This window comes from Coregonus lavaretus, assembly GCF_964263955.1.
Source record: "Coregonus lavaretus genome assembly, chromosome: 13".
Taxonomy (NCBI): domain Eukaryota; kingdom Metazoa; phylum Chordata; class Actinopteri; order Salmoniformes; family Salmonidae; genus Coregonus; species Coregonus lavaretus.
In genome coordinates, this window is record NC_140000.1 from 52,436,491 (window position 1) to 52,579,593 (window position 143,103).

The 143,103-nt window shown below is 44.2% G+C and overlaps 8 protein-coding genes and 1 pseudogene across 11 annotated transcripts; 4 read left to right on the forward strand and 5 right to left on the reverse strand.

Annotated features, from left to right (window-relative positions):
- Positions 1-268: 268 nt before the first annotated feature.
- LOC311140838 (kelch domain-containing protein 10-like) lies at positions 269-17,563 on the forward strand. 2 transcript variants are annotated; one of them, XM_084176099.1, is made up of 9 exons: positions 269-489; positions 10,109-10,330; positions 11,487-11,641; positions 14,067-14,215; positions 14,459-14,543; positions 15,057-15,123; positions 15,218-15,265; positions 15,534-15,673; positions 16,206-17,563. In XM_084176099.1, the coding sequence occupies exons 1-9, from the start codon at positions 405-407 to the stop codon at positions 16,413-16,415; spliced, it is 1,161 nt and encodes a 386-aa protein (XP_084032225.1). In that variant the 5' UTR covers positions 269-404; the 3' UTR covers positions 16,416-17,563. The 2 variants fall into 2 exon arrangements, with proteins under 2 accessions (XP_084032225.1, XP_084032226.1); XM_084176100.1 differs by having other exon boundaries at positions 15,964-16,292.
- Positions 17,564-19,084: 1,521 nt separating this feature from the next.
- On the reverse strand, positions 19,085-33,223 carry LOC311139459 (uncharacterized protein). The gene is made up of 20 exons (XM_084174339.1): positions 33,008-33,223; positions 31,262-31,408; positions 30,885-31,000; positions 30,623-30,728; positions 30,129-30,245; positions 29,938-29,999; positions 29,101-29,253; positions 28,563-28,748; positions 28,254-28,353; positions 27,583-27,724; positions 26,473-26,656; positions 24,539-24,638; positions 24,291-24,409; positions 23,896-23,933; positions 23,627-23,793; positions 23,361-23,500; positions 22,885-22,979; positions 19,985-20,063; positions 19,714-19,822; positions 19,085-19,609 (listed from the first exon to the last, which is right to left on the reverse strand). The coding sequence occupies exons 1-20, from the start codon at positions 33,075-33,077 to the stop codon at positions 19,536-19,538; spliced, it is 2,304 nt and encodes a 767-aa protein (XP_084030465.1). The 5' UTR covers positions 33,078-33,223; the 3' UTR covers positions 19,085-19,535.
- A 4,307-nt stretch (positions 33,224-37,530) lies between these two features.
- On the reverse strand, positions 37,531-47,940 carry LOC311139937 (protein smoothened-like; the record flags this gene model as incomplete). The annotated part of the gene is made up of 12 exons (XM_084174935.1): positions 37,531-38,147; positions 38,483-38,620; positions 39,990-40,138; positions 40,686-40,871; positions 41,637-41,745; positions 42,010-42,102; positions 42,210-42,333; positions 42,686-42,905; positions 43,517-43,689; positions 44,176-44,385; positions 45,449-45,657; positions 47,679-47,940. The coding sequence occupies 12 exons, from the start codon at positions 47,938-47,940 to the stop codon at positions 37,531-37,533; spliced, it is 2,490 nt and encodes an 829-aa protein (XP_084031061.1).
- A 5,439-nt stretch (positions 47,941-53,379) lies between these two features.
- On the reverse strand, positions 53,380-88,160 carry LOC311140594 (tetraspanin-33-like). 2 transcript variants are annotated; one of them, XM_084175718.1, is made up of 8 exons: positions 88,127-88,160; positions 63,438-63,495; positions 59,663-59,790; positions 58,633-58,707; positions 57,517-57,612; positions 56,850-56,978; positions 54,746-54,907; positions 53,380-54,247 (listed from the first exon to the last, which is right to left on the reverse strand). In XM_084175718.1, the coding sequence occupies exons 2-8, from the start codon at positions 63,493-63,495 to the stop codon at positions 54,146-54,148; spliced, it is 750 nt and encodes a 249-aa protein (XP_084031844.1). In that variant the 5' UTR covers positions 88,127-88,160; the 3' UTR covers positions 53,380-54,145. The 2 variants fall into 2 exon arrangements, with proteins under 2 accessions (XP_084031844.1, XP_084031843.1); XM_084175717.1 differs by lacking the exon at positions 88,127-88,160 and adding an exon at positions 71,642-72,021.
- On the forward strand, positions 64,566-66,439 carry LOC311140592 (E3 ubiquitin-protein ligase TRIM39-like; annotated as a pseudogene). The gene is made up of 2 exons: positions 64,566-64,615; positions 64,818-66,439. The product of its transcript is annotated as an E3 ubiquitin-protein ligase TRIM39-like (transcript).
- On the forward strand, positions 76,951-92,895 carry LOC311140591 (prestin-like). The gene is made up of 18 exons (XM_084175715.1): positions 76,951-77,100; positions 78,428-78,722; positions 79,277-79,416; positions 81,888-81,998; positions 84,432-84,619; positions 85,032-85,196; positions 85,509-85,744; positions 86,084-86,231; positions 86,415-86,528; positions 88,147-88,224; positions 88,498-88,593; positions 88,977-89,083; positions 89,312-89,381; positions 89,628-89,720; positions 89,975-90,103; positions 90,476-90,691; positions 90,949-91,003; positions 91,151-92,895. The coding sequence occupies exons 2-18, from the start codon at positions 78,565-78,567 to the stop codon at positions 91,288-91,290; spliced, it is 2,244 nt and encodes a 747-aa protein (XP_084031841.1). The 5' UTR covers positions 76,951-77,100; positions 78,428-78,564; the 3' UTR covers positions 91,291-92,895.
- LOC311140593 (26S proteasome regulatory subunit 7) lies at positions 92,888-97,629 on the reverse strand. Its single transcript, XM_084175716.1, has 12 exons — positions 97,457-97,629; positions 96,949-96,986; positions 96,607-96,688; positions 96,211-96,310; positions 95,937-96,068; positions 95,751-95,823; positions 95,136-95,231; positions 94,721-94,885; positions 94,398-94,485; positions 93,959-94,161; positions 93,498-93,594; positions 92,888-93,198 (listed from the first exon to the last, which is right to left on the reverse strand). Exons 1-12 carry the CDS (start codon positions 97,527-97,529, stop codon positions 93,041-93,043), a joined length of 1,305 nt encoding a protein of 434 aa, XP_084031842.1. The 5' UTR covers positions 97,530-97,629; the 3' UTR covers positions 92,888-93,040.
- Positions 97,630-97,885: 256 nt separating this feature from the next.
- LOC311140668 (dnaJ homolog subfamily C member 2-like) lies at positions 97,886-104,580 on the forward strand. The gene is made up of 16 exons (XM_084175836.1): positions 97,886-98,068; positions 98,793-98,983; positions 99,498-99,573; positions 99,718-99,816; positions 100,320-100,542; positions 100,783-100,848; positions 101,175-101,266; positions 101,391-101,512; positions 101,633-101,782; positions 101,926-102,014; positions 102,107-102,176; positions 102,279-102,460; positions 102,856-102,956; positions 103,045-103,155; positions 103,332-103,486; positions 103,814-104,580. The coding sequence occupies exons 1-16, from the start codon at positions 98,011-98,013 to the stop codon at positions 103,880-103,882; spliced, it is 1,854 nt and encodes a 617-aa protein (XP_084031962.1). The 5' UTR covers positions 97,886-98,010; the 3' UTR covers positions 103,883-104,580.
- On the reverse strand, positions 102,591-108,355 carry LOC311140669 (mitochondrial-processing peptidase subunit beta-like). The gene is made up of 14 exons (XM_084175837.1): positions 108,222-108,355; positions 107,678-107,815; positions 107,498-107,584; positions 107,264-107,393; positions 106,910-107,108; positions 106,432-106,511; positions 106,051-106,163; positions 105,511-105,654; positions 105,262-105,422; positions 104,948-105,033; positions 104,662-104,750; positions 104,453-104,528; positions 104,035-104,131; positions 102,591-103,533 (listed from the first exon to the last, which is right to left on the reverse strand). Exons 1-13 carry the CDS (start codon positions 108,321-108,323, stop codon positions 104,067-104,069), a joined length of 1,470 nt encoding a protein of 489 aa, XP_084031963.1. The 5' UTR covers positions 108,324-108,355; the 3' UTR covers positions 102,591-103,533; positions 104,035-104,066.
- Positions 108,356-143,103: the final 34,748 nt, after the last annotated feature.

Here is a 143,103-nt window from a genome sequence, read left to right on the forward strand (position 1 = left end):
ATTAGGTCGTCACTAGTTATCACAGCCACAAAGTCATAAACCCCGCCTATTACTTAAATGAATCTTCTCAAAATGTGATTTTAAACCTAACTCTAACCTTAACCACACTGCTAACCTTATGTCTAACCTTAGACTTAAATTAAGACCAAAAAACAAATGTTTGTTTTCATGAATATTTACGATGGCTGTGGTAACTAGTGGAAACTTAATAACTTTCCTGCGTGATGCACATCAATAACAGGCTCTCTGATTGGTCAGGGATACATGACCGGGTGTGCATTTGTGAATGGCTTTCCTTGGGAATAATGTAATGTTTTATGATTTGTAATGTATTATCAGCACCTTAAATCATTTTGTCTCAATTTTGAGTGACATTTTGTTGATCGTCTTGGATCTGGGTAACGATGTCGGCCGCAGAAGGCGATCGCAGTTCGGAACAACTGAATAAATTCGAGAAACTGACAGTGAGGCCTCCACTCAGAGTAGCAGGTCAGTCAAAAACAACTTACTGTAGCATATCCAGCTAGCTAGCTAACGTTAGCGTAGCCATATTATAAGAGACCTGTCCGCTGGTAACGTTACTGTAATGAAACCAATTCAATTAATAAGATTGACATAGTTTGCTAATCTTGATTGTAGAGAGAAACTGGGTTTTTGTGGTAATGACATTGAAAGGCAAGATGCTTAACCAAATGTAAAAATAGCGGCTACCTAGGTAGCTAACTAGTTAGCCTCTGTCTGAACCACTAACTAGCTACCTACCTAGCTAGGTAGGTAGTTAGCTATCTATGCTGTTTATTTTGGTTTGCTCAGAGAGCAAGAAACCATGGAAACATCGTTTAAGAATAAATTATGCAAGTAAATAATCTCATATTAGCCTAATCTACTAACGTTATTAGCTAGATCGCAAATGTCTTGGCTAACTACTGTAACTAACTAATTCTAGCTAATGTTATTTCACAGATGTCAGTTATTTGCGTTTCATGTTGTTGGTTGAACCAGAATCTGGCTTTACAGGAGACGTACATTAATAAGGCCAGATTCTTGTTCAGTTGTTGGTTATACAAATGTGTGATGCATAACGTTAGCTAGATTGACATCATTATGATTATGGAAAGATGGTTGGTGGTCGACTCATTTGCAGAAATGCTCAACTCCAGGTGATCCTTCATCCTTGCAAAAAAAAAGTGTTTTGTAGAACCTGATTCATACATTTAACTTAAGCTATTGATCACGGTATTGATTGATTTACAGTATGTGAATGACCTTGACACTGACTCCAAACCACCAAGATGAGAAATAATTATGGATGAGAAATTGATCATATATTTCATCATACACATCATCACATTATTTTGGTCCTCAGGGATTAAGCCTTCTATTGTTGGCAATACACAGGAATATAATCTAATGCTGTTTAATAATCACATATCTGCTGATGCCTGATGGGTTTGTGTTTGTTACATCAAGGAATGCAACCGAAGCCCCAGGTACTGTGGTCCATAATCCAACAGTTCTTAGCCAGCTGGCGGCTACCAATGTTCATAAACTCAGCAAAAAAAGAAACGTCCTCTCACTGTCAACTGTGTTTATTTTCAGGAAACTTAACATGTGTAAATATTTGTATGAACATAACAAGATTCAACAACTGAGACATAAACTGAACAAGTTCCACAGACATGTGACTAACAGAAATTGAATAATGTGTCCCTGAACAAAGGGGGGTCAAAATCAAAAGTAACAGTCAGTATCTGGTGTGGCCACCAGCTGCATTACGTACTGCAGTGCATCTCCTCCTCATGGACTGCACCAGATTTGCCAGTTCTTGCTGTGAGATGTTACCCCACTCTTCCACCAAGGCACCTGCAAGTTCCTGGACATTTCTGGGGGGAATGGCCCTAGCCCTCATCCTCGGATCCAACAGGTCCCAGACGTGCTCAATGGGATTGAGATCTGGGCTCTTCGCTGGCCATGGCAGAACACTTACATTCCTGTCTTGCAGAAAATCACGCACAGAACGAGCAGTATGGCTGGTGGCATTGTCATGCTGGAGGGTGATGTCAGGATAAGCCTGCAGGAAGGGTACCACATGAGGGAGGAGGATGTCTTCCCTGTAACACACAGCGTTGAGATTGCCTGCAATGACAACAAGCTCAGTCCGATGATGCTGTGACACACCGCCCCAGAACATGACGGACCCTCCACCTCCAAATCGATCCCGCTCCAGAGTACAGGCCTCCGTGTAACACTCATTCCTTCTACGATAAACGCGAATCTGACCATCACCCCTGGTGAGTCAAAACCGCAACTCGTCAGTGAAGAGCACTTTTTGCCAGTCCTGTCTGGTACAGCGACGGTGGATTTGTGCCCATAGGCGGCGTTGTTGCCGGTGATGTCTGGTGAGGACCTGCCTTACAACAGGCCTACAAGCCCTCAGTCCAGCCTCTCTCAGCCTGTTGCGGACAGTCTGAGCACTGATGGAGGGATTTTGCGTTCCTGGTGTAACTTGGGCAGTTGTTGTTGCTATCCTGTACCTGTCCCGCAGGTGTGATGTTCAGATGTACCGATCCTGTGCAGGTGTTGTTACACGTGGTCTGCCACTGCGAGGACGATCAGCTGTCCGTCCCTGTCTCCCTGTAGCGCTGTCTAAGGCGTCTTACAGTACGGACATTGCAATTTCTTGCCCTGGCCACATCTGCAGTCCTCATGCCTCCTTGCAGCATGCCTAAGGCACGTTCACGCAGATGAGCAGGGACACTGTGCATCTTTCTTTTGGTGTTTTTCAGAGTCAGTAGAAAGGCCTCTTTAGTGTCCTAAATGTTCATAACTGTGACCTTAATTGCCTACCGTCTGTAAGCTGTTAGTGTCTTAACGACCGTTCCACAGGTGCATGTTCATTAATTGTTTATGGTTCATTGAACAAGCATGGGAAACAGTGTTTAAACCCTTTACAATGAAGATCTGTGAAGTTATTTGGATTTTTACTAATGATCTTTGAAAGACAGGGTCCTGAAAAAGGGACGTTTCTTTTTTTGCTGAGTTTAGACCTCGCCAGCTTGTAGTCCTAAACAACGGAAATTAGTTTCCTCAGGTTCATTCAGCCATTCCTATGAGGGGAAAGAATGGGGTTTTGGAATAAACACTGAAAATAAGGTCTGAGGTTAACACAGGCTTAGGAGATCTTATACGTTTTTTTTCTATGAGATAATATCAGTCAGTTAACAGGACCACTATGAAGACTTTATGTGCTTGTTTTGATTAAATAAATGCTTATAAATGCACAAAAAAGTGACGTTAGCTGATGAAGATTATCTCAGAACGAAACGTATAAGATCTCCTAAGCCTGTGTTTACCACAGACCTTATTTTCAGTGTTTATCAACAAAAAACAACATACATTTCCCCATAGGCTTTGGCCAATGAGCCATGGCAGAGTTAGTGCCTACAAAAAGATGCCATTACTATTGCTCTCTAGGTCTAGTTGTGCGTGGCCTACTATTTAGCTGCTGTGCAATATCTAGGCAATGCCTTGCTTCTTATCAAATGATGTTGAGTTGAGTGTGTGCGAGTGAGTGAGTGAGTGAGCGAAGGGCATGTGCTAAAGAGAATGCATACTGTAGAAAGAGGATAGGCTACATGCATGCCTTTGTACATACAATATTCTCTGTAACCCATGATCACTGGACAGAAGTAATCCTAGGCTGGTTTTCAGCGGCTGGTGGAATGTGCTACTGTACTGTACAGACACAGAGACACTTATAGATATTATCTCCAGATAAGCTTATGTATGATTCTCTCTGAGTGGACATTGGGTGACACTGAAAAAAGCCACCTAGCATCAGAGAGGACATGAGTGCCTGGGCAATATAAAGCCAGGCTGTCAGACCAGCTCAAAAAGTTTAAGGAGAACAGAATCCATTGGGATGTTTAGGGCCTGGGAGAACAACAGTGTGACAGGAACTGGGCCAATGGACAGTGACAGTGGGATTTGGTAGCAGAACTTGGGTGCGAGCCGGCCTCTTGAGCTTGGCACTGTCTGTTGGTGGACAAAACACAGGCCTGGTCCATTATACTGCAATATACAAGGACATCACCACTTGGTTCATGCTATGTGAAAGTGGCATTGAAGGGTGGAATTTTCTCAAGCCTAGAATAGATGGGTTGGGTTACATGTGGAAGACACATTTGGGTTGAATGCATTCAGTTGTGCGACTGACTAGGTATCCCCCTTTCCCTTAACCAAAGGTAGCCTAGGTCCTATACTTCACCCCAAGTGTAGCATTTTTGGTTTCTAGTAGAGTGGGTATGGTTAGCGCTGCCCTACATTGAGACTGAAGATGAAGAATGGCCTGTGCTCAACCCATGTCTTATCTCGTCTTTTAGCTTGTTAGTTGAGTGTCGTTTTGGCGTGGTAAAGCTTTATCTTGGTCTCAAGCCTGGCGCTGAGAGTATCAGTGGTTCACATATGGTGTGAATGGACAGTTAACTGCCTAAATAAACGAAACATTTGAGTAAATGAGGGATATAGAGTATATTGAAAGTAGGTGATTCCACACAGGTGTGGTTCCTGAGTTAATTAAGGAATTAACATCCCATCATGCTTAGGGTCATGTAGAAAAATGCCCATTATTTTGGCTAACATGCATTGCTAGAAGAAGAGATCTCAGTAACTTTGAAAGAGGGATCTCAAAGGAGCATAGGGGGTTTATTATTATTATTATTATTATTATTATTATTATTTAAAGGGTGGTGTGTGTGTGTGTGTGTGTGTGTGTCAGATCTCAACCCAATTGAACACTTCCTGGAGCAGCGCTTGAGATGGCATTTTCCACCACCATCAACAAAACACACAATTATGGAATTTCTTGTGGAAGAATGGTGTCACATCCCTCCAATAGAGTTCCAGACACTTGTAGAATCTATGCCAAGGTACATTGAGGCTGTTCTGGCGGCTTGTGGTGGCCCAACGGCCTATTATACACCTCCTGGAGTAGCTATTAGCAACGGTAGCAACTAGATACAATATCCTCTTAGCCAGCTACATTTGTTCGCAGCACTGCCGTTTTTCAAACAAAGTCAACACAGCAGCCATTGCTAGCTAGCCAACACGACCAGCTAGCTGTACTGTAGCAGCTAAATACAATATATTTGTGCTAGCTAGCCAACGTTTAATTATTGCTGTGTTACGAAAGGAACTAGACACGGACACGAATTATCTGTTTAGTGTGTTAACACACTATTGGTAGTTTGTTGTAACCAAGTATTGGTGCTAAACTGTGTGTTATTGGATGCTAGCATGCTAGTTAGCTATGGCGTCATAGTTAGCTAGCTGAATAAAGTAAGTTGAGTCTATTCCTTGAAACATTGAACCGCTGTAGCTCACAACAATTCTAATTTCTAAAGTGGAAGTTGGGAGAGTTTTTATTCTGGTGGTTCAGTGATACAATTATAGTTTCTGAGGTGGAAGTTGGGTGAGTTATATTTGGGAGTTTTGGTGAGGGAGGCCCTACTCTCTCCTTTCCCAGATTTTTAGTTCATTTCATTCCGATCTCCTCTGCATTATTGTAGCCATTTGCTACAGCCTGTCAACTATGCCTCTGCCTATCCCTGTTTTCTCCTCTCCGCACAGGCTACACAAACGCCTCACACCGCGTGGCTGCTGCCTCTCTAACCTGGTGGTCCCTGCACGCACCCCACACCTGGAGTTCCAGGTCTCAGGCAGCCTCTGGAACTGCCGTTCTGCTGCCAACAAGGCTGACTTCATCCCAGCCTATGCTAACCTCCAGTCCCTCGACTTCCTGGCGCTGACGGAAACATGGATTACCACTGAAAACACTGCTACTCCTACTGCTCTCTCCTCGTCTGACCATGTGTTCTCGCATACCCCGAGAGCATCTGGTCAGAGGGGTGGTGGCACAGGAATCCTCATCTCTCCCAAGTGGACATTCTCAATTTTTCCCCTAACCCATCTGTCTATCTCCTCATTTGAATTCCATGCTGTCACAGTCACTAGCCCATTTAAGCTTAATATCCTTGTCATCTATCGCCCTCCAGGTTCCCTTGGAGAGTTCATCAATGAGCTTGACGCCTTGATAAGTTCCTTTCCTGAGGATGGCTCACCCCTCACAGTTTTGGGGAATTTCAACCTCCCTACGTCTACATTTGACTCATTTCTCTCTGCCTCCTTCTTTCCACTCCTCTCCTCTTTTGACCTCACCCTCTCACCGTCCCCCCCTACTCACAAGGCAGGCAATACGCTTGACCTCATCTTTACTAGATGCTGCTCTTCTACTAATCTCACTGCAACTCCCCTCCATGTCTCCGACCACTACTTTGTATCCTTTTCTCTCTCGCTCTCCTTCAACACTACTCACTCTGCCCCTACACAGATGGTAATGCGCCGCCGCAACCTTCGCTCTCTCTCTCCCACTACTCTCTCCTCTTCCATCCTATCATCTCTTCCCTCTGCTCAATCCTTCTCCCTCCAATCTCCTGATTCTGCCTCCTCAACCCTCCTCTCCTCCCTTTCTGCATCCTTTGACTCTCTGTGTCCCCTATCCTCCCGGCCGGCTCGGTTCCCCCCTCCAGCTCCGTGGCTTGATGACTCATTGCGAGCTCACAGAACAGAGCTCCGGGCAGCTGAGCGGAAATGGAAGAAAACTAAACTCCCTGCCGACCTGGCATCTTTTCACTCCCTCCTCTCTACATTTTCTTCATCTGTTTCTGCTGCTAAGGCCACTTTCTACCACTCTAAATTCCAAGCATCTGCCTCTAACCCTAGGAAGCTCTTTGCCACATTCTCCTCCCTGCTGAATCCCCCCCCCCCCCCCCCCCCTCCTCTCTCTCTGTGGATGACTTCGTCAACCACTTTGAAAAGAAGGTTGACGACATCCGATCCTCGTTTGTTAAGTCTAATGACACTGCTGGTCCTGCTCACACTGCCCTACCCTATGCTTTGACTTCTTTCTCCCCTCTCTCTCCAGATAAAATCCTGCGACTTGTGACTGCAGGCCGCCCAACAACCTGCCCGCTTGACCCCATCCCTTCCTCTCTTCTCCAGACCATCTCCGGTGACCTTCTCCCCTACCTCACCTCGCTTATCAACTCATACTTGACCGCTGGCTATGTCCCTTCCATCTTCAAGAGAGCGAGAGTTGCACCCCTTCTCAAAAAACCAACACTCGATCCCACTGATGTCAACAACTACAGACCAGTATCCCTTCTTTCTTTTCTTTCCAAAACTATTGAGCGTGCCGTCTTTAGCCAACTCTCTTGCTATCTCTCTCAGAATGACCTTCTTGATCCAAATCAGTCAGGTTTCAGGACTGGTCATTCAACTGAGACTGCTCTTCTCTGTGTCACGGAGGCTCTCCGCACTGCTAAAGCTAACTCTCTCTCCTCTGCTCTTGTCCTTCTAGACCTGTCTGCTGCCTTTGATACTGTGAACCATCAGATCCTCCTCTCCACCCTCTCCGAGCTGGGCATCTCCGGCGCGGCTCACTCCTGGATTGCGTCCTACCTGACCGGTCGCTCCTACCAAGTGGCGTGGCGAGAAGCTGTCTCCGCACCACGTGCTCTCACCACTGGTGTCCCCCAGGGCTCAGTTCTAGGCCCTCTCCTATTCTCCCTATACACCAAGTCACTTGGCTCTGTCATATCCTCACATGGCCTCTCCTATCATTGCTACGCTGACGATACACAACTAATCTTCTCCTTTCCCCCTTCTGATAACCAGGTGGCGAATCGCATCTCTGCATGTCTGGCAGACATATCAGTATGGATGACGGATCACCACCTCAAGCTGAACCTTGGCAAGACGGAGCTGCTCTTCCTCCCGGGGAAGGACTGCCCGTTCCATGATCTCGCCATCACGGTTGACAACTCCGTTGTGTCCTCCTCCCAGAGTGCGAAGAGCCTTGGCGTGACCCTGGACAACACCCTGTCGTTCTCCGCTAACATCAAGGCGGTGACCCGATCCTGCAGGTTCATGCTCTACAACATTCGGAGAGTACGACCCTGCCTTACACAGGAAGCGGCACAGGTCCTAATCCAGGCACTTGTCATCTCCCATCTGGATTACTGCAACTCGCTGTTGGCTGGGCTCCCTGCCTGTGCCATTAAACCCCTACAACCCGTCTGGTGTTCAACCTTCCCAAGTTCTCTCACGTCACCCCGCTCCTCCGCACACTCCACTGGCTTCCAGTTGAAGCTCGCATCTGTTACAAGACCATGGTGCTTGCCTATGGAGCTGTGAGGGGAACGGCACCTCCGTACCTTCAGGCTCTGATCAGTCCCTACACCCAACCGAGGGCATTGCGTTCATCCACCTCTGGCCTGCTGGCTCCCCTTCCTCTGCGGAAGCATAGTTCCCGCTCAGCCCAGTCAAAACTGTTCGCTGCTCTGGCACCCCAATGGTGGAACAAGCTCCCTCACGACGCCAGGACAGCGGAGTCACTCACCACCTTCCGGAGACATTTGAAACCCCACCTCTTTAAGGAATACCTGGGATAGGATAAAGTAATCCTTCTACCCCCCCCCCCCCCTAAAAAAAAAAAAAAAAAAAACATATTGTAAAGTGGTTATCCCACTGGCTATAGGGTGAATGCACCAATTTGTAAGTCGCTCTGGATAAGAGCGTCTGCTAAATGACGTAAATGTAAATGTATGTTTTGTTTCTCTTGTACACAGTATGCTGCGAAACAGGTTATTCTGCTTTGCACGGACTCTCGCTATGCTGTTGGACATAGGCTAAATGTTTTGGATGGCTTGCGCCTTGTAGTTTTCACTGCAACCCCGCTGTCTCTGAAAAATGACTACCTTGTAAACAATGTCCTTGGGTTCTGTTAGCCTAACCTAGGATCTGCATCTAATCACAAGATCATCATCATGGTGCTATGTTAGAAGAGGCCATTTTGAACCCCTTCTTGAGTCATTGGGGACCCCTTGCTCTGTTTAAGAAAGAAGTGGTTGGCATGTGTGTGTTACTGACCGACTGACGGCTCTGATTGTGGTGACCGGCCCTAAGAAAATGAGTGGGGCTTCTAGGTTGGGTGTGTGTATGTGTGAGTGTGTCATTGGGTGAGTTCGTTTTGCATGGCTGAGTGCCCTGGATGGGCGGACCATTCCACTGATCCTTCCATGTTAGACCATTCAATTGGTCATTAAGTGAAATCTCCACCCATCCGGGTAACCGGGCCATGCAAAACAAACTGGCCCAATGACACACTTATGTTAGTGTGTTTTTTTCACCTTCCAGCACCCACCCATCTAGTTGATTCTCTCTGACTGTCAGTATCAGTGTGTTCCCTAAGCGCCAGTCAAATAGCTGACTACTAGACTTAACCCTTATGTGGCTGGCTACTTAATTGATGCAACCAAATGAGATTTTTTCTGTAGGGCTAGAATTCGATTTTCGGGAACACACTGGTATCAGCTGCAATGTTGCAGGTTGTGGACCTAATGCCCAGCCTAGGAATCAGGCTATTGGCGGTGAGCTCTGTGTTTTCACAGCTCTGCAGATGGACTGTGGAGAGGAAAGTCATGCAGCTGAAAGGTGGAGGTGGGAGGGCTCTTGTGATCTCTCTTGGTGGACAGTCACTGTGGAAAAGAGCGCCCCGTCGGTGTGACCTTTTGAAAGTTGTGTTCCTAAGTCTGAGTCGTTTGTTTTCAGTAGAAACCTCCAGAATCCCAGATTGCAACTTGGAAGGACCTTGCTCAGACAGCATAGGCTAGTCCTCAACTAGTACGGTTGCAAAATTCCATAAATCCTGGTTTGAGAACTCCAGATTTCCTGCTTATTCCATTCTGATTCCGGTAGTCTTCCAAGTAATATTTTTTGGTAAGTTTACCGGAATCTTGCAACTCTATCAACTAGTCAAACTGTCCTGTTTACATCATTTAGTTAGGACTGTTTTTTTAATTAACTTTTATTATCATGGCAGCATGATGTTGACCCATGAAGATGTCCACACAGGACTGATGAAGGATGGCCAACTAGGCTGTGTGGGATTCCTGTAGTTGTAGCTCTCTGTAGCTTACCATCTCTCGCCAGTTTGTCCCTTACTGTCATCCTCCTCCTAATACCTCTGCCACTCTGTACCACCCCACAGGTCTCCATATGCCCCCAGCTCGGAGCGGGCATCGCTGCGTGGCAGACAACACCAACCTGTACGTGTTCGGGGGGTACAACCCGGACTACGATGAGTCGGGTGGCCAGGAGAACGAAGACTACCCACTGTTCAGGGAGCTGTGGAGGTACCACTTTGCCACGGGCACCTGGCAGCAGATCCGCACAGAGGGCTACATGCCCACCGAACTGGCCTCCATGTCAGGTAAGGGAACCAGTAGGATTGTTTTTTTCAGGTATGGAATTTAAAGGGACACTACAGTGAAAATGATCTACTAGCCTATGGGTGTCCCTTGATGTATTATCTTCAGGTACCGAAGGGTATTATCTTCAGGTACCGAAGGCTATTATCTTCAGGTACCGAAGGGTACTATCTTCAGGGGTACCGAAGGGTATTATCTTCAGGAGTCCCGTGTGGCTCAGTTCGTAGAGCATGGTGCTTGCAACTCCAGGGTTGTGGGTTTGATTCCCACAGGGGACCAGTACGAAATATGTATGTACTCACTACTGTAAGTCGCTCTGGATAAGAGCGTCTTCTAAATTACAAAAATGTAAATGGGAATTATCTTCGGTATAAATTTAAGCTCATTGAGCATACTAAGGGCAGATTTAACTGTTTGACAGTCATTCAGTACAACTGAAATACCAGGGCAATCTATGGTAGGAATTTACCCTGGACATTTATGAATGGAAAACTCATGTTGCTTTAGTTAGTTACTTTTTCATTTCCAATTTATGTAATCCAACAATAACAACTTGTCTTAATTAATGCAGTATGGTCACTTCTTATCAAGAGGGGGAAATGTGTGATTGTATGAAAGAGCGCTGCCAATGAGATGCTGGTGGGTGTCAAACTGAGTTAGAACCCAGTCACTAGTGACGAGTTTTAGTTAGTAAAATATGATTTCTCTAACTCATTGATGTATTAAATCACGAAAGAGCATTTCTACACCTCATAAACATCAAATTGACTGTTTGATAAATAATTGGGCTGTGGATGATTTCTCGGTTTTACCTCGTCATCCCCTGATATTATGACCTCAGCAGAGAATGGATTATCAGGTTTAGTGATTTGGTGAAAAGCCTCCACATGGACAGTCCCACCTGCTTTCAGACAGCTGGGCATAGTGTCTGGTAGGCATGACAATGGGAGGTACTAGCTGTACTTCAAATCAAATTTTATTGGCCGCATACACATATTTAGCAGATGTTATTGCGGGTGTAGCGTAACGCTTGTAAAATAAGTACAATAATTTGTCCAATAAGAAACACTTGTTTTTGTTTTCCGTTGCAAAATGTTTTGCTACTGTGTGCCCTAATGAACACGACCCAGCTTAAACCCTCAGGGTTGTGTCCCTCAGCTGTTTTACATGGAAACAATCTGCTGGTGTTCGGTGGCACCGGCATTCCCTTTGGGGAAAACAATGGGAATGACGTCCACGTCTGCAATGTCAAGTACAAGCGGTGGTCGCTGCTCAACTGCCGAGGGAAGAAGCCCAACCGAATCTACGGACAGGTAGACCAATCAAATCCTGCATCACTGGCTCATCTCTGGTCATCTTCTCTACTGGTTCTGTCTGCCACTGCCTCCTTGGCTTGCTCTGGACTCTTCTGGGGTTTAGGCCTACACGCTGTTTCCTGTTAAAGGGCACTCCGCCACTTTTCAACCTCATATTCATCATCTCCAGTATCATACCAGTGGCTACATACAGTGCCTTCGGAAAGTATTCAGACCCCTTGACTTTTTCCACATTTTGTAATTTTACAGCATTCTAAAATTGATTCAATGTTTTTTCCCCCCTCATCAATCTACACACAATACCCCATAATGATAAAGAAAATTTGGTTTTTATAAATTTGTGCTAATTTATTAAAAATAAAGAATGGAAATATCAAAAGTATTCAGACCCTTTACTCAATACTTTGTTGAAGCACCTTTGGTAGTGATTCTAGCCTTGAGTCTTCTTGGGTATGAATCTACAAGCTTGGCACACCTGTATTTGGGGAGTTTATCCCATTCTTCTCTGCAGATCCTCTCAAGCTCTGTCAGGTTGGATGGGGAGCGTCGCTGCACAGCTATTTTCAGGTCTCTCCAGAGATGTTAGATCGGGTTCAAGTCCGGGCTCTGGCTGGGCCACTCAAGGACATTCAGAGACTTGTCCCGAAGCCACTCCTGTGTTGTCTTGGCTGTGTGCTTAGGGTCGTTGTCCTGTTGGAAAGTGAACCTTCGCCCCAGTCTGAGTTCCTGGAGCAGGTTTTCATCAAGGATCTCTATGTACTTTGCTCCATTCATCTTTCCCTTGATCCTGACTAGTCTCCCAGTCCCTGCCGCTGAAAAACATTCCCACAGCATGATACTGCCACCACCATGCTTCACCCTAGGGATGGTGCCAGGTTTCCTCCAGACGTGACATTTGGCATTCAGGCCAAAGAGTTCAATCTTGGTTTCATCAGACCAGAGAATCTTGTTAATAATGGTCTGAGAGTCTTTAGGTGCCTTTTGGCAAACTCAAAGTGGACTGTCATGTGCCTTTTACTAAGGAGTGGCTTCTGTCTGGCCACTCTACCATAAAGGCCTAATTGGTGGATGCTGCAGAGATGGTTGTCCTTCTCGCAGGTTCTCCCATCTCTACAGAGGAACTCTAGAGCTCTGTCAGTGTGACCATCGGGTTCTTGGTTATCTCCCTGACCAAGGCCCTTCTCCCCCGATTGCTCAGTTTGGCCTGGCGGCCAGCTCTAGGAAGAGTCTTGGTGGTTCCAAACTTCTTCCATTTAAGAATGATGGGGGCCACCGTGTTCTTGGGGACCTTCAATGCTGCAGAAATGTTTTGGTACCCTTCCCCAGATCTGTGCCTCGACACAATCCTGTCTCAGAGCTCTACGGACAATTCCTTCGACCTCATGGCTTGGTTTTTGCTCGGACATACTGTCAACTGTGGGACCTTATATAGACAGGTGTGTGCCTTTCCAAATCATGTCCAATCAATTGAATTTACCACAGGTGGACTCCAATCAAGTTGTAGAAACATCTCAAGGGTGATCAATGGAAACAGGATGCACCTGAGCTCAATTACGAGTCTCATAGCAAAGGGTCTGAATACTTATGTAAATAAGGAATTTCTGTTTTTTGTTTTTAATACATTTGCAAACATTTCTAAAAACCTGTTTTCGCTTTGTCATTATGGGGTATTGTGTGTAGATTAATGAGGAAATTGTTTTATTTAATCCATTTTAGAATAAGGCTGTAACGAAACAAAATGTGGAAAAAGTCAAGGGGTTGTGAAGGAAATTTTATTGTGTGAAGAAAGAGCCTTGAAAATGTTAATCTTGCCTTTGGTGTCGTTAAACAATCCTTGGTTCCTGCCTGTGTTTGTTAAAGATATGAGGGGGGCCGTCATGACCCCCTCTTTAGGACCATCTGGCAGAACGCCCAGAATATGTTCTTTAAGTTAAGCTAGGAGACGGAGCCAGTCACATGTAGGAACCAATCCAATCAGTCATGTTTATGTAGGTTTTTATGTAGCCGTTTCTTGCTCCCCACGTCACCGCAAATCTCATAGTGTTTGAAAATCACTGTTTTTAAAATGTTTTACCTTTTGATGATGTCATAGGATTTAACTTTTTAACATAAATCTTTTTTTCTACAAAATGTAGAATTGCGCCGTTTTTGCATGTAGACACTGGTATTGAGTTGGAGGTATGAAAATTAGGTTAAGCGCTTTGTGACAAACAAATGCATTTGTGAAATTTGAATGAAATCTGATTGACGTAGCTAGAATTCATGGTAGCCAAATGTCCACAAGGATAGGTAGAGGCATTAAAGGTTCCCAGGGGAGCATATTATACAGGAGATAGGGAATCCTTGTAAATAAATATATTTATTGTTGTTGATTTCCATTTGTAGTTTGATATGGTTGCCATTTTGTTTCTCTGTCCCCAAGGCGATGGCCATCATTAACAGCTTCCTATATGTGTTTGGGGGAACGACGGGCTACATATACAGCACAGACCTGCACAGACTGGACCTGACCACCAGAGAGTGGATCCACCTCAAACCCAACAACCCACCAGACCACCTGCCTGAGGAACGGTGAGCGTCACGCCTTAATCGGACCCACCGGATCATGTCATTGTCATACCACATTAGGGAAGATCTATGGACCAGTTCAGGTAGTCCCTCCCTGTTTCGGTCCAATTTCTTCTGTTTTGTGTATAGTGAATACACCCCAGGAATGTCACTGGGTAGCATGAGTGATGACCTGACTTATTCCTTTCAGCTCCTAGAGGAGCAGAGGGCCTCATAAGTGATGAGTCATGTCTGTTTGTGTCACAGGTACAGGCATGAAATAGCACATGACCGTCAGAGGATATACATCCTGGGAGGAGGAACCTCCTGGACCTCCTACCCGCTGGACAAGGTAGCACACCAACCTGTCATCAACATAAACCTGTGGTAGTTAGTGGCCCTGTTCCAATACTGTCAAAATGCGTCCTTCCTTCCTTCCTTCCTTCCTTCCTTCCTTCCTTCCTTCCTTCCTTCCTTCCTTCCTTCCTTCCTTGTTTCATTGAGGTGAGCACAGATTTATAAGTCATTGGATAGGTTACCACCATGTCACTTTCACCAATCCATCCAATTCAGATCTGTGATAACTTCAAGGAAGGTCGGAAGACTGATCGTAAACCTGTGATGGTAGTGAGTCTGACTAGGCAAACAGACAGTTCATCTGGGTAATTTGGTCACTTGATGGTTTTCAGGCTGTCTTTAGTACAGTAAAGCCATATGGATGGAGGAAGCAGCAACTTCTGTCACTGAGTGTGGGTGGGTTATGTGGGTGGGTTATGTGGGTGGGTTATGTGGGTGGGTTATGGGTTCTTTTTGTTTGTGTGTGTTTGAGGTGAACTCATTTATTATTATTACATGATTTGACCAGATACATGCGTACAACCTGGAGACAAATTCCTGGGAGGAGATCTCAACCAAGCCTCACGATAAAATAGGTTTGTGTTTGATGTTTTAATTGAAAACTAATGTGCTGTCTATGGGTATTATTTCCCATATTTCTACTCATCCAATTGCTTTGGGTTTTGACAGGGTACCCTGCTCCCAGGAGATGTCACAGCTGTGTGCAGATACGGAATGGTGAGATAAATCTCTTTTTAAAATGTTTTATTCAATAGCAGTAGTATCAAAAATCATAATTTGTCCAGGAGGTGTAGTGGTATTGCTGCCCTGACCACATATCCCCATTGTGGCGGTGGTTTGATCAAAGCCATTGCCACTTTCATATGTCTGCTTCTGTCTGTCTCCGCCTCACATTCAACAGTTTCTTTCAATAAAGAGGTGATTTCAGTCGTCCCATCAATACATTCTAACTGGTCTCGGTCTAACCCATAATGTTTTCTCTCAGATGTGTTTCTATGTGGAGGTTACAACGGGGAAGTCATAGTGGCTGATCTGTGGAAGATCAACCTGCAGACGTTCCAGTGGACCAAGCTGCCAGCAGTGATGCCTGAGCCAGCCTATTTCCACTGTGCTGCTGTGACCCCGGTCAGTAGGGCACTACGCTAGAGGAAACCTCAGCTGTTTATAGTGTCCCATTCACAGTTTATATGCATTTCACTGGTTTCAAGATCTAGCATAGTAGACTTAAAGGGATACTCCACTGAAAAACTATCTTTTGGTATAATTTTTTTTTATTAGTCCACTGTTGATACGGTCCCAAAATGTTTTCCATGTCAGCAGTGAAGATATTAGACTTTCAAGAAGCAAAGTGTCATTTGCCACATCATCATGATGATTTTCCTCTAATAAGGTGCTGTCTCCTTCCCTCTCTCTAGTACCTCATTTCATAACTCATTTGTAAGTCCCTTCATCTTCATCATAAACCCATTTCTGTTTCCAATCCAGTTAGCTTCATTGGAACGATAAGTCAGTATATTCTTACACTGCCAAAACAAGAACACAGGTTCATCCTAAATCAATAACAACAATTCAATATCCCGCTCATATTTCACTCACTCTCTCTGTGTGACCATTTGTTGCATGGCGATAAAGCTTTCTAATTCTTCTCTCCGGTCAGGCTGGCTGCATGTACGTCCACGGCGGCGTGGTGAACATCCACGAGAACAAGCGGACTGGTTCCCTGTTTAAGATCTGGCTGGTGGTGCCCAGCCTGCTGGAGCTGTGCTGGGAGCGGCTGCTCAAGGCCCACCCCCAGCTGGCTCAGTTGCCCACCATGCAGCTCCTCCACCTGGGCCTCACACAGGAACTCATCGAGCGCTTGAAATAAAGGAGGGAGGATGGATGGAATGATAGATGGATGGACAGATGGATGGGAGGAGATGTCGGACGGAGAGCACAGGATTTATTTTGAAGGGGGTCGCCTTTAAGGAGTTGATGGTCCCTCTGCCTACGTAGCCCCGCCTTAAAACCAAAAACAATGGGATTCTTTTTTTCGTTGCGTTTGGACTTCTGATGATTTTAAAGGGAATCCAAGTGGAATGTTTCATGCCCCTGCACCGCCCACTTTCCCCCGCCCCGCCCCCATTCCCCCATCTTGCTTTTGTGTTAAGCAAGGTCGCCGCCCCAGCACACACACACGCCTCCAGCCTCTCAATCTGCCTGCCTGCCTGCAGACCCAGAAATAATTTACAGATTCACGACGACCCCCTCACTACTTTCTCATTTTATATTGGCCTTCATGACTTTAATAAGAATGTCATTTCAAAGGAAAGGGTGCATGATTATTTATTTGAAGGACGTATATTTGTATGTATTTTCACGAGACAACATCCTGTTCTGGATTTCTCTCACATACATTATTTTCTCTCTACGTGCAATTAGGAAAGTTAGACAGACTTGGAGTCAGGTGAAAAGTTACACCAGACAGTTGGCATGTTTTGTGTTACAAGGGGAAGGTTGGTATTGGTACCACCCTCATGCCAGACTTAGACGCAGGTTGTAGTCAGCACTTTTCCCTATTCAAGGCTTATTATTAAGGGATGATGTCTGATTTTAATTGTTGATTATTTGTGATACTGATGCTACTGTAGTTGGGTCTCTAATAGAGCACTTCCCTTTCACCTCATCTCACAGCACACTCCTTATAATACCCATTTAACACTGATAGTTATCAGATATACATACAGTTATCTCTGATATACAGGTATATCTGCTATAGTTATGTGTCAGTGTCCCAAATGGCACCCAGTTCCCTATATAGTGCACTACCCTTCTTATCTCCACCATAGTAGAACACATAAGCATAAGAGTCAAAACACCTGGTCTCCATTCATTCTGAACCGTATCAGTCACTTTAGTTCTTCAGTATACTTGCGGTAGTCCATTTGTAAACTAAATCATCCCACCACTGTGAATATGGTGCTACTTAAATTACTTTAAAATGTTTTTATTTAAATAAAATATTAAATTTCTGTTCCAACTTTTACTCTCTCTTTGCTGATAGAAATTTTTTTGGGGGGTCCATTTTAAGTATAATACTAACATTGATCTGATTTATTCAGTGCCTTTCCCAAAGTTGAAATGATATTGAAGTACCACAAGCTAGAAAGAAGGAAATGTGATGAGTAATGGTTTAGTTTGATCCAAACATACTGACTGTTTAGGAATGACTCACGTTTCTGATTGTTCTTCCTTCTATCATTCCCCTTTTAACTCTGCCCTTTCCAAACACATTCAACTGCTCAATTGTCAAGCGATCACTGGACAAATAGTTAAAGAAAGCAGCAATAATGTGAGCAGAGTAATATTGAATTATGCTGCTGTATTTATGAATGAATTACAGTTCATGTATGTTGTTGTACTTGGGGGCCGAATCCGAAAAGTAGTAAGTATTCTGCTGTTAAATAAATGTATGCAGAGTGCCAGGGTAAAATAATCAACACAGTTCAGATGATATGCTGAGATGGGGACGTGTTTTAACGCCAAATATTATTGCACCTTGAATTCAATGCCATTAAAATCTTCCTTGTGGGACAAAATAGTATTTATTGATCGTTGCCATGGGGATAGTTTAAAATGTCAATGACTACCCATGATTCCCTGCGCCCCATCAAGGAAATGCCTAAATCTGTGCCTGTCCTCGTACTATTCCCCCTCTTCTTCTCCTCTGCGTGACGACAACATAGGCTCCCAGTATGCATGATGTCATGACAGTCACCTTTTATGTTGGAAAACAAGTTGTCTGCCCTGGACTTTAATCCTTGCTGTGCGGCAAATGGTTTTAAGGCGACCGCTGAATTGATAATTGTATTTGTGAATTTTTTGTTTTGATTGTTTGACTAGTCAATAAACATGTACTGTAAATAGTTTTGTATCGCCTTTGTTTGCTTAGCCTGGTCCCAGATCTGTTTGTGCGGTGTTGCCAACGTCGATTGTCATGAGTTGAATCAAGACCGAACAAACAGATCTGGGATCAGGCTATGGTTTGCCTGCTTCAACATAGTGTTATGTAACTGGCATGGAATGAACCCTTTAGATTAGATCAGTCAACCTTGCATGAACCCTTGTAGTGCACACATTACCAAGTAATAGTCCAGATTTAGTTACCTTGATTTAACCACCATAACGCCCTCTGTATGTGCAACAAGCACATTGAAATTAGCATGCCGTTGCTTCCAAAGAGGGCTGTGTGGAATGATTATGTTTACCTGCCTGCTCAGGTGCAACACATTGTATTGTGTTGAACTAGCCCTGGCTGCAGCATATCCAATGCAACACCTTGCAACAAAGCAAATCACAAGAATGGGAAAGTACTGAACAGAAATGTCCAGAATGTGACTGTGACAATTTGTCCTTTTTCCATACAGAGCCTAGCATTACACCTTGTGTAGGTTTCTTGGTCCATATGAACCGAGCTTAATACCCAAACCCCAATGAATGCAAAGCACAAATGTGACCACTTTATACATTGATATTAACATACTCTACAAACCCTGCTTTAACAACATCTGCATTTTAATCTGCCAAAATCCTACTGGAAAAAAAACATTGGGACAATAAATTCTTTGAAGATATATTTTGTAACAGTCTTCTACATTGTTTACATACACCTCAGGATGTGCAATGTTTAAATAAAATAGAAGGTAAGTTCATTTCGAAATCATAATTCCAAAGGTAAAGGGCCCTTGATGCCCAGAACTGGGTCATGTTCATTAGCCACAAATGGAAGAAAACAGATTGAAATGGAGGGACAACATGGACTTTCCGCTGCAAAGCATTTCAAAACGTTTTCCGCTGCGAGCCCTTATGAATACTACTGAAAGACAGACAAAGAGACAATATAAATCGACATGTCAATTAAATAATAGTTTGAACACAAACAAAGCAGCTCCTGGAAATAGTGACTCAAAGGACTCTGGGAGTTGAAGTTTCTTCTTTGCGGAACAGCTCAACAGGCGGGGGGAGATGGGGCGAAAAAGTACAACGCCAGTAGAATGAGGTAAACCACCACCAAAGCAGTACCTGCAGAGGAAACAGAGGGGTTTGGAATTCAGTCTAATCCGTGATATCTGGATCTTTACTACAACCAAGCGCCATAGCAATGTGAACCAAGCACAACAACTTACCCTGAAAGTAGTCCGACTTGCCATCCATGAAAATGTAGTTGACCACAATCACACTAAAGATGCTGGCCCAAAGATGCAAGTCACTGAACAGGAGCACGAACCCCACATCCTGGAAAAGAGATGGAGTCATGTTTGGTGGGATCTTTTCACCTCTGACCGCTACAGTCTACTATCAAAACCTGAGGCTTTATGTACAAGAACAAGTTTGATACTGAAAATTATTACATCTGATGCAATTAATCACAATGTAGATTGACTTAAAACGACTTACATAGAAAGTGTTGAACAAGATGAGCAAGGGAATCTGAATCATGCAGACTTGCACTGCTATACAGTTTCCCACCTCCAAGCTGCACAGACAAACAAATCAATGTCAGGTTACACAGTCTCGAAAATCCCAGATCTAGGGGGCAACAGCACTTGTTCTGGAAATCATGTCAGATTTTCTTGGCCAATTCGATAAGGGTGCTCTTCAGACAGACAACTCTCCCAACAAATTAAGAGTTTTGGTAGGTGGGGCTTAAAACAATCCCCTGGGAAACATGACAGAGGCAGACACACAAGAAACATGACAGAGGTGGACACACAATGCGGACACAGATAGCTAGGCTAATTTTAGCCACAGCCAGTCAGTGGTTGTTGTAAGCTTGTAATGCTTACGTCATGGCTCATGCAAACTACTCACTTGAGAAATACACTCATTGAAAATATCCTCTGCGAGCTCCATCTAGCTCAGGGGTGTCAAACTCATTTTAGCTCAGGGGCCACATGGAGGAAAATCTATTCCCAAGTGGGCCGGACCGGAAAAATCATGGTATGTATAACTTAAAAACAACAACTTCAGATTGTTTTCTTTGTTTTAATACGATCAACATACAACATAAAGCTGGAGCCTGAGGACAGTGTGTCCAAAATAGTACAAGCACAACATCACTATTAATCATAAAACACGTCAAGTTTATTTGAAAATTCTAAAGAAAAAGAACACACAAACACACAATGCCTCAGTGATTAACAGAACTGTTTCACAGAACTATATCAGGGTGTCATTTCTCAGGCAGAAATGTAGATAAAAATAATGAAATCCTGTTCCCCAAACAAGTGCAAGAACCACAGAGTCAAGAATAGGTTAAATATACAAATAAAATAAAATCAATTAAAAACAATAGCACATCAACATAAAAACATATAAACATAAATCTGAAAGCGTTGCTCAAACTCCCGTAACAGTCCAGTTATTTTATCTTTGAACCGCTTCATGTCTGCCACATGTTGGGTCGCGCACACATTTTTCAGACAGGGGGAAGTGAGCTGCATCACCACCGGCAAGTTGCGTCTCCCACAATGACAGCTTCAACTTGAAAGAACGTATGCTGTCATAATACTGCGTGACAACTTTGTTGCACCCTTGCAGCTGTTTGTTCAAGTTATTCAGGTGCTCTGTAACATCCACCATAAATGCAAGGTCCGGCATCCATTCTGCGGAATGAAATTCTAACACTGGTTTGCCCTTTTCTTCCATGAACTGTTCAATTTCTTCTCGTAAATCAAAGAAACACCTCAGCACAGCACCTCGGCTTAACCATCTTACCTCAGTGTGGTATGGCAGGCCATAGATGTGGTCTTTCTCTCTGAGAAGGCTGTCAAACTGACAGTGATTCAGGCTTCTGGATCGGATGAAATTAACAGTTTGGATGACCACCTTCATGACGTTATCCATCTTTAATGACTTGCAACACAAAGCCTCCTGGTGCAAAATACAGTGAAAAGTCAAAAAATCACGTCCTCCATTTGCAGATTGCACTTTCTCTCTGAACTTTGTCACAACGCCTGCTTTTTTCCCGATCATTGAGGGCGCACCATCTGTAGCCAGGCTGACAGCGCGGGACCAGTCCACTCCGACCCTGTCCAGCGCGCCGACGAGTGCGGTAAAAATATCAGCTGCTGTCGTTGTATCTGTCATCGGCACCAACTCCACGAACTCCTCGGTGACGGTCAATGTGTCATCAACTCCGCGGATGAAAAAATGGCCAGTTGTGCAACATCTGTTATGTCCGTGCTTTCATCAATTGCAACCGAAAACGCAATAAATGACTTTACTTTTTGCTTCAACTGGCTGTCCAAATCCACTGAAAGATCGGAAATCCTGTCTGCAACTGTGTTTCTTGTCAGGCTGATATTTGCAAAAGCCTGCCGCTTTTCAGGGCACACAATCTCCGCTGCCTTCATCATGCATGTTTTTACAAATTCACCCTCACTAAATGGTTTTGAAGCCACTGCGATTTCATTAGCAATGAGGTAGCTAGCTTTCACTGCAGCGTCACAGATGTCTCGGCTGTGAGTAAACACAGACTGCTGTTTCTTCAGACCCGCCAACAGTTCATTCACCTTCTCTCATCTCCGCTGTCCTTGAAAGTTGTCATATTTGTCGGCATGAAGACTCACATAGTGGCGACGAAGGTTATATTCTTTCAGCACTGCAACATGCTCTGAACACACCAAACATACAGCTTTCCCATTCAATTCCGTGATTAAATAGGATGACCATTTTTCTTGGAACACTCTGCACTCTGCGTCCACTTTTCTCTTTTTTGACAGAGACATATTGGGGCAATGAGGGTGCCAAAGCACATAATGTTAAAAGTAGAAGCCGTAATAAATATCGCGGGCAAAACAAAGTAGCTCATTGGCTGCACGTGCTTGACCTACTTGCTCTGCCCCGGTATAAACAGTTTGCTTGCTTAACACAATTGCTATTGCGCCATCCAGTGGACGCAATTGGAACAGCAGTTTATTTTATTGAAAAATTGCAGGCATTTTTATACTTAAAAAAAAAAAAGATTTTTTTTTTTTTTTTAGAAAATCATCTCGCGGGCCGGATTAAACCCGTTTGCGGGCCTGATCCGGCCCGCGGGCCGTACGTTGGACACCCCTGATCTAGCTAGCTACCAGAAATGTTTACAGCAGAGTTCTGGACATTTTCCCCGGCTCTCAACTCCGCCCTTTCCTCTCTGCCAAACTGACGTTGGCTTACGTACAGTGTATGTATGTTTGAACATTGGTACATTGTGGGAGGCAACCGGTCTGTCTAGAGAGACTAGGTTATGCATGACGAGACAAGATCCATCAGGAGAGTGAAAACGCAGTATCAAGAGCGTGATAGTGGCTTACCTGAGACTGATGTTATTCTGCAGGGCAAACTGTATTCCGTTGAAGATCTCGGGAATTTCCGGCACCATCGCCAACACGGTCACGCCTATAAAATACTACAGAACCGAATGACAGACAGTGAGACATTGCACTATCCTTTTACACAGTCAGGACACAACACATTTAAGTTGTTTGGCAGGTCGCAGCAGGTCGCATCATGAGTGTAAAATTCAGTTGTTATAAAGTTACAGGGGCTTTCAATAATGAGCTTTCCAGAGTGATTTTCTACCCAATTACACTAATCACATTATATCCCCCTGGTTATGGCCTCTGTGTGTTGTTCAATGGGAATGAAAAGGAAGGACGCAGTTTAAAATGGAGTGAAACGGGGAGGTACTATCTGAACCTATCCAATAAGAAACGCAAATGTTTATTTTCCATTGCACAACATTTTGCTACGCTGACGCCTAATGAACATGGCTCAGGTGTGGGCGTACCTGGGAGATGGCGGAGTGGTCGAGGATGGGTTTGATGTGCTCCGTGGTGAGGTCGGCACAGGCGGCCATTAGCAGTGTGGCCATGATCAGTACAGACAGAGCCCTCAACCTGGACCAGTGGACGACCGTGCCGTGACCGCCTACACACACACAATAGAAACCAACACGATGAAGTATCTCACACATTCCAGCTCCTCTCTACAATATGACTACAACACCACGAAAGTTTACAACTTATGGGAAAAGCTTGCGGGGGAGGGGCTCACCGCTGGCGCCGGCCGTGTTGGCACCCCCCGGTGGGCACTGAACCTGGTGGTGGTCGTGCCCGTCACTGACTTGGATGTCGTAGATGTGGGAGTGGGTCTTCAGGGTGAAGATGAGGCCGATCAGGTAGGCGGCAGGCAGCAACACAGAGATGGTGTACACCAGAGGCCTGGGAAACAAGCCATACAGCAAGTAACTACACTGTAGCAGGCCTACTGGCTGGTAACATCAACAAACCATGGGACAGAATGGGTATTTTATTGGTACTCACTCAATGTGTCTGAGATACAAGGGCTCGTTACTTCCACTCTGTTGAGAAAGAGAGTATGGTTTTAGTTTAATACCTGCTGAAGCATTTGGGGCTACCCACAACCACCCCTCACGACATCATCATAACACACTTCCACATGAGTCACTACACTACAGACGTGGGTTGAAATCATACTTGTTTTCAATCAAATACTTGAATGAAGCCTGTCTGGAGTGCCAGATGGATGGGTTAGGGTTAACCCTTTTGGCCACTAGGTCTTTGGTTCCATTGGTCCAGGTAAGCTCAATCAAGTGCAGTTTAAGTATTATTTGACCCAGAGACGCTTCCCAGCAGCACAGTCAATGTAATGCTTTAGATGATGATGCAGCAGGCGAGTAGGAGATGTAGGTACCAACCATGTCATAGTGGCAGTCGTTACAGGTAAAGGGCCCGCTGATGTTGGCTGGAGAGCTGGTACAGCCTGCACACACCAGGCTACCGTAGGCCTTGGAGAACAGGGTTGGGGCAAATACGCCTGCGGGACAGGACAGTGTGTGAACGTGTTTGTAGATGAGTGTGTGTGTGTTCAGATGTGTGTGTGTGCTTACGTATGTGTGTGTGCATCTGTGTTTATATTTCTGTGTGTGTGTGTGCACTCTCTTACCTCCTACTGATATGAAGAGCAGAGCTGAGCTGACCCCTGCAGAGCGGCTGTTGAACCTCTGCTCCCTGTGTTTAAAGCCCCCGATGATCATACTGATACCCTGGGTAGACAGGAGACAATGACTGTCAACATAGTTTGGCAATTATATATGCCCATTGGCTGTGTGTCAGTGTTAGTTTTGGCACTCTTCTTTTAGATTTAGTCTAGTCATTTTGACTAAAATATAATTAAGTCTTAGTCACATTGTCATTTGAAATCACTGACTTCCATGTGCACAAAGATGCATAACCTTGTCCTACCAACAGATTGTTCTGCATAACATCCTATTCTCTTCCCAACAGCAGAAATATGACAAACATATATAAGAATGTATAACAATTATCTGGCCATGTAAATTCCTAATTCAGCCTACATAGATATTACACATTACATACAAAACAGACAGACAGAGACACAGAGCGAGAGAGGCACAGAGAGAGAGAGAGACACAGAAGCAAAATCACCAGATGGTGCCACAAAGTATTGGCAAAGTAGTATGGGTTGCACCTCCATCCCTCGGTCGTGTCATTGCCATTGTTCTCAACGTTCCAGACGCTGCAGCCATATTGATGTCCAGAAGTAGTACAGGAGCTAATGACTGTTTCACCCAGTGATGTAGTCGAGTCACTAAACCTCCAGTCCCAATCGAGTCCCAAGTCCCCTGTGCTCGAGGCTGAGTGAAAGTCAGAATCACCTATGGTTGAAATCCGAGTCCCCGTGCTCGAGTCCTGGTCCAAGTGCTGGGTCCACATTAAGTCAAAATAAAGTTATTTACCCAGTCAGATATAGTGTAGTGACAAGAGGGATTTAGTCAATAAATTGTTTGCTATCCATTTTCCTTTTTGTGCCACCAAATGTTTGCATATAGGCTACTGGTAATTTTACCATGGCCACGTTCAGTTGAAAAACATTGCAGATAAAAATACCATGAATAGAGCCGACGTTATTCCTTATTCAACATGTCAGAGAGGCATGTTTGTTCTACATAGCATATTTCTATCTGAACGTTGCAAAACGTTGCATCCTGCTGAACGCGCCCCAGATAGTTGGCTTTAGCTAGCTAATGCGGTAACATGACTGAACAAGGTGTAGCCTAAACAAATGGTTAACAGTCCGGTCTGCAAGTAGCCTAGTTTTAGAACGGCCTGCTTTATAAATGTAAAAATGTGTCTTGCCAATGCACCATAGAAAGAAAAGAACGGAGTGTCGGTATTATGGGTCATATCTTTTCAAAAGGTAAGGGCTAGACTCAAGCCGTTTTCTCTCAGGAAAAGAGGGAGAAGTGGCTAATATGTTGGCTACAGAACCAGGCTGTGAAATGCAGTGGGGAAAGTGCGAGGGTTGAGCGAGTCTACAAATTCAAAAACGTTTCTATACTCAAGGGAGAGAGGAAAAACATAGCTAGACTGTTGTTCTACTATTCAACTTAAAGCTGCTATTTTTATTTATTTCGTGAAGCATCTTGTGTTTCTTAACCAGGCAAGGGGTATCTAACTAGAAGGCTGGTGGTAACTGGTTAGCTACGGGGAAGCAAGAGAGTCTCCTTAGCGATGTGTATAATCGGAGGCGGAGGCGGAGCCGGAGCGAAGGCTGTCTGGCCACACACATCACTTGCTCCCCCGCAGCTCACCAGCTGATGTAGGCTAGGCTGTATATGCCGGGTGTGGCACTTCCTTTCCACTGCAGAACAGAACATTTTCTTTTAGTTCTAGTTTTCTGGGTCTATTTAGTCAGTTATAGTCTTGTCAACTGCCACTGAAAAGTAGATGTTTGACTAATATTTTAGTCACTATTTTTGTTGAGGAAATTAACACTGGTGTTTGTGTGTCAGTCTTGGAGAGTAATGTTTCTGTGTATGTCAGTGAGATGTGTGTGTGTGTCTAGGTGCCACTCACTGGGATAAAGAGAATACAGCCCAGCAGGGTTCCAGTCAGAGCGGCCTTGACGACCTCCTCATAGCACTTGGAGCCGGCCTGGTGACCCCTCAGCAGGGCAGTGATGTAGAAGGTCATCTCTGTGATGGAGCCAAACGTAGCGTTCACCACCGCTCCCACCGCAAAGTTACTCTGAGCTGAGATACTGCAGAGACAGACAGCATGTTACTCTGAGCTGAGATACTGCAGAGACAGAAAGCATGTTACTCTGAGCTGAGATACTGCAGAGACAGACAGCATGTTACTCTGAGCTGAGATACTGCAGAGACAGACAGCATGTTACTCTGAGCTGAGATACTGCAGAGACAGACAGCATGTTACTCTGAGCTGAGATACTGCAGAGACAGACAGCATGTTACTCTGAGCTGAGATACTGCAGAGACAGACAGCATGTTACTCTGAGCTGAGATACTGCAGAGACAGACAGCATGTTACTCTGAGCTGAGATACTGCAGAGACAGACAGCATGTTACTCTGAGCTGAGATACTGCAGAGACAGACAGCATGTTACTCTGAGCTGAGATACTGCAGAGACAGACAGCATGTTACTCTGAGCTGAGATACTGCAGAGACAGACAGCATGTTACTCTGAGCTGAGATACTGCAGAGACAGACAGCATGTTACTCTGAGCTGAGATACTGCAGAGACAGACAGCATGTTACTCTGAGCTGAGATACTGCAGAGACAGACAGCATGTTACTCTAGGCTGAGATACTGCAGAGAGATGCACCATTTGAACTACTAATACTGAAGTTTACCACCACCGAATTCAGTTCGACAGAACTATAAACCAGCCTCCGGAGTGATTCTATTCAGAGGGCCTTGTCGGAGCACAAGCACATCATTATATCCCCCACAAACATTCAGACTCATCAACCACTGTCACTTTTGGTTAACTACCATAACACAACAGGACAAAAATGTAAATCATATAAACTCTACGTGTGGCTTAACCGCCATATGTGGACTTAACATCTGTTCAACACAATGAGAATAATTTGTCTCCAAGCTAGCCTCTTATTGTGGTTCTGGTATTGTTTCCATGTTGGCAGAGCAGCCTGTGGGATTACCTGGCGATGCCCATGCCAATGTAATAGGACAGTGGGATGATGGAGCTGACGGCAGTGGTGAATTTGGCCTCCGAGCTGACAAACTGGTTCTCTGTGTCCACATAGCCGACCACCAGGGTCGTGATGACCAGGGGCAGCAGGTCTGGGTAGGCACACTGCTTTAAGGATCACCAGTGGTTCAATTGGTGTGGAAAGTCTACAACGCTGTGTTGGATATCGACTACATTGCAGAAGCATGGATCTATAAATAGCTACTCATTGTGTGAATAAAATTAACAACTGTGCACCACGCCTTGCTTAAACTGATCCCTTCAAACCTACTGATTGTTTGCTTTTCTCAAGCAGTTTGACTTGTGTGATTCTCCTACAGAACCTACAAACTGGTGAAGCACTGTAAAGAACCACTGAGCAGAAATGCTGACTCCTGCTGGACAGGGTAAAACGTGCAACTGGCAGGACATTCCGTTAGCTCCTTGGAGGCGTTCCAGGTCATCTTTTTTTAAGTCAGGCTGCCAAGCTCAGAATATCTCTGTAGCAAATTAATGTGGTTCCTAGGACGTCAAACACTTCTCCAGATCTGATCATCTAAGCCGTGTGACTGCAAAAAACTAAGCGACCTGGAACGCCACCACCAGTCAGGTGATGTGCCATAATGGTCTGTTAAAGGATACTGACAGCAAAGACATTGATTCCGTCCATGGTGTATTTGTAGTAATACCAGTTGAAGGCGTGGTAGCAACAGAGAAGCACTTGGCTCTCACACCCTTGGGGCTGCAAAAGAGACAGAAAAACATAGCAAAGCAATCATCAAATTATACATTTTCAAATCTAGGAAAAGGATTCCTCTAATAAAAACCTTCTGGCATGATTTGAAATCCACAGGGCCAAGTTAATGGATTGGATTAAAGTGGTAACTAGTTCAGTGGCTGTGATAATGTCAACACTACATGGAAAGGGAAGACCTTGATGAGCGCTTCCACCTTTTTCAGCCGGCAGATGTGGACGTCCTCGGGAGGCATGAGGAGGATGACGGTCAGGATGCGGGCATTCATCTTGGCCACGGGGATGGTGAAGACCAGGATCCAGGAGAGGAAGCAGGCCAGGCCGTGGATCAGCCCCAGGAGAGGGTAGCCTAGCAACAGCCACACGTAGGTACTGACACGACACTGCACCCAGCAGGGTACAGCATAGGAGACCAGGCAGGCAAGCAAGCAGGCACAGACGCACATGCAAACACACACACACACGCACAGCGGGGAGAGAGACGTGACAAGTACTGGTTATGAAAAGGTCTTGGCAAAATCTTGAAAACAGAGCAGCCAATCGGGCTCTCAGATTGAGTTTAGAGATCAGACTAACCAGTCATCAAACCAAACCAAACACATTCCATCGCAATCCACATAAGGAAAACATACGCTTATAAGGACATAACTTTTGACATAAATATTACTTGAGAAAATATTAGCCCACACGGGTCAGTCACACTGGTCAGGCGATAGGCGAGGGGACAAGCCTCACCCAGTAACGCGTCCGTTGTGGGGGGACCTCGATGGGGACAGAAGGGGGCATGAGCAGGGGCGTGGACTCCTTCACCTCCTTTGAGTCAGCTTCCTCTGGGATGGCCTCGCAGTGAGGGAACTTCACACAGCATCGCCGGACCAGGCTGCTGGGCTAAACATCCAGGTGTAAGAAGGAGAAAGCGGGATGGAGGGAGTGAAGGAGAGAGCAGGATAGAGGGAAGGAGTGAAGGAGAGAGCGGGATGGAGGGAAGGAGTGAAGGAGAGAGCGGGATAGAGGGAAGGAGTGAAGGAGAGAGCGGGATGGAGGGAAGGAGTGAAGGAGAGAGCGGGATGGAGGGAGGGAGTGAAGGAGAGAGCGGGATGGAGGGAGTGAAGGAGAGAGCAGGAGGGAGGGAGGGAGAGAATGTGTGAGAGACCAAGGGAGACAGATGGAAGTAAAAACAACACCTGTATTGTCTGCTTAGACCTAACATAAATAAGAGCCTTAATAATGCATTATTAAACCTTATTAATACAGTCCAGCACTAAGCAATAGTATCAGGAGCATCAGTTTGACTACAGCACTGTTAAAATGGGGCCCAGAGAGTGTGAGTATTGGAGGTGACAATTGCACACACTTATAACAAAACCATGAATATACCTGGGTGTTCAAGTCTTTAGTTATTTATTGTTGAGTTTTTTGACCTAGTTGTTGTAATGGTGTATGAGGAGCAAGGAGAATGATGAACACAGCAATCAGGCTGGTTCCACCATCTAAACGTCACCCTGAATAGGCAATAATCAATGGAGATTGAGCCAAGACAATAGCATAATCAATCACTGCCATAACTCTTACCTTTAGTATGGACTTCCCAAATGGCCACAGAAAGTAGCATGATAACTTCCAACACAGCTTCCCTAAAAAAGATTCAAGACCTTCAAATGTTAGAGTCGAAATTCGGACTCACGTCATCCCGATGTAAAGTCATCCAGATTTTATTGAAAATTAAATTAAAATAAGGTGGTATTACATGAAAGGATTCATACCATAAGGAACTCCAATGATGGTCAGAAACATTAGAGGACAAACCAAGAGGTAGGCTAAAGAGATCCACCATCCAAATAAAATCAAGTACGCTATGTTTCCACAAGTGATCAAAGAACCTGAAATCAAAAGGGAGATGTAAAAAAAAAAAAAGAATGACATAAATAGTGTCTTCTATTCAACATAGTGTCCACTCTATAGCTATAGAACGCTACAATCTTGAGTATTTTTTCCCCAAACATTTCCAAAATGATTCACATCAAGCCATGGTCATGTTCATTAGGGCATATAGTAGCTAAATGTTTTTTAAAAGGTTGCCACGGAAAACAAAAACCAACGTCTCTTATTGGACGTTCAGATAGCTGCCCCCGAAACGGGGAGATACTTTCTTCCATTTGGTGACTACTGAACACGACCCAGACCTTTTTCTAATGACCGTCATATTAGTGGTTCCGCAGGGGGCAAGTGAATTAGGAGCAGGATGACAGACACTAACCTTGGGGTCTGACAAAGTTCAGCTCTGAGTAGAGCTCCCTCACAACGTCCGACCTGTCCTCGATGGGCCTCTCAGTCACGTGACTCTTCCACTTTCTGAAGCCAAACTGAACATGTGCACACATACAACCAGATACCATCACACACACACGTCATCAATTCCAAGTGGAAGGTATCTTTTGTAAATTATTCAAATTAAAACTGTTTTACATGGAAGACAAAACAGGCTTTTTTTTCTCTGTAGTGTCCAACACTTCACCCACCCTGTAGTTGTTGGCCAGTTTGTTTGCCTCTACTTCGTTTTCCGCTCGGATGGTGGTCTTCAAGCTCGAGTCATCCTGCCAGACCTCTTCCCCGTAGTGAAAAGGAGTGGTGCTTCCTGAGGTTATAGACACCAAGGTGCCAAACAAATGGATGAAATGGTACGGCCAAGATTAGGAAAAAATGAAGTATCACAAACAAACTGACATTTCAAAATGATTTTCATGAATCTTGTTTCTCCTAAGAGTGTAGAGCTCAGCCAACCCAGAAAACTCAATTACACCAATGCTATCGGTTGTACAGAGCATCATGGGTACTTTTGCAAACAGTCAGTGTTGGTTGTGACAGTATGTGCTGCCAGGACAGGCTGTAGCCTCACCTTTGTTTGCAGAGTGCAATTTGGGGGTGTATTGGTGGGAGACGTCTGGCGAGGTGGTCTCGGCCACATGGCTGCCAATGTCCACACACAGTCTGTCACACTGGGATGTACGGCGGTAGACCCGGGGGTCATGGTCCCATTGGGTATCTGAGGAGAAACAAACACTGATATGAAACATAACCTACCCTTCAATGTCTCCATTATTATACTATTGAAGTGTTTCTTCATTTATCCATCAACATACAACTTGTGTAGGGTAACAAAAAATGGGGGACAAATTACATCTAAGAAGATGCAGGTAAACTTGCATAAAGCGTTCAGAAAGAAATTATACATTTATTAGTAGAGGTAGGTATCCCCCAGAGAACTAAACTCAACATTGCTAGACAAACCGAATCCATATGGCATAACTAGGGCCAGGAGTTTCTCCTCATCAGGAACAACTCTGGGTCCCAGTTGGTCAGGTCATGTGAAACCTGTGTGGACCAATGCGCTAAATCCGTCGAGTCAGTGTGTGACTAACGGAATGCTCCTGACAGTCACATGCAGCGACACCCAAATCTTAGATTGGTGTGACTGATGACATTCTCTATGGATATCAAGTCAGTGGACCTACCAAACACTATGCTGATGCACGAAAATGTTGCCTCTTTAATGCCTCTGTGGTGCCAGCCAATGAGGTTTACCACTTTGAGAGGTGAGCAAGATAATCTTACAACTTCATCTCTTTTAAAAAGGACAAGCAGTATTTTCTAAGTTCAATTCAGAGAATTTGAAATGGTCACACATGGAAAATCATGAGAGCAACAATTACTTGTAAATCAAGCATGCACTCTCCTGACCTGACGTTCCCTAAGCTTACACATCTCCACAGGATTTAAGATGAGCATCACTGTCCCAAGAAGTCCCAAGACTCCTAACCGAACAAAGGGAAGGGATTCTTTATCGACATGTGACATCGTCTTCATGCAACTTCAATTATGAGAGGGGCCAGTCAATCAATGGACTCACAGTTCTCATAATCTGAGGGAAAGCAGATTGATCATCTTTTCAATTAAATCCAAATTTAGCGAAAGCGTTCCTCCTCATGTTGACGTGTTGTCTTAAAATGGAGCTTTCCTCCTCATGTTGTCATAATCTTACCACTACTGTAGCTTTCATGGTTTCCCAAACTCTGTCCATGCACCCAGGGGGGCCCCAGGACAGAGTTTGGGAAACCCTGGTTTAAGTTATAGTCCAGTGTAGCCTACAATGTCTCTGGTAATAAGAGTCCATAAACTATTTTCAGAATCTGGTTCCAATATCTGTGAACTGAAATAAATATTGGGTCTGAGCAAATTAACAAGCAGTTTTCAGATGGACATCACAGGAAATTCATTTTTCATACATAATAGTAAACAGGTTTGTGGGGCCTGGTTATCCTACATTAAGTGTTTAAAGTTATTTAGGGGCTCCTCCGCTCAAATTCAATTATGTGGGAATCTAAGGAAAGCAGCCTACCCATACACAACACAGGTGATTATAATCAAAGGTAACTACTGAACACTAACTGACAAGCCACAAATATAGGCTTTTCAAAATGTCGTTGAACCTTCTAGGAAAATTACAAAACAAATGCCGAAGTGTATCTTAAGGGCTGTGTCTATGTACGATACTACATTTGTTACAATGTTGCAAACGCACGAATGCTGCGTGGTAAACAACCCGCGGCGATTGATAGAAGGAAAGTTTACGATTTGTTCTTACCTGAACTTTCAGCCGTGGACCTCCGCCTACGCCTCTCCGTATCAGCGATAGGAGCTTTAATGTGGGACATTATTGTTGATAATAATACTTTCCATAGAGCTAATACCACGCCAGTTTTATCAACTCAGTCCCCTTCCTCACAGTTTCTCTGTGCGCTTCCTAAACATTGCGGGAATTGTAGATCATCCTCATATATTTTCCCTGTCCATCGACTGCATTCTGGGATGTGTAGTGACTCTGTGTCATGTGCTGTGGCCACATTCTAAATATAAAACAACTTTGTTTGAAAATCCAATTCATAGCTTACGCTGTTTATGATCAAATATTTTCTCTTGAATAATATGTTTATTCTGTCATGCTGTGTAGACCTATTTCAGGGATGGGCAACTTTGATGGGGCTGGGGGCAGTTGTTTACAGTTTTTAATATGATATCTGAGTGAGACAAACTAACAAATTCAATGTGGGACCAAGCTTGTAATGCAACCATCATCCCAAATTGGGTCAGCTGGCCTCTAAACTAATTTAGCAATCTAAAAAATGTTAGCTGACATGGTGGGCTAATTGAATGACTATCAGTGACTGTAATAACAAGAGAAAAATTGCTGATGCACAACCACATTTCGAAATATCATATTTTGTATTCTACAATTCTAACTTGCAGCAGTAAGTTGAGACCCCGACTGAGTTCCTAAAACAATGATGTTTTTTGTTGTTGTATTTTTTGGGGGAAATTGAACCAAGGGCTTTCAAAAGGGGACCGGCCGTGTGCTGTCAGTTGCTCATCCCTGGCCTATTTACTTTACCTAGGAAAATTACATTTCATACTGAGTAGAGACCTTCAAAACTATATGTGGAAAAAAAACTTTATTCCAACAAATGTTGGACTACAGAACTAAGGACCATCACAACTTAAAGCAATGTTTGGTGACCAATAACCTGCCTAAATAGGATGTAATCTATGTTTTATTCACAAATCTCAATCAATAAATCAAAAAACAACAGCACCAGAACTCTAGCTTTTCTTTCATTTACATAATTATAGAAAAATACAGCTTCACGATCAAAGTGATACAATTCTATGTTCAAGATATGAGTGAAGAGAGAAACAGCAATAAGCTACATAGACAATAGGGAAATGGATTTAGCCAATATAAAGAACCCACAAAGAGATGGACTGAATTTAACTATCTTTGACAGCAAAACTAAACTCTGAGAATGTTCACAATGCCTCAAAAACTATAGCAGGGTCAATTTCCCCTTGAATAGACTGGCTGGTCAGTATAACATGATAAATATTACAGTTCATGTCATATACACTTGATAGATCCCTTATTTCTTTTCACAAAACATACTTTTGAAGGGAAATTACATTTATTTGCACTGATGGTGCAAAAAATGTCCAAATGTATGAAACAAATGTTACAGTGTTATTTTCATTGCAGTGCTTTACAGCTTGCTTAATTTATCTTCCAGACATGGACATTTTATAAATAAACTTCTCTGATACACATAGCACATTAGCTAATAGGACTATCATAATACTGATGTAGGATCTTAATTTGAGCCAGTTTGCTACAGCAGGAACATAATCCTGCAGCAACAGGAAATGTGAATTATTATGTGGATTATAATTAAGGGACATTTTTGTAGGGGTTGATACATTTTTCATAAGCGAAAATTAAGTCTGAAATTTCTAAGTGGAAATTACAAACTTCAAAAGCCTTTTAAAATCTCAAATGCACTACAAGTTTAAAATTTCCTGCATTGCAGGGAAGTTCTCCTGCAACAGGGTGATCAAATTAAGATCCTACATCTGTAGTTCGGCACCATCTTTATTCTGTTGTGAGTGTGACGCAAAGACACTAATACTAAATTACTTTGGTTATAGCATAGGTACAACTACATCACGAGCTTCAGTGACTGTTCCCTTTTGCTGAGCAAATCTGTAATGTACCTCAGCACGGAAAATCAACCAAACATACAGTATAACAACATAGAATTGTAGAGGTATGCTGCGTCTTAGCACAGGAGGTTGGTGACACCTTATTTGGGGAGGACGGGCTCGTGGTAATGGCTGGAGCGGAATTAGTGGAAAGGTATCAAATACATCAAACACATCAATACACCTCAATACATAAAATCCTCTGTAGCTCAATTGGTAGATCATGGCGCTTGTAACGCCAGGGTAGTGGGTTCGATCCCCGGGAAAACCCATACGTAAAAATGTATGCGCACATGACTGTAAGTCGCTTTGGATAAAAGCGTCTGCTAAATGGCATATTATTATTATTATTATTATAAACACATCCATGTATTTGATGCCATTCCATTTGCTCCGTTCCAGCCATTATTATGAGCCGTCCTCCCCTCAACAACCTCCACTACTTCCTAGGTCACAATAAATGAATAGGTGCACTGCACATAGAGAGAGAAGCACAAGATGCGTGCATTTAGAAATTGTAGCAGATAATTACAAGTAAAGAAAATAAACGTGTTTTGCTCCCCTCTAGGACAACGTGATGCAATATATAGCACTATCCTTTACAGTAAAAACATAAACTCAACAAAGTATAGCCAAGGTTGTCTATACGTATGCTTAACTTGGGCAGGAGCTCACCGGAGCTGAGTACCGGCACCTCACATTTTATACCGCTTGAGCTCCTGTTCCTCTTATAGAATATTAGCTCAAAAGTATTGTGGAGCTCCTGCACCTAAATATAAACAGTACCAGCAAGCAAAATGAGTACCGGCACCTATTTCAGTCCAAGTCAAGCACTGCTGTACAATAGAGTAAAACATTATGTGGAAATACTACATTTTACAGTAAAAAAATAACCCTTTTTAATACAATTGTACAGAAAAAAAACGTAGCTAACTGATGTAGCTAACATGTGCAAGAACACTTTCAAGAAATTAAATGATTGATTCCCACTCAGTTGTGTATTTAATTTCCACTGATATAAAATCCATTCTCTTTCTCCTCAGGTGAAAAAAGCTAACTTTTGTGTGATTGCACCAGGCAATATAAAAGCAGTTATATATTTTTGCTACAAAAGTACAGACTACTAGTTGACGATGGTATACAAAGTCATGGAACTTCCAGAGAGCCTGATAGTTTGAGGCTACAGCTGCATCTCAGTCGTCTAAAGTGGCTTCCTCTCCATCTTTACAGATCTAGTAATAGTTTGTTTATTAACACAGGCTAGTTGAAAGCAATATGGAGAATGCCTACATATAATTCGTTTTCACCTGTCCAGTTTTCTAAAGTCAGCGATGAGGTGGAAGAGACACAGGTATAGGGAGCCACTTTACACTACTTATATAAACCCTAAGATGCATGAAATGACTCAGGGAAGGACAAGATCTCTGGAAGAGCCTTCGAAGTCATATGATGAATGAATGAATGGCTATGAGTCTGAAATCAACAAGAGTGATGTCTGATCCAAGAGAAAGTGACCCGGGATCATGTCAGTGATCGTGATCCTAATCCAAGTCGGTCAGAGTTGAGCTGCCTCCTCTGTGCCGACATTCAATGAAATGTTTCTGACAACAGAAGTTAGCTGTTGCAACGTGGGTGGTCATGTCTGTTTTCTGACCAATGCCACAAGTGGAATTATTTTAGGTAACTCTGAAAAATCACACACACACATTGACTAGCCTGGGCGGCGTTTCCCAAAAGCTTTGTAGCTAACGAGGTACTTCATTTCTCTTCACAACCTATAGACCCAGACCACTTGTTGAACAGCAAAGTGCTTTATTCAATGAATTTCGCTCATTTAGACAGGCAGACCAATTCTGATATTTTTGTCACTAATTGGTCTTTTGACCAATCAGATCAGCTCTGAAAAAGATGTGATGTGAAAAGATTTGATGTGATTGGTCAAAAGACCAATTAGTGGTAAAAAGATCAGAATTGGGCTGCCTGTCTAAACGCAGCCATAGATTTTAAAACATTTTTATTGAGAACATACTACAGACATTATCATTGTTACTCTGTCACTGCTGTGGGTTGCTAAGAGAAATTCAGAGACACCCCACTGGGAACAGAAGTCAGTTCAACGTCTAGTTTTGAATTACATTTGGTTGAGTTGTCAACAAACGTGTATTCAATGTGAAATCAACAAAAAATGTCACCATGTCATTGGATTTAGGTTAAAAGTTGGGTGAAAAAAATACTAAATGCCCTTATGTTGATGACTTTTTTCAAATCCAATCAGTTTTCCACGTTGATTTAACGTCATCACATAGATTTAGGGGGTTGAAATGATGTGGAAACAACGTTGATTCAACCAGTTTGTGCCCAGTGGGACATAAGTCAAGAAGCTTTTGTGAAACTCACCCTTGGCCTGATCAGTTCTCCTTTAGCCCTTCCTTTTTAATGAGACTGACCAATTAACTTGACTTGAGTCCTGTTTCATCTTGACTGTTGGGCAAGGGAGCACCATAAGTGTAAGTATCCAGCACTTCTAGCTTACAGTCTGTAAAAAAAAACACTAAACCCCACAACCCTCCATGGTCGCTCTCAGAAGTCAGAGTCAGCGTCCATAAGCTCCGCCTCCATCAGGTTGGTTCTAGAGTGGATCTGCCCCCACTCCGCCCTCCTTTGACCCCCCTGCGACCTCCCCATGTGGGCCGTCCTCCCAGACCCCCCTGCCATAGGCGCCACCTCCCCGGAATAGCGGAACGCTCCATTGTGCTGCCAGGAGGAGGGGGGTGGTTGTTGGGGGCGGCAGCGGGGCCCCAGGCCAAGGTCCTCAGGCAGGTCGCTGAGGGAGAGGGGGTTGAGGTCAGGGTACCTGCTCCTCTGGCTAGAGGAGGGCCCCAGGGCTCCTCCGTACCTCTCCTGGTAGGGCAGGGGCTGAGAGGGCCTAAACTCAGGGTAAGAGCCTGGTAGGACGTCCTCAGCCTCCTCCTGGTGCTGCCTCAGATTGGCCACCAGGCTCCTGTGGCCGGGCAGCTTGGGTAGCCGTGGCACCGAGCTGGTGCCAAACTCTCGCTGACGGTAGCCCTGGTGTTCGGCCAGCTCCTCCATAGGACGCGCCTCCTTCTTCCTCTTCTTCCTCTTCTTTTTCCTCTTCATCATCTCAGGGGAGATCTCCGCCTCCACCATCCACAGCTTCCTCTCCTCTGGCGGTGGAACTGGGTGAAAGAGCAGGGTGAGATTCAGACTCATAGTGGTAACATAGTAGCAGGATTAAATCAGACTGGAGGCTGAACTGACAATTCTGTAGCCTGGTTATATCAGACTGAATACTGCCATTGTGAGTGCAGCATTCAGTCTGGCTTAACCAGGCTAGTAACATAGGCCCTGTTTGAATCTATACATGATTGGATAAGTGAAAGCAAAGACCCTCTCCCATTGCTTTAACCAATCCAACTGTCTACGATCTGTTATCATTTCAAGGAAGAACGCAATGAACGCAAGGAAAAGTGCAGATGTCAGACAATGTCAATAAGCAGGTGGCAGTTCTCACCAGGTGTCCCTGTAGGGGTGACAGAGATGTCCTGCGGCAGAATGGCACCTCTCCTGGCCACCATCTTGGTCACATGCTGGGCCCAGGCTGAAGACATCTCATTGGATGGCTCCCCGTTCAGGTCAAAGTTGATGCCAGCTACCAATGAGAAAGAAGAAAAGACAGATCAACCATTACTATCCATTATATAGTAGAAGAGCTCAACCATTACTATCCATTATATAGTAGAAGAGCTCAACAATTACTATCCATTATATAGTAGAAGAGCTCAACAATTACTATCCATTATATAGTAGAAGAGCTCAACCATTACTATCCATTATATAGTAGAAGAGCTCAACCATTACTATCCATTATATAGTAGAAGAGCTCAACCATTACTATCCATTATATAGTAGAAGAGCTCAACAATTACTATCCATTATATAGTAGAAGAGCTCAACCATTACTATCCATTATATAGTAGAAAAGCTCAACCATTACTATCCATTATATAGTAGAAGAGCTCAACCATTACTATCCATTCATTAAAAGCCCCAAAGGTTATTTATATAGTAGAATGCTCCCTGGAGTCCCCTGCAGTGTTCCAATAACTAACAGTTCATACAGTCCCTCCAACATAAGCAAGCATGCTGGCCACAGCCGCCTCAGTGCTTACATTATCTGATGACTCTGTCATTCAGACAGAGTTCTCAATGACATTCACTTCTAGTGTCAGACAGAGTTCTCAATGACATTCACTTTTAGTTGTAACATTGAAACATAGTGGAAACTCCATTAATATCAGCCAGGAGTTCCTCAATTATTAAAAAGTATGGCATATCATCCTCATAAAAAAATAATATTTTGAATGTTAGAGTTTTCAGTTCAGCCCCAAAATGTGCCATTTCATTGAGAGGCAGCCAATTCAGCCTCTTGCTGACTGATGCCAAGCAGCCTCTTGCTGACTGATGCCAAGCAGCCTCTTGCTGACTGATGACAAGCAGCCTCTTGCTGACTGATGACAAGCAGCCTCTTGCTGACTGATGCCAAGCAGCCTCTTGCTGACTGATGACAAGCAGCCTCTTGCTGACTGATGCCAAGCAGCCTCTTGCTGACTGATGCCAAGCAGCCTCTTGCTGACTGATGACAAGCAGCCTCTTGCTGACTGATGCCAAGCAGCCTCTTGCTGACTGATGACAAGCAGCCTCTTGCTGACTGATGCCAAGTAGCCTCTTGCTGACTGATGCCAAGCAGCCTCTTGCTGACTGATGACAAGCAGCCTCTTGCTGACTGATGCCAAGCAGCCTCTTGCTGACTGATGACAAGCAGCCTCTTGCTGACTGATGACAAGCAGCCTCTTGCTGACTGACGCCAAGCAGCCTCTTGCTGACTGATGCCAAGCAGCCTCTTGCTGACTGAGGCCAAGCAGCCTCTTGCTGACTGAGGCCAAGCAGCCTCTTGCTGACTGATGCCAAGGTTTGTAGTACTTCTCCTAAACCCCCAGGGGGTCGCTTTGGGGACTTACCTACTGGCCCGTCATGGGAGACAGTGTGCATGCTGAAGGACAGCTCCTTCTCCGGGTCTTTGTGGAGCTCCTTGCGCTTGGAGAAGGCCTTGGCTATCATCTTGCTCTTCTTTATCCTCTTGGGCTCATCGTCGCTACGGCCGATAACCCTATGACAGGAACAACAGGTAGGTAAATGACAATGTGACAGACAATGTTCACTTATCCCTTGACGTGGCAATCACGGTAAAATTGTGCAGACATTAAAGCTGAAATCCGTACTTGGTGAAACTACCACGTCCGTTTGAGATATTACAACAACAAAGAAGTTGCATCAAACAATGAACACTGTATTTTTTCGCTTGGATATCATTGCACGTGCGATAGAACAGCATAGTATGAACTGAAGAAAACAAAATGTACTCCTCTCCTCAGTTTCATCAAAAAAACAATAACAAATGTGCTGGGGCGAACAGTGGCACTGTTTCACCTTATGCGGATTTCAGCTTTAATACACAGACAATGCCGTGTGAATGCCTCAGAGGGATAATAAAATGTGTAACTCCATACTTGGGTATTGTTGTTAAAGTTCATATACTATTTTCTTTTAGCCTATTTTCATACCTTTTTTCTACATGACAACTTTCTGCTAAAGCACAAAGGGACTGCCGCCCTGTCTAATTTTCTGTGTGTGTTCTAAAGGAAATGGCTGCTTACTTGCACCAGGTGCGTTTCCAGATGAGGATAGTGGCCTTGGTCCACACCCAGGTGCTCATGGCGATGCCCGTGCCGAACATGGAGAACAGATTAATCTTTTCTACAAGTAGACTGGGACGGTTCTTGATGGTACATTCTGGGATCGGCTTGTTGGTCTGATGAGCGATCGTCACGTTGGCCTCGCACCTGTTCAAAACCATCACAGACATCATCAATCAATCGTCAAAGCTCTTTTTGCACAGGCAGTTGCATTTGCTGTGGTAAAATACTCTACACACCCACTGTAAAGCCATATAAATGGGGCATATTCACATACAGAGCGGTTGACATTAACCAGTTGTTTACTTGTTGAGGCAGGAAAGAGACATTTACATTTCTGAGGTGAAATTAATACCAGTCCACCCAAAGTCAACAGAGTGGAGAAATAAGGCTGCATTCACAGCACCACAACCCAGTAGGGCTATGGTTACCACCTGTCTCATCTGCTGGGAATCTCCCACTACACCATACAACTGGGGCCATGTTCCAATACTCTCCTACTAAACCATCCCACTGGGGCCATGTTCCAATACTCTTAAATCTCCTACTACACCATACAACTGGGGCCATGTTCCAATACTCTCCTACTAAACCATCCCACTGGGGCCATGTTCCAATACTCTTAAATCTCCTACTACACCATACAACTGGGGCCATGTTCCAATACTCTTAAATGCATATTTCCTTCCTCCCTTCATTGAAGTAATCACTCATTTGACATATTGGATTAGTGTAAGGAAACTTTCCATTGCAAAGCTTTTACCAATTATGTCATGTCATATATTGGTGATTACTTCCAGGTGTTGAGAAAAGAAGCATACATTTTTTGAGTATTCCAAAAGGGTCCAGAAGTCCTTAGGTTGAATATAGTTCTGGGTTACTGTAGGCTACATGAGGAGAAAAGGAACTTACAACACATATTCTCTGAAGCTCTTCTCCCACTCAGCCTGGTTGAAGAAGTCGTAGAAGTGGCAGCCAAACGTGATTAAGACAAAGCCAAACGCCAGGAATCCAAATATACCTGATAAAGAGGAATTCCACAAATGATTAGGGATATTTGAAATTCCAGAAACCTCAGGAGTCAAGACACAATATACTTTATATGATGATAAAACCAAAGGGTTATATAACATATATCCTGTAACAGAATCTACAGTAAATCCAGGAAAGCTAGCTCCCTTGTGGAAGCGGTTATCTGTCTTTTCAACACTAACCAGGTTTGTTACACTGTTATGCCAGTGGTTTGGCTCTGGATATTTGGTGATTTACAGCTAAGGGGTCATACCAAGTCTTAGCATTGTTTCGTTGATTTTGCTCGCAGCCTTCTCACTCAGAAGACCCGGGTGGTTACTCTTGATGGAGAACAACGTCATGACTCCTGCAGAAACAAACAGAGGAAATCAGTTAGGGAACGTCTGTTTATTTGGTAGCGTTTAAATTCTGAAATATGAAAATGTCTAGTTTTTTGGGTTTGAGAGAACTCACCTCGTATGAGGAAATAGCCACCAATGACAAGCACAACTCCAATGGGAGCCAACACAAAGCCAGCGCGGTAGTGGTAGTTCTTATAGCCAACGAAACAGATCCCACTGACAGAGTCTCCATCCACCTGTGGCAACCAACAGAGACCAGAAATGCATACATGTGTTTGAATGGCATAACGGCATAAAATATAAATAATTTGGAAAACAAGAAATTCTGAGTCAGTCTTTCTATCATGAAAAGGGAATAAATAAACGTGTCTCTAAACTGTAGACACTGTTTGGGATTACAGCATTGCAAAATAACCCAGTAACACCTAACTTAAAGCCTGCTGGTACAATGCATTAAGATTAAGTTACAACGCATTGTGAGACTTGTCATAAGCATGTATAATGTGTTATCATCATAAGTATTATAAATCGCAAATCACAGAAGTTACTTTTTTTCAATGGCTAAAACAAATGGTAGGTGTTCCATACCTCAGCGGTGGCTAGAATAGCCACAGTGAGGATGAATGGGACGGACCATGTGACCATGTGGAAGTATGAGGTCTTCCCCGACAGGGGCTGGTGGGTGGTGCCCAGGGCCTTGAAGGATGTGTGCCAGGCGTAGGTCAGCATGACGAACCAGATCACCCCAGACATCAGGGAGTAATAGACCAGGCTGAAGATGATGACACATGACAGAGTCTCGGTAGACCTGGATGGAGAGAGAGAGAGAGAGAGAGAGAGAGAGAGAGAGAGAGAGAGAGAGAGAGAGAGAGAGAGAGAGAGAGAGAGGAGAAAGTGAATGACTCTATGATTTTGAAAGTGTACACTGCCATTGCATTGGCTGTATGTGTGTTATTAATTGTCTGATAAATTCAATCAATCAATCAGCCAACCAATCAATCAACCAATCAAGTTTGAGAAACAAAGCAAACTTGTGAAAACTAACCTCCTGACTCCTGTACCAGCTAAATACAAGACCTACGAACCTCACCAGAGGATTCAAGAAATACTCATTTAAATGGCATTTTCCCATCTTATCTCATAATACTCCATATACTACAATACTGTGGTCCTCTGTAGCTCAGCTGGTAGAGCACGGCGCTTGTAACGCCAAGGTAGTGGGTTCGATCCCCGGGACCACCCATACACAAAAAATGTATGCACGCATGACTGTAAGTCGCTTATGGCATATTTATATTTATATACTCCCACTTTCTTCCAACCCCTTCGGTGTATGTGTGTGTCTCAGGGGGTTGGGTCGTAAGCAAAAACTACAAATGATGGACATTAAAATATATAGTATTCTTCTTCTTCACTTACGAGGGCTCCCCTAAACGCATGGTGTTGTCACTCTTGCATACGATCTCTTTGCGAGCTCCATCCATGAACTGAGCCAGCCAGCCGATACTGCCCATGAAGAAACAGGTATTGATGTAGAAGAGGATGACGGCGGGGTAACGGTTTGAATTCTTCCAGTCCGCCAGAAAGGTGGCCTGTGAAAGGAGAGAGGGAATGAGAGAGAGGGAGGGGGGGAATGAGAGAGAGGGAGGGGGGGGATAGAGAGAGAGAGAGGAGACGTGAGACAGGAACATTTGAGAATAAATCTAGAAAATCCCTGGTGATTTCTCAGTACAGTCTCAGTCCACAGGTCATGGGTCAAATCATAAAGATTCATAATATTAATGGAAAACACTTTTTGCTGTCCTTAGAAAGGTCAACTCACTGAAACACATAGTTCTCCACGAATTACTAACAAAATCAGCTAATAAAAAGCATTGTTTTGACAACTTCTGTGAAAAGCAGTAAGAACACATTATCTACAAATAATGGTATGTGTGTTACAATACCTGTATCTTAATTCCATTAGTAACTTCAAATTTAAAAGTTAAAAGTCAAGTCAAAAAATAGTTGCTAACAGCTGCAAGTTACACTTGGAATTATGGGTAATGTAGTCCACAACACTGCCGTGTGAGGCTCACCAGAGTGAAGAAGGTGCAGAGCAGGGTGACGGTGCCGAACACAGCGATGTAGGCGTGCATGTCCGAGTGCTCCTCGTCGGTGAACAGGGGGTTGTTGCACTGGATGCCGCAGCCCTCCACATCTTTGTACCAGCTGGCCTGAACGTCTGTCTTTACCAGGGGGGCTTCGCAGTATCCCGACGTGTTGAACTTCAGCTTCTGCACCTCGTTCTGTCTCACCATGGACGGAAGGCACAGTGAGCTCATAATGTCACTGTTTGGTCTATTTTTCATATGAGGCATACGCCTCAATATTATATAATATTTTATAAATTGGGTGGTTCGAGCCCTGAATGCTGATTGGCTGACAGCTGTGGTATATCAGACCGTATACCACGGATACGACAAAACATTTATTTTTACTGCTCTAAATACGTTGGTGACCAGTTTATAATAACAATAAGGTACCTCAGGGGTAACAAAATGTGGAAAAAGTCAAGGGGTCTGAATACTTTACAAATGCACTGTATATAATATATTATAGTCTCTTGACTAGATGGGTGACTCCATGGAGGGGCCTCCCACTGGGCACAGACTTCAATTCAACGTCTACTCCACGTTGGTTCAATGTAATTTCATTGAAATGACGTGGAAACCACGTTGATTCAACCAGTGTGTGCCCAGTGGGTTGACAGTGCTGAAGCCCCCTCAAAAATTGGCCTAGCACCCCATCAGCACCCTCAAGAAATAATGTATTAATACACACAAACATGTACACCATGGACTGCAAGCACCCCTTCTCACCCTTCTCAATGACCAAGCATCCCTTCTCACCCTTCTCAATGACCAAGCACCCCTTCTCACCCTTCTCAATGACCAAGCACCTCCTTAGCTACCCCAGTGAAGAACTTCTGGTGCCGCCACTAAATACATGACCAATGAACCTCAGTCTGTGGCCCTGTCCAGAAACAACCCCTAGCCCTTACCCCCTAGCCCAGGGTTCTTCAATTCCGGTCCTGGAGGGCCAAAACACTTCTGTTTTTTATTTCTACCTGGTAGTTAATTGCACTCACCTGGTGTCCCAGGTCTGAATTAGCCCCTGATTAGAAGGAGAGGATGAAAAACAGAGGTGTTTCGGCCCTCCAGGACCGGAATTGAAGAACCCTGCCCTAGGCACTTGTTCAGATCCGAAAGGATTGTATAGGTTTTTCCGATCTACAAAAAAATGGCTAGTAGTTAGGGGCTTGGGGTTGTTTCTGGACACATGCATGCATAGTGAGAGCATCTACCATACCGTGCAGCCCATGGGGTACTTGTCCGTCTCCTCACACTTGAGGAAGTTGGGCCAGCCCCTCTCCTGGTCCACGATGCTGCAGGGGCGACGCGTAGCCTGGCACAGGTGCTGGCTGGGAAGCTCCACCTGCCCGTTGTCACACTTGGGCATGTAGACTGCACACAGCAGGGGCTGGATGACCGCCCAGCACCGAGGGGCGTTCCTCAGACCTGCATGGGCGAGGCGGGAGGTGAGGGACAATAATGTACCGTGGGTTGACTTCAGTAGACACCAAATGGATGAGAACGCTCCTAAACTGAGAGAAATGGGAAGGTAGGTACCATAAGAAACGCTAATTATCGTTTTCTGTTGTGAAACATTTTGCTACAGTGTTCCCTGGCGAACACGACATTTTAGTCATTTAGCAAACGCTCTTATCCAGAGCGACTTACAGTTAGTGCATACATTATTTTTTTATTTTTCATACTGGCCCCCCGTGGGAATCAAACCCACAACCCTGGCGTTGCAAACGCCATGCTCTACCAACTGAGCTACATCCCTGCCGGCCATTCCCTCCCCTACCCTGGACGACGCTGGGCCAATTGGTCGCGGCCGGCTACGACAGAGCCTGGATTCGAACCAGGATCTCTAGTGGCACAGCTGGACCACTGCGCCACTCTGCGCCACACGACCCTGGTGCTCCAGCCTGTTTGTGCCTTAGCAAACTCCTCTCTGGGTTTGTTCGTTCATTGTCATGCCAAACATCTATGTATGGTATGGTATGACAACGATAGTAGTGTTGGCTACAGCATATACAGTATGAGACCAGTCTGGATATAAATCATGCACATTCATCACTTCAGTGTGGTGAGGATGATGATCACTAGGGTCAGGAGATAAGTAGGATCTGGATGTTGATGATGATGATGATGATCACTAGGGTCAGGAGATAAGTAGGATCTGGATGTTGAAGATGATCACTAGGGTCAGGAGATAAGTAGGATCTGGATGTTGATGATGAAGATGATCACTAGGGTCAGGAGATAAGTAGGATCTGGATGTTGATGATGATGATGATCACTAGGGTCAGGAGATAAGTAGGATCTGGATGTTGATGATGAAGATGATCACTAGGGTCAGGAGATAAGTAGGATCTGGATGTTGATGATGAAGATGATCACTAGGGTCAGGAGATAAGTAGGATCTGGATGTTGATGATGATGATGATCACTAGGGTCAGGAGATAAGTAGGATCTGGATGTTGATGATGATGATGATCACTAGGGTCAGGAGATAAGTAGGATCTGGATGTTGATGATGAAGATGATCACTAGGGTCAGGAGATAAGTAGGATCTGGATGTTGATGATGATGATGATCACTAGGGTCAGGAGATAAGTAGTGCCTGGACGTTGACCCTGACTGGGATTGGTACCTGGGTCCAGTGCCTATTAACTCAACACCTTAGCTGTTACGCCAAGAGCTCCAAACCTCTTGATGAGGCTGCTACCGTTACAATATCATGCATTTGGAAGGTCACTAGTTGTGTGGTCTCCTCTTTTTTTCCCATGGTGGGGGTGGGGAGTGGGGAAGGGAACCACTCTACAGATGAGCTGAGGATTAGTGTAAAGTGGAAGGAAACGCAGGTTGATGGCTCACTAATGAGTGTGTATGCATGTGCAGGAAATCTCACTGAATATCTAACACCTCAGAGAGAATCTTTTCTTTTCTGTTCTTTATTTGCTCTTAACCCTCATTTCCTGTAAAAGTCCTATTCCCGTGTATTTGGCAATTACAAAAACGATCCATTTGGAGGGGCCCTCAACATTTCATTGCCTAGTTAACACGCTATATTATACCAATTAACCTACTGACCTTGTATGTGACTGTAACCAATATCTACCTTAATTTTTAATAGCACAATGTAATACATCTTATTACATAATTATTATATAGTGCTACTGTAAAAAAAACCAACGTATAATAGAACATTATGTTTATGTCAAATGGCAAGGTTAAGACTAAATAATCACTAGTGAAAGTTCAACGTATAAAATAAACAATGTTTTACGTTTCCTTTTGCAAATGACATAATATGAACATCTATATTGCATCTGATGCTAATGGGGGGTCTGCACATAATAACGCAACACAAATGTTTCATACATTTTTCAATTTCTTTCATATCAATTACAGTAAATGAACATGACGACCCCTTTTTACCTTTGCTTATTACCCAAATAAAGGCTTACCAGACCACATGGCCAACTTCTCAAACGCTTCGTCTTGGGTACTTGAGTCTTCAGCCAAGACAAGAGACGTGTGCGTGTACGGTAGCGGTGACCCAAGACATGTATTATATTTAAGCACTTCACATGTTGTAGTTTTCTTGCAGAAGTCATTGAAAATTGTTTCGTTTCTCTGGACCGTTACCGCATGAGTAAAGGAGGAGGCAGCCCAAACGCAAAGCATCCCGAACCCACCAACAATGGAACACCAGCCATGGGAAGACATCTTGGAGATTCAACGGTGCAACTTTGTATCCAGGAAAAAAAATTATACTTTGTATTCCAGTAATCTAAAATGTAACCGTTAATAAAAATCGCACGAAGTGCTCTTGTTCATTTGATGACGAATGTAACATTATGATACAATGAAACGAAACGTTTTCCCAGTTTTCACGCACTCCCGAACTTTTTCATTTTGCATTTGTCGTACAATCCTTGATTTATCACTGGAATTCCCTTCACACAATCCGATCGCCACCAAAAAATATGCATGCATGATATTCAATTAAAATCAAGTGGAACTATTCCTTACGCTGTTTTTGTTGGATAGGCCTATTAAAAAGAAATCAAATCGACAAAGTAACAGATTCACCCTCCCCCACTTCCCCAAAACTTGCCATGAAAAGTCTGAAACTGTAATATGATCTCTAGTCTACGCGCTCCATCCCCGTTGCGCTCCCCCTTTCCCGTCTTTTGCTGCAAAAAACTATTTTCATTTCATCTATGTAGGCCTATCCCAAAAAAAGGGCAGTTTTTTGGCGATTCCTATAGAATTCTGCGATGTGTCTGGTGGAGTTTGGTCTTTGTTTTTCTCGCTTGCATGTCGTTTCTGCTATTTTTTTCTGCATCTCTGGTATGCATATGGTGGGGGAGAGCCAAAGTAACAAAAACCTATCACCCCATCCCCCTCTCCAAGGGTAAGACTATGCCTTATAGGTATACCAAAACAATCTCTCTCCTGTCAGGATAGACTCCAGTAGAAAAGCCATCTGTGTACCTTTACTTCGTATGTTTATGTTTTTTTAATTTTTATCGTCTGTTAATTTAGAACCTCTATTTCTGACATACCACATTCTTCAAATCAATCACAATCAAATCAAAATGTTATGTCACATGCTTCGTAAACAACAGGTGTAGACTAACAGTGAAACGCTTACTCATGGGCCCTTCCCAACAATGCAGAATACAATAAATAAATAAAACAAATAATAATAATAATATTTAAAAAATAGTAACACAAGGAATAATTACCCAATAAGCAATGATAGCTTGGCTATATAGCTGGGGTACCAGTATGACACTCATGTTACTAATTTCCAAAAACAAGTATTTTAAAGATCTCCAAAGACCCATATTTTCCCCCACTACTGACCGTACCTCCTACATTTGCACTTCTTGCTATTAAGAATGAATTGACATAGATTTGCAATCAAAGACTGATCAGTTACCCAGCTAACAAGGAACGTAACTGAGACATTTGTAACAGTCCCTTGAAGTCTCCCAGAGGTACTGAATGTCATAGCCCGTTTGGGACATTATAGGCACATTCATAACGTTTCTAATAAGTATTATAGATGTTATAAATATCAGGTCACTATACAGACATCATGGGAACATTAAAAACGTTCCTTGGTAGTCCATGAAAGGTTCTGAATATCATGTTATTTTGGAGACATCCTAGGAACATTTCATAACGTCACATTTAGAGCTATGGTTTGTCTTCATATAACGTTAAAATCGGAATGATAGAAATACATTTTGGAACATTGTAAGTTTCACAATAACGTTATCATGACTTATGTGGGGACTAAAATAACTTTGTGGTCACGTCCTGGAACGTAATTTTGTTAGCTGGGTATGTTGGTGTGAACAACCATCTTCAGTACTCTATTGCATAGTCCTACAGTGCAATGTCCTTCAAATCTGTGAATAAACTAGAGCCTCACTTTGCCATACAATCTAGATCTTAGTGATTATGCAAGCACAGTAGGCTATATTTCTTTGTCAGCCCACTCCAAAGACTGTTCATTCACCACCACAAAAATGGTAACTGCGAGTTTATCTGCCAGTGGCATGCCAGTAGCCACTCAGGGCAAGTTTGTTGTCTTGGACATAAACAAGTAAATTATCCACTCCTTAGGCTACTTTGATTCTAAAAGACCAGACATGATTATAATTTTCTTAAATTGTACAGTTTGTAAATGAGTATGCAGCCTACTGTATGGGTGTTGGCTGGGGAATTGGACGACCTGGTGGAATTAGAAACAATTAATAACTTCATGGCATTATGGTTCTGGAAAAACAGTTTGTCTTGTTTATTTCCCTCCAGTCTATATTAAATCAGTTTCCTTGGAGACCCTCATAATGGAAATGTGCATTCTCTCTCCCAGTTAAGGTAGCCCTGTTCTTCACCCGAATGAAACCTCAAACTGACCAAGAAAAGTTTCAGAGGTTGATTATAAGTTAACTGTAAATTAAGCCCTAAGTGACTGACATTGGTCAGATTGAAGATTCTGTCTTTATCCACCAATGGGACAGTAGGTTGAATGAATGTTTCATCATTCACATAGACAGAACACCATACAGTCTCAAACAATCCTCTTCATGCTTGTGATTGTGATGTTATCAAAGCCTCTCTAACCTGACCATTATAGGGCAGTGCATTAGATGTGATGCTCCAACAGCCTATCTCCTGCTGGTTGAAATGACAATGGATGTTTTGTTTTTGGCCTGTGCTGTATGAATGAGGGGAGCTCCATGTTCCCCCATCTCTCTCTCTGAGGGAAGCACTGGGCCTCCTTAAAACTCACAGCAACATGGCTGTCTGAGAATGAGGCAGACCAGGACCACACACAGAGCACGTGGGCCCCTCACTGGAGCGCCCGGCCAAATCTCTCTCACACACACACACACTCTCTCTCTCTCTCTCTCTCTGCAGAAGAGAGAGACAGACTCATCTACAGGTCAGTTATTACACCAGAGAGAAAAGTGCCAATGTGACTTCTCATTTCACAATCGTCTGTATAACAGAATGTCCCCTAGAATACATATTAGTTGTAAATGTAGGGACTGTGCCTAAGTCCTGTGTGTTAATGAACCAGAGACTTCGTACAGAACACACTGTCGCTGATGTCTCTCAATACCTGCCTCTGAATAACTTTCCCCATAACAATGACATTATGCACAGCTGGCATGTAGACCTATAATGTTATAGTTCATACAATTAGTTAAAAGAACTGCAGGGCCATGTGCACAAAGCAGGAAGGTGTATGGAGAAGAAGTGCTTCACATTCAGAACTGTGTCTGTTCTCAAGCCCAGGCACAGCAGATTTCAGGCCAGGAATGCATCTAAGCTCAGGTTTTCATTCGCCAAACTGGGGTGGAGAGGAAACACTTAGTTGTTTTACGTCTGACTGTTCACAGCTATATTAGACTTCAGTCCCAACTAGCCTGGAATGAACTTGAGTGTTTGCAACCAAATCATGAACATTTTAAAATTAAAAACACACTCAACTCACTCATAATTTCCCCTGCATTTATATTTAAACATGTCGTACTGTGGGCAGTAGCTAGACCATATTACACTTTAGCTAGGTACTGTAACACTGGCTGATAAAATCAGTGAAACTGCTGATGAGACAATAAAACAAAATACATTTGTTAAACTGATTGACTATAGATCACACATTTAGTCTTTGTGGATAGCATATACAGCCATGCTTTCAATTGATACTTGCTGCAGTGATAAAACATGGAGCTGTGCCACCTGTTGTCACAATGATCCTATTGGAGCTTATAGACACATTTGGAGAGGTTGGAGTTCGGTAGCCATTTATGCCTATATCCATTTGGAGAGGTTGGAGTTCGGTAGCCATTTATGCCTTTATCCATTTGGAGAGGTTGGAGTTCGGTAGCCATTTATGCCTATATCCATTTGGAGAGGTTGGAGTTCGGTAGCCATTTATGCCTATATCCATTTGGAGAGGTTGGAGTTCGGTAGCCATTTATGCCTATATCCATTTGGAGAGGTTGGAGTTCGGTAGCCATTGTGTTGTTTTCTCTCACGCAACCCCAACCCCTATGTCCTCGTCACCCACCCACTGACAGGTCACAACATGCCATCTGGGAGTACAGTACTGGGAAAGAATGTCATGAGACACTGTTCAATATACAGTAGTACTTCATTTTAGAACACCATTTCCACTGGTATTTACCTGGTGTTTATTAGGACATTAATAAATGGTGTCAATTGGTAGTTTCTGGTACTTAATTACATGAATTCAACACAATTGGTAACCAGTAACTTGCTGTGATTATTCCCAAATAAACAAATAAGGAATTCATAAGCTATTGTGTTTACATAAGAGTCATTACCATTTTACCACATACATTCAAAGTAAATACACTCTGTACCTAAGGAGAATTGGGAATATAATTTTGACGTATATTTTTTATATTTTTAATGTTAATTCATAAGATTTTACATGGGTCAGTTCCTACAATGAATTCCACCCCCGTCTGTACCATAAAATAAAGTGCTAACCAGTAGTCTAATACTTGACCAGTCACAGTATATTGACCCAAATGATGAGGGGAAAAAACAACTGGTATTCCCAGTGGACCTAACTGGGTCATGTTCATTAGAGACAAAACTGACTAAAACAGGACTTGTCCAATAAGAAGCGCTTAATTTAATTTTCTGTGCGTGATCAAATGAACACAACCCCGGTGAGGGGAAATGCCAACAGGGCTAGGCGACGGCCCAACATGGTTATGTTATGGAGGAGAGCATTAGTGTGAACTCCAGTGTTGCAGCGCTTGCCAATCTAAACACCAGTGCTTGTGTAAAAGGCGTTACGGAAAATAAGACTGTTTATTATAAAATCAGGCCGTTCTGTTGTGCTTTCAGTTGGGGAAATCCCCTAGTAGCTTAGTGAGTAAGAAACTACAATTACATTATTGGTCTGTATGGATACCCACAATGCATCATATTCAAAAGATATGGTTTATTGAAAGGAATGTATTTAGAGTCCATTTAGCTTGAAATATACATTTAGTGGCCTGTTTATTAGGTACACCACCCCGTTCACAAAAATGGATCGCTCCTACAGTCAGTGAGTCACTTGCCAATGGCTTGCTATATAAAGCAGGCTGACAGGCATCAAGGCATTCAGTTACTGTTCGATTGAAAGTTAGAATGGGCAAAACGAATGACCTAAGTGACTTTGAGCGTGGTATGTTAGTCAGTGCCAGGTGCGCCGGTTCCAGTATCTCAGAAACTGACAGTCTCCTGGGCTTGTCTAAGGTTTACCGAGAATGATGCGACAAACAAAAAACATTCAGTCAGTGGCAGTCCTGTGGGCGAAAACAGCTCATTGATGAGAGAGGTCGAAGTACAATGGCAAGAATCGTGCAAGCTAACAGGCGTGCCACAAACAAGCAAATAACTGCACAGTACAACAGTGGTGTGCAGAACGGCATCTCGGAACGCACAACTCGGCGGTCCTATTGCAGCAGACGATCACACCAGGTTTCACTCCTATAAGCTAAAAACAAGAAGAAGTGGCTCTAGTGGGCACGCGATTACCAACACTGGACAACTGATGAGTCTAACTTGTTATAGCATGCATGTCACACTACAGTTGGGAGCTTTAACATACATACCATTAGCTAATGAGCTTTATTACATTACTTGGGTTTTCTCTTCCATATCTGAGAAGGGCCAACATAGTTGTCTTGTTCTCAACCCTATGAGAGTAGTAGGGGATAACTGGATGGATATCAATAACAGATCAATGTTGCAAATCGGATAGACAAAATCCTAAAGTACCTGGACAGAGTCTACATTATTTTGCAGTGTTTGGACTAAAAAGTCAGCTGCTTTTCCCTTTTCAATAAATTACAGATCGTGTCATATTTCAGATGAGTCAAATGATGAATAGGTGTGAATAGAGGAGTTCTCCATTTGTTGTCTGGCTGGAGTACTTCCTGATTAGATGCGTTCCTTTTAGCTCCCCCTGTGGCACGGGGTGGGCAGAGTTTGAACATTGATCATTCCATTGATCACAAAGTGAAACTCTTCCCATCCGGGGTACTGGGTGAGCTAAAACAAAACCAGCACACATTGACACAGGAATGAAGAACGCAGAAAGAGAGCAGATAACCTCGCCATTTCGACTCTTGTCAAATGGTGGTGGATCATCCAACCAGAATCTTTGGCCTCAAAGCCAGTCCTTGCACCATCGAAAGTATCAAGCAGCCTTGAAAATGAAAACCATCTCCATGAAAAAGGACCTTTGGACACATGTAAGCTCGAGCCCCATCCAGCAGAAGGGGGTAGAATTCCAGACTCCCACACCCCCTGGGTGACCCCGGGGTTGGTGACCTAGTCCTGGTCCAGTCTGATCGGGGAGGACCTGATCATGACCAGGTCACTGCCAAGGGTCCGTACGGTGCTGCAGGTTGTAGTTCTGAAGCTCAATCTGGTCCTTTATCTGGTTGATCAGAATCTGAGACAAGAGGATTCCCACCAGCTAACGAGAGAGAGAGAGAGAGAGAGAGAGAGAGAGAGAGAGAGAGAGAGAGAGAGAGAGAGAGAGAGAGAGAGAGAGAGAGAGAGAGAGAGAGAGAGAGAGAGAGAGAGAGAGAGAGAGAGAGAGAGAGAGAGAGAACACAGGAAAACAATAGAGGCTGGGTGAGCAGAGAAGTGACTTTAGAGAAGTAACTTAACGTGGTTCCTGACCCTCTCTAAACTTATAGATGATTTGCCCATAAAATTACAATGTGAATCTAAATAGACCAGGGCTGGGATCGATTCAAATTGAAGTCAGTCAATTCAAGAAGTAAACTGAAATTCCAATTCAACAATTGAAAGAACGGCATCTACTTTCAATGATTTCTCAATGAACTGAAAAGGAGAAGCTATTTATTTCAAATGTTTTGAGTTGAAGGAATAGAGTGACATCAATTCGGATTGACCCCAACCCTGAAATGGACTATTCAAGTGTGTGTGTGTGTGTGGTGATGTCTACCTGTGGGATGGCCAGACCCAGGGCGATGCCCCCTAGCATTAACAAGTTGCTGTGGATCCAGTTAACCAGCTTGTCGATGCAGCCATTGGTGTGGATGAAGGCACCAGCCTGCAGGAAAGGCAGCTCCTGCATCCCCTGACCACACATTGTGTTAATGACCAACTGAAGAGAGAGGGGGAGTGAGAGAGGCAGAGAGGCAGAGAGAGAGATACATTTGAATTACAATGCACGTGCACGAGAATGCATAAGCATGTACATGAGCATGTACAGTGAGGGAAAAAAGTATTTAATCCCCTGCTGATTTTGTACGTTTGCCCACTGACAAAGACATGATCAGTCGATAATTTTAATGGTAGGTTTATTTGAACAGTGAGAGACAGAATAACAACAAAAATGTTATAAATTGATTTGCATTTTAATGAGGGAAATAAGTATTTGACCCCCTCTCAATCAGAAAGATTTCTGGCTCCCAGGTGTCTTTTATACAAGTAACGAGCTGAGATTAGGAGCACACTCTTACAGGGAGTGCTCCTAATCTCAGTTTGTTACCTGTATAAAAGACACCTGTCCACAGAAGTAATCAATCAATCAGATTCCAAACTCTCCACCATGGCCAAGACCAAAGAGCTCTCCAAGGATGTCAGGGACAAGATTGTAGACCTACACAAGGCTGGAATGGGCTACAAGACCATCGCCAAGCAGCTTGGTGAGAAGGTGACAACAGTTGGTGCGATTATTCGCAAATGGAAGAAACACAAAAGTCCTGTCAATCTCCCTCGGCCTGGGGCTCCATGCAAGATCTCACCTCGTGGTGTTGCAATGATCATGAGAATGGTGAGGAATCAGCCCAGAACTACACGGGAGGATCTTGTCAATGATCTCAAGGCAGCTGGGACCATAGTCACCAAGAAAACAATTGGTAACACACTACGCCGTGAAGGACTGAAATCCTGCAGCGCCCGCAAGGTCCCCCTGCTCAAGAAAGTACATATACACGCCCATCTGAAGTTTGCCAATGAACATCTGAACGATTCAGAGGAGAACTGGGTGAAAGTGTTGTGGTCAGATGAGACCAAAATGGAGCTCTTTGGCATCAACTCAACTCACCGTGTTTGGAGGAGGAGGAATGCTGCCTATGACCCCAAGAACACCATCCCCACCATCAAACATGGAGGTGGAAACATTATGCTTTGGGGGTGTTTTTCTGCTAAGGGGACAGGACAACTTCACCGCATCAAAGGGACGATGGACAGGGCCATGTACCGTCAAATCTTGGGTGAGAACCTCCTTCCCTCAGCCAGGGCATTGAAAATGGGTCGTGGATGGGTATTCCAGCATGACAATAACCCAAAACACACGGCCAAGGCAAGAAAGGAGTGGCTCAAGAAGAAGCACATTAAGGTCCTGGAGTTGCCTAGCCAGACCTTAATCCCATAGAAAATCTGTGGAGGGAGCTGAAGGTTCGAGTTGCCAAACGTCAGCCTCGAAACCTTAATGACTTGGAGAAGATCTGCAAAGAGGAGTGGGACAAAATCCCTCCTGAGATGTGTGCAAACCTGGTGGCCAACTACAAGAAACGTCTGACCTCTGTGATTGCCAACAAGTGTTTTGCCACCAAGTACTAAATCATGTTTTGCAGAGGGGTCAAATACTTATTTCCCTCATTAAAATGCAAATCAATTGATAACATTTTTGACATGTGTTTTTCTGGATATTTTTGTTGTTATTCTGTCTCTCACTGTTCAAATAAACCTACCATTAAAATGATAGACTGATCATTTCTTTGTCAGTGGGCAAACGTACAAAATCAGCAGGGGATCAAATACTTTTTTCCCTCACTGTACATGTGCACGCACACACACTTTTGCGTGCACACGCATAACGGTGCAAAATGTACTTTCCTTTATAACAGTTTGCAACTATATAGTATTTTAATAGGGCTAGTTTAAGTGCCTTGTGCTCTGTTGAAACTAAACCACATTTGACAATAAAGTGGAACATAAAAATAGCACACTTAACTGTAGTCTGTCATAATTTAACCACTGTAACAAGTTGTTGGCAAGACGATTGTAATACCCCAAGGCCCCGATCTCTAACCCCTGACCTCATCTTTAGACAGCAGGCAGCAGGAGAAGGGAACAGAGCAGCGCTCTCGGCTGGGGTTGTCTGTGGTGCAGTTGAAGTACATGTTCTGAGACCAGTCAGTGTAGGTGACACCTCCACAACAGCTGAACTGAGGAGACGAGGACAAACACGTCCTTGGTAATGGGCAGACTGTATAGCTTGGTAATGGGCAGACTGTATAGCTTGGTAATGGGCAGACTGTATAGCTTGGTAATGGGCAGACTGTATAGCTTGGTAATTAATGGGCAGACTGTATAGCTTGGTAATGGGCAGACTGTATAGCTTGGTAATGGGCAGATTGTATAGCCTGTGTTGTCAACGGCTGTCAGTCTGTATCTGTGTGCAACTTGTTGTTAGGTCAGTGTGGTGTGTAGATGTTGTCTTTTACCTCAAGCGCTTGTGAGACACATTCGTGAGTAAGGCCAATACAGTGAACTAAACTGTTGTTCTCAGGAAGTTGAAGGCTGATAGAGGGTCATCTCAAAACCTAGACCAAATCTTACAGAGACCCTTTAATACTGAATAAACAGTAGTGAAACTACCATCTCTGTACAAAACGTATTGAGTTCAACGTGTATTATTTTGGGAACAACAAGTATTACAGTGAGAATGTGTTGTTCTCCAGTTATATGGGGTCCACTCCTCACCTCTTTCTGACCAAAATCGATGAGGTTCTGTAGGTCAATGTCATCCCTATAATGAACGATGGCATTGTTGATGATCTCACTCACTTTATTCCGTGCCTTTAGAAGAGACAGAAAAAAAGAGGACAGCCATTCGCTTTAAATAATTTGTTTAGTCAATCAACTAATACACTCAATTGTACCCTGAGCAAGACAAGATTGTAAAGTCACAAGCAGGGGCCAATGAATTACACACATTTATTTATCCTGAGTAAATCCTGGTAATATAATATAATACCCCATAGTTAGAAAACAGTGCTGCCTTTCTTTGAGCTGCGTTCTATCTTTTGAGCCATCTCTTCACACACATGCGCAAACACACACACGCAAGCAAGCACGCACGCACAGTCGCACGCTCACACTCAAAGTATACACGTAGTACATTCCTCTGAAAACCAACAGCCCGCTGCTGGATGAATTAAATCGACCGGTGAAGTTAAATTGAATGCAACTAGCAGCAGAGGGCGCTCTCTGGCCACAAGTCACTGACACACAACAAAACCTCCCTCTTCTAAATTTACATTTGCATTTTTATCGTTATCATCATGTTTTTGACCCTTATCTTACGGTAATGACTTGAATTAACTGATATGAGCACTAATTGAGCCAATAGAACATTAGAAAGCCTACCATATTCAACAGTCACAATTGATGAAAATCAAAAGCATGGCTTTCGTTGGCTGCTCTTGTAAATATTGTATCTTCACGGCAAATCTTTCTCTTTTAATGATTCCTATCTTCCTCTTGTTGTTGTATATATGCTGTGTGTAAGTTTCAATTACACAGATTTTATGCTGCAGAAGAACTGCCCTTTGGGGACAGTAATAATCTATTGAATTGATCTCAAAGAGAGATGTTGCACTTCTTTAACATGAACTGGTGAATGACAGTAAATTGGGACCTGGTCAAGGTATAATTGCCTAGCTAGAGGCAGGGGTGGAGGGGACGGGACGCATCTTAGGGGGAGCCGACATTTACAGTTTATTTTAGGGGATAAAATGCTGCATGATACAACCAATAGCAGGATTTCCCATAGTGATACCCCCATAATACTATCCTTTCCTAGTGGAGATACAGTACCTTATCTGAGAAGACGAAGCCCAGGATGCCTGCAGCCAACTGCAGCAGAAAGATCATAGTCAGAAAGATGCAGAACTGGAGGAAGGAAGGAAGGAAGGAAGGAAAGAAAGAAAGAAAGAAAGAAAGAAAGAAAGAAAGAAAGAAAGAAAGAAAGAAAGAAAGAAAGAAAGAAAGAAAGAAAGAAAGAAAGAAAGAAAGAAAGAAAGAAAGAAAGAAAGAAAGAAAGAAAGAAAGAAAGAAAGAAAGAAAGAAAGAAAGAAAGAAAGAAAGAAAGAAAGAAAGAAAGAAAGAAAGAAAGAAAGAAAGAAAGAAAGAAAGAAAGAAAGAAAGAAAGAAAGAAAGAAAGAAAGAAAGAAAGAAAGAAAGAAAGAAAGAAAGAAAGAAAGAAAGAAAGAAAGAAAGAAAGAAAGAAAGAAAGAAAGAAAGAAAGAAAGAAAGAGAGAGAGAGAGAGAGAGAGAGAGAGAGAGAGAGAGAGAGAGAGAGAGAGAGAGAGAGAGAGAGAGAGAGAGAGAGAGAAAGGAAGAGTTAATCATTTGTTCAGTCTGAGGGCATGTCACTCAAGTCTTATGGATAAGAATGCATTAGCCTTGTAATCTTTCAAGGGTCAAAACCGCCATCAGCAGATAACCTGAGGAGGACTAAAGTATCTCATACTAAGCTATTAATTGATAGAGCACAGCACAGCTCATAATTGGCAGTGGTCCAGTTCCAATATTTTTTGAATGCATCCTTCCTTCCTGCCTTCCTTGAGGTAAAGATCACTGATTTGTACATTTGGCTATTTGAAAGCACCATTTCTATTTTATTGCTTTCACCCACCAAACCTTAACAGATCACTGATTACTTCAAAGTAGGTAGGCTTTTATTTATCAAATATTTTAAAAGTCTGCATTGTTGGGAATAGGCTCGTAAGTAAGCATTTCACAGTAAAGTCTACACCTGTTGTATTTGGTGCATGTGACAATTCTATTTTATTTTGATTTGAGGATGCTCTTTTAAAAAGAGTTAGAAGTGGACAAGACCACTGACCGTTTGTAGGAGGCAGATGTTCTCTCGGAGTGAGCCCACACAGCCACAGAAGGTGATGAAGAACATGAGCACCCCCACGATCAGCAGCAGGATGGCAGGGTCCACCGCTAGACAGGCCATGGCTGCCTCTGGGAGGGAGAAAGAGAGGGAGAGAAGGGACAGAGAGAGTGAGAGAGTGGAGAGGACAGAGAGAGCGAGAGAGAAATAAATTATCTCAACAGAGAAAAATGACCTCCTGTGTGCTACCTATATCCCACCACTAGAATCCCTATACTTTAATGAAGACAGCTTCTCCATCCTGGAGGGGGAAATCAATCATTTCCAGACCCAGGGACATGTACTAGTCTGTGGTGACCTAAATGCCAGAACTAGACAAGAACCTGACACCCTCTGCACACAGGGGGACAAACACCTACCTGGAGGTGACAGCATTCCCTCCCCCATATGCCCCCCTAGGCACAACTACGACAACATAACCAACAAAAACGGGTCACAACTCCTGCAGCTCTGTCGCACACTGGGTATGTACATAGTCAATGGTAGGCTTCGAGGGGACTCCTATGGTAGGTACACCTATAGCTCATCTCTTGGCAGTAATACCGTAGACTACTTTATCACTGACCTCAACCCAGAGTCTCTCAGAGCATTCACAGTCAGCCCACTGACACCCCTATCAGACCACAGCAAAATCACAGTCTACTTGAACAGAGCAATACTCAATCATGAGGCATCAAAGGCTAAGGAACTGAATAATATTAATACATGCTATAGATTGAAGGAAAGTAGTGTGGAAACCTACCAAATAACAATTAGGCAACAACAAATTCAATCCCGTTTAGACAACTTCCTGGACAAAACGTTCCACTGTAATAGAGAAGATGTAAACTTGGCAGTAGAAAACCTAAACAGTATATTTGACCTCTCAGCTTCCCTATCAAATCTAAAAATCTCTAACAAAAAAACGAAGAAAAGTAACAACAGTGACAAATGGTTTGATGAAGAATGCAAAAACCTAAGAAAGAAATTGAGAAACTTATCCAACCAAAAACATTGAGACCCATAAAACCTGAGCCTATGCCTTCACTATGGTGAATCACTAAAACAATACAGAAATACACTACGGAAAAAGAAGGAACAGCATGTCAGAAATCAGCTCAATGTAATTGAAGAATCCATAGACTCTAACCACTTCTGGGAAAATGTGAAAACACTAAACAAACAACAACACGAAGAGCTATCTATCCAAAATGGAGATGTATGGGTAAACCACTTCTCCAATCTTTTTGGCCCTATAACAAAGAACAAACAACAAAAATATATACATGATCAAATGCAAATCTTAGAATCAACTATTAAAGACTACCAGAACCCACTGGATTCTCCAATTACATTGAATGAACTACAGGACAAAATACAAACCCTCCAACCCAAAATGGCCTGTGGTGTTGATGGTATCCTAAATGAAATTATAAAATATACAGACCACAAATTCCAATTGGCTATACTTAAACTCTTTAACATCATCCTTAGCTCTGGCATCTTCCCCAATATTTGGAATCAAGGACTGATCACCCCAATCCACAAAAGTGGAGACAAATCCTACCCCAATAACTACCGTGGGATATGCGTCAACAGCAACCTTGGGAAAATCCTCTGCATTTTCATTAACAGCAGACTAGTTCATTTCCTCAGTGAAACAATGTACTGAGCAAATGTAAAATTGGCTTTTTACCAAATTACTGTACGACAGACCACGTATTCACCCTGCACACCCTAATTGACAAACAAACAAACCAAATCAAAGGCAAAGTCTTCTCATGCTTTGTTGATTTCAAAAAAGCTTTTGACTCAATTTGGCATGAGGGTCTGCTATACAAATTGATGGAAAGTGGGGTTGGGGGAAAAGCATACGACATTATAAAATCCATGTACACAAACAACAAGTGTGCAGTTAAAATTGGCAAAAAAACACAAATTTCTTTCCACAGGGCCGTGGGGTGAGACAGGGATGCAGTTTAAGCCCCACACTCTTCAACATATATATCAACGAATTGGCGAGGGCACTAGAACAGTTTGCAGCACCCGGCCTCACCCTACTAGAATCTGAAGTCAAATGTCTACTGTTTGCTGATGATCTGGTGCTTCTGTCCCCAACCAAGGAGGGCCTACAGCAGCACCTACATCTTCTACACAGATTCTGTCAGACCTGGGCCCTGACAGTAAATCTCAGTAAGACAAAAATAATGGTGTTCTGCATGCAGAATTCTGTAAAAATATCCTACGTGTACAATGAAAAACACAAAATAATGCATGCAGAGCAGAATTAGGCCGATACCCACTAATTATCAAAATCCAGAAAAGAGCCGTTAAATTCTATAACCACTTAAAAGGAAGCGATTCCCAAACCTTCCATAACAAAGCCATCACCTACAGAGAGATTAACTTGGAGAAGAGTCCCCTAAGTAAGCTGGTCCTGGGGCTCTGTTCACAAACACAAACAGACCCCACAGAGCCCCAGGACAACAACAACAACATAATTAGACCCAACCAAATCATGAGAAAACTAAAAGAGAATTACTTGACACATTGGAAAGAATTAACAAAATAACAGAGCAAACTAGAATGCTATTTGGCTCTAAACAGAGAGTACACAGTGGCAGAATACCTGACCACTGTGACTGACCCAAACTTAAGGAAAGCTTTGACTATGTACAGACTCAGTGAGCATAGCCTTGCTATTGAGAAAGGCCTCCGTAGGCAGACCTGTCTCTCAAGAGAAGACAGGCTATGTGCACACTGCCCACAAAATGAGGTGGAAACTGAGCTGCACTTCCTAACCTCCTGCCAAATGTATGACCATATTAGAGACACATATTTCCCTCAGATTACAGAGATCCACAAAGAATTAGAAAACAAACCCAATTTTGATCAACTCCCTTATCTACTGGGTGAAAAACCACAGTGTGCCATCACAGCAGCAATATTTGTGACCTGTTGCCACAAGAAAAGGGCAACCAGTGAAGAACAAACACCATTGTAAATACAACCCATATTTATGTTTATTTATTTTCCCATTTGTACTTTAACTATTTGCACATTGTTACAACACTGTATATAGACATAATATGACATCTGAAATGTCTTTATTCTTTTGGAACTTCTGAGTGTAATGTTTACTGTTAATATTTATTGTTTATTTCACTTTTGTTTACTATCTACTTCACTTGCTTTGGCAATGTTAACATACGTTTCCCATGCCAATAAAGCCCTTAAATTGAAAATTGAAATTGAGAGAAAGAGAGAGTGGAGAGAGGACAGAGAGAGAGAGTATGCGTGGGGCCAAAGAGTGAGTGAGTGAGTGAGTGAGTGAGTGAGTGAGTGAGTGAGTGAGTGAGTGCGAGAGAGAGTGTGTGTGTGTGTGTGTGTGTGTGTGTGTGTGTGTGTGTGTGTGTGTGTGTGTGTGTGAGTGAGAGAGAGATAGAGATAGAGAAACAGCACATAAAACCTGTTGAATGTCTCATTCTCAAAGCACATTCAAATAAATGTTCAAGGACCAGTCAGTAACCTTGATTTGTTTTCCTATTTACAGTGACTGAAGTTGGTTCTTATCTTAGAAGGAATTACAAACATAATGGGTAGATTCATCAGACCTTTTTGTTTGCATTGCATTGGCCTATTGAACTCAGTATGAAAGCACCACTACAATGCCATACAAACTTCTCTGGAAATTCACACTGAATGTATGCATCGATTGAGCCAATGGAGGATCACTTACCGGCATGTTTCATCATCCTTGCGTAAACGCCAATAGACATCATAACCAATGAGATCATCTGACAAAACGAAAAGAAAAAAAAAGAGGTCACAATGTTATTTTGCTTGTTATAAATAGGCATATGGAGTAGAACGATATGAGATGTTATTTTGCTTGTTATAAATAGGCATATGGAGTAGAACGATATGAGAGTAGACTATACATGAACCTGGACATAGTGTGTCCTTATGAAGGTATGACAGTCTCAAAGGAGGAGAACAGGAGGGATTTACAAAAGGTCCAACGCAGACGTTTTGATCTCAATATCAAATCATTTCGGGGTAACAATTAAGTAACTTACTATGATTGTATATTTTTGACCATTTTAATTGAAAACAAAAATACCTTCTTAGCTATGATCAATTTCTCAAGCAAGAATTTTGCTAGGATTGTCTGGGAGTGGTTTGAGTGTGGAGGGGAAAACTCAAAACTAGCTGTTATTGGCAGAGAGGTTTGGAAGTCTATTACCAAATTTACCGCCTTGTGATGTCACCAGACAGCTCTTACACTAAAAGGGCATTATCATTTTCCACAATTTCACAGTTTTATTCCAACCTCAATGTGGAAATCTATGTAAATGTGATATTTCAGTTTCATTTTTATAAATTTGCAAACATTCCTATAAACCAGTTTTTGCTTTGTCATTATGGGGTATTGTGTGTAGATTGATGAGGGGAAAAATCAATGTAATCCATTTTAGAATAAGGCTGTAAGGTAACAAAATGTGGAGAAAGTCAAGGGGTTTGAATATTTTCCAAATGCACTGTAAAACACAGTAAGGAGGTATGTGAGAAACAGCTCACTCTGGAAATGGAACTCAGCTCCTTTAAGAGCAGACCATAGTTTTAAATAAATAAATAAATACAAAAATAAAAATAAATAAAAAAAACTCTATGGAGCAGACACACACAGCCAGGCAGGGAGGGAGGAGCTAGGTTATGTCACTCTGCTGAAGTGAAACTTAACATGCCACTACAGAAACTTTAAGCTGCTTTTCAGAACCAGAATCACCTCCCACCCTGGAGACCTCTGAATTGTATAAAACATTTTATTTTTGTTTTCTGTCTGATTCTGAGGAGAGAGAGAGAATACACATCCACACAGCAGAGTGGAGAGAGAGCGAGAGGTTACTGTAACAGGTGAGGATAAATCATCTTCCTGTTACACACGTCCTGCTATTAATCCTTTCTGGTTAAAGTCTGATAAGTAACTCTACGGTGAAATTCAGTAAAATGATGATGCTTTAGAATGAAGAGCTGACTTATTCAAATTAAGATAAGCACTTATCTTACATGACTTGTCCAGGAAGTCAGTTCATGGCTATATTTTATTGTGTTCCAGAAATGGCATCCCCCAGTAGTCTGCTGTCTGAAGAGCAGTTCCTGTGTTCCATCTGTCTGGATGTGTTCACTGACCCTGTCACCATTTCATGTGGACACAACTTCTGCATGGCCTGTATCAGCGGATACTGGAATACCACTGACCTGTGCCAGTGTCCAATGTGTAAGCAGAAGTTCTACACCAGAACAGAGCTTCGTGTCAATACTTTCATCGCTGAGATGGCTGCTCAGTTTAGAAAGTTGGTTCAAGTGAAAGCTCCCAGCAGCCCGGTTGAGCAGCCTGCCGAGCCTGAAAAACTGTCCTGTGACGTCTGCACTGGGAAGAAGCTCAAGGCACTGAAGTCCTGCCTCCAGTGTCTGACCTCCTACTGTGAAACTCACCTGCAGCTTCATGAGATAGCCCCAGCACTGAAGAGACACAAACTGATCGACCCTGTGGATAACCTGGAAGATAGGATGTGCAAGAAGCACGACAGACTCCTGGAGCTGTTCTGTAAGACTGACCAGACATGTGTGTGTCAGTTCTGCACAGAGACTGACCTCAAGACTCACCACACCGTCCCTCTAGAGGAAGAGTTTGGGGAGAGGAAGGCTCAGCTGGGGAAGACGGAGTCACAAGTGCAGCAAATGATCCTGGAGCGACTGCAGAAGGTAAAGGATATCAAACGCTCAGTGGAGGTCAGCAAGAAAGACGCAAAGCGAGAAATAACAGATGGTGTGCAGGTCTTCACTGCTCTGGTGCAGTCCATTGAAAGAAGCCAGGATGAGCTCATTGAGATGAAGAAGAAAGCAGCAGAGAGGCGGGCTGAAGGGCTCATTAAAGAGTTGGAACAGGAAATCACTGAGCTAAAGAGGAGATGCACTGAACTGGAGCAGCTCTCACACACCGAGGACCACCTCCACCTAGTCCAGAGCTTTCCATCCCTGTGCTCCCCCATGAACACCAGGAACTGGTCTAAGATCAGTGTTTACAGTGATCTGTGTGTGGGGAACTTAAGGAGAGCTGTGTCTCAGCTGGAGGAGACAGTTACAAAAGAGATGTTGAAGTTGTGTGATGCTGAGCTGAAGAGGGTGCAGCAATGGTCAGTGGATGTGACTCTGGACGCTGATACAAGACATCACTATCTTGTTCTGTCTGAGGACGGGAAAAACTGAGAGATGGATACAGGCAACATACTCTCCAACATGACCCAGAAAGGCATTGGAATGTTCCCAGTGTCATGGGAAAGGAGGGCTTCTCCTCAGGAAGATTCTACTACGAGGTGCAGGTTGAGGGAAAAACGACTTGGTTTTTGGGACTAATTAGAGTCCTCAAACAGAACCTTGCTATTACGGTCCCCTGATAATGGATTCTGGATTGCACGATTCATAGATGATCAGTTTTATCCTATTGGTGGCACTCGTGTCTGCCTTCAGAAGAAGCTCAGGAGAGTGGGGGTGTTTGTGGATTATGAGGAGGGTCAGGTCTCCTTTTATGATGTGGAGAACAAGTCTCATATCTTCTCTTTCATTGGCGACACTTTCACTGAGAAACTCTATCCATACTTCAACCCTGGTCATTATGATGATGGTGGTGACAACTCAGCCCCATTGGTCATCACTCCTGTCAATCACACAGATTGATGATGAAATGGGAAAGCATTCATTTTCAGTAAGCACCCTGCAGAGGTGTAGTAGGCCTACTCGAGTCCTGGACTTTTCATGACTCTTAATTCAACCAGTGAGGGGACTTGAACTCAGACTCAACCACTAGTAACTTAAGCCTTGCTCACACTGCAGGCCTTCATGCTCAAATCAGTTTGGTTTTTCAAATCAGTTTTGGAATACTGACTGACCAAAACAGCAAGTTACAAGTGACCAAATCAGATGTATGTGTTCAGAAAGCTACGCTAGTTGTCATAATAACGACAGGTGTGTGAGCAGTGGTGTAGGCTGATTGGTGGTGGTGCTCGTGCTTCCTATCATGCAGAAGTTATGTAGCAAGCTAAGGTGACAACAATGCCTGCCATCTACGTTTTCCAGTTGCTTTGAATGTTCAAAATCAAAGTGTAAGAACACTTTTAAAGCCTCAAAGGCTAAGATGATCCAACTTTAAAAACAAGTCCTTTTTGGCTAGCCACAATAGTCAACAAGCTAGCTAGGTAGCTTTTTAGCACTCATTTGTTTATAAACAATTATCAACCTAATTAGCTACCACATGTTCTTGTCAAACTGTCAGAGTAGCTAGCAAGCAACAAGAGATGCCAAATAACTGTCTAAAAACCACTTGAGGGCAAATAAATCAGATTTGACCTTTCAGAGACAAGTCGCATGGCCAGGAATCAGATTTGTATCTGACTTCAAACCACCTATGAAGGTGGTTTGAAATGTGGCTTGAAATATCCTATTCCATTTGCGGTTCAGACTGCAGGAAAAAGAACAGAATTGAATGGGATATGCAAAAAAATTTAACTCAGTAAAATCCTTGAAATTGTTGCATTTATATTGGTCCTCTGTAGCTCAGCTGGTAGAGCATGGCGCTTGTAACGCCAGGGTAGTGGGTTCGATCCCCGGGGCCACCCATACACAAAAAAAAATATGCACGCATGACTGTAAGTCGCTTTGGATAAAAGCGTCTGCTGAATGGCATATTATTATTATATTGTTGTTCAGTATACTAAGCTAACTATCTTTCATTACGCTGTGAACTGTAGCTTGAAAGATTGTCGGACCACAAGCTTTAGCATAAGCAAGGGACAAGTGACTCAACTCGAACGCTAGGGACTTGGGACTCTAGTGGGACTTGAGGTTTAGTCACTTGACTACAACACTAGCACTGTGTACGTAACTTAAAGCTTAATCTATTTTTTTCTGTGCAGCTTTTTTTTAAAATGGGTCTGTATCTGATCATTAGTTTTGAACATGTACAATCAGACTTATATTGCATTAAAACACATGTGAAATTTGATTGATTCAGTGTACATACCTTTCCTGGGAGTGGCCATTTCTGCCACAAACACTCGTGCAAGATATGTCAGAACAGAACAGAACCATTGTAAAGTGTGCTGTGGTATTTACACTAGTTTTAGTCAGAGTGAGTAAAAGTGGCATACAATGCAAAACTAAATTGATTCTCAAAAACACAGTTTAGAAAACCGAGAATCATATAACGGAACCGACGAACAACGTTCAACTAGTGACTTTATCCATAATGGGCTGATGAAGGGTCACAGTTCAGAAGTAGCGAGTTGGAAATGTTCGCGTTCGACTAAATAAACACAATTTGGCAGCGACTTTTTACTCCACCCTGCAGCTTCACCAACATAACAGGGAGCCCACATCAACCCCTCTCCCACTCTAGTATCCAGTTACCACACCTTGCACTTTGGAGGGAAATGCCTAGTCTGTCCTCTGTGTAAGGACTAGTCTTCCTCTGCACAAAGGAGGCTAAATGGATAGTTTACAAAATCAAACACTGTTGTTATGTATGCAAAGATAGAGTGAGAGTAAAATCTTGAGCCATCTATCGAGTCATTAGTTTGAGTTGAGCGATTCATTGGTTGTTGTGTAAATTCTGCCCTCCAACTTATTTGGGAAAAATGGAAACAGAAAATAAGCAGCCTTTCCACAGCTCTGTACCTCAAATGGAATTATCATGTCCTCACTAGAGATAGAAATCTTCCTTGGTGGTTTGTTCAGATAACCTCTCACACCATAGTTCACATATGTAGCAATATTGATGACTCCCTTGCTGTTTTTTGCAACAATGCTTTTAACAGTCTACGGATGACGTTACACGTGTCCTTCCAGACACATTCTCCAGCTAGCCAGAGGGGGTGAAAAACAACGTCAACAATGCATTCCTCACAGCCGGAGATGCGAGTTTTGACAAGATCTTATCCTGTTTGCACAAGGCCGAAGAGTAGCTCTTCGACTCGTGCTCATATCTTGTGGTACATTGTGATGGACTGGACTGTCACAATCAGGAGTTTGCTTTTGTAATGTCCCTGTTCAAACTTGTAAATCAATGTAGAAGTGGCCAGGGGTGAAGATGGGAGGAAACCTAGTTCCATCCGCGTTCCGGGAGTGAAATCCTTTTGACATGTAAAGAATAGTTTAAGGTGAATTAAATTATTTTACATTAGTGTGTTCCTGAGTTACTCTTTTTCCATGTCCACTCCTGCAGTTGACCCATGTAGTAAATTTAGCAGATGTAATGATACTATTATTGTACATAATGAAGAATCAAACATCCGGATGTGGGCACACTGACACTGTAGCCTACATGTTGTTTTGCTCATTGCTAACCTCAAGCCCTGTCATTTCCTGTCTATGAATCTGCCTTTATCTGCTATGCATAGGAAGGACTAGCTCTGGTCCCATCACACAACCAAAGAGTTGCCTCTGCTAGTTAATTAACTCCTCTCCGTTAGAAGAGGAATGCTTACTCACACCTTGGACGAGAGCGAAGTTGTTAGTGGAGGAATGCGTACTAACATCCTGGACCAGAGCTATGGTGTTAGTAGAGGGATGCCTAGTAACACCCTGGACCAGAGCTAAGGCGTTAGTAGAGGGACGCCTAGTAACACCCTGGACCAGAGATAAGGTGTTAGTAGAGGAACGTCTACTAACACCCTGGACCAGAGCGAAGGTGTTAGTAGAGGAATGCGTACTAACACCCTGGACCAGAGCGAAGGTGGGCCAACGTTTATGCTAGGTTTCTGCTACAAGTTATGGAATGTAAATACAGCAAAACTGGACATAAATCCATGTCAAAGCATATTACCACTGCAAATCAGTACGGACTAAAACCCAACACTGGAAATCCCCGTCTGCAATAACAAGGCTGCTTGTTCTTGGGGTCTTAGTCAGAAATCCCCTTACAGTGTTGAACAGTGAGTGGAAGTTACAGTTCCCCCAAGCACCTGACAGTAGGCTGACACTTCTGCATTATAACTTCGCATAGTTTCCAAACTAGTAGCAAAAGTAGCAAAATCAGTCGGCGTGCTGACAATCACCCATTATCCTACGATCAAGATAAACAAAGCAGATGTCATAAGATCAGGACAATTCAGAGTGGCACATTTTTTTAAACTTACAAATATATATATTTTAAGGTTTTTCTATTGAACAGATAGTGAGAGAGGATGGCAGTGGGGAAAGAGAGAGAGAGGTTGTGTCAAAGGGCACTAGGACAGATTCTAATCTATGCCGTCACTATAGACATGTGTGCCAAAGACTGCGGCACAAACACTAGACCAGCCAGGCCACACAAAATCACTTTTGATTTGGTCAAACTATTGCATTGGTCTGACAGTGGAGCCAAGGCATGCGATGATTCCCTATGCTGTGTGATGTTAAAGCAGGGCCCATATTATCAAAGGTATGAACTCAATAATAATGGATATTTCAAAGAGCTCCTATCTCCTTATGTGTCATAGGTCCCTCAGAACAGCGCCGACACAAGTGTCATCACCATCAAAGGCACATCAGTGCTTGGTGACACAGTGCTTGGGGAAAAAAAGGAGGATGGGGTCCTCCTCATATATTTTGATACAAATTGTGAAGAAAAGCTCATTCAAAAGGAAAAATTAGTTTCTGATAGTCAAACATGAAAAATACAACTGTAACAAGCATTCAATCAGGTTTGCAACAAAAAAATGTAAAGAGCAAATAGCCCTCTCACAGAACTGCTTCATTAGCTTTCTAGGATTTGATTGAAGGCATAATTGATACACTCATTTAACTGCTAAACAGATTTGGAGAGGAAAATGCATGGGCCCCCTTCTCACAGAACCCCATGTTGCACCATCAGCATATGAACAAATGAAACTTTGTGCTGCTTGGCAACAGCGTGGTTAAAAAAAAGAGCTGTGACAGTGGACTGGCATATAAAGAGCAGTGTATAATGGAGTTGTGTTTACTGCTCCTAATGGTTTTCACATTGTTATTGAAATGAGAGTCTGGATCCACTCTATTTAAACGTTATTAATTTACATCTAAACATATTCTAGCAGCAAACATCTTATCAACACTAGGTCCATTATTAAAGGAGTAAAATTGGTTATTTAAACACAAATGACAGTTTCAAAACAAGGTGACACTTAGACCAATGAGAGAGCTGCAAGGTATGTGCAGGCATTCCTTAGCACACCTGTAGCCCCATTCCTCACCATTATCACTGCTGTGATGTTGTCACTGCTGTTTAAACATGTTCCTCAGAAAATAAGCACTCCTTTAGTATGACACTAGCAGGAGTCACTGGTGTCAAACATGAAGCAGAATACAACCTCTACTTCTCTATCATATACTCCTTTGAATAGGCAATATTGGTTATTTTCCATGGTTAAGGATTGATTTGGATTGTTTTCTTCTAGCATAGAAGCAAAGGCATAAAAAGAAATAGCAAAATGTTTAATCATATTGAATATGTTGCCGAAGGTCAATGGTTTGAAAAACCTGCCCAGTGAAAGGTCACTGAACTATTTTTTTGGAGGCAGGCTTTTGATATCATACATGATTGTATCACATAACTATTTTTCTTATGTTGTGGAACATTTGTAGGCTATGTGAGGCTTAGAAAGAATGTGTCTTGTTTGTGAGGCATGTTTTCTCATGCATTCACACAATAATAAACTAACAGCCTAAATCAAAGATTAACCAGTCCTCACAGCTAAGTAGCCTAAATTACTGGAAGTTGCTCACGTCCAATGAAGGCTGTAGTCTAACAGCAAATTGATATTTATAATTTGTACAATGAAAATGAGTGCGTAAACTTGAGTTAGGCAGAGTGAGGTGCACAGATTACGCAAAATCACCAGAAATCTAAACATATTAAATACTTACCCAAAATATTAAGTTAAAAATAAAAAGTAGATATTTCACAAATGGGCTGACAAAGCTGAACTCTTCATCATAAGAAGACAGCGCGGCTCTTTTCCCCATGGTTAAAAATCAGAATGCCCAATCCGTGCGTAAATGTAGGCTATCAAATTCCGTGGTCTTTCCGCAATACGTCCAGATACATAAACGCATTCATACGTGAGTTTATAGGTACTTTTTATTTACGGAGTGAAGTACAGTAGTCTACGTTGTAGGGCGAGTCACTTCTCACACTCGGCGGTGCTGGATTCCTATTACATTTCCTTATTCAGTCAAGTCTAGAGAAAATAGGCTACATACACAACAGAGATACGAGCAAAAGCCTGCAGCCGCAGGCGCAGCGCAACCTTGGGTTTGTAAAGAAGAGGGCGTCTTTCTCTATATTGTGCGACGTGGGTCACCTGTTTCAAAGTTGCTAGTGCTGCTGTGATTAATGATTGACGGATGTAGCCGAATGTCAAATCAAATCAAATTGTACAGTGAAATGCTTACTTACAAGCCCTTAACCAACAATGCAGTTTTAAGAAAAATAAGTGTTAAGTAAAAAATAGATAACAAAAAAATTAAAATTAAAAATAATTAAAGAGCAGCAGTAAAATAACAGTAGCGAGGCTATATACAGGGGCTACCAGTACAGAGTCAATGTGCGGGGGCACAGGTTAGTCGAGGTAATTGGGGTAATATGTACATTAAAGTTAAAGTGATACTAAACAGAGAGTAGCAGCAGCGTCAGGGGGGGAGGGGAATGCAAATAGTCCCCCTAGCCATTTGATTAGCTGTTCAGGAGTCTTATGGCTTGGGGGTAGAAGCTGTTAAGAAGCCTTTTGGACCTAGACTTGGCGCTCTGGTACAGCTTGCCGTGCGGTAGCAGAGAAAACAGTCTATGACTAGGGTGGTTGGAGTCTTTGACAATTTTTAGGGCCTTCCTCTGACAACGCCTGGTATAGAGGTCCTGGATGGCAGGAAGCTTGGCCCCAGTGATGCACTGGGCCGTACTCACTACCCTCTGTAGCGCGTTGCGGTCGGAGGCCAAGCAGTTGCCATACCAGGCAGTGATGCTCTCATGCATGCTTCAGTGTTGCTTGCCTCGAAGCGAACATAGAAGTAATTTAGCTCGTCTGGTAGGCTCGTGTCACTGGGCAGCTTGCGGCTGTGCTTCCCTTTGTAGTCTTTAATAGTTTGCAAGCCCTGCCACATCCGACGAGCGTCTGAGCCGGTGTAGTAAGATTCAATCTTAGTCCTGTATTTACGCTTTGCCTGTTTGATGGTCCATTGGGAGCATAGCGGGATTTCTTATAAGCGTCCGGGTTAGAGTCCCGCTCCTTGAAAGCGGCAGCACTACCCTTTAGCTCAGTGAGGATGTTGCCTGTAATCCATGGCTTCTGGTTGGGGTATGTACGTACGGTCACTGTGGGGACGACGTCATCGATGCACTAATGTGTAATTTTGAATTTGTTTGGTATCGAGATAACTTCTGCAATGTAACCAATTACAAAGCAATACAAAATAACAAATATTAATTTGGTTTAATGAATTAAAACATTTTACATTTGCATTTTAGTCATTTAGCAGACGCTCTTATCCAGAGCGACTTACAGTTAGTGAGTGCATACATTATAATTTTTTAGAATTGTTTTTTTATTTGTATTTTTTTATACTGGCCCCCCGTGGGAATCGAACTCACAACCCTGGCGTTGCAAACGCCATGCTCTACCAACTGAGCTACCTCCCTGCCAGCCATTCCCTCCCCTACCCTGGACGACGCTGAGCCAATTGTGCGCCGCCCCATGGGTCTCCCGGTCGCGGCCGGCTACGACAGAGCCTGGATTCAAACCAGGATCTCTAGTGGCACAGCTAGCACTGCGATGCAGTGCCTTAGACCACTGCGCCACTCGGGAGACGCAGTGGCGCAGTGGTCTAAGGTTAACAAACATATGAACTGCTTGAGGTTTGAGCCTATAGATGCCTATGATCACAGAAGATCAAACTGGTACACAAATTACACAATAAAGACACACTTGCAAAATTTTACATGACACAGTGTCCAATCTCTTTCATGTAAAGTTTTTGACAGTGTGTTATTAAAGGCAATGAGCCATTTTTATATCAATATCAAATCATTTCTGGGTAACAATTAGCTAAGTAGCTTACTGTAATAGATTTCCATAACAATTGACAAAAATAGCTTTTTAACAAAAAACTATTTCTCAAGCAATAATTTTGCTAGGACTTTCTGGGAGTGGTCTGAGGGGGAGGGGAAAATTGAAAACTAGCTGTTATTGGCAGAGAGGTTTGGAACCATAGAATTAGGAATTAGAATACTAGAATAGACATGAAACTTCTTATGATGGTCTAAAGGTCAGTCAATTTGGTCTGGGAATTGGTCAACCATGGTTTGCCAGTGCTGTGATCAGATATTGTGTAAAATAATTAATTTTAAGAATTTAAAATATAGCACTCACAGCTTTCCAAGAAAACAAAAATTGAGACATTTATGTATTTTTGAGGCTATTTATACAGAAAATGTTTATAAAACCTGAAAAAAACGGTTTTTATAATTATCTGACAATATTTTTGGTTGACAATCATTTTAATACACAATTTCTGATATATCACATGCCTTACGTTTATTTTTCTGTATAAGTAAAATCTGGATTATGCCTTGACTGCCATTAATTCCAATTAGACTGGTTTGGATTTCTCCCTGACCAAAGTGGCTGCCATTTTCACCCCATTCTGGAACTTGGAGGGTTTATAACATAGTAATTTAATAGGAACTCTATGTTTGGAATTCCCTTTGTTTTTGGTCTATTAACCAATTTCCTGCCTGGTGACATCACCTGCCAAGCCGAAACTCCCGCTCATGAAAACCTGCTGATTAGAAGGTCCTGTGTAGATTGGATTTTCAAGCAGCAACTATCAGAATTAAAAAAAACACTTTTACAGTGTTAGTTAATCAGCTGTTGTACAATTGATACAAAACACAGGAAACACTTTGACTGCAATGGGCCTTTAAATCATCTGACAAAGTGTGAGTGACTCAACATGACAGTATTGCTTAGGTCATGGCTTTGTCCGGACATGCAGAATTGAGACAGGCAGTTCCTTTGAGATTGATGTTCTCATAAGATTACAAAGTAAAATAGATGCACAAAGAGAGAACAGTGAATAGTATTTATGCCTTGAATTGTGAGGAAATTCAGATTACCATTTGCCTTCATCTGAGATCACCATTCTTTTTTTTTTAAGTGATAAAAAATAAAATAAAAAGGACCAAATAATTTCCCCTCATGGCCTGTAATGAATGGTGTGATGTGTAAAGGGAGAATGCTGTTATGCCAGGGTATTACACTACACAGGCCCTGTCCAGGAGGCTTTTGAGGCCTGGGACTCTCTTAGTCACTGGCAGCCATCCAGGTAGCCCTCCTCTGGGGTCGCCCTTTAGTGCCAGCTGGCTGCCTGCTAGCACCAGACAAGTTGGGTCTGGTGGTCGTATTTCTGGAAAGAGGCTATGGATAGGGTTCTCTGTTCAGAGCTCCATTCTCTGAGGCCTATAGAGTAGAGTGGACCCATGCATTGGTGTGGAAAATACATGAATGTAGCCAACCTAAGTTGTTATTTTTTGCCTGATAAGTAGTAGTAGTAGTAGAAGTAGTGAAATTAGTGGTGGACATAGTAGTGGTGGTGAGATTGGTACACCCAATTGGCCATTTAAGCATTACTTTGAAAGGTTGACATTGTCAAGTTTACACACAGCCTACATTTAGATCCATGACCATTTCCTAACCATATTTTTAAATTTTTAAATTTTTACAGACGCTCTTATCCAGAGCATACATTTTTCATATTGGCCCCCGTGGGAATCGAACCCACAACCCTGGCCTATGTTTGAATGCAGGACCACCTGCCCCTTTATAAAGTACAGTACTTAGGCAGTATAGTAGACCTAAGACTTTGACCAAGTATCTATAATTTAATGCCAGCAATATAATACCAAAAAGCAGAACTGAGACGTCTAGTGATTAGTGACGTAACCTGCTAATAAAACAAGCAGAACCGAGACACGAGCTTCTAAAAAGCATACAATGACGCCATCTGTCGGAATATTATTTGAGCACATTAATAACGTTTCATGAACACATTTATTTCACATCAGAAGGCCACTAGAGAGCGCCTTTGTATCTGTATAGGGTCCGTAGCCCATTGAAGTTTACATTTAAAATGGTAAAGGTAAGGGTTTTGGTTAAAGTTCAACACACTGTCACAGTTTATTGCTAAATAGACACAAATTACTTATTCGAAATTCGTGACAGGCACACGAAAAAGTCCACATTTTCGTGTGTATCACAGGATTTTCATCACAACGCATTTCGTGTGTATTACACTATTTTCTTTCTTGTTAACGCATTCCTGTACATTACAAGAATTCCAATTTGTTGTGGCTAACGTTAGCTAGACTAAGGGTTAGGGTTAGGGGTTAAGGTTATGGGAAGCGTTAAATATGCTAGCTAAGTAGTTAAAGGGTTAGGTTTAGGAGTTGGGTTAAATGGTTAAGGTTAGGGGAAGGGTTAGCTAAGTAGTTGTAAAGTAGCTCAAAAGTAGCAAGTAGTTGCAAAGTAGCGAAAATGCTAAAGTTATCCATGATGAGATTGGAACACACAACAGTTGGGATGCTAGACGTTTGCGTTATACGCCCCTCCTATCGTTTCTGTGTTAAGATTAAGTAACCTACTGTCTTTATCTGTGATTGAAATGCACTGTATACAAAATGGTGTACTGCACACGAAAACATATAGTTTTTCGTGTGTCTGTCACAAATTTCCAATAAGCAATTTGTGTCTATTTCGCAATAATCTGTGAGACTGGGTTGTAAGGTTAGGGTAGGGGTTAATTGTGGTTTAGGGTAAGGACGTCCGAAGGATACCGGATAGCACTGACCATCTATAGGGCCGGCCGGATTACCATTCCGTGGGAGTGATCTTTTGTCTTTTTCGAAAAAAAGATTTTATCTGAAATGCAATTGTCAGTGTAGACAACATTCACGGAATGATGTAGTATGATACATCGGTTTTGTTTCAGTTTTCTTTCTCATGTAGGTGAGTATTTTGGATTGGAAAAACACCAACCAAATAACTATAATACGAATATAGAGAGCACCAATAATGATGATTAGAAAAGGGGAATACATTTGTATCATCATCCAACTACTGTAGGAAATAGAATACAAGTCCCATGATCACTGGTTTAGTGACGTCAGAGTTTACGTACGCCCCACTACATCAAGTGATCTTCCCCGGGTCTATTATGCGGCTGTCGACGGTTGTTAAAGTGCATTACTGGCGTTAAACTGTAACCAGAGCCTAGATGCGCGGTCAGTTTGTATAATTGAATCAGAGTGTGACATCCTAGGCTGAGGTCGGAAGGTAAGAAAATGTCCTTTATTCGCATCTGTCACGTGCGCTTTGCATTCTGAATTGTAGATAGCCATCACTTTTCTACAACACATTCCTCTGTAACCTGCAATTCAGGTTAAAATATTTAGCTAACGTTAGCTATGTAACAGTACATTTTATGTTGAGGGTGTGGTTGTGTTTTGTCAGTGATGACACAAGTCGCTACTTGTTTGCTAACAAAATAAAGAGTAACAGCCAGTTACAATACACGTGGTGTGATAACTTCACGTCTTGGCTGTCAGGATACCAGAAATTCAGGTTAATATCTTTCATCTCATGTTTAATTCAAAATATTTTTTTCTGTCGGTGACTTGTCTTTCTGCAAGGAAAAGTGTGGATTGTATTGTTCATCATTGATTGAACCCCCCCAATGCCACATCCACTAAATGTAGACTGAGTGTTCAGACTGGCTTTATACTTCTGGGTTTGAATGACAATAAGGGTGTATTGGCTAATTAGATAGCTAATTAGTTCGTTTTCAGATAGACTAACACTTTTTACAGTAAGTAGTCAGCCATAGCCTATACCTTTACGCCAATGCCTATACTGGAGGGTAGCTCTCCATGAACAGGATTGGGGAGTCCTGCTTTAGTCACTGCTCTGATGAAGAGTAATATGATCATGTTTACCTTTGCTGCAGAAGTCTATAAAGTATATGATAAGAATTTGAATATCTATTCTTAGTAAGGCTGCTGGAGACCTTTTCCTCTAAGTGGCTTCAAACCTTAAAGGTCAATATCCTCTGGTTTGCCAAGTTGTGTTGGCCAGGCTACCACAGTCAGCCTGAAGTGTAGTATGGACCGTTCTTTAGCCCAAAGAAGAGGCTCCTATCTCTGCATTGATTGGAGTGTAAACGTTCTCTGTATGTAGAACGCACATGGGGTGTATTCATTAGTGCCAACTGTAGTAAAACGATTTGCAACAGACCGTTTTGCCACAAACAAGAGTTTCTTGTTGGACAAGTTCAGGTAGGTCACTTCCTGTTTCTTCCCATTTGGTTCCTAGTGAATAAACCCCTGTTTTTCTTTCTCCACGTGGAGCAGAAAGTTAATATTTGGTCACAGTTTTGTGACATCAGTTCAGAAATATTTGCATGAAAAGATAGCTTGGATGTCTGAAAACACTACAGCAACAAAAAATCTGGGACGCAATGTAATCTCCATAAATAGGGCTACTCTATTAATGAAAACTACCAGCCGCATGGTGCTCAACCCTGCTGGAGTTGGGTCAAAACAACGCTTTGCTTCAAAAACATTTGGTCAACACAGTTACTGACTGTTTTGTCTTCCTCTCTCAGCAGAGCAGCGGGAGGAAGCAGGACCTGTGAAAAAGGGACAGAGAACCAAACAGAGAGTGAGAGAGAAAGCGAGTAAGAACCTACTTAAGCTAGGATCCGCCCCCTTTATCTGACATGCCCAGCTTCTGGTCTGTGTTATGGAACAACATGTAACGCCCTCCGAGGATGCGCCCCCACCGCTGATGTACCGTGTGGAACGGCCTGTGTACGATGAGGCCTACCTCCACACCCAGCTCCTGCACCCGAGAGAGAGGAGCCCCAAGACAATCCGGCAGAGACTGGCACAGCAGCTCCAGTAAGTATCTACATTGAGTTAGTGCCCACAGACCTGGGTCGTGTTCAATAGCACACACTGTAGCAAAACGTTTTGGAAAATGAAGAAGAAATATGTGGTTCTTATTGGACAGGTCCAGGTACTCCCTCCCTGTTTCAATCTGTTTTCTTCCATTTGGTGCCAAATGAACACGACCCTGTTACAGATCTAAACAGACTGTAGAGTAGTGTTCTGTTCTTCAAACCTGGTCATTGGGACCCACAGTGTGTTCAAGTGTTGTTCCAGCCCAGTAGACACACCTATCAAGGTTGTGATGACCGGGATTGAAGAACATTGTGGAATGTGTGACTGGGATGTGGAATTATGCAATACCTTGTTTCAAGAAATGTGTTTACTACTGTAAAAGCTTCTGTGAAGTTACACGTTTTTTTTTATCTGACGATGTTTGTCTAAGATTACACTAGTAGAACTACACACCCATTTACACGCTGCTAGGAAGCTTCCCGAATAGATAAGCAGATTAAGCACACACTCATTTACTCACACCTACTCACTCACTCTCTCGCTCTCTCTAGCTGCTCATCAGAGAGGGCCAAAGCCATTGCTCTGAGCTTCCTGCCCATTCTAACATGGCTGCCGTCCTACCCTGTCAAGGAGTACCTGTTTGGGGACCTGGTCTCAGGCCTCAGCACGGGGGTCATGCAGCTACCTCAAGGTCAGTGGGGTCGGGTGTAGTGCTGCACTCCTCAGAATGGGTTTAGAGTCAGGGGAGGCACTTCTCAGAATGGGTTTAGAGTCAGGGGAGGCACTCCTCAGAATGGGTTTAGAGTCAGGGGAGGCACTTCTCAGAATGGGTTTAGAGTCAGGGGAGGCACTTCTCAGAATGGGTTTAGAGTCAGGGGAGGCACTCCTCAGAATGGGTTTAGAGTCAGGGGAGGCAATTCTCAGATTGGTGCTCGTTTTAATAAAGTTAAATTGAAGCTGAATCATTGTTGATTGTGCTGAATGTTTGCGATTTCTTTTCCCATAAAGCGACAAAAACTCAACAGCACGTGCCAATAAATAGCCTACCGGTTTGTGCTTTGATTGAAATAAAATACAGGTATGGCTTGTTGTTAACATGTGCTCAAAAATTCACTCACAAAACATCCATGGCTGCGCCCTTGCCCAGTCATATGAAATCCATAGATTAGGGCCTAATACATTTATTTCAGTTGATTGATTTCCTTATACAGTGCTATGAAAAAGTATTTGCCCCCTTTCTAATTTTCTGTACTTTTGCATATTTGTGATACTGAATGTTATCAGATCTTCAACCAAAACCTAATATTAGATAAAGGGAACATAAGTGAACAAATAACACAACAATTACATATTTATTTCATTTATTTCATAAACAAAGTTATGCAACACCCAATTCCCCTGTGTGAAAAAGTAATTGCCCCCTTACACTCAATAACTGGTTGTGCCACCTTTAGCTGCAATGACTCCAACCAAATGCTTCCTGTAGTTGTTGATCAGTCTCTCACGTCGCTGTGGAGGAATTATGGCCCACTCTTCCATGCAGAACTGCTTTAACTCAGTGACATGTGGATTTTCAAGCATGAACTGCTCGTTTCAAGTCCTGCCACAACATCTCAATTGGGATTAGGTCTGGACTTTTGGTTTTCACCAGGCATTACTGGAACCATGTCGTTCAAAAAGTTATACTTTTGAATCATCTGTCCATAGAACATTCTTCCAAGAGTTTTGATGATCATCCAGGTGCTTTTTGGAAAACTTGTCAACTTTTTGGACGAGATGGGTCCCATTATGCCTGGCGAAAACCAAACACTACATTCCACAGTAAGAACATCATACCAAAGGTCAAGCATGGTGGTGATGGTTTGGGGATGCTTTGCTGCCTCAGGACCTGGACGACTTGCCTTAATAGAAGGAACCATGAATTCTGCTCTGTATCAGAGAATTCTACAGGAGAATGTCAGACCATCCGTCTGTGAGCTGAAGCTGAAGCGCAGCTGGGTCATGTAGCAAGACAATGATCCAAAACACACAATCAAGTCTACATGAAAATTGCTAAAAAGTAACAAATTGGAAGTTTTGGAATGGCCTAGTCAAAGTCCAGACCTAATCTCAATTGAGATGTTGTGGCAGGACTTGAAACGAGCAGTTCATGCTTGAAAATCCACATGTCACTGAGTTAAAGCAGTTCTGCATGGAAGAGTGGGCCATAATTCCTCCAGCGACGTGAGAGACTGATCAACAACTACAGGAAGCATTTGGTTGGAGTCATTGCAGCTAAAGGTGGCACAACCAGTTATTGAGTGTAAGGGGGCAATTACTTTTTCACACAGGGGAATTGGGTGTTGTATAACTTTGTTTATGAAATAAATGAAATAAATATGTAATTTTTGTTATTTGTTCACTTATGTTCCCTTTATCTAATATTAGGTTTTGGTTGAAGATCTGATAACATTCAGTATAACAAATATGCAAAAGTAGAGAAAATTAGAAAGGGGGCAAATACTACTTCATAGCACTGTATATGAACTGTAACCCAGCAACATCTTTGAAATTGTTGCATGTTGCGTTTATATTATTGTTCAGTATGTATGTGTGTGTGTATGTGTATATATATATATATATATATATATATATATATATATATATATATATATATATATATATATATATATATATATATATATATATATATATATGGATCCCCATTAGTTCCTGCCAAGGCAGCAGCTACTCTTCCTGGGGTCCAGCAAATTTAAGGCAGTTATAGAATTTTTTAAAACAACATTACAATACATTCACAACAGATTTCACAACACATTAATTGTGTGCCCACAGGCTCCTACTCTACTACCACATATCTACAACACAAAATCCATGTGTACGTGTGTGCATAGTGCATATGTTATTGTGTGTGTGTGTGTATGTGCCAGTGTTTGTGTTGCTTCACAGTCCCCGCTGTTCCATAAGGTGTATTTTAATCTGTTTTGTAAAACAGTAGTCCAGGTGCGAAAAAACTAGGGCCTGTAGGACCTGCCTTGTTGATAGTGCTGTTAAGAAGGCAGAGCAGCGCTTTATTATGGATAGACTTCTCCCCATCTTAGCTACTGTTGTATCAATATGTGTATGCACTGGGTAGTAGAACATCTTTCCATCTCTCTGCAGGTCTTGCCTATGCCATGCTGGCTGCCGTACCTCCTGTGTATGGCCTGTACTCCTCCTTCTACCCTGTCCTGCTCTACACCTTCTTTGGGACCTCCAGACACATATCTATAGGTGAGCCATCCCAACGACGGCGCTCCAACTAGTGCACAGGAAGTCACTTTACACGATTGAGATGTATCATGTGGCTAACCAGGAGCGGGGTCGTGTTCAGTGTTATAAACTGGGTGATTCGAGCCCTGAATGCTGATTGGTTGACAGCCGTGGTAGATCAGACCGTTTACCACGGGTATGGCAAAACATTTATTTTTACTGCTCTAATTTGTTGGTAACCAGTTTATAATTGCAATTAGTGGTTAAGAGCGTAGTGCCAGTAACCGAAAGGTCGCTGGTTCTAATCCCCGAGCCGACTAGGTGAAAAATCTGTCGATGTGCCCTTGAGCAAGGCACTTAACCCTAATTGCTCCTGTAAGTCGCTCTGGATAAGAGCGTCTGCTAAATAACTAAAATGTAAAAATGTAAATAAGGCTCCTCAGGGGTTTGTGATATATAGCCAATATACCATGGATAAGGGCTGTGTCCAGGCACTCTGCATTGCGTCGTGCTTAAGAACATCCCTTAGCCGTGGTATATTAGCAAATATACCACACCTCCTTGGGCCCACACCTCCTTGGGCCTAAATGTTTTGAAATATCGAGGTACAGATACTACCCGAATGTCTCTAATAAGAACATTGGTTTTCATTTTCCCTTGCAAACCAGTTTGTTACTTTGTGCCCTACTTAACACTACCCCTGCAGCCTCCCTGTGGGGATGTTTGTGGTGATTATAGCTGTTACTCCTACTGGGTTTTCCAATGAAGTAGTCCTGGTTGTATTCACATAGTATTCCCGTAGGTCTCTACTCCTGGACATTTTCACTTCTTGGCCAGAGAGTTTTGTATTCCAGTGGCTGTGCCAAGTACAGATTGACCATTCCAAACCACGCCAACAACAGGTGAGTTCCAAATAGCACCCTATTCCCTATTTAGTGCACTACTGTTGGCCAGAGCCCTATGGTGCCCGGGTCAAAGGTAGTGCACTATAAAGGTCATATGCTGCGATATGGGACTCAGCCTCAGCCTTCTCATCCACCCAGGGAGCCCTGTCAATCAAGAATCTGGGTGTTACGACTGGGAGATCGATCTGTTCAAAAGTAACAGATCAAGTGACCAGAATAATAGCTAAATTATTGTTTCAGGAAATGAACCAAGTTTTGAAATGGTTTACTTTGGGAATTGATCGGTGACTTGTTTAGCTTGGGTGAGGTCACGTCTCCTGGCATTTAATGACCCAAATCTGTTGCGCAGAGACAGGCTAGATTTATGGGCACATTCAAGGCAGACATGGCCTTGTCTCCAATTTCAGCTGTCACGTTTGTCTCCTTTTGACAACTCAGTGAGTCAGTGAATCGCATTAAACACTTCAACAAGAAAAGAAGAACTAAAACCAGCAGCTGCTGTAGTAACAAAATGGCCACCGCCCAAAACGTCGCCTTAAGGAGGGCAGTTGCTGTAGTAACTTGCGACTGCCTCTCTCACTCTGAGGCAGGGATGAGGGAATATTTGGGCACCCGTTCAAGTCTTGGCCAAAAGCCCGGCCTGCGACACAGAGACATGCGCTGGACGTGTCAACAGCTCAAGTTGCAAACACAACGAGCTAACACAAGCAAACCTGTCCTGGAAATAATACCTTTGTAACAGTAGTTTTTAAAGGGCCTCATACCTCCACAGACAGACTAACCCTGCCACAGGCGCCTGGACTGGGTTCACAGCTGTTTGCACTGGTGTGGCACTGATGTCTCCCCTCTTTATTAAACCACTACTGATAAAGAACCTGGCACCTTGGAGACTGATTGAAAACCTTTAAGAGGGGAAGTGCTATAATAAAGATACAAAGATGTTAATTCTTTGACCTAGGGGGAGTGCCAAAGCTACCAAGTCAAACGGTTGTATGAATCATTGTCATGAGATGATAACATATGCCATTTAATAGATGGTTTTATCCAAAGCGACTTAGTCATGCGTGGCCCCGGGAATCGAACCCACAACCCTGGCGGTGCATGCTCTACCAATAGAGCCATACAGGATGAGAGGCAATGGTCAGAGTCGGACTCAGCCCGCTGAAGAGAAAGTGCCTCATAGTTTATTTCAATGAATTCATGTATAATTCTATTATTCTGTGGTTTTATTTCAGACTGATGATTTAATCATATTCAGTATCAATAATAAACTGCCAGGTGTTAAGCTCTTTGTCTGTGTCCCTTAACCCTATAGGTCCTAAGCAATTAGGGTTAAGTGCCTTGCTCAAGGGCACACTGACAGATTTATCACGTAGTCGGCTTTGTGATTAGAACCAGCGACCTTTCGGTTACTGTCATAACGCTCTTAACCACTAGGCTACTTGCTACCACAAATTGAAAGGAAATAGCAAAAACCAGCTGACATTCAGCCCTGGAGGAGTTGAGTTTGACACCCCTAATTTTAAGGCTGTGGCTGTGCTCTCTGTAGGCACGTTTGCGGTGATCAGCCTGATGATTGGAGGAGTGGTGGTGAGGGAGGCCCCTGACTCCATGTTCACCATCCAGGCCCTGAACGGCACCACCACCAACGCCACCGCCTTGATCGACACGGGGGCCCGCGATGCCAGGAGGGTCCACATAGCCGCAGTCCTCACCACCCTGGTGGGAATCATACAGGTAAGTTACACCCCCCCCCCCCCCCCCCCCCCTCAAATAACCCAGCATCCTCTCTGCTGGACAGTAAGTGCATGAGATTATTCCATGTTGCCACAAGCTTTCCCACCACTAGTCAGTCTCTCAATAAGAGGTCTAAGTTTTCATGCCGATGATAAGGATTATCCCATAACCTTGGATTGTGGTTTCAACAGGTTGCTCACTGTTTACTCAACCACAGTGGGATCCACAGGACAGTAACTTAGTTGACCTTAAGTCAACTTACTTTATCTATGTTGACATTATTATGCAAGTAAATCGTCATATCATCTACCCTCCCCTTGTTTGTCTTTCTTTCTCGCTTCTTCTCTTTCTTTCTCTCTCTCTCCCCCGCTCTCTCTCTCCCCTGCTCTCTCTCTCTCTCTCTCTCCCCCAGCTGGTCCTGGGCTTGTTGCGGTTTGGCTTTGTGGCCATCTACCTCACGGAGCCCCTGGTACGCGGATTCACCACGGCCGCGGCCGTCCACGTCTTCATCTCTCAGCTTAAATACCTGCTGGGCATCCAGACCCCGCGCTTCAGTGGGCCCCTGTCCGCTCTTCACGTGAGTCACTGACTGGGCCCCTCAGAGGCCTCTGCCGCTGGAATGGGGTGGTTAACCTTTAAACGGCAGCAGACAGGAAAGTCATCCACATTATAGGAGTCCATGTGGAGGTACTCTGCTGTAATACATGGGTATTAGGCCTAGTTTACAAGCCTGCGTGATTTAGTTGTAAATCGACAAAGGATTCATTCCTGATAAATATAGATTGTGATCCTGCATAGAGTTTTATGCAATGTTCTCGGGCGCACACACACACACACGCACGCACGCGCGCGCACTCCCAGGTCTCTCATACCCCCTCTCTCCTCCTAGAGTGTTACGGCGGTGTTCAGTAACATCACCAGCGCCAACGTGACCACGTTGATTGTGGGCGTGGTCTGCATCGTGGTCCTCTACAGCGTGAAGGACCTCAACGAGCGCTTCAAGAAGAAGCTGCCTGTGCCCATCCCTGGAGAGATCATCGTGGTCATCGTCTCTACAGGGATCTCCTATGGCCTCAGTCTGTCAGAGAACTACCAAGTGGACGTGGTCAGGACAATTCCAACCGGGTAAGAAAAAGGCTTTTCACATTACTGAGCCGATCTGGGCCGATCCAAACCAAGCTGTACTGAACTGGCCTTCAGCCCAGCCAAACCAAACTGGTTACTGTTACTACATGGTTACTAGAAGCGTACTGAAAAGCACAATGTACGAAAAAAATATCCAAGCCAGCACAGTACGATTCGGGTCAGCTCTATAGTGTGAAAAGGTTTCGGTGGCATATTATGGTCCAAAAAGTGTTTGGTGAGTTAAAATGCACGATTTAACAGCATCAGAAGACATGTACTGTATAAACAGTTGTTACTATTCAGTCAACCTTTCAGACAATATTTGTTATTTGTTTCCAGGCTGCTTCCACCTGAAATCCCAGACTTCTCTCTGTTGCCCAACTTGGTAATGGATTCTATCGCCATAGCGGTGGTGGGCTTCTCCATGGGAATCTCTCTGGCCAAGATCTTTGCTCTGAAACACGGCTACAGTGTGGATGGTAACCAGGTCAGTTTCTCCACAGTACTGTAGCCATTATACACTTGGAAAGTGGAGATGCCAAAGAACGTCACAGCATTTCCCCCACTAATGGTTAAGGTTAGGATTGGGGGAGGGAAGCTGATCCTAGATCTGTACCTATGGGATACTTTACCCCAGAGTCTAACCCGTTGGGTCTGTGTTGCCCTGTAGGAGCTGATTGCCATGGGCCTGTGTAACTTTGTCAGCTCCTTCTTCCAAACCTTCGCCATCACCTGCTCCATGTCCCGCAGTCTGGTGCAGGAGAGCACTGGGGGCAATACACAGGTAACACACACATATGCGCAGACTCACAGACACACACGCATACCACCCCAACAGATCCACAGATGAAGCAATCTCAATCACACTCCACATTACCCTTTCCCACCTGGACAAAAGGAACACCTATGTGAGAATGCTATTCATTGACTACTGCTCAGCGTTCAACACCATAGTGCCCACAAAGCTCATCACTAAGCTAAGAACCCTGGGACTAAACACCTCCCTCTGCAACTGGATCCTGGACTTCCTGACGGGCCGCCCCCAGGTGGTAAAGGTAGGCAACAACACATCTGCTACACTGATCCTCAACACGGGGGCCCCTCAGGGGTGCGTGCTTAGTCCACTCCTGTACTCCCTGTTCACCCACGACTGCGTGGCCAAGCACGACACCAACACCACCATTAAGTTTGCTGACGACACAAGCGGTATGCCTGATCACCAACAACTATGAGACAGCCTATAGGGAGGAGGTCAGAGACCTGGCAGTGTGGTGCCAGGACAACAACCTCTCCCTCAATGTGAGCAAGACAAAGGAGAAGATCATGGACTACAGGAAAAGGAGGGCCGAACAGGCCCCCATTAACATTGACAGGGCTGTAGTGGAGCGGGTTGAGAGTTTCAAGTTCCTTGGTATCCACATCACCAACAAACTATCATGGTCCAAACACACCAAGACAGTCATGAAGAGGGCACGTCAACACCTTTTCCCCCTCAGAAGACTGAAAAGATTTGGCATGGGTCCCCAGATCCTCAAAGTTCTACAGCTGCTCCATCGAGAGCATCCTGACTGGTTGTATCACCGCCTGGTATGGCAACTGCTCGGCATCTGACCGTAAGGCGCTACAGAGGGTAGTGTGTATGGCCCAATACATCACTGGGGCCAAGCTTCCTGCCATCCAGGACCTATATACCAGGCGGTGTCAGAGGAAGGCCCAAAAATTGTCAGACTCCAGCCACCCTAGTCATAAACTGTTCTCTCTGCTATCGCACGGCAAGCGGTACCGGAGCGCCAAGTCTACGTCCAAAAAGATTCTTAACAGCTTCTACCCTCAAGCTATAAGACTGCTGAACAATTAATCAAATGGCCACTGCTGCTACCCGCTGTTTATTATCTATGCATAGTCACTTTATCCCTACCTACATGTACAAATTACCTCAACTAACCTGTACCCCTGCACATTGACTCAGTACTGGTACCCCCTGTATATAGCCTCGTTATTGTTATGTCATTTTATTGTTATTTAAAAAAAAAAAAAAATTACGTTAGTTTATTTAATACATATTTTTAACTCTTTCTTGAACTGCGTTGTTGGTTAAGGGCTGTATGTAAGCATTTCACAGTAAGGTCTACACCTGTTGTATTCGGCACATGTGACAAATACATTTTTTATTTGATACAGTGACACACACACACACCCATCCTGTTTCCTGGGCCCACACTGGGTGTATGGCCATTAACATGACACAGTTGTCCTTTCATTAAATGTGTCACCTCATAACGGGAGCTAAATAGGCGCCGTAAAGCCATAAAGATTAGCTCAACCACAGACGCTTCTGTGCAGACTGAAGGAATGCAAAATGATAGGTGAGTGTTGACTTACCTTACTGTGTGTGTTTGCAGATCGCGGGTCTATTCGGGTCTATGGTGGTCTTGCTGGTGGTGGTGGCCATTGGTTTTGTGTTCCAGCCTCTGCCACAGGTGGGTGTAACTGTTACCAACCAACTCCACCAACATCTGGTGTTATATGAGACCGCTAAGGAAAAATGAGGAAGGGAAACAGTCCTGTCAGAAGTACTGGCTTTATTTGCTATATTTACAAAATGTCAACCAATTCAAAAGACACATTTAATATTGGAATTTGAATCGCTATTACAGTAGCCTGTATAATAAATAGTTGCAATTAAATGTCCAATCCTATTATTTTGAATGGTAATTCACCCCAACTCAACCCTGACTCCCCTGTCCTTCCAGACCGCGCTGGCTGCCATCATCATGGTTAACCTGCTGGGGATGTTTAAACAATTCAGGGACATCCCTGCCCTGTGGAGGACCAGCAAGATCGAGCTGGTGAGTCTGGACCGCAACACAACTCCTTCTGATTACATCTGACCCAGGGTCGATTCAGGAAGTACACCAAAATTCAAATTATCTTAAATGCTTTTCAATGAGGACAACTTGGAATTGGGTTTACTTTCTGAATTGACTGGAATTTAAATGGAATTGACCCCAACACTGATCTGACCGCACCATGACCACATCGCACCAGAAAACCCAATCGGACAGAATCCTTTAGTACGTGTCATGCTATGGGAGCCTGGTCTTACCGAATGATCACATGGTCATTGCATGACAACGACTGTAGGAGTTGGCTAAACAGCACAAAGAGATCTGGGACTAGGCCTATACTATGGATCTGTAAACTGTGTTGCGTTGGTCTGTATGTCTTCCAGGCTATCTGGGTGGTAGCCTTTGTGGCCTCTGTGCTGTTGGGCCTTGATCTTGGACTTCTGGTGGCCTTAGGATTTGCCATCCTGAGCGTCATCTATAGAACACAGAGGTACTAAACCGTCCTACTACTTCTGAAATATATTCAAGTGTAATATTTAATTTCCCCCCTTCACGATCACTGGTAACCATTTCATATCACCAGCTTCATTTTAAAAATGCTTGATTTTGGGTTGAAGAGTTATTTTGAGGTCATTTCAGTTTTAATCTGTTCAATGGAAATGTATGAAATAACGGTGATAAAACGTTTAAATATCTCTCGCCCCCTTCTTCTCCACAGCCCAGAGAGTATCATCCTGGGACAGGTCCTGGACACAGGCCTGTACTGTGACGTGGATGAATATGAAAAGGTAACATTGTGTCCTTTGATGATGAGGAACTCTCTATATGGTCTTACAGTTGCAGGCACTAAAAAGCTAGGTCTCATTACAGTATTGAACAATTTCCTAGCGATAGCTTGTCACTAAAAATTGTAATGAGGGACAAGGTTTTTATAAATTAACTTTTAAGTGCCCTTAACTACCCTTGTATAGAATGAGAATCTACATGGTGGTTGGATGAGAAGTGAGACCTGTGATTCTGCCTCTCTGTTCCAGGCAGCTGAATGCACAGGGATTAAGATTTTCCACTCAAACTCTTCAATCTACTTTGCAAACAGTGACCTTTATTTGAACACCCTCAAAGAGAAGGTAATCTCAGCTGCCATGAGTGTGTTTCTGTGTGTGGAATATGCAGAGTTGCATAAGTTACATTTTTGTCTGACTATGTTACGGGTAAAGCACCTTAGGACTAGTGAACTAGTCTTTCTCTCCTGTAGACTGTAGCTACACTGCTCTTTTTTGCTAAACAAATATTTGCAATCACCAAGTATAGTGAGGGATCCTTGTATTGCAAAAGAACAGCTTGGCCCATCCTGTCTCGTCATATTCAAACATGTGTACAGACAGGAGTGGACCCCGTACATCTCCAGGCTATACGGAAAGCCCGAAGAAGAAAACTGAAGAAGGAGTGCGCAGAGAGGGACAGCCAAAACCACAAGTCACCACAAAAAAAGAGTGCCGTCGTCAAACTGGTGAGCGCATTCAATATGGGATTTTTCTACTATGTCACTCAAAATATTGCTATTTTATTTACTTCCCCGGCTTCTTGTTGAAACACGCCACATATTTACACTAACCAGAACACCAGACAGACAGGCAAAATTGAAGGTCTTCACGTAGTCATTTTCTAAGAGGCTTTTGCTGTAAGCCTTGTTGTGGTTGATTTAAAACCAAAAGAGGTGTGATTGCCTGGTACAATATAGGTCTCCATTCTACTGTGTGATTGGCTGACACAATATTGGTCTCCTTCGTTCTACTGTGTGATTGGCTGACACTATATTGGTCTCCTTCATTCTCCTGTGTGATTGGCTGACACAATTTTGGTCGTCTTATGATTGGGCCAGGATGTGGAGCTGGGCGTCACTCACGAGGTGGTGGCAGGGGGCGGCTCCCAGAACCACTTGGAGGTGCAGGGGAATGGGCAGGTGGCCGAGACCCACACAGAGTCAGACTCTGAGGAGACCCGGTTCCTAGAGCCCCTCTGTTCTGTCCACACCCTCATTCTGGACTGGACCCCCGTTAACTTCATCGACTCTGTGGGAGCCAAAGCCATCAAATTGGTAAGGGAGCATATCTGTACTCACAGAGCACTGGGGTCTGTTCAGAAGTGTAGCTTTACAGAACAGATATGTTGTAGAACAGAACAGACCTTTCTGTCATGCAGAACTGGGCATAATGTCAGCTTTGTTCATGACATCTTAATGTTGGGTAATGTTGGGACCTTCTGAACAGGACTCTGGTGTTACTGCTGATTGCCCCTTTTTGAGTTTCCAACTTCCTCATTTCGTGGTGTTCTCATGAGTTTTTCTCTCTGCAGGTGATCAAGGAGTATGCAGCTGTGGATGTGTGTGTTTTCATCGCCGGCTGCAGCAGTGAGTTCTAAGATACTGGTCTAGATTACTACTAAAAACCCTGAGGGTAACTCTGAACTAGAGGTTGTTTAAAACACATAGGAACGATAACATAAGACTAATCAGTCAGATATAGGCCAACCTACCAGCTGTGTGTTGTCCTAACAGGAACTCTGCTGGCTGAACTCCGCACCCTGCAGTTTTTCACCGGGGTCGTGACCCCAGAAATGGTCTTCCCCACCATCCACGACGCCGTACTGCACTGTCAGCGCCGGACTGCCCCGCCCACCATCCCTGCCATCCAATGACATCGTCCGACAGGGGACATCAAGGGGGAGGGGACATGGGATCACATGCACCTAAGGCTGCTCTAAAGCTGTGTTCACATTGGCAGTTTTAAAAAAATGGTGCATATCCGATTCAAATCTTATTTTTCCTGCAGTCTGAAAAGCCAAAAAGCACATGGAATCTGATATTTCAAGCCACATTTCAAACCACCTTCGTAGGTGGTTTGAAGTCTGATGCAAATCTGAATCCTGGCCATGTCTGAATAGTCAAATCTGATTTATTTGCCCTAAAGTGGTTTTTAGACTTATTTGGCATATCTTGTTGCTTGAAAAGCTACTCTGACAAGAACATGTGGTAGCTAACTAGCTTGTTAATTGTTTACAATTATTTAGATTTTGAACAGTCAAAGCAACTGGGAAACGTCCATGGCAGGAGTTGTCACCTTAGCTTGCTACATAACTTCTGCATGATAGGAAGCACGAGCACCACCACCAATCAGCCTACACCACTGCACACACCCCCGTCGTTACTATGACAACTATCGTAGCCATGTCAGCAAATGACTGCTGTCGGAACACCATACCAATACGATTTGGTAACTAGTAACTTGCTGTTTTGGACAGTCAGTATTCCAAAACGGATGAATAAAAACTGATTTGAGCGTTAAGGCCTGCAGTGTGAACAAGGCTTAGGTGAGCCATGGGAGGTAGGGCTGGAGCCAAGCCCAGCACGGTGTGAGGTTTGTGTGGTAGGAGCAGGTATAGAACCACCCAGACTTCCAACCAGCAGCACACTGGATATAGTCTGAACGCTCCTCTCCAATTGCAGCTAATTTTTTTTGCAGATATAAATGTATTTAATAAAGATGGTATAGTTTGGTTTTATTGCTAACATTCCTATGGGCTTCAGAGTGCAGTACTCTTGGCGTTCTATGCTAAGAGCAAGCCAAGTCTTAAATGGTTTCAAGCACTTGTGGTCTTCACAGCATTGTCTCAAAGAGTAAGAGAAATAGCAACACTCAGGTTTTTAGGTCACATTTTGTTAGTGCCGAGGGTCGTTTCTGAGCAACCCCATTAGTGGTTACATTTGAGGCCCAGCAGCGCAAGACTGAATAGGTCTACCACTGGAGCGCTGACATGGGGCAACACAAATGGAATAGATGTTACTTTTACTGTAATGTTTTTCTCCAAGATTTACCTCTTATGTTACCCCTTTCCTGCTGAATATCTAAGAAATGCTTCATATCAGTTCCTGTCTTTTTCCCCTCATTGTACAATCAGTGTGCAAATCTCCAACAAACTAATCAGGCAGGCTGTCAGAATGACCACTTCACAGCTGTTACTAATACTATTCTTTCAAATAATCTGCTGTTTTGTCTGTCTTTCAATCAGTGATGTGCAGTTGTATATATGAATAACCAGTAACTATTGCACTTCAGTACTGCGTTTGGTCCGGTTCAAGTCACTCATCTAGTGTTGTATTATTGGTACAAAGCTTTGAATTTGTACATTTGAAGAAATGTCAATATTTGTCATGTCAATATATAATTCAAATGAATGGTTTAAATGTAATGTAGATATCTTACAGCGTACAATACTTTTACATCAATAAACTGCAGTTTTATAGTACAATTTAATGTGTGATTGAATGAAAACTATAAAATGTCCAAACTGGAATAAACTTTAATATTGTAGGTAACGTTGAATGACAAATTATAATCGACTCTCCTCCCCAGCCCCTTGAAACAAGCCCAGGTGCAGACAGCATTGCTTAGTTGTAGGTCATGTATCTCGGGGTGGCGCTGAACTTGGCGTAGGACTTGATGACCTTGTTGACCGCCTCCAGGAAGTCCTTCTCTGTGGCAATCTTCCGGCGGGCCCGGATGGCGAACATGCCCGCCTCCGTGCACACGCTGCGAATCTCAGCACCTGATAGGACAAAACGGTGTGCGTGTTTGAGATTGATTATATTGCAGTCGGACTGTGCAGAATCACCTTGCATCCCAAATATGTACTCATTATGTGTGTAAGATGAGCAATTCATCCACACTGATATGAAGAAGATTGACAGGGTGTGGGCAACATGGTTGGAGCCCATCATTGGGCTGCAGTGAAGGGTAATTGGAAAGCAACCTTCCTCTTACATGAAGTCAAACACTAAAAACACTGCAGTGGCGCATCACCAAAACAACACGGATACTGAACAACACGGTGTCAGGTCATCTTACCTGTGCTGTTGGGACAGAGACGAGCCAGCAGCTCGAAGCGGATGTCTCTCTCTACGCTCATGGAGCGGGCGTGGATCTTGAAGATGTGAGTACGACCCTGAAACACAACACCTCGTCCTTTACCACACTGCCAGCGCAACTCTATATTCATATTGAGGAGTAAATCTCAATCGAATCTCATATCAATCTCGTTGACTATTTATTCAGTAGGAGTTATTGTCGGAAGCTAACTTCATTCGCTACTCATTCATCTTTACATTTATTAGCAGCTTTTTGATTTTCTTATCTACTCTGCATATTCAGCAAATCAGAGAAGAGTCAGAGGCTACGTTCCAAGTGGCACACTATTCCCTAATATAGTGCACTACTTTTGACCAAGGTCCAAAGGGAATAGGGTTCCATTAGGGACTCGAGTCAGAGAGGAGTCAGTTCGGCCCGTTCTAATCAGGCATGGTACTCACCTCCAGGTCTGGCAGGCTGAACTCAATCTTCCTGTCCAGTCGCCCGGGTCTCATGAGGGCAGGGTCCAGGGTGTCGGGCCGGTTGGTGGCCATCAGGACCTTGATGTTCCCCCTGGGGTCGAAGCCGTCCAGCTGGTTAATAAGCTCCAGCATGGTCCTCTGGACCTCATTGTCCCCACCGGCTCCGTCGTCAAAACGGGCCCCTACAGGACAAGATGCAACCCACATGTAAGGCGAGGCTCAAAAACAGACAGGGCTACTATTTCCGGTGACAAGACGAGTATCCTGTCCATCAAGCTGCTTCCTGCCCTATGGACTGTTCTGGCTCGGACAATGCTACCTACTACCACTTCTTGTGAAATGCATAGATCTGTGTTCTTTTACAGAGTCGTCTTGCATTTAAATCAGTTTAAACAAGTTTTATTGTTTTAGTGCTGACCCCCAATAGCGTCAATTTCATCGAAGAAGATGAGGCACGCCTTCTTGGTCCTTGCCATCTCGAAAAGCTCCCGCACCATTCTGGCACCCTGAGGAATAGAGACAAAGCAGGGAGAGCAATGTAAGCTCATACAGATTCAGGACCACATTCTTGGGTTTATTCTCCATCATCCTGAGTTCTCAAATCAATTCAATACAACTTGATTGCGACTCGCTCTAGGATCAGCTTCCCCTCCTCCAACCCTAACCATTATTGGGGGAAATTCTAAACTGACCCAGTATCAGTGTCTAGGGGCAACTTCACCCTACATCATTGTGACTCACCTCTCCCACGTATTTCTGGACCAGCTCTGAGCCGATGACCCTGATGAAGCAGGCATCGGTCCGGTTGGCCACGGCTCTGGCACACAGGGTTTTACCTGTGCCGGGCGGGCCGAACAGCAGCACCCCCTTGGGGGGTTCAATACCCAGGTTGACAAACCTCTCGGGCTGAAAGCAGAACGGAGAATGAGAGGAGACATCAGCAAAAGCACAAAGGATGCAATGTGTTTTACGTGTACAATATGTCTAATAACCCTGCCACAAATGCAGGAAGTCTGAGGACACTCACCTATGTTTGTATTGCCTTATTTATTGAAACTTTCTAATTTAAAATGTCACGAATGTATAGTTTATACATATTTTATGATATTCGGTAGTGATTCTGAATGACGAATTGAGAGTTTATGGGAACACTTACGTGGAGCAGTGGGGTCTCCACCACCTCCCTGAGCTTCTCAATCTGCTCTTTACATCCACCCACGTCACTGTAGGTCACATCAGGCTTCTCCTCCACCTGGTGGACAGACACGGTATTGTTAGTTCAGGTAGCTACAATACGTTGACAAGCATCCTTATTTCAGGCCATGGTCGTAAACATTAGGCACCAAGCAGAAGAAAACTGACAAACAGGGAGGCACTACTTGAGGTGTATTCACTAGGAACCAAACTGAACCAAAAGGGGAGGGACCTACCTGAATTTGTCCAATAGAAACTCTTGTTTCTGTTGCAAAGCATTTTCCGTTTGGAGTAAACATGATTACACCTCAGAACTTGTACAATAAGAAAATTATTTCTGTTGCAAAAAGTTTTCCTACTGTGTGCCCTAATGAATCAAACCCATTTCTCAAAACAGATGTTGGCCTTCATTGCACTGATCTGAAAGCGCTGACCAGGTGAAAGCCAACCTAAGGATGAGCTTCCACCATATTGTTTTCACCTGTCAATAACTTTTTCCAATTAGTGCAGATGAAGGGTAGGAAACAGGGAGAGGACAGATCTTGAACTGAGATCAAGCTGTTGTGTTACATCTTACCTGCATCATAGTGACAGTGGGGTCAATCTTGGGAGGCAGAGGAATGTGGATCTGGTACTTGTTTCTATCCACACTGAAAGAAACACGGGAGACTTAAGTATCCAACAATAATACTGTACCAACGCAATATTGGACATCAGCACACGCGGTTCTTATTGGAGTAAGAGATATCACCATCATCCTTACCCGACTCTCATACCCTCCTCTATGTCAGTGGGGGCCACCTGGTCACTCAGGTCCACCACAAACTTGGCAAACTGCTTCACATTGATGATGTACTTTGGGTCTTCAGAGTCAGCGTTGATGATCTTCGTGCATCTGCCACAACAAAATACAACAAGCATGTGGGTGTTTGCTCAAACTAGAAAACAAAACCTAATTAAAAAGATCCATTGTTTTCAAAGACAGAAAAATCTATTGAAAATGATTCCAGTGAGATAAGTTGACAAGTGTGCCATACCTTGCCACCTGCAGAGGCTGCTCGCTCTGCAGAGTCTGTTTGTCTGCAGCCAGATCCCATAGTGCAGGGGGAGCCAAACCAGTGTCCGATTCCTTAATGCCTGCAATGTTAGATAGCTGAGGTTAGTGCACGTACGCTATCATTGAGAACTTGTTCTCAACTGGCTTACCTGGTTAAATAAATGTGAAATTAAACAAATTAAAAAAATCTGTCAGACTTGAAAGCAACAAATAACAGATGTGTTCTGATATCACTATGAAAACCAAGTCACATTCTAAATATTTTCAAGCATCATGGGAGGGTACAATAATCAATGTAATCCCTATTCAATATTCAGTAAATGTTTAATAAGTGATAATGCACATGGATGTTACGTATTATCACATTTAAACCTACCGGTTAGTTCATTGATCTTCTTGAGCAGGTTTTGGATGTCATCTTCCACTTGCTTAATCTGTCTGGAGTAGGTGCTCTGGCCCTGTACATAACCAGCAATACAAAGATGTCAGTCACAAAGAATTGCATATTTTTCAGTGAATGTAGGCTATGTAGTTGTTGTAGCAGATAATGACATTTCAATCAGTGGTAATCAACCTTTAATCAATAGGTAATAAATAGGCTGCACTAAACCATTAGACAACATTTTCTCATCACAGGGGTCATTATGACTACAGCTAGGCCTACACGATTTTAAATAGCAATCAATTAATGTACAGGTATAGCCTAGCTCATACTTACATAAGTTTTCAATAAGGCAATGTCTCCTTCATCCAAAGCTGGAGAGCAAAAATACATTTGAATTTACATAACATTCACGAACAACCAATTCATAGCTATTAAATCGGCAAATATGATTATTATAACAGCTTGTCTTTACATCCAGGCATAATTTATCCTAATTTAAAGAACCCACTGTGAAATGTTTCCAAAACTAAAAAATTGCAAATTGTTCATTAGCCAGGGCTAGCTAACGTTAGCCCTGGCTAGATAACTAGCTATAGAGCTAGCTAACGAATGACATTAAGCCATACTCGTAAAGATCACGTAACACCTTGGCTTGTTTGATTTGTTAGGTACCTATCTAGCTCATATTGTTATTAAGTAGCTAGTTTTTATCAATTATTCACAGTGCATGACAATGCATTGCATGACTTAAATTAGCCATCCTAGCTGGCTAACTGTCGTACTGACCTAGCTAGCTAACGTTAGCTAATAAACAGTGGTTCTCAAAAATCTCATCACTTACATCTGATAGGTTTATCCTCCTCTTCTTTGACATCTTTGATTTTCCTTTGATCGCCTCCCAAATAATCTGGCATTTCTAATGTTATTCTGTGTATAAAGTTTTACTAGAAGATTTTGTGCTTCAGCACAACAAGGATTACACAGCAGGTTTGATACTTCCGCTGTGCACAATTGACCGGAAATGGGGGTCGGACCTTTATTTGACGATCCCTTGTCATAATGTTCAAAAGTTTTTTATATATTTTTTACACAACCAATATCTGTTCAAATGTATTAATATTCTTACCATGTTCAAGCGACATACTTAATACAAGTATAATAGTCGTTTGTGAGAAGATCGTCTCTGAAATTGCAAATTATTCTTAAGGAACTAAACATAAGGTATCCTATGTGTGATTTCGGAATTATAAGAGTGTAAGGACAGATCTACCCAGTAAGGCACTTGTAAAAGCAGGCCCATGTGGTGCACTGAAAAACCGGGCGACATACTAGCACTTTAGAAAACATTTAACTGAATACATTTCACAGCTGAATGTTATAACAGACGTTTCCAAGATGCTAATAGAAGCATTGGAAGAGGATGTTACAGTCGTCTACTGTAATGCCATTGCTGGTAAGCATTGAATGAGAGTGAAAATGCTGCTGATACTGACACTTCGCTATCATGCAGCTAGCTAGCAAGCAACTATGCTAGTTAACTACCGGTATATCAGAGAACAGCTAACGTTAGCTAGCTATCTCATACTAGTATGAAGTGTTATTTAATTCCTATTGTTAATATAATCATTGCAACTAGCTAGCTAACGTTACTATCTATGAAAATTGTTACGCTAATTAGCTAAATGACTAAGGAGAGAGACATAATTGATGTTGTGCATGTGTTTGCAGTTGCTGAATCTTAGTTTTGAAAAAAGGCATCTGCTGCACAGATTTGTTCATATAATTTAAGGGCACATTTACTGTAGCCCACATAGCTAGCTATAACACTTACCATGGCAATTAATGGGTTAATTTGTGGATATGTGTGTGTATAGATATATCCTTTTTTTGTGACAACACTCAACTTATTAAAGGATATTTGACAGTCCTAGCCTACACTGACTCATACAAAATGTATGTTTTGTGCACAAGGGAATTGTAGTTGTTAGATTGGTCAATAAATACTGCTGATTTAGAAGGTTCTCTGTATCTTTCAGGGTTTTGGGATAGATATTGACGTGTTTGGTACTTACCTCTCAACATTGATAGGTTGCAGAATGTTATTCTCAGAGAGAGAGAATGCAGCCAGATGGAGGGGGTAATGGTTGCCCTCCTCTCTCTCTCTCCCCCTCCCTCAGCCTCAGTGCAGATCGAGGTGGAACCTGTTGGTCGGTGGTTCGAGGCCTTTCTGAAGAGGAGGAACAGGAATGTATCGGCCTCTTTCCAGGAGCTTGAGGAAGAGGAGGAGCTGTCTGAGGAATCCGAGGATGAAGAGCTGCAGCTGGAGGATTTCCCCCTGCTGAGAACACTGGACCCCAAAGACTGGAAGGTAGTCAGGGGTGTATTCATTCCGCCGATTCTGTTGAAAAACATTTCTTAAATGGAAGCAAATTAAATGGGGATAAACATACCTGAGTCTGTCCAAAATAAACTCTCATTTGCAACTGTTGGACTAATGATTACACCCTAGATCATCTAGCTGCAGGCAAGAAGTGTGCAAGGCGGTATTGAATGTGTACTCAAATTTTTCTCTTGACCTGTTGTAGCAACCTCATGATGGGTATGGGGAAAATTGTTGTATTATGTAGTAGCCCAAACCTATCGATGTTATATTGAGCTGGGTGAATGGAATGTGAATGACACTCATCCAATATGCTGTAATAGAAATAAGGCCATGCTCATAAAAAAATCATCCTCCCTCATCTTAAACAGCACTGACCGCCACTGAGTTAGACGTTATATCATTGGGACCTCACTTCAGAACTGTTAGGAACATTGTATTGCATTCTACTTTTGGAGTACGTAGTAAAGGATGTCTTCCCCCTTGGCGTTTCTCTTTTCAGAATCAAGATCACTATGCTGTCCTTGGACTGGCTCATATGAGGTACAAGGCAACACAGAAACAAATCAAAGCTGCCCGTGAGTATTTCCATTCGTGCTGTGGTCGTCTTCTGAACCACATTGTATTGGTTGACCATAAGGTTTCTCTTGCATTACTTCCAGAGTTCATTAGAATAGCAGCTTGTTTTACCACAGTATATTAAGTCTAATGTTTTTCAACAGACAAGGCTATGGTGTTGAAGCATCACCCTGACAAAAGGAAAGCTGCGGGAGAGCAGATTGTAGAAGGAGACGGTGACTACTTCACCTGTATAACTAAAGGTAAGGACATTGAAAAACGTTGTCTGCCTCAAGGTGTCTCAGTTAATAGGCATGGCGCCAGCCATGCCAAGGTCATGGTGGGTTCAATTCTTGCAGGGATCACATGCACATACTAAAAAAATAAGTCCCTTTGGATAAATGTCTGTTATATAGGTGTTATACCCCACAATACTCCCTCTATATACAAAAACAATGATATAGTATGAAATATAGTATTGTTTTACCAGAGGGTTACTGGCATCAATATCTTAGGTGCCACCTACTGCAATGTTCTCTTGAGCAAGAAACTTAACCCCCTAAACAGTTGGGCACTGCGGCTGCCCTCTGCTCCAGCCTCTCCAACCGAATGTGTGTATATCGGGAGGGGGTTGGATAAAAGCAGAAGACAAATGTCTACCTCTGGTGGACTAATAAAGTAGATCTTATCTCTTATCATATGAGGCTAAACATTCTGTTTCAGCTCCTACTAACAATAATATTTGTTTGTTTTTGTCTCATACCAGCTATAGAAATTCTGTCAGATCCTGTGAAGCGAAGAGCATTTGACAGTGTAGATCCTACCTTTGACAACGCTGTGCCCTCAAAGGGCGAAGGCAAAGATAACTTATTTGAGGCGTATGCTCCCGTTTTTGAGAGAAATGCCCGGTGGTCTTCCAAAAAACACGTACCCAAACTTGGAACTATGGATTCCTCTTTTGAGGAGGTGGATAATTTTTATTCTGTTTGGTAAGTAAGACCATCACTGGCCATCACCAGTGGCCATTGTGCGAAAAATCCCTTTAAGTTTAAACGTTGAACTACAAGGGAACTAGTGTCCATATCATCCATCCTTTCAAGCAAAGAATTCTGAATTTGGAACTGAATTTAGACATGCAGTGTCGCAACTTCTCATAATGATTTTATATTTCTTGTTCATTTATTTGAATTGTGAACTTCTTACGTTTCCCGTTCATAATCTCAATCAAGGTACAACTTTGACTCATGGAGAGAGTTTTCTTATTTGGATGAAGAGGAAAAGGACAAGGCAGAATGGTGAGTGATATCAGAACATGGGAAGGAGCACCGGCAACTCATGTGGAATGCCATTGTCTTTATGTACTGTAGCTGTTTTATTGTCACACAGGAGCAGTGAAATGTGTTGTTCTACATGGTCCGACGTAGTAGTACGGTGCCTCCTGGAGCAAATTAGGGTTAAGTGCCTTGCTCAAGTGCACACGGCCAGATTTTTCACCTAGTTGGCTCAGGGATTCGAACCAGGGACCTTTCGGTTACTCGCACAACGCTCTTAACCGCTAGGCTGCCTGTGTCTTCCATTCTCAGTAGTGTTTGATTGGTATGCTTTCATCTGTTGAATTCAGTCGTGATGAGAGGAGATGGATTGAAAAGCAGAATCGTGCAGCCAGAGCCACCAGGAAGAAGGAAGAGATGAATAGACTACGGACACTTGTTGGTAAGGCCCACTAGACATGCATACCTGTTCTTACATCAACAATAGAAAATGACTAACCTCAAACTGAAATACCTGGCAGATGGGTTCATGGAATGACACTGTTTGGGTGCGTTTCTGTTGAAAGACACAGCCTACAGCCTTGATCCCAGGATAAAGAGATTCAAAGAGGACGAGAAGGCCAGGAAGGAGAATGAAAAGAAGGCTAAAGTGGACGCCAAGAGGAAAGAGCAGGAGGAGAAGGAGAAGGTCAGTCAGACGCATTACAACGGCCATTTTGTTTTATTCTTGCCTCTGACCTTTGGGTTTTAGTTGCGTCCAGATTGTTTCTGCGTAGACTTCAATGCGTTTCTGACTGTGTTGGTCCAGGCTCGGCAGGCAGAGCTGGAGGCAGCACGGCTGGCCAAAGAGAAGGAGGAAGAGGAGGCCAAACTGGTCGCCCAGCAGGCCAAGAAGGAGAAGGAGATCCAAAAGAAGGCCATCAAGAAAGAGAGGCAGAAACTCCGGACAACTTGCAAGGTGCTGCTTGCATGGGGTGTCCTCTCTTCAGGGAATTCATTAACATTCGCTGATTTGTGGGAAAGATTGTAATGCTGGTTAAGTTACCCAACTCATCTTAGTATTTTCCTGTCCTCATGTCTGTGTTTTGTTTTCCCCTGAAGAACTGGAATTACTTTGGTGACAATGAATCTGACAGTGTGAAAATGATGGAAGATGTGGAGAAACTTTGTGACCGTTTGGAGCTTGTAAGGTAAAGGATTGAAATTGCCTTAGTGGTAATACTTCATACAAGTCTGGAGTTTGACTCAATACGGTTGAAATCTTTTTTTTTTTTTTGTTCAGTCTGCAATCCCTGAATGAGGCATTGGCATCGGGTTCAAAGGAGGAGGCCAAGGTAGCGGTGGAGAAGCAGGTATAGACAGCACCACTGCACCGCATGATGACTGGGTGTAAATATGGTACACGGCTAACCTCTGTACTACTGACATTGTTTTGTGTGTATGTGTATGCACAGGTGCAGGAGGTGAATGCCCAGCTGCAGAAGGAGAAGGATGCGGAGGTGCAGGCCAGGCAAGCTGTCCGCACTGCTGTACAGGCCAGCGGAGGAGGCGGGGGCGGAGGAAAGGGCTGGAACGAGGAAGAGCTCCCGCTGCTCATCAAAGCAGTCAACCTGTTTCCTGCTGGAACCAACGCCAGGTACCCTCCCAGGGCTGCGTTCAACAGGGCACAACGTTGAAATAGAAATATGTAGAACAAACATGCCAAAAAATGTGTGTATGTAACGAGCATGCCTCTCACATGTAGAATAAGGAATTCGCTCTAGTCATGACATTTTCTGTATTTACATGTTTTATTGATACTGCTCATGAGGAAACGACAGTAGTAGAGACATACATTTAAACAATGGTACAATTTGAGGCTATAAATGGTAAAAGTTCCATTTTCATGAGATTTCTATCTGCAACGTTGGCCTAATGAATTTGGCTGTGTTCTGTTCAGGAAGCGGAAAATTCCACTGCTGGTGTAGAAGGCCTTGCAGCTTTCATGCTTTTACTTTAAGTGATTCATCTTTTGTTCTTTCTATCCTGTAGATGGGAAGTCATTGCCAACTACATGAACTTGCACTCCACCAGTGGCATCAAAAGGACAGCCAAAGATGTCATCAACAAAGCCAAGAACTTACAAAAGCTTGGTGAGCAACTGTCATGTCACCAGAGTCATTGTCCGAGTAATTCTCTGCAAAACAATACTTTTGAGACTATTTATTGCCACTTTTTCAGAACCCGGGCAGAAAGATGAGATTAACAAGAAGGCCTTTGAGAAGTTCAACAAAGAGCATGCAGCTGTGCCACAGACAGTGGACAACGCAGTGCCCTCTGAGAGATTTGACGGTGAGTGGTGATCAGTAGTTAATTTTTTCTTGCACAAAAGCCCATTGGATCCCATTGGATTTATACCCATGACTGAAGAGGGGGGGGGGGCACGATAGTGTGACTATGGGTTCTTTCTGGACATGTTTCAGTGTTAGCCACTCACTGTCCTCCTTTTTAAATTCTTGCTGCTTCAGGTGCTGAAGCCAACACTGCATCCTGGACCACTGAGGAGCAGAAGCTGCTTGAGCAGGCCTTGAAGACCTACCCAGTCAGCACCCCAGAGAGGTGGGAGAAGATCGCTGCCGCTGTGCCCGGACGCACCAAGAAGGACTGTATGAAGAGATATAAGGTAAGCTGGGCCTTGTTACGGTTGGTGCTTCTGTGTGGTTTCAATCCCTGTTTGGTAAAATGTAGAGAACAGTGTAAGTGACAAACATGTAGAAGCCGCAGCATACTAAGGCCGGGAGACAGTCTGATGGCGTTTAGTCTGCTATGCACCTTTTTAAAGGCAATGTTTCCACGTTTGCGGAGACCGAATTCACGGTAAATGCTGCATAGTGCATATGGTGATTCAATCGGAAATGAACTTTTTAAATGTTGATCGCTCTATAACACAGATCTACCGCTGATCGGATTGAATCCCCACCTAAAGCTAGTTCTTCTCTTTCCAATACAGGAACTGGTGGAGATGGTCAAAGCCAAGAAGGCCGCCCAGGAACAAGTTGGTGGTAAAAGCAAAAAATGACGAGTCAAACAAATTGCCCTATGTTCTTCTTTTAACGTTATTGTGTTGGTCTTTATTTTATAATAAAATTAGAAGAAAAACCACAACTTAAACTCTGTTTGTAAAAGTTGATATGTTTATATACTGTACAGTTGGCTGCTTGCTGTTATTACCTTTCCTAAGTCTCTAAAGACAGCGCCAATTCTCAGGTTCTCATCCAGTACATCCCACTGCGAATTCGGTTGTAGTCTGGGAGCTGCTCAATTGGTCCTGAAACAAGAGAGAAATGTACTGAATTGTCTTTATACCACAACAGTTTTGTCACAACCATGAACAGTTCAATTCCACTGTTCTGACCTAGCAGCACAGCAGACTTGGTATAGTCATGACTGAGTGCAATATTGTATGTATTGTTGCGGCAACTTAAATGAAAATAATGTGTATATTTATAGCTGAAATTGCATAACTCTTTGTTTGACAGCCCCTAATGGCCTTATGATTTGGAAGGGGGGGGGGGGGGGGGAAATGCCAGTAAACAGAATTAATTAGAATCTCGTCTTGATGTCAATAACAATAAAAATCACAACGTACCGACTGCTGCGATGGCAGGCGATTTGTCATAGATGTATTTTGTACACACGTCCTTGATGGTCTTTGCATCTATGGCCTTCGAGGGACATATATAAAACATTTAAAAATAAAGACACTGCAATAATTTCCCAATACAGTAAACAAGTGTCTTTGCTATGTTAATCACAGCTTACATTATTTGGTGTTAAACATTACTTGAATTTACTCACATCAATTCTGGCCTCCAGTTCATGCAGAGGGATCCTACGGCTGTAACAAAGCATCTGTCTGCCGATGTCCTCACAGATGGGGGTGGATCCTAGAAAAAAGGTCAATTTGATTTTACACAAGGGAATTTATTAATATCATCATTGGCAGGGTTTGAATTACAGGGGAGGCTGGTTAAAAACCTCCATAAGAATTGAAATGTCAATGTGCCCGCAGTTAAATGGTGGGTACCCCCAAAAGTCCATTGGTAATTCAAACCCTGATCATTGGTGTATCACGTGGCCTTACCGTCAAGATGCAAAAGCATGTTTGTCTTGAGGAGGTTCTTGGCTCTCGCAACTTCGCTCTCAGTGACGCTAGTGCAGAGTGACATCCTGAGGTAAACAAAAGTAAATGTCAGTCAAATTTACTGGACTGAAGTCACAGTATGAACTGAGTGGCAACCCCCTTTTCACACCATCGTGCCGACCCAAATTGTGCTGGGTCAGATTTTTTCACATTGTCCTTTTCAGCTCTGTTCCAGCGACTATGGTGGATGCATAACCAGGCCAGCTTGGTTTGACTGCTTGGTCAGGTGACCGCTGGGCTTAGTCAGTGCTCACCATTCCAGCTGTGTGAAGTGCATCATCTCGTTGATGGTGCCAGGCTCACACACCATGTAGAGTCCCCACAGGCCTGTGTCGGTGTAACAGGTGTTGAAAGACTGGAAGCTGTGGCACAGGTTGCCCTGGCATGCCATCTGCGCCAGCTTGCTGGAGAGATTCTGGCAAAGGTCAATACACATTGTAAGAGGAGGAATCGACCTGGAAGGAGTCCCGATGCCTGGGAACATGAATGGGAACTTAACTTACCACACCTCCACCAAAGGAGCGGTCCCAGTTGCCGATGAGTGTGTTTGCCACCATAAGGGGAATGGTATCGGGGTGCGACCAGCCCACTGCTTCCACAGCAATGACAATGTGTGCCAGGGGCATCTTGTCGTCACGAACCCGGATCTAACCAACAATGAAATAAATTGGCCAATTTACTAACAATGAAATAAATTGGCCAATATACTAGGGGAAATTCCACAAACAAAAACCAACTATTGCAAAGTTAAACAAAACTTTATGCACAAAGACTACTTTGAACATTTTCCAGAAACACTTGAACAGTTCAAATGCAAAGTTTGGTAAGAGAATGACAGTTTGTGCCATTTGCTGTCATTCTGTTACCAAACTTAGCATCTTCACTGATCAAGTAAATGGAAAAAGTAGTCCTTGTGCATAGTTGTTTGACATACATTTTAGAGTGAAATCTGGAGTCACTCTTACCATGGCATTGCCCACAGGGAGCAAGTTTGTGCACTTTGCCTCTGTTGAAGATAAACAATAAGGGCCCTTAAATCTCACCTCACTTCCTGTAAAATCACATTGTGGGAAGGTTGGCGCCTCTCCCTTGTATCTTGCAGGAAGATTCCCAAAGTGGTACTTGGCCAAATCTATCAATTCATTGTGTGAAACCCCTGATTGAAAGACAATGTTAGCACAAAATATCTTCCATGGATTCTATTTCTTTATGACATCAGTGTGCATCGTGTGATTTTGACCAATTGTGAGCAGGCATTGCCTACTAATTGTCTAATGGTTTGATGTCATTGGAAACACTTATCTTTATTACTACAAAACATAAACACACCATTTTCACATATGTTGATGTTGGGGTGGTGCTGGAGAGGATATGAAGTAGAATATTTTTTACATTTTCCTTTTAAGACGAGTCGAAGAACCTACCTCCAGCAGCAGCCAACACTATTCTCGGTCCTTTGTAGTGAGTAGTGATGTATTCAACAAGGTCTCCTCTGTTTATTGTTCTATAAACACAGACAGCAGAAATGTCACTGAATATCCCCTGTAGTTTCTATGAAGCAAACTGGTCTGAGATGACAGGAATGACCAAGTCTAGGGGTGTATCATTCAGTAGTGAGCAATTCAGAACATTGCAGATAGAAATAGGATGCCCTGTTCAGTATGACAGACAATCATACCTGTTCTGCACAGTACATTTCTATGTTAACATTCTGTAAAATTGTCATCTAAGCTGGGTTGTGTTCATTAGGCACTAAAAGGAAGAAAACTGACAATCCGAGAGGGAATAGGCTTCCTGGCCCAATAAGGAATGCAGATTTTTGTTTTCAGTTGCAAAACATTTCCCATTTTGTGCCGTAATGAACCCAGGCCCAACTGAGGCAGGTGAGATCAAGAGTCCTACTTGATGTTCTCCGTAGGGCCCAGGATGGTTCTGCCCAGCGCTGTGGCTTGATAAGCTGTGGCGTGGAGGTAGTCAAACACAACTTCCTGCAGGTTGGTCTCCACTTCCTGCATCTCTCGGAGGATGACCCCTCGCTCTCGCTCGATCTCCGCTCCCCCCAATGTGCTGTTCTGGATGATGTCAGCCAGGATCTCTACCGCTGGAGGACAAGGGAGGGGGAGCGTTATAAACTGTAACACCACCACACCAAAGATTCTTAATTTCTTAAAGCAGAATGTCCACTATCCATCTGTGGCCACACACAGTTCAGTGACAAGACAGTGGAGCAAATCTCTATACAGTCAGTCGTCATACCTCTGGGAAGGTCCTTTGTGAATGCTTTGGCGTAATACACAGTCTGCTCCCTCGATGTGTAAGCGTTCAGGTGGGCCCCCATATTTTCAATCTCCAGCTCCAGGTCAAGCTGTGAGCGCTTCCTTGTACCCTGCCAGACACACATCACAGATGAACAGACATGTCAAATGGTATCAAAGTTGGTAATGGAACATTGGTTGCAATTTGCAGTGGATATAGCGCTTGTCATCTAACCTTGAAGGCCATGTGTTCCAAGAAATGAGCAGTACCATTGTTCCTCTCATTCTCATAACGACTCCCTGCATCTATCCAGAGACCAACCTGCAAGGCACCAATTCATCACATCGGACTTCAGCACACTACTACATAGTTTGACAGATTGTACTTAATAGTGGGAGGGTCTCTGCTACTCACTGTGCACGTCGAAAGACCGGAATCCTCGGATGCAACACGTAGTCCATTTTCTAAGGTGGTAACCTTGGTTTCAGGGACATTTAACATCACTTGGTTGGCGGCCTGCGTAGCCAATAGTCTGTGTGATCCAACTATGGACTGCAACGAGGGAGGGAGGGAGGGGAGTGGGGGAGAGAGAAGGTGAATAGTACTAGCTACTAACGTTACTAGCTAGCTACACGAGAACGTTGATAGCATTTGCACGTTTTACTTGTCATTGTCAGCCGGGCTGGGCATTACAGCTTATTCTAGTCTACACTATGAAAAAAATATGTAGGTAATACTACTGGTTTGAAGTAAGTTGTATGATCATTTCGCACGCAGTGTCAATTATCACTCAATTATTCTACCTTCATCTAACGTTAAGGCTTCAGGACCTGCCGAACACAGGCAATGCTGCCTGGATATCCCTCTTATTTAGCTAGTTAGCTAAGTCTCTGCTTATTGATAATTCTACCAAGGTTTACCTGCTAAAATTGTCACCCTTCTGGATATCGACACTTACCCTGGTTAAGACATTATTCTTCAATACATTTCTTTTTACAAGATATCTCCCAGCGGAGGTAAGGCGCTGTAAGGACGTCGCCATGTTGATTATTTGTGACATGGCTATTGCGCAAGTGCGATTATTTAGTGAGCTGACATAATGAGCATGTAACACGCCCACCGGCATTTGCCATGTCATTATGATTAGTAAAATGTCATATTCATAAATATACATTTACAAATGTAGCTATAATTGCAAATGTATGAATAGAAAACAATTGTTTACCATCTTTATGAATGAAATTGTACAATACTTGAAAACAATTTCCTCCTCTAGTAATACAAAAGCTGTTAAGACTGTGAATGAAAGTAACTTTTTCAAAGGTTGTTGTTTGAATGTACTTTATTATTATAATGTTTTACCATTCTCTCCCCTGGTGGTTCTGTTTAAAAATATATATACACTAATTGTTTATTTAGTCGGTCTATTTCCTGTGTGCTTGAAATGGGTTAATAAAAAAACAAGTTCAAATAATATAGCTGCGAGCAGCAATGAACGGGGTTCACAGGATGACAGAAAGGATACACGATCAGTTAGATAACAAAGCAAGCACTCTATCATGTAGGAACTATCTTCCTTTATGTGCAATCAGTGAAAGCATTACCATGTTTATCTCTCAATACCACAAGGATGATGCAAGTGAAGTTTAGTCTCATGCTGTAGGTTGGTTATCTTTGAATGCAGGTAATCATTCTTAAAGTCATTACTTAATGTATTGAGTTTATATGTAGTGTACCTATGCTGGGGTGAATTTGACTAATGGTTAATGTTAAGATTTGTAAAATATTTTCAGCGTTAGTGTATTGGTATCTTGTGGTCTTCTTTGAATTCTAGGACTTATTTTGTTCCAAATATGGTTTAAATATGATTTGTGGTTTTAGAATTGTTTTTTAAAACTGTTTTGTTCTCTGACTCCTTGTGCATCCCTTTGAGCATGTCCATCGAGTAGTTACTTGTGTTATGGTGTGAATTTGGTAAGATTTAGGAATTGTATTGATTGTAATGCGCAAACTGGAATACACTACAGGTAAGTGCGTACACCATTAGTTAATGCAATTCATTAGAGTCTATATACCAAATCTGAAGTCAATCTGTTCATGAGAAGATTTTTAAAGTATTTTTTATCATTAGCATATATGGTACTATAGGTCATTGTGTAGTGGATTTACAAAGGATTTAAATGGACACATAAAATCTGATTTTCTGATTTATCAATTACTCAGCCATCTCTTAACCATTCCCTTACTTTAAACTAGGTTAAGAGATGTACCATGGGCCTACATACCAAATATGGTGTTATTTGTACAAATCTATTCTGACGGACATTATGGGCCCTTGATTTCAGCATGAGGAAAGACACCTACATTCAAAGTTTCACGTCTCTAAGTCAAACGGGGCGATGGATATGAGGGTTTAAGTGAGACTGCTTATAACAGTGCTACCTATAGGCTAATCGGTGTCATTCTTTTTTTAAACAAGTTACTCATGGCCTCTAGTTTCTGTCTGCCAAATTAGAAAAAAAGTTACCAGTCTATGCTTGAGTTTTTTGTCAACAACAACAACATTCAGAGAATAACAATAGGATCACAGCTTACATTTGAGTAATTTAGCAGACGCTCTTACCCAGACCAACTAGGGTTAAGTGCCTTGCTCAAGGGCACATTGACAGAATTTTCATCTAGTTGCCTCAGGGATTCGAACCAGCAACCTTTCGGTTATTGGCACAACATTCTTAACCGCTAGGCTACCTGCTGCTGTGAACCCCTACAAAAAAGTGTCTTTGCCCATACTTTGAAGCTAATACAACAGGTGGAAAACCCAAAACCCCACTTAAAAGCGCATATATGGGGGAAAACATATATGTCTAGAATTTAAAACAGCATGTCGACCGAATTGGCTGGACTCTAGTAGTGCCTTTCTGTTTATATTATGCCCAGTGCCTTTCTGTGGCGTGTCCTGAACTTACTACTGATGTCCAGTAGATGGCAGCCTGATCAAACCCCAGTACCTTTGCAGATTTGTAATAGCACTACAGAGTTTTTTGTGCATAAAATTATTAGATGTAATGTCTGAAATATTGCTTCATGAGGTCGTGTTGGGCGTGTTTCTCAATGCCTTGCATCTCCTGACTCTGCCATTATAGTTAATACATTTTTTGGGGGGTATTTTCATCAACTGATGTCCCTGTTTTTAAATGTAGCCTATTATTGTTGGAGAAAAAGTAGGCTGATGCTGGTTACTGGGATCTGGTTGAATCCTAGCCTTATGTCCCCCTTGTAGTTCAAGGTAGGCTAAAGTGTGACCCGCTTTTTCTTGGGTAGACCTAGTTTAATGGAATATTGTGTACAGTTGTTGCTGTATTCATTGCTGTAAATCAGAAAATGGGACACATTTGACACACAACTTTGTCCTTTATGTCTATAGTATTAGAATTGTGGCGGCATTATTCAACATAGTATCTCCTGTTGGTCAGAAGGGGTTAAATTCAGGACAACAGATCCTTGTTACAGTTTTGAGAATTTATTCCCTACATACAGAGAAATCAAACAGTGAAACCACCATTTCATGTAGCATTTGCCTCTCAAATGAGGGTCTTACTAAAGCAAAACTGAAGGGACGATTCTTTGTAAAGTAATATTCCCCTGCTAAAAGATGGTATTTTAAGTCTTGTATTGCATTCGGCTGCTTCGGGCTAGAATAAAAGGCATTTGTCTACACTGTATCGCCTTGGAAATAATCATTATCTCGGTACATGGCTCCCACATGAAAGTGCCTGCTTTCAGTCAGACAGCAACTTTGATATTCCCACCAGTAATGGCTGTGCAATATTTGCTGTGGGATGTTTCTCTTATAATGAGCCGCCTCTGCTTCCATAACTGTAGCAATTAGACAAATGTAGGTAAAATACATTTGATCTGTTTTTCTGCACCTAAGTACACATCCATACTTTTGCTGTAATGATACTGTATCTTTGTCACGTTCGTTGTATAAAGGATCGGACCAAGGTGCAGCGTGGTATGCGTACATGTTTAATTTATTAAATAAACGCTTGACAAAATAACAAAAGCAACTGAACGTGAAGTTCTAAAGGCTAACAGCACAAGCCGAAACAGAATCCCACAACAACATAGGTAGGCAAAATGGCTGCCTAAGTATGATCCCCAATCAGAGACAATGATCGACAGTTGCCTCTGATTGGGAACCACACCCATCCAACATAGAAATAGATAATCTAGTTTATCTAGCATTCACACCCTGACCAAACTAACTAGAGAAATAACAGGGCTCCCTGGAGAGGGGTTGACGTCTGTGGCTCTGGCTCGGACCCCAGTGGAGCGGATGGCTCCGGCATGGGGTAGAGTAGACGACTGGACCCGGACTGGGCACCGGTGAAGTGGACTGCCCCGGCTCTGGTAGGGAGCAGATAACCGGAGCTGGACTAGGCACCGGTGGAGCGGACTGCTCTGGCACTGGAGTGGAGCCGCTGACCGGATCTGAACCCCGGTGAAGCGGACTGCTCTGGCACTGGAGTGGAGCAGATAACCGGAGCTGGACTAGGCACCGGTGGAGCGGACTGCTCTGGCACTGGAGTGAAGCAGCTGACCGGAGCTGGACTAGGCACCGGTACGGGGCGTACCGGGCTGGCGACACGCACCACTAGTTTAGTGCGAGGAGCAGGCACGGGCCGTACAGGACTGGAGACACGCACCACTGGTTTGGTGCGAGGAGCAGGCACGGGCCGTACCGGTCTGTGAAGGCGCACTGGCGGCACAGTGCATAAAGCCAGCGCAAAGCCTGGTGCCTGCACGGTCACATGCTCCTCAAAGCGAGTGCGGGGAGTTGGCTTTATTGGGGCTGCCTCTTGTGCTTCCTTCGCGGTCGGCACCGTCGGCGTCGCCATTGTTTAATTTATTAAATAAACACTTGACAAAATAACAAAAGCAACTGAACGTGAAGTTCTAAAGGCTAACAGCAACAAGCCGAAACTGAAACAGAAACAAGATCCCTCCACATAGGTAGGCAAAATGGCTGCCTAAGTATGATCCCCAATCAGAGACAACGATCGACAGCTGCCTCTGATTGAGAACCACACCCGGCCAACAAAGAAATACATAAACTAGATTATCTAGCATTCACACACTGACCAAACTAACTAGAGAAATAACAGGGCTCTCAAGGTCAGGGCGTGACAATCTTAATATAATTACTTGAATATTTACTTTTGAATTCATATGTGACTGTAGTAGAATAGCAATCCTGAGTTATGTATATAGGCTATTTCAAATCAACATTGGTATATGGACGATACTGAGGAAGTTTGAGGTATATGGAGTTGAGAGAAATTCTGTCTTCTCGGTCTCAGGATGACTCTGGTCTCAGGACCTCTTTGTCTGTCACTTGGCAACAATCTTGTTGCTTGGATACAACATGCTGTGCCTTATTTTCATGAGATCAAATAGGCTGGAGTTGAAAGACTTCTAGGCTAGAACAGGAGGCGGTGTTGTGTTGCATATGATGTGAATGTTTTTGAGGTTATCATGCAGTCCTTTGTCCTTTGTGATGCATGGTCCATCCTGTGGCTAGAAACTCCCGTGGCCATGACAGAGGTCAATCTGTAATACGGCGAATTGAGCAAACAAGGCATTTGTGGTGAGTGCATAGATGCCGGCATTTTTAATTTTTTTTAATTTGTACCCCTTTTTTCTCTCCAATTTTCTTTATATCCAATTGGTAGTTACAGTCTTGTCCCATCGCTGCAACTCCCATTCTGAGAGGAAAAGGTCGAGAGCCATGCGTCCTCTGAAACACGACCCTGCCAAGCTGCACTGCTTCTTGACACACTGCTCGCTTAACCCAGAAGCTGGAATCGAACCCAGATCTGTAGTGACGCCTCTAGCACTACGATGCAGTGCCATAGACCGCTGTGCCACTCGGGGGGCCGATGCCGCCATCTTTATGCATGTCCGCTATTGATCAATATCGACCATGTAAAAAAAGAATGGTATTGCTTAGCTGAATAAATAACATATTGTTATTTTTTATTTATTTTTTATTTATTTTCTTATGTTAAAGGAGAGTTTCTGTAAAACCTGTGAATTTTGGGACAGTTACCGGAATTTTGCAACCCTATGTATGGGCAGTCTAGGGTCCTGATAAAATAATTACGGGGAAGATGGTCAACAGGAATAAGTAAGGGAAGATGGCCAACAGGAATAAGTCAGGGAAGATGGTCAACAGGAATAAGTCAGGGAAGATGGTCAACAGGAATAAGTCAGGGAAGCTGGTCAACAGGAATAAGTCAGGGAAGATGGTCAACAGGAATAAGTCAGGGAAGATGGTCAACAGGAATGAGAACACTTAATTACATCACATTAGCCATGTTTAAACCATCCCTTGCTAGTTTTTAGAAAAATAAATTCCAGTCTGGCCCCATTTTCTTTAAATAGCCTGCTATTTTAAGGTTGGCTTCACTTGCATGGGGTTTCCTGGATTTGCTTATCAGTCCTACCCAGATATACATGAGTTTTCGCCCATGGGTCTTTCAATACTGACATCACAGGCTTCCCGAGGCTCTGAGGCATATTGGCATCTCTCATGAGTTCCTATACCAAATTATAGGGGATATATATCCCATTTTGCCATATTGTCATCACGTTGAAAGCAGTGTGTCCTTAGGCCTACGCTAAATTTGACTGAGTAGGAGGATTGTGGAAGCAAGTGGAAAAATACTAAGCCAACAGAGAGACACGGTAATTGAAGGAAATTAATACATTTACAGCTACTTATAATTAGTGCATTCATCTTAAGATAGCTAGGTGAGACAACAACCCATCGCAGTCGTAGCATGTACATTTTCCCTCAACAAAGTACTTCCGTCGGGGGCGCCGTAAGTGTTATTTAAGATAGAGGTAGCGTTTCAGACGTTTTCGAAAGATGGGCAGGGACTCCGCTGGGGGAAGCTTGTTCCACCATTGGGGTGCCAGGACAGAGAAGAGCTTTGACTTGACTGAGTGGGAGCAGGGGTGGGAGGGCCAAGAGACCAGAGGTGGCGGAACAGAGTGCTCGGGTTGGGATGTAGGGTTTGAGCATAGCCTGAAGGTAAGGAGGTGCAATTCCCCTTGTTGCTCCGTAGGCAAGCACCAGGGTCTTGAAGATGATGCAAGTTTAGACTGGAAGCCAGTGGAGTGTGCGGAGGAGCGGGGTGACATGGGAGAAGTTAGGAAGGTTGAACACCAGGCGGGCTGCAGCATTCTGGATAAGTTGCATGGGTTTGATGGCACAAGCGGGGAGCCCAACCAACAGAGAGTTGCAGTAGTCTAGACGGGAGATAAGTGCCTTGATTAGGACCTGCGCTGCTTCCTGTGTGAGGTAGGGTCGTACTCTACGGATGTTGTAGAGCATGAACCTGGAGGAGCGAGTAGCTGCTTTGATGTTTGCAGAAAACAACAGGCTGTTGTTCAGGGTCACGCCAAGGTTCTTTGCACTCTGGGAGGAGGACACTGTGGAGTTGTCAACTGTGATGGAGAGGTCTTGACTTTATCATGCTCAATCATTTGTTTGTGGTTGTAATGTGTGTTGACATTAGATGACATTGATACCTAGTTAATACGGAGATGGAAAAAATATGGATAATTCATGACACTAATTGTGAAGTATCGCAGTTTTATCCTCTTCCCAGTCATGAGGTGGCATGCGTGTCACAGCTCCATGCCACTGCAGCAGCACCTATAGGACAACAAGAGGACAGACTCACGGTTGCTATGGCAAAATGTAAATGACGTGAGTGTGTTTGTCATGCTTCAATGACAAACACATGGTTCGAGGAAGAGACAAGTGACAGCTTAAGTCACACTGACTACACCGAGGACAAATAGAGAGATTTGCTTTGGAATTCAACAGAAGCCAAAACCTTGGGTAATGATGTACCAAAGCATACATAAGCTCTGCCAACTGTAGAGTACAGCTTCATTGAAATGCAGTGAAATACACTACAATCTGACATACAACATTAGAGTCGTATATATAGGTATGTGGGACCGATGCACCAAGTCTGAAACCAACAGGACCCTGAATAGCTTCTACGCCCAAGCCATAAGACTTCTAAATGGCTAATTAAATAGTTAACCAATAGCTACCCGGACTATCGAGGCAAGCAACACTGAACCATGCATGAGAGCATAAACTTTTCCGGACGAACTGTATGATCACGTTCTCCGTAGCCGATGTGAGTCTTTAGACTTTTAAACAGGTTAACATTCACAAGGCCGCATGGCCAGACAGATTACCAGAACACGTACTCAGAGCATGCGCCAACCAGCTGGCAAGTGTCTTCACTGACATTTTCAACCTCTCCCTGACCCATTCTGTAATATCCACATGTTTCAAGTAGACCACCATAGTCCCCGTGCCCAAGAACGCCAAGGTAACCTGTCTAAATGACTATCGCCCCATAGCACTCACATCTGTAGCCATGAAATACTTTGAAAGGCTGGTCATGGCTCACATTAACACCATCATCCCAGACACCCTAGACCCACTTCCATTTGCATACCTCCCCAACAGATCCACAGATGATGCAATCACTATTGCACTCCACACTGCCCTTTCCCACCTGGACAAAAGGAACACCTATGTGAGAATGCTGTTCATTGACTATAGCTGAGCGTTCAACACCATAGTACCCTCCAAGCTCATCACTAAGCTAAGGACCCTGGGATTAAACACCTCCCTCTGCAATTTGATACTGGACTTTCTGACGGCTGACCCCAGGTGGTGAGGGTAGGCAACAACACATCCGCCACACTGACCCTCAACACGGGGGCCCCTCACTCCTGTATTCCCTGTTCACCCACGACTGCATGGCTGCACATGACTCCAACACCATCATTAAGTTTGCTGATGACACAACGGTGGTAGGCCTGATCACCAAGACGATGAGACAGCCTACAGGGAGGAGGTCAGAGACCTGTCAGTTTGGTGCCAGGACAACAACCTCTCCCTTAACGTCAGCAAGAAAAAGGAACTGATCGTGGACTACAGGAAATGGAGGGCCGAGCACGCCCCCATTCACATCGACGGGGCTGTAGTGGAGACGGTTGAGAACTTCAAATTCCTCGGTGTCCACATCACCAAGGACCTATCATGGTCCAAACACACCAAGACAGTCATGAAGAGGGCACGACAACACCTTTTCCCCCTCAGAAGACTGAAAAGGTTTGGCATGGGTCCCCAGATCCTCAAAGTTATACAGCTGCACCATTGAGAGCATCTTGACTGGCTGCATCACCGCCTGGTATGGCAACTGCTCGGCATCCGACCGCAACGCGCTACAGAGGGTAGTGAGTACGGCCCACTACATCACTGGGGCCAAGCTTCCTGCCATCCAGGACCTCTATACCAGGTGGTGTCAGAAGATGGCCCTAAAAATTGTCAAAGACTCCAGCCACCCAAGTCACTGTTCTCTCTGCTACCGCACGGCAAGTGGTACCGGAGCACCAAGTCTGGGACCAAAAGGCTCCTGAATAGCTTCTACCCCAAATCCATAAGACTGCTGAAAAGTTAATTAAATGGCTACCCAGACTTTCTGCTTTTCACCCCTACCTACATGTACATAGTACTTCAATCAATCAATCACCTAACCAAACCTACATGTACATATTACCTCAATCAATCAACCCAACTACCTCATACCCCAGTACACTGACTCGATACCTGTACTCCTTGTGTACAGCCTGTATATAGCCTCGTTATTGTTATTTTATTGTGTTATTTTGTTGTGTTACTATTTACTTTTGATCTATTTGTTAATTTTCTTACTTTTTAACTGCATTGTTGGGAAAGGGCTTGTAAGTAAGCATTTCACGGTAAAGTCTACACTTGTTGTATTTGGCGCATGTGACAAATAAAATGGTATTTGATTTGAAGCACCTCACGCATATAACAGTCCATTAATGGCTATTTGAGACTCCATAACCGGCCTCAGTGCCATGTAACTATGAGTGGCTCTGTCATGATGGATAGAGAGTAGGGTAAACGGCCACGAAATGTTATTGATATTAAACACACAAACCTGACAGAGATGAGCAGCACTGCCGCCACTTGTCATTGAAGTGATAACTGGCCAGGGTCAATGGTCTGCTGGGAAGGGAAGGGCTAAATTGCCTTGATTTTAAGGGGGGAAAGAGAGAGAATGGGGTCAAAGAGTCATATTCTTCAGAAGCTATAGATTTGGCATATTAAGAAGGGGACATTATAAAGACAAGAAGGGACACTGACTTCCACTTCTGCAATGCAAATCAACCCCCCTCTGGTGTGTTTGTGTGTGTGTGTGTTTATTAAACAGAATGATCAACTCATTTTTACTCGTAATCTGTGTGACTCCTCTGTTAACAATAATTGGTTCATTTAATCACTGACACTGACATCAATGTTTGATGAATACTTTCCATCTATGATTTGTTCACTTTCTAATCTTTAGACGCAAACTGTTCTATTCCAGAATGCATTCACCAGTGTTATATTAGGATCACAACCGCAATGATAAATACAGAGAATACACCTCAGAATTTAACAAACTTTGCTCATCTACTCATATTTAGTAATTCTAGTTGCAGGGAGCACAAGGTCTGAGCAATCTCTTGCCCTTCCAATATCAATCACTAGGCCGCGCAAAAAATAGCCATAAAAGACGTGAGTGCACGCCACAGTCAAAACTTGGACTAAATACTTTATAAGTAAAAGGAAATGCCATTGATCGCATAGTGGTTCTCCTCCACCATAAATGGATCCTGATGATAAAACGTCGCCAGACAAAGCAAACTATGAACAGGAAATTCAGTTAAAGACCCGTGTCACGCCCTGGCTCTAGGGACTCTTTTATGTTGAGCCAGGGTGTGTAGAGTCTATGTGTTTATGTTCTGTGTGGGAGTTCTAGTTGTGGTATTTCTATGTTGGCCAGAGTGGCTCCCAATCAGAGGCAATGAGTGTCAGCTGTTGCTGGTTGTCTCTGATTGGGAGCCATATTTAAACAGTCTGTTTCCCTTAGTGTTTGTGGGATCTTGTTTCTAGTTGGTTTGTGTTAGACCGTGAACTGTCACGTTATCGTTTTGTTTATTTTGTCGTTATATCGCTAATAAAGAGTATGTTCGTCTGCAACGCTGCGCATTGGTCCTCTGTTCCCGACGATCGTGACAGAAGATCCCACCAAAACTGGACCAAGCAGCGTGTCCAGGAGCCATCGCCAGGGGAATCGCTAGCAGATCTCCGTGGCAACCTTGACTGGGTCAAGCCTAGTGAAGAGCAGAGAGGGTGGACTTGGGAACAGTGGAGGAAGAGTCTCGACTTGGTCAAGCCAAATGAAGAGCAGAATGGCTGGAGTTGGAAGCAGAAGAGCGAGAGTTGGGCGAGAACTATAGAGGCCTGGCCCATGGGGAGGAGAGACCCCCAGAAATTTTTTAGGGGGGGGCTCACGCCGTGGACGACGGGGCAGCAGGAGGCCGCGATGGAGCGGTCCAGCGGGTGTGCAGAGGAGGCCGCCAGGTTAAGGGGGCCACTGGTCACAGAGGAAAGGGAAAGTGTGGAGGCACGGCGAGAGGTACTGGGGTGTGTTACCAGTCCGGTCCGGCCCGTTCCTGATCCCTGCATAGGGCCAGTGGTGTGTGTCCCCAGTATGGTCCGGCCTGTTCCTGGTCCTCGCATCGAGCCTGTGGTGCGTGTCGTCAGCCCGGCCCGGCCTGTTCCTGCTCCCCGCACCGAGCCTATGGTGCGCGTCGCCAGCCCGGCCCGGCCTGTTCCTGCTCCCCGCACCGAGCCTATGGTGCGTGTCGCCAGCCCGGCCCGGGCCTGTTCCTGCTTCCCGCACCAAGCCTATGGTGCGCGTCGCCAGCCCGGTCCGGCCTGTTCCTGCTCCCCGCACCAAGCCTATGGTGCGCGTCGCCAGCCCGGTCCGGCCTGTTCCTGCTCCCCGCACCGAGCCTATGGTGCGCGTCGCCAGCCCGGCCCGGCCTGTTCCTGCTCCCCGCACCGAGCCTATGGTGCGCGTCGCCAGCCCGGTCCGGCCTGTTCCTGCTCCCCGCACCAAGCCTATGGTGCGCGTCGCCAGCCCGGTCCGGCCTGTTCCTGCTCCCCGCACCAAGTCAGTGGTGCGCGTCGCCAGCCCGGCCCGGTCCATTCCTGCTCTCCGCACCAAGTCAGTGGTGCGCTTCGTCAGCCCGGCTCGGTCTGTTCCTTCTCCCCACACCAAGCCAGTGGTGTGCGTCGTCAGTCCGGCACGGCCCGTGCCTGCTCCACCGGTGCCTGGTCCGGTACCGGTCAGCTGCTCCACGTCGGAGCTAGAGCAATCCGCTCCACCAGTGTTCAGTCCAGCTCCGGCCAGCAGGGCCAGACCGGACCAGGGGTACTGTGGGGGGTTAGAGAGGGAGTGGGGATCATGCCCAGAGCCGGATCCGCCGCCAAGGCGGAGTGCCCACCCGGTCCCTCCCCTGTGGTGTTCTGTTGGCGCGGTCGGAGTCCGCGCCTTTGGGGGGGGGTACTGTCACGCCCTGGCTCTAGGGACTCTTTTATGTTGAGCCAGGGTGTGTAGAGTCTATGTGTTTATGTTCTGTGTGGGAGTTCTAGTTGTGGTATTTCTATGTTGGCCAGAGTGGCTCCCAATCAGAGGCAACGAGTGTCAGCTGTTGCTGGTTGTCTCTGATTGGGAGCCATATTTAAACAGTCTGTTTCCCTTAGTGTTTGTGGGATCTTGTTTCTAGTTGGTTTGTGTTAGACCGTGAACTGTCACGTTATCGTTTTGTTTATTTTGTCATATATCGCTAAATTAAGAGTATGTTTGCATTCAACGCTGCGCATTGGTCCTCTGTTCCCGACGATCGTGACAACCCGGTTAATACAATTGGCTATTGACCTTCACTTGAGTAGACTGCAAGTGCAACGCCCCCCTAACACACTATTCTGTGTACTTAACATAAATCCATCCTTCCAAATTCAACGTTGGTAACACATTATTTGGATATTTCCAAGTAGATGGTTTGTATATGTTCAGTAGATGTTGAATTACTGTCAACAACATTTCAACTAACTAACCCTAGCTCTAACCTTAACCCTTAGCCTAACCCTAAACGTAACCCTTATCCTAACCCTTATTCTAACCCCAACACTAACTGTAACCTTAGCAAGAATTAGCTTATTAACAGATAGTTTGTTGATAGTATGACCATCTGTAGGCATCTATATGGGACTATTCAAATAAAGTGTGACCAAAGTATTTCCATATGTCAATTATATATTATTTTGTGTGCTGTTGCCATGTTGTTCATCAAAGTCTACATAGCTACAGATGGATTTTCTTCTGTTTTAATTGTTTCTATGATGTCATTGCTGCACATTCCACACCAGAGTAAGAGTAGAACATCACGAATGCATTTGTTTTTACTCCTAACAGACAACTACAGCCAGAGAAAATGACATCATAATTTAAGACACAATCCTATTGTTTCAAGATCTTAGTTTATTTTTTCGTTTTGAACTGTGTTACTTTGTGCACCTTTAATCTTTAAACCTCTATGCATCTTTCAGGGTTGGAGGGCTGATAGCAGTCAATGGTTTAGTGTGTCTCTTCCCTGTTCTACCAGAGCATACGCTCTGCTCTTTGTCAGCCTCCTGTAATTGAGGGTGCCATGACAGTTCACTGTGCTCATGCCTCATTACTAATAGTGGGCAAATGAACATGGCTTAGCCTTCTCTAGCACAGTTCGCAAGGTAAAATACTGAAGAGGAGCCAAGGAAGAATAAAATGGGGAGGACTGTAAAATTCAGCCATTTTATAAGATTACTGACAATTGAATGAGGCCAAGGGCCATCTAAGAAAACAGATCTCATCAGGAATATGGCGGTAACACTTTACTGTATGTCAGAATGCATTCATAAAGCCTTTATAACAGCTATATAACACATTGTAACATTTGCCATAAGCTGTCATAAACTGTTTTAAATAGTTACGGCATAAGATGTTATAAAACTAGTTATAATGGGTGTCATAAATGACTGTTCATCCTGTCATATACTCAGACCATTGCTTGAAACACTACAATGCCGTGATAATGTTTTGTGTCCAATAGAATGGTCTAAATACCTGAAAGAATATACTCGATTTCCTGTACTTTTGATTTAGGGCATTTGCATCTCTTTTGTTTTTGGCGTAGAACGTGCCGTTTTCACATATGTGACGTGGAGATAATGCATGACATTAAGAAGCTGGGGATTTCCCTCACCACTGGAAGTTAAAAGTATATCCAGGGGCGAGTTAATTAAAAGCCATCTGTGGCAGGAGTGAAGCTTTGGGATATTTGGCTCCATTCAATAATGAAATAGTGTTTATTCACCAAAATGTGAGAAAAAACACCCACTGGAAAACTAAAATACTATAACACCTCATTGTACAGTAACTGTTAGAAATGTTATTTTGTGTGTCTGCTAATGTGGGCGAGGGGATGGACGGAGTCAGGCGCAGGAGTGTGAAGAAGGAATATGCTTTATTCAGCCCAATAAGGTAGTCCGCAGGAATGCGTAAACACGATCCCAGTGCAATTTAAATGCCTACTGGGAACCAAACATACACGGGTAAATATTCCCGGCGATAACTCCACAAAGTAACAATCACACACAAAGACAAGGGGGGCAGAGGGAATACTTATACAGGTACTGATGAGGGGATATGAACCAGGTGTGGGTAATAAACAAGACAAAAGAAACTGAATGATGAGATGAGGAGCGGCAGTGGCTAGAAGGCCGGTGACGACAAACGCCGAAGCCTGCCCGAACAAGGAGAGGGGGCAGCTTCGGAGGAAGTCGTGACATCGACCACTCCCCCGGCCGGTCCTGGCAGTAGTTACCGCAGGAACCTACCCACATCCTGATTCACCCATTCCACCTGCCCATTAGACTTGGGGTGAAACCCAGAGGTCAGGCTGACCGAGACCCCCAGATGTTCCATGAACGCCTTCCAGACCCTGGATGTAAACTGGGGACCCCGGTCAGACACTATGTCCTCTGGCACCCCGTAGTGCCGGAAGACGTGAGTAAACATTTGCAGGGCCGTGGGGAGACCGGGCAGAGGAAGGAGCCAGCAGGCTTTAGAAAAGTGGTCCACAACGACAAGGATGGTGGTGTTACCCTGAGAGAGGGGAAGATCAGTGAGGAAGTCAATTGACAAGTGGGACCATGGCCGTTGTGGAACTGGTAAGGGATGTAACTTACCCGCTAGGAGGTGCCTAGGTGCCTTACTCTGGGCACACACCAAGCAGGAGGAAACATACACCCTCACGTCCTTAGCCAAGGTAGGCCACCAGTACTTCCCGGTCAGGCAGCGCACTGTACGGCCGATACCTGGGTAACCAGAGGAGGGGGACGTGTGTGCCCAATAGATAAGACGATCACGGACAAGAGACGGCACATACCGCAGGCCAGCTGGGCACTGAGGTGGAGATGGCTCTGTGCGTAACGCCCGTTCTATGTCCACCGCCCACACTACAGGCGCCAAAATGCAGGAGGCAGGGAGTATGGGGGTGTTGTCTATGGGCCTCTCCTCTGTGTCGTACAGCCGTGACCGTGCGTCTGCCTTCATGTTCTTAGTACCTGGTATGTATGACAACGTGAAATCAAACCGGGTGAAGAACAAGGCCCACCTGGCCTGGCGAGGGTTCAGCCTCCTTGCTGCCCGGATGTACTCCAGGTTACGGTGGTCAGTCCAGACGAGGAAAGGGTGTTTCGCCCCCTCGAGCCAGTGCCTCCATGTGGTCAGGGCTCTGACAACAGCCAACAGTTCCCGATCACCAACGTCGTGGTTCTGCTCCGCCGGGCTGAGCTTCTTAGAGAAGAAGGCACAGGGGCAGAGCTTGGGTGGCGTGCTCGAGCGTTGAGCTAGGACAGCGCCTATCCCTACCTCGGACGCATCCACCTCCACTACGAACGGTAATGATGGATCGGGATGGGCCAGTACCGGGGCTGAGGTGAACAGAACCCTCAGGTTACTGAAAGCCCTGTCAGCCGCAGCAGACCAGCGGTGCCGGGACGGCCCACCCTTCAACAGAGAGGTGATGGGAGCTGCGACCTTGCCAAAGCCCCGGATGAACCTCAGATAGCAATTGGCAAAGCCAATAAAGCGCTGCACCTCCTTCACCGTGGTTGGAGTTGGCCAATTACGCACGGCTGAAATGCAGTCTCCCTCCATCTCCACACCTGAGGAGGTGATGTGGTATCCGAGGAAGGAGATGGACTGTTGGAAGAACAGACACTTCTCTGCCTTGGCATAAAGGTCATGTTCCAACAGTCGGCCCAGCACTCTGCGAACCAGGGACACATGCCTGGCGCGTGTAGTGGAATACACCAGAATGTCATCGATGTAGACCACCACACCGCGACCAAGCATGTCCCGAAACACCTCGTTCCCAAAGGCCTGGAAGACTGATGGAGCATTCATCAACCCGTACGGCATCACCAGGTATTCGTAATGCCCCGTGGTTGTGCTGAATGCTGTCTTCCACTCCTCCCCTTCCCGGACACGCACCTGGTTGTACGCACTCCGGAGATCTAATTTCGTGAAGAAGCCGCCCCATGCATTGATTCAATAACAGAGGAGATGAGGAGTAGAGGGTAACTATAGAGAATGTTAGTTTGATTAAGTGCCCGGAAAAGAAACTCGAGGCGGCGGGCAAAGTGGAGGGACATATGAACCCCTGGCGCAGGGACTTGGAGAGGTATGTCTCCATAGCCTCCGTCTCAACCTGCGACAGGGGATAGACATGACTCCTGGGAGGCACAGCGTCTAACCGGAGGTTTATCGCGCATTCCCCCGCCCGATGAAGTTTTTTGGTCGCCTGCATTTTTGAAAAACGCGTGCGTCAAGTCGAGGTATTCGGGGGGAATGCGTACGGTGGAGGTAGTATCTGGACTTTCCACCGTGGTTGCACCAACGGAAACAGCTAGACACCTACCCTGACACTCTCGCGACCACCCCGTGAGAACCCTCTGCGGCCATGAAAAGGTGGTGCGAGCCAGGGAAGACCCAACACAACAGGGAAATCAGGGGACTCAATAATGTAAAAGGTGATTTGCTCCCTATGGGTCTCTTGCATAATCATCGTGACTGGTGCTGTAACCTCCCTAACAAAACCTGAACCCAATGGTTGACTGTCAAGTGCTTTGATGGGAGTGGGTAGGGGAACCAATGTGATACATAACCTATTAGCTAAAGACCTGTCCATAAAGTGCCCAGCTGCGCCTGAATCGACCAGCGCCTTACACTGGGGAACTACCGTATGCTCAGGGACGTTGATGTGTATGGTGAAGTGCACAGCAGAGGGCTCCGAACGAGTGTGGGTTTGCGCTACCTGTGGTGACGCAAGAGTGCCCTGCATGCCGCCTCCAGACCCAGAAGAACTCTGATGACAGCGTGCAGCAGAATGTCCCTCTCTTGCCACAAGAGTGACACTGGATCTGTCGTCCTCCATTCTCCCGGATCGCTGCACCACCCAGCTCCATCGGAACGTAATCCGGGTTGCAGGGGGATGAAATGGGCAGGCCCCTTCCAGGACGTCCTCTGGAAGCCAGGAGGTTGTCCAACCGGATGGCCATGTCCACCAGCTGGTTGAAAGTCAACGTGGTATCCTGGCAGGCTAGCTCCCGTCGGACGTCCTCCCGCAGGCTGCACCGGATGTGGTCAATGAGGGCCCGCTCGTTCCACCTGGACCCCGCCGCTAGAGTTCTAAACTCCAGGGCAAAGTCTTGCACGGTCCTCGTCCCCTGCCTCAGATGGACCAGGCGCTCGCTGGCCTCTCTAACTTCGGGGGGATGATCGAAGACTGCCCGGAAGAAGCGAGCGAACGCCCCGTAGTTGTCCAACACGTCTCCTCCTTCACTCCAGACCGCGTTGGCCCACTCCAGGGCTTTCCCCGAGAGGCAGGAGACAAGGGTGGACACCTTTTCCCACTCCGAGGGAGCCGGGCTGATGTTGGAAAAATAGAGGTCCAGCTGCAGGAGGAATCCCTGGCAGCGGGCTGCTGTCCCGTCGTACTCCCTCGGTCGGAATAGGTGAATCCCTCTGGGTGCTGGGGTGTGGGTGGCTGGATCCGATCGCTCAGCTGGTCCCGAAGGGTCGGGTCCTCTCCTCTCCAGGCGTTGGACGACCTGGAGAACCCGATCCATCGCTTCGCCCAAGCTGGCTAGCATGTTGGAATGCTACCGGACCCACTCCACGACTCCAGGCATATTCCTGTCCCCTGCTGACTCCATGCTGTCAGGTGTGTTATTCTGTGGGCGAGGGGATGGATGGAGTCAGGCGTAAGGAGTGTGAAGAAGGAATATGCTTTATTCAGCCCAATAAGGTAGTCCGCAGCAATGCGTGAACACGATCCCATTGCGACTTAAATGCGTACTGGGAACCAAACATACACGGGTAAATATTCCCAGCGATAAAATAACAAACATGCTCTACCGAGCTAGCGATAACTCCACAAAGTAACAATCACACACAAAGACAAGGGGGGTAGAGGGAATACTTATACAGGTACTGATGAGGGGATATGAACCAGGTGTGGGTAATAAACAAGACAAAACAAATGGAATGATAAGATGAGAAGCGGCAGTGGCTTGAAGGCCAGTGACAACGAATGCTGAAGCCTTGACAGCTAAATAATGTATTTATGCATTCACTTTTGTGGGTGATAAAATATAAAAAATGAGATACCAGAAATCAAGTCTATCGATCCCTTTTAATATGCACTGTATCATGCCACTGTCTAATGGCTTTGAATGACTGATGCCTTGGAAACCCTTGTTGTTGTGTGTCAATACAGCCCACTGAAAATACCCTGGCAGTTACCAAGACCTGGGATGTTACTGTACAATTATAATAGAATAGCATTGACAGAACGACCACAAAATTATTACTATCCGGAACAGCTTCTAACTTCCAAGCATTTGCAGAGCAAGCTGTGAACACATTAGCATATATCTGTAATTATGGTGGTGAAAAACACCTGCTGGTAGAGGAGTACCTTCTCGAAGCCCTCTCTCCCTTTGTAAACGACAGGACTGCGTCCAAATAATATATCCTTTCTCCTGAAGTACACTCTTCCCACAAATCTAAGAGCATTGGATTGGTGGAGGCAAGGTCTAGTGGGAGTTTCCATATTTCTTATAGGCCGACTAGTCATTTACTTGTGTAAACAAGTGTACAATTATGACGAAGGAGAGATTATTGGGACATTACCCACAACTCCCCTTGATGGGTTTTCAAACAGCACAAATGGGAAACTGATTATTAAGAAGCAGATGGACAGTTTGTATTATTTGTGTTATTATTTATTTTTTTAAACACGGATTAAAGGTCTGCTTGAAGAAAAACATCCATGTATACTTGTATTGCTTGCAAAGTCATATAATTATTAGGATAACAAATACACATTTAAAGGGAAATACAGAAATAAATATGTAATGCGTCGTCTGAGATCAGAGATGTGAAACATAAATGACGCGTGCAAGAAGCAACCTAACAGTTTTCTGAACGAGGCTGCGCAAAGACTTTTATCGTTGATTTTTTAGGAAGCCAAAGTTAAATAAAATACATCTCATAATGGAAGCCTAACTGCTTGAGTGCTTTTATCAAACGTTTCATCTGACAATTCTTGATACTGTACACTTCGGAGATGGCTTGAGTAACTCTGTGTTTAACGCCTAGTGGATATTAAAATATTCAGAGTAAATTAATAGCCACTGCAATATAACACAACCTGGGGCTGCTATAGAAAATGGTTCCTATCTAGCCAGTAGACAAGAAGCCTGTTAGACAGCCATGTTTCGACCCGACAAACCATGAGGGAACTTAAGGGAACGACAGACAGTTTGATCAATATTATGCTCATATGCATTGACAGAGTTACAGTACTTGTTTCCGGTCCAAGAGAACTGTACCAGGTTGAGTAAAAATGAACTTGAGGGAAATTGGCTACAGTTTTCTTGAATCCAAGAGAAGTTCACGAGAGGCGGTTACTATTCGATTAGGATAAATATTATGCTTGTGTATGCTCAGTATGCATTGAGCTGTGATTTGAAGGAGTCAGGCGCAGGAGGGTAAATCACCGAATACAGAGTTTATTCCGTAGGACACAGTTATGCTGGATAGCGTCAACAGCACAGGGCGTAATACAGGCGCATTGGAACACAATACAGGCACACGGGGAGAAATAACCCAGGCAATACAAAGTACGGGTAGCTCAACCGAGCTACACTCATCTTCACATAAAACAACCACCCACAAGGACAAGGGGGCAGAGGGAACACTTATACACGGACTAATGAGGGGGTATGAACCAGGTGTGTGTAATTGACAAGACAAGACAAATGGAATGATGATATATGGAGCGGCAGTGGCTAGTAAGCCGGTGACGACGAACGCCGAAACCTGCCTGAACAAGGAGGGGAGGCAGCCTCGGCAGGAGTCGTGACATGAGCAGACATAGTTAGGACTTGTTTACCTTTTTCTGGTCCATGACAACGGTTTACTATGCTGATGAAATGCACACATCTACTCACACAGAGATGGCTATGGTGAAGGTTATGACAGGGAGAAACTTATAATAAGTATTGGGATGATGTGCTGTACTGTACAGCACAACTAGACAAATTTGAATTATAAACTGGGTGGTTCGAGCCCTGAATGCTGATTGGCTGACAGCCGTGGTATATCAGACCAGATACCATGGGTATGACCAAACATTTATTTTTACTGCTCTAATTACGTTGGTAACCAGTTTATAATAGCAATAAGGCACCTTGGGGGTTTGTGGTATTTGGCCAATATGCCACGGCTAAGGGCTGTATCCAGGCACTCCGCGTTGTGTTCTGCTTAAGAACAGCCCTTAGCTGTGGTATATTGGCCATATACCACACCCCCTCGTGCCTTATTGCTTAATTATACACTGAGTATACCAAACATTAGGAACACCTTCCTAATATTGAGTTGCACCCCCCATTTTGCCCTCAGAACAGCCTCAATTCATCAGGGCATGGACTCTACAAGGTGTCAAAAGCGTTCCACAGGGATGCTGGCCCATGTTGACTCCAATGCTTCCCACAGTTATGTCAAGTTGGCTGGATGTCCTTTGGGTGGTGGACCATTCATGATACACACAGGAAACTGTTGAGCATGAAAAACCCAGCAGCGTTGCAGTACAAACCAGTGCGCCTGGCACCTACTACCATACCCTGTTCAAAGGCACTTCAAACCTTTGTCTTGCCCATTCACCCTCTGAATGTCACACATACACAATCCATGTCTCAATTGTCTCAAGGCTTAACAATCCTTCTTTAACTTGTCTCCTCCCCTTCATCTACACTGATTGAAGTGGATTTAACAAGTGACATCAATAAGGGATCATAGCTTTCCCTGGATGTCATGGAAAGAGCAGGTGTTCTTAATGTTTTATCCACTCAGGGTATACACGTGTGTAATACATTTCGAGGGATGTGTCAAGATTATTAGCACAATGGCCCTATCACCAGTCCCCTGCCCTCCATCCTGCTACGTCCCAAAGGCTTCTAGGGCTCTGGTCAAAAGTAGTGCACTATGGTGGGCGCCAGTTGGGATGCAGCCTATGGTGTAACGTCAAATCCGTTGGTATTTTGGTATCCAAAATTCAAAAAGTCTTAAAAACCCACTGGGCACAGACGTCAGTTCAATGTCTAGTTTTTATTTACATTTGGTTGAGTTGTCAACTAACGTGAATTGAATGTGAAATCAACAAACAATGTCACCATGTCATTGGATTTAGGTTAAACGTTGTATGAAAAAAATTCCCTTAGGTCGATGACTTTTTGCAAATCCAATCAGTTAATTCAACGTCATCACATATAATTTTTTGTTGAATTAACGTGGAAACAACGTTGATTCAAGCAGTTTTTGCCCAGTGGGAAGCCTTCAGTAATACAGGGCCCTGGTCCTGAGGAGATGAGTGGAAAATCCAAAGTGACTGGAATTATGCAAAGCAATACACCGGCAGCTTCTTGTAGCAGTAACTGACTCCCTGTCAGCATGGAAACCAGCCGCTATAATTGGCCCTGACTTGTGATGGTGTGAAATAATGCATTTATCCGTTCAGCATTTATTTATTTTTGTGGTAAAAGGGTTTGGGGGGGTCTATGAACGGGTTCACACAAACACATGCACACACACACACACACACACACACACACACACACACACACACACACACACACACACACACACACACACACACACACACACACACACACACACACACACACACACACACACACACACACACACACACACACCCCGAGACCTCACATTAAGACTCCCTGATCAATGTTAACATAAAACAGCCATGCAACAGAGGAGAATGCCACTGAAAAGAACAGGTGCAATATTGTCAAACTGTAAATAGTCCTACATGTTTAGCTACTGTAATTCAACAATGTAGGATTTCAGTTCTCATATTACAGGGAATAACGGAACTGCCCAGCCCTCAATGAACTGGAAAATCCCTCATTAAGTCAGTTTTTAACATGGTTTATCTCACCTCAGTTTTCTACAGTCCTCCTGCTTTCCATTTCTGCTTTGTTCTTAATCTGGTCCTCACACATAGACATTGGTCAGCATCAATGCCAGACCCTTAGTTGGTGCTGCCAACATCCATTCATCAGTGTCAAACAGAACAGCTGATGGCAAATGGCAGGTCATACAACTGCATTAAAAAGGTTCCACATTGATACATTTCAATATATTTTACTATAATTCCACAAGATTAATATCTTATATTGCCATTTTATTTACCAACTTCTTTACCACAAAGTGTTTGTGGTCACCTATGTAGGTTGTATTTGCAACAGCAACCCAGTCTCTCTCATCCCATCCCAATGGCAGTGCTATTTCCAGTCGTCACTGAGAGTGCTACAGGATAATGCTGTTTTCATGTAAGACATATAGCATTCAGCCTGCTTCTCAGAGGGTGACAGTTGTTACTCTGAGTGAAATCCACCCATACCTGAGTAGTAAGCCACTCCCGACAGGCGGAGGCAGCAGTCCCCTGCCCTCCAGCCTCATGTTCTCTGGGCTCCCTCAAACAGCGTGCCACTACTCTTCACACTGAGGTCTATCGTATGTCCCTGGCACAGAGGACAGGACCACTGACAGGAGGGCTCTGACCCGGATGAAACCCATGGAGGAGACACAAGACCTTCTGATCCACACACACACACACGCACAGACGGATGAACGGACGAACACACACACTCACAGACCAATGCGCACGCACACACACACACACACACACACACACACACACACACACACACACACACACACACACACACACACACACACACACACACACACACACACACACACACACACACGCACACACACACACACTGGCTGTCATGATTTTCTGTTGTCATACAGTTACAGCAGTGTTGGTGTCCTATGTTGAGGGCACTTAGTATTGCCTGAATAACCTGACTGGGACTTTTTCCTGATCAGGTCATGTGATGAGGAAAAACCCAAGACCCTAGGTGTTATTTCTTAACTATTCGGCCATCAGATTTGCCACCAATGCTCCTTATAGGACACATCACTGCACTCTATAATCCTCTGTAAACTGGTCATCTCTGTATACCCGTCGCAAGACCCACTGGTTGATGCTTATTTGTAAAACCCTCTTAGGCCTCACTCCCCCCTATCTGAGATACCTACTGCAGCCCTCATCCACCACATACAACACATTCTGTCAAAGGTCCCCAAAGCACACACATCCCTGGGTCACTCCTCTTTTCAGTTCGCTGCAGCTAGCGACTGGAACGACCTGCAAAAAACACTCAAACTGGACAGTTTTATCTCTATCAATCATGGGCACTCTTACTGACACTAGTGGCTGCTTCGTGTGATCTATTGTTGTCTCTACCTTCTTGCCTTTGTGCTGTTGTCTGTGCCCAATAATGTTTGTACCATGTTTTGTGCTGCTACCATGCTGTGCTGCTGCCATGTTGTGTTGCTACCATGTTGTTGTCATGTGGTGTTGCTACCATGCTGTGTTGTCATGTGTTGCTGCCATGCTATGTTGTTGTCTTAGGTCTCTCTTTATGTAGTGTTGTGGTGTCTCTCTTGTCGTGATGTGTGTTGTGTGATGTGTGTTTTGTCCTATATTTTTATTTTGAATCCCAGCCCCCGGCCCCGCAGGAGGCCTTTTGCCATCATTGTAAATAAGAATTTGTTCTTAACTGACTTGCCTAGTTAAATAAAGGTAAAAAATATATATATAAAGTCAATGTTTTTCATATTGAGGAGATTTCTACCTTGTTTACTGACTGGACCTGGCTGGACTCAAATTGTATTTGTTTATAGGTTAGCATACAGATGTAGGATCTTAATTTGATCACACTTTTGTTGCTGAGAATTTTCCTGCAGGGCAGGAAATGCAAACTTGTAGTGTATTCTAGGTTTATAAAGGCTTCTAAAGTTTGTAATTTCGACTTTAAAATGTCTGACTTTATTTTCCCTAACGAAAAATATATAAAATGTATGAACACTCAAATGCTAGTCATACTATACTGTCTTACCTTCTGAAACGACTGTGCAAAGAAAAACATTTAATCAATTCATATCTCAGTAGTTTGTTCAGTAGCCTAGCACTCCTAATAGTGGGAGTCATTTTGAGGTTAGGGGAGACGGGTGTCACAGTCGACATGCTTGCTGTGAATTATTTGGGAGAGACATCAGAGGCACTGTTGACAGCCCACTCAGTGTACCCTCGCTCCCAAACCCTGATGATTTAGAGAGCAGTGTAGTGTGTGTGTGTGTATTTGTGTGTGTGTGAGCACCTTATTACTTACACCTACTGTAGTTGTCACTCTCTATTTTTACCACAGCTACCAGCCCCACAAGATTACACACTGTCAATATTACTCCTTTACATCCTCTGCCAATTTCTAGTGAGGATTTACACAGTCCTATCTATGCATATCCTTCTACGCGTTTCTCCCCATTTACAGGTGTAGGATCTTAATTTGACAATTTTCTCACAGCAGCAAAAGGAAATTTACATTTTTGTAGGGGTTGATAAAAAAATTTGTTAGGGCAAATCAAGTATGAAATGTTAAAGTGGAAATTACTAACTTTAGAAGCCTTTTAAAACCTTGAATACACAACAAGTTTGCATTTCCTGCTGTGCAGGACTTTTCCTGCAACAACAGGGTGATCAAATTAATATCTTACATCTGTACCCTGTGGAAAACGTTTGGAGCAAATGAAATATTTGCATCTGCCTTCAACACATCACAATAACCTAGAAATTACATACATAAAGGGGATACAAAACGATTTGAGAAGCTCTTACGATGTGCTTGAATTCAGTTCATAATGTGTTGGTCTCTTCCAGAGCTGCAGAGTTATAGGGACTTGTAATACAGAGTTATAGGGACATGTAATACAGAGTTATAGGGACATATGAAACAATAAACACACATATTATCATTTGTAATACTGTACTTTCCTTTATGAGAAGTGACTCTGACCCTGTGTCTGTTGGGCTCTCTGCATTTCCAATTGCTTGTGGTCAAATGTAAAATGTAAATGTCATTAAACGTGAGCCATATTCCCCCGTCACAGATGCTGCTGGGAAATCTGCACAATAACACAAGCAACAGTTGAACACACATGGTCACAGAATAACACAAACTCCCCACAATAGAATTAGAATGTATAGAACAGACTCCCCCATTCAGGTCAATTATGCCATTTTGAGTGTCTCAATGACATTACCTATCAAATTACCAAGGTCAGGGGTTCCAAACCCTTTCTATTCATTATATTTCTATGGGTGAATCATATCAAAGATGGTGGATGAATTAAGATAGTTCACTCAGGCCGTTTACCATTGAAAAAAGAAATACAGTTACGGTCTGCTTAACGGGGTGGTTCTCCGATAGACACCAATGCAATAGCAGCTGGGTCTGGTCTGCTTAGTTCATTGACTGTAATGCAACCAGAAAACATTTGGGAGTGGGGTGTCTTGCTTCCTCTTCCGTCTCTGTCCATATGTCCCAACCTTGAAACTTTTAACCTTCTATGACCTCTTTCATTTTCAACTACTCAACCAGTTATCTTGTGATTAACATACTGTCAAGCCCCCGCTGAATTACTTACATAATGAACTTGCTGACTGAAGTGTAATGCAAATAACTTGGTCACATGTTAAATAATTACAATAGCCCACAGCAATTTATATGACAGCTATACTTTCTGTAATATGTCATATCTGTCTGGTTTCATACTCATTTGAGAGTTGTAATATGTTTTAAGGTGTGGTAGGTTTGAGCGGAATATCAAATCTCCCTTATGAAATGGAAAACAGAAACATGCTTATTCAGTTGGGCAGACAGGGTTGAATACAAGTGTCTAGAGCCAGACTGGACCAAGGACAGAGCCACTAGACCAAGGACAGAGCCAGACTGGACCAAGGACAGAGCCACTAGACCAAGGACAGAGCCACTAGACCAAGGACAGAGCCACTAGACCAAGGACAGAGCCAGACTGGACCAAGGACAGAGCCACTAGACCAAGGACAGAGCCACTAGACCAAGGACAGAGCCACTAGACCAAGGACAGAGCCACTAGACCAAGGACAGAGCCACTAGACCAAGGACAGAGCCACTAGACCAAGGACAGAGCCACTAGACCAAGGACAGAGCCACTAGACCAAGGACAGAGCCACTAGACCAAGGACAGAGCCACACTAGACCAAGGACAGAGCCACTAGACCAAGGACAGAGCCACACTAGACCAAGGGCACTGCACAATACACAGTTATTCATACAAACGTTTTGTTTTACCTCCTGAAAATGTTGAGAGGTGTTAATTGAACATTGGTTGGTGGAATCGGGAATCAATGTCAGCTTGACATGATAACGTCACTTGCAACACACCAGGGTTGTGTTCATTAGGGCACACAAAGGATTTTTTTTTTAAACGTGTTTCTCAGAATCACCTTTATTCGCCAAATTTGACTTGGTGAAATGGTGTTGCCACAATAAATAGAATATACAAACAGACAATTAAATAAGATATTTAAGATATTTAAACACAGAATTGACACAACCCACATACAGTACGTACACTATGAACACCAAGCTAAAAACAGACAACATTATAAACACGATAAGCTACATTAAGAATTGTGCATGTATAGATGTATAAATAAAGCAATTTACAAAAGGCGAAATATATATGTACGGGTCAGTCCGTGGCAGAGCGCAAAAGGCAGGTCCAGGATGTGCAGAGAGTGCAGAGAGCAATGGCAGTTCTATGAAAGTGCAGGGTGCATAGTCCCTGGATGAGTATTAAACATAGTCCCTGGATGAGTATTAAACATAGTCCATGGATGAGTATTAAACATAGTCCATGGATGAGTATTAAACATAGTCCATGGATGAGTATTAAACATAGTCCCTGGATGAGTATTAAACATAGTCCCTGGATGAGTATTAAACATAGTCCCTGGATGAGTATTAAACATAGTCCCTGGATGAGTATTAAACATAGTCCCTGGATGAGTATTAAACATAGTCCATGGATGAGTATTAAACAAAGTCCCTGGATGAGTATTAAACAAAGTCCCTGGATGAGTATTAAACATAGTCCATGGATGAGTATTAAACATAGTCCCTGGATGAGTATTAAACATAGTCCATGGATGAGTATTAAACAAAGTCCCTGGATGAGTATTAAACAAAGTCCCTGGATGAGTATTAAACATAGTCCCAAAATGAGTATTAAACATAGTCCCTGGATGAGTATTAAACATAGTCCCTGGATGAGTATTAAACATAGTCCCTGGATGAGTATTAAACATATTCCATTGAATGAGGAGATCATCGCAGACCAGCTGGCCTGTTGGTAAGGGCCACAGTGCAGAGGAAGAAGCTGTTTAGGTGACATGTCCAGGAAGTCCTTCCACGTTTCTGTCAGTTTTAATCTGTTTGGTGCCTAAGGAACACAACCCACAGGATCCGATGACTCCGAGGAATGAATGTATGAGGTATGGAGCTTCTCTGCTGAATAGAAATGAACAACATGAATGCTTCGTTAAGGGTTGGAGAAGAAGAGATTGAGATAAGAACTATCCAAACTATTCTCCTTTGCAGTTTTACCTCATAAATTCAAACAGCTATCCAATGTCACAAGATAACCCCTACCTCCATAGAGATCAGAGAGAGGCATGGTGATGTACCTGTGAGTCACAAGATAACCTCTACCTCCATAGAGATCAGAGAGAGGCATGGTGTTGTACCTGTGAGTCACAAGATAACCTCTACCTCCATAGAGATCAGAGAGAGGCATGGTGATGTACCTGTGAGTCACAAGATAACCTCTACCTCCATAGAGATCAGAGAGAGGCATGGTGTTGTACCTGTGAGTCACAAGATAACCTCTACCTCCATAGAGATCAGAGAGAGGCATGGTGATGTACCTGTGAGTCACAAGATAACCTCTACCTCCATAGAGATCAGAGAGAGGCATGGTGTTGTACCTGTGAGTCACAAGATAACCTCTACCTCCATAGAGATCAGAGAGAGGCATGGTGATGTACCTGTGAGTCACAAGATAACCTCTACCTCCATAGAGATCAGAGAGAGGCATGGTGTTGTACCTGTGAGTCACAAGATAACCTCTACCTCCATAGAGATCAGAGAGAGGCATGGTGATGTACCTGTGAGTCACAAGATAACCTCTACCTCCATAGAGATCAGAGAGAGGCATGGTGTTGTACCTGTGAGTCACAAGATAACCTCTACCTCCATAGAGATCAGAGAGAGGCATGGTGATGTACCTGTGAGTCACAAGATAACCTCTACCTCCATAGAGATCAGAGAGAGGCATGGTGATGTACCTGTGAGTCACAAGATAACCTCTACCTCCATAGAGATCAGAGAGAGGCATGGTGATGTACCTGTGAGTCACAAGATAACCTCTACCTCCATAGAGATCAGAGAGAGGCATGGTGATGTACCTGTGAGTCACAAGATAACCTCTACCTCCATAGAGATCAGAGATAGGCATGGTGATGTACCTGTGAGTCACAAGATAACCCCTACCTCCATAGAGATCAGAGAGAGGCATGGTGATGTACCTGTGAGTCACAAGATAACCTCTACCTCCATAGAGATCAGAGAGAGGCATGGTGATGTACCTGTGAGTCACAATATAACCTCTACCTCCATAGAGATCAGAGAGAGGCATGGTGATGTACCTGTGAGCTCTAGACAAGCTAATAAATAACTCCAGGTCTGCGTCCTAAATGGCACCATATTTACTACTGTATATATTGCACTACGCTTTGTGGGCCCTGGTCAAAGGTAGTGCACCACATAGGGATTAGGGTGTAATTTGGAACGCAACCCTGGTATCAAATTGCTTACATTTTTGGAATGCTGGAATATCCAAAGCTGGTTTAGAATACAACAGGACAATATTAGGCTAGAGAGCCTTTATGGAAAAATGATGTACCTCATAAGAGCTAGCAGCATGTGGATGGACTGTGCCATTGTGGGTATTGCGTATGTATTGAATTTAACTGGGAGATTGTTCAGTGAAGTCTTTCTCGTAGACTGGAGGCTTGGAGCTCAAATACAATTCAGATGTTGATTTAATTTTGCTTAAATCCCCAAAAGCTACAGCACTATATGTGACACATCACAACTCAAATCTGGTCCTCTTAGTCTTCTGCTGCTCCCATTGGTCGGCCCAAACATGTTTAGACCCCACTGATTTGTTTGTCATGAAAGCTGTGATGTCATTATGAAATGAGAAATATGAAACATAGTCACTGGAACGAAGTGCTTAATAAGTGTTGTGAGGCGAGCTATTAGAGGTAATAATGACATATCGACATATAACCTCACACGGAGCCTCTGGGTAATGAGGCAAAGAGATTTAGCCTCAGTCCCAAATTGTACCATATATCCTATATAGTCCCTATGGGCCCTGGTTAGAAGTAGTGTACTATATAGTGAATAGGGTGCCATTTGGGACGCAGACTTAAAGAAGACCTTCAGAAGACTTCCTGTGTTGGAAGACATGTCCTAATGAAAGAACATTGAGTAATAAAAGAAAGGTGTGTGTGTGTGTGTGTGTGTTTGTGTGTGTGCTAGCGTGTGTAGGGGAAGATTGTACAGGCCCGCCTTTTGAGAAATAGCAGCCAGTTCAATTGCAGCAATGACAAATCACATCCGGATGACTGTGGACCAGACACGTTAAGACAGAGTACAGTGGAGGCTCCTCAGAGGAGATAAAACTATACTTTTTAGATAAAAATATACTAAATATATTCACAAGTCACCAAATAATTGATTAAAACACACTGTTTTGCAATGAAGGTCTACAGTAGCCTCAACAGCACTCTGTATGGTAGCACCATGGTGTAGCCAGAGGACAGCTAGTTTCCATCCTCCTCTGGCTACATTGACTTCAATACAAAACCTAGGAGGCTCGTGATTCTCCCCCCTTTCATAGACTTACACAGTAATCATGACAACTTCCGGAGGAAGTCCTCCAACCTATCAGAGATCTTGCAGCATGAACTGACATGTTGTCCACCCAATCAAAGGATCAGAGAATTAATCTAGTACTGAAAGCATAAGCTACAGCTAGCTAGCACAGCAGTGCATACAATTTGGTGAGTAATTGACTCAAAGAGAGAGAAAGACAATAGTTGAACAGTTTTGAACAAATTAATTTATTCAAAAATTAAGGAGAAGCAAGAGAGAGAGAGAGAGAGAGAGATATTTCATATTTTTCCTTAGCTACCAAATGCAGCTAGCTAGCAAGTTTAGCCTACACAAACACCCGGCTCAAACAGAGAGGGATGCTATGTTACTTAGCTGGCTGTCAGTGTAGCTGTAGGTGGGTGTGGTGGTGGAATCAGGCGCAGGACGCACAAAGTAAGTCCAAAAGACTTTAGTAGTTTGCAGCAAACACAGCACGAAAACAAATGCCCTGAGGCAAGAAACTCCGCACGCAGGCGAAATAAAGCGGGCGCACAAAACACGTGCGACAAAATACTCCAAACACAGAATGGAGAGCAGCTCAACCGAGCAAACTGTAAATACATAAGCTAAACGCACGACAGTGAAAACAATCACACACAACACTAGACAAACACAACGAGAACTATATAGGACACTAATACACTAAACGATAACAGGTGTAACAACAATCAGACAAAAGCAAACGAACATAGAAACATGCAACGGTGGCAGCTAGTATTCCGGAGACGACGAACGCGGAAGCCTGCCCGAGCAAGGAAGAGAGGCAGCCTCGGCCGAAACCGTGACAGTACCCCCCCCTTGACGCGCGGCTCCAGACGTGCGCCGACTCCGGCCTCGGGGACGACCAGGAGGACGCGGAGCAGGGTGCGTCGGGTGCCCACGATGGAATTCCGTCAGGAGAGACGGGTCCAAAATGTCTCTCCTCGGCACCCAGCACCGTTCCTCCGGGCCGTACCCCTCCCACTCCACTAGATATTGGAGACCCCCCATCCGACGTCTCGAATCCAAGATGGACCGCACGGAGTACGCCGGTGCCCCCTCGATGTCCTATGGGGGCGGAGGAGTCTCCCTGATCTCACTTTCTTGGAGTGGGCCAGCTACCACCGGCCTGAGAAGAGACACATGGAACGAGGGGTTAATACTTTTATACTCAACAGGTAGTTGTAATTTGTAACACACCTCGTTCAACCTTCTCAGGACTTTAAATGGCCCTACAAACCGCCGACCCAGTTTCCGGCAGGGCAGGCGGAGGGGCAGGTTTCTGGTAGAGAGCCAGACTCGATCACCAGGTGCGTACACCGGTCCCTCACTGCGGTGGAGATCGGCGCTCGCCTTATGACGACGGAGGGCCCGCTGCAGGTGGACGTGTGCAGCGTTCCATGTCTCCTCCGAGCGCCGCGCCCACTCATCCACCGCAGGAGCCTCGATCTGGCTCTGCTGCCAAGGTGCCAGAACCGGCTGGTAACCTAACACACATTGGAAAGGGGTTAGGTTAGTGGAGGAATGGCGTAGGGAATTCTGGGCCATTTCGGCCCAGGGAACGTACCTTGCCCACTCCTCCGGCCGGTCCTGGCAGTATGTTCTAAGAAACCTACCCACATCCTGGTTCACGCGTTCCACCTGCCCATTACTCTCCGGGTGGTAACCCGAGGTGAGGCTCACCGAGACCCCCAACCGCTCCATAAAAGCTCTCCAGACTCTGGAGGTAAATTGGGGACCTCGATCAGACACAATATCCTCGGGTACCCCGTAGTGCCGGAACACATGGGTGAATAGTGCTTCGGCGGTTTGCAGGGCAGTAGGAAGACCCGGCATAGGGAGCAAACGACAGGCCTTAGAAAACCGGTCCACAACGACCAGTATAGTGGTATTTCCCTGTGACGGAGGAAGGTCAGTGAGGAAATCCACCGAGAGGTGAGACCATGGTCGTTGTGGAACGGGCAGGGGTAGTAACTTACCCCTAGGCAGATGTCTAGGCGCCTTACACTGGGCGCACACCGAGCAGGAGGAAACATAAACCCTCACATCCCTCGCCAACGTGGGCCACCAGTACTTGGCACTAAGACAGTGCACTGTCCGGCCGATACCAGGGTGTCCAGAGGAGGGTGACGTGTGAGCCCAATAGATCAATCGATCCCGAACCTCGAGCGGAACGTACTTCCGACCCTCCGGGTATTGAGGTGGACTAGGGTCGGTGCGTAACGCCCGCTCGAGTTCAGCATCGACCTCCCACACTACCGGTGCCACCAGACAAGACTCCGGCAGTATGGGAGTGGGCTCCACGGACCTCTCCTCCGTGTCATACCGCCGAGACAGTGCGTCTGCCTTACCGTTCTGTGACCCAGGGATGTACGTGATCTTAAATGTGAACCGGGTCAAAAACATATTCCACCTCGCCTGGCGAGGGTTCAGCCTCCTCGCTGCCCGGATGTACTCCAGGTTACGGTGGTCCGTCAAAATGAGGAAAGGGTGTTGAGCCCCCTCAAGCCAGTGCCTCCACACCTTTAGGGCCTGTACCACGGCTAACAGCTCCCTGTCCCCTACGTCATAGTTTCGCTCCGCCGGACTGAGCTTCTTGGAATAAAAAGCACAGGGGCGGAGTTTAGGTGGCGCGCCGGACCGTTGCGACAGCACGGCTCCTATACCGGCCTCTGACGCGTCCACCTCTACCTGAAATGGCAAAGAGGGATCCGGATGCGCCAGCACCGGAGCCGAGGTAAACAGGTCCTTCAGCCTCCCAAACGCCCTGTCCGCCTCGGCTGACCACTGCAGACGCACCGGACCCCCCTTCAAAAGAGACGTTATGGGAGCTGCCACCTGTCCAAAACCCCGGATAAACCGGTAATAATTCGCAAACCCCAAAAACTGCTGCACCTCCTTCACAGTGGTTGGCGTTTGCCAATTACGCCCGGCTGACACCCGGTCTACCTCCATCTTCACCCCTGACGCAGACAACTGATAACCCAAAAAGGAGACCGACTCCTGGAAGAACAGACACTTCTCTGCCTTGACATACAGGTCGTGCTCCAACAGCCTCCGCAACACTCGGCGCACCAAGGCCACATGCTCGACTCGGGTAGGCGAGTACACGAGAATGTCATCGATGTACACGACCACCCCCTGCCCCTGCATGTCCCTGAAGATCTCATCCACGAATGATTGGAAAACTGAAGGAGCGTTCATCAACCCGTATGGCATGACAAGATACTCGTAATGGCCCGAGGTGGTACTAAAGGCTGTCTTCCATTCATCGCCCCCCCCTAATGCGCACCAAGTTGTACGCGCTCCTGAGATCTAATTTAGTGAAGAAACGCGCCCCGTGCAATGACTCCATCATGGTCGCAATCAGCGGGAGTGGATAACTGTACTTCACCGTGATCTGATTGAGACCACGGTAATCAATGCACGGGCGTAATCCTCCATCCTTTTTCTTCACAAAAAAGAAACTCGAGGACGCAGGGGAAGTGGAGGGCCGTATGTATCCTTGTCTCAGAGATTCGTCTATGTACGTCTCCATAGCTCTCTTCTCCTCCTGAGACAGAGGATACACATGGCTCCGTGGGAGCGCAGCTCCTGCCTGGCGGTCTATCGCACAATCTCCCTGCCTATGGGGAGGCAACTGCGTCGCCCTCGACTTACTGAACACAATAGCCAAATCCCCATACTCAGGGGGAACGTGCAATGCGGGCACCTGGTTTGGACTCTCCACCGAGGTAGCCCCTATGGAAATGCCTAAACATCGACCCACACACTGGGCAGACCACTCCATCAGAGCCCTCTCCTGCCACGAAATAGATGGGTTATGGGTACTCAACCAGGGCATGCCCAGCACCACCGGATACGCAGGCGAGTCGATCAGAAATAGCTGGATCATCTCCTGATGACCCCCCTGCGCACACATCCTAAGTGGCGCAGTGACCTCCCTGATCAAGCCCGCACCCAACGGACGGCTATCTAGGGCATGAACGGGGAAGGGGACGTCAACAGGGAGAAGGGGAATCCCTAAGGCTAAACAAAACTTCTTATCAACAAAATTCCCAGCCGCGCCTGAATCTACCAGCGCCTTATGCTGGGAATGAGGTGCTACCTGTGGAAAACGCACAGGTATACAGAAATGTGCAACAGAGAGCTCTGGGTGAGTGGGGCGCCTACTCACCTGGAAGGACTCCCCAGTGCGGGACCTGTCGTCCTCTCCCCTAGGAGGCCATCCCCAGCACCTAGCCGCGGTGTGTCCTCCCCGACCACAGTTGGTGCAGGAGATGGACCCCCTCGTAAGCCGACCCCTCCTCTCTCTAGCGCCAGCGCCCCCGAGCTCCATGGGGCACGGCTCAGAGGCGCTGGAGGGTGAAATGGACGGACCCCCCTCGGGACGTCCGCGGGTAGCTAGCAGGTTATCCAGCCTGATGGACATGTCGACCAACTGGTCGAACGAGAGGCTGGTGTCCCTACAGGCCAGCTCCCTACGGACGTCCTCGCGTAGACTACATCGGTAGTGATCGATGAGGGCCCGCTCATTCCACCCTGCATCCGCCGCTAGAGTACGGAATTCCAAGGCGAACTCCTGGGCACTCCTCTTCCCCTGCCGGAGGCAGACCAGACGCTCCCCCGCCGCTTTCCCCTCCGGGGGATGGTCAAACACCGCCCTGAAGCGGCGGGAGAACTCATCGTAGGTGATGGTGTTAGCGTCGATTCTCCTCCACTCTGCGTTGGCCCATTCCAACGCCTTACCGGAAAGGCAGGAGATCAGGGCGGACACGCTCTCGTGTCCCGAGGGCGCCGGGTGCACGGTGGCCAGGTAAAGCTCCACCTGGAGAAGGAATCCCTGACACCCGGCCGCGGTCCCATCGTAGGCCAAAATACTCCAAACACAGAATGGAGAGCAGCTCAACCGAGCAAACTGTAAATACATAAGCTAAACGCACGACAGTGAAAACAATCACACACAACACTAGACAAACACAACGAGAACTATATAGGACACTAATACACTAAACGATAACAGGTGTAACAACAATCAGACAAAAGCAAACGAACATAGAAACATGCAACGGTGGCAGCTAGTATTCCGGAGACGACGAACGCCGAAGCCTGCCCGAGCAAGGAAGAGAGGCAGCCTCGGCCGAAACCGTGACACTGGCTATGGCTATCCAACACTGTATTAATGTATTGCCAACGGGGCCTGCTAAACAGTTTGCTAACTGTACACTGTACTGTGTGATTGTAGCGG

Excerpts from the sequence above, each read along its gene's own strand:
- LOC311140594 (XM_084175717.1), bottom strand. The coding sequence starts at position 71,740 with ATGGGGAAAAGAGCCGCGCTGTCTTCTTATGATGAAGAGTTCAGCTTT. Across the intron at positions 57,613-58,632 it reads GCTTCGTCTTCTCAGATAAG|GCACGGAATAAAGTGAGTGA; the intron begins GTACTGTATCTC and ends TCTCTTCTAAAG. Across the intron at positions 54,908-56,849 it reads GCCTGCTGTCTAAAGATGAG|TTGGTCATTAACACAATGTG; the intron begins GTCAGGGGTTAG and ends CTCTCTCTTCAG.
- LOC311140593 (XM_084175716.1), bottom strand. The coding sequence starts at position 97,529 with ATGCCAGATTATTTGGGAGGCGATCAAAGGAAAATCAAAGATGTCAAA. Across the intron at positions 96,069-96,210 it reads CAGCCTCTGCAGGTGGCAAG|ATGCACGAAGATCATCAACG; the intron begins GTATGGCACACT and ends TTGTTGTGGCAG. Across the intron at positions 94,886-95,135 it reads TGGAGACCCCACTGCTCCAC|CCCGAGAGGTTTGTCAACCT; the intron begins GTAAGTGTTCCC and ends TTCTGCTTTCAG.
- LOC311140668 (XM_084175836.1), top strand. The coding sequence starts at position 98,011 with ATGCTAATAGAAGCATTGGAAGAGGATGTTACAGTCGTCTACTGTAAT. Across the intron at positions 100,543-100,782 it reads GATAATTTTTATTCTGTTTG|GTACAACTTTGACTCATGGA; the intron begins GTAAGTAAGACC and ends ATCTCAATCAAG. Across the intron at positions 102,177-102,278 it reads AGGTAGCGGTGGAGAAGCAG|GTGCAGGAGGTGAATGCCCA; the intron begins GTATAGACAGCA and ends GTGTATGCACAG.
- LOC311140591 (XM_084175715.1), top strand. The coding sequence starts at position 78,565 with ATGGAACAACATGTAACGCCCTCCGAGGATGCGCCCCCACCGCTGATG. Across the intron at positions 86,529-88,146 it reads GCACTGGGGGCAATACACAG|ATCGCGGGTCTATTCGGGTC; the intron begins GTAACACACACA and ends GTGTGTTTGCAG. Across the intron at positions 89,721-89,974 it reads TGAACACCCTCAAAGAGAAG|ACAGGAGTGGACCCCGTACA; the intron begins GTAATCTCAGCT and ends ACATGTGTACAG.
- LOC311139459 (XM_084174339.1), bottom strand. The coding sequence starts at position 33,077 with ATGTCCCACATTAAAGCTCCTATCGCTGATACGGAGAGGCGTAGGCGG. Across the intron at positions 28,354-28,562 it reads ACATCTGCCGGCTGAAAAAG|CCCCAAGGGTGTGAGAGCCA; the intron begins GTGGAAGCGCTC and ends TCTCTTTTGCAG. Across the intron at positions 19,610-19,713 it reads CAAGTCGGACTACTTTCAGG|GTACTGCTTTGGTGGTGGTT; the intron begins GTAAGTTGTTGT and ends TTTCCTCTGCAG.
- LOC311140838 (XM_084176099.1), top strand. The coding sequence starts at position 405 with ATGTCGGCCGCAGAAGGCGATCGCAGTTCGGAACAACTGAATAAATTC. Across the intron at positions 490-10,108 it reads GCCTCCACTCAGAGTAGCAG|GTCTCCATATGCCCCCAGCT; the intron begins GTCAGTCAAAAA and ends ACCACCCCACAG. Across the intron at positions 14,216-14,458 it reads GACCACCTGCCTGAGGAACG|GTACAGGCATGAAATAGCAC; the intron begins GTGAGCGTCACG and ends TTTGTGTCACAG.
- LOC311140669 (XM_084175837.1), bottom strand. The coding sequence starts at position 108,323 with ATGTCACAAATAATCAACATGGCGACGTCCTTACAGCGCCTTACCTCC. Across the intron at positions 107,816-108,221 it reads AGAATAATGTCTTAACCAGG|TCCATAGTTGGATCACACAG; the intron begins GTAAGTGTCGAT and ends CCCTCGTTGCAG. Across the intron at positions 105,034-105,261 it reads CACTTCACACAGCTGGAATG|GATGTCACTCTGCACTAGCG; the intron begins GTGAGCACTGAC and ends TGTTTACCTCAG.